Raw genomic sequence first — 144,179 nt, 5'->3', positions numbered from 1 at the left:
TTGTCACCATGGATACTGTTCCATCCCAAGAGCGCTGAGTGGCCCTTTCTGAGTTCTAAAAGGAGCAATTATCTGATGACATCAAAGACAGGTGACAACATAAAAAAAGCAAAGCGAGGGGATTGGGTCCAAGCCATTTATCAGCCAGGTGGAGAGAAGGTGTAGTCCACCTTACACAGCTGGGCTTGCTGGCTTTAGGCAACAAGCTTTCCTTCCATCGGCCTGAGGCAGTTATATAAATGCTGGCTTTCTGCATGAAATGACCTGGATTTGATGAAATACAATAAGTGAAACCCTCAACCTCAATATATTCCTCAAAGCTATTGGAGAGGAGGTGTAGGTGCAACTGGAACCACAGTAAGGAATTCATTCAATGTGTAATTCTAAAATGCACTTAACCCTCATGAACCACTCAAAAGAGAAAGAGACAAAGAGAGGTAGAGAAGCCATTGAAACTTTGGAACAATTTGATCCAAAGGCCATGGGAGGGTTACAAAATGCAAGCCATCACCTATGCATTCCACATCTTTGAAATTTAGTTTTTTTATGTAACTACTGCTGTAATTATGTAAACTCTGCCCCTGATAGGTTCATAAAAACAAGGTTTATTAGTTCATTACTTCCTCTTATTTAAAATATGTTTTGTGATAGACTTAACCTAGCAAAAAACAGACTTAACTGTGGTGAAGGCTGCAAAGTCTGACAGTATTTTATTCTTGTGCCTTCCTTGCACCTGAAAGTGGAGCCCAATACCGCTGCCGTACAAAAGTAAAGTCTGGACCTGCTGTGATTTAGCTACCATGACTAAAAAACATCACCAGAAGCCACTAAGAAGGTCAAGCAACAAGTAAAGGTTTTTCATACAGAATCTCACAAGAATAAGAATGCAATTTTTTACAGTATGATTTTAGACATGAAACAATGATGAATAAAATGAAAACAAAAAGTAAAGATGTTGTCTATAATGATTTGCTATTTTTAAATTTTCAGAAGATTTTTGAAGAATCTGATTGTGATTCATCTGTAAATGCAATACATCTACATTTGCCATGTATATATTGAAGTAGACTGCAAGCTAAATGAGATATTTTTGAGTGGTTGCTAATTTTAAAATCTTTGGCTGGGCATTTGCAAAAACTGACCAAGCATTTTAATGAGTGATGAACTTATTTACATGCTCATCTAATAAGGGTCATATCAGTAAACAAGCCTTCCTGTGTCAGGCAGGTTGATAAAAGTAACTTGAATTTTAACTAGCATAATTTTACTTCAATTGTAATGTTGTGCATTTCGTGTTTCTGTATTTTGTGGCCTTATTGTAGGAATCAACCACTTTTTCAAGCTCTTCTGAAAACAAACACTTTCTTGATTGTAAACCCAGGTCTAGAACAATACCTACAGAGTCAAACAAAGCAGAAGTGACACAACAGACAATAAATGAGCTGGTATCACTCACCCCTTCAGTCGCAACGAGCCTAAATCAGCCTCCATCTTTTTTTCTTTCTCTGAGATCTCTCCAACAATCAAACGCCAGCCTGATATTTTCTCTTGTTCAGTCCCTCATTTGTCCAATCTTTGTTTCCTCTCTGCACTTCCTCTGATGCTGTTGTCGTGGGTTTTCTCTCTACATCTACTGTGGTTTGTATCCATTATGGAAAAAGTACCTTTTCATTACTACTACAAACCTAAGTTAGACTTTTTCCCTCTGACTTTTTTCAGACTATCAAAGTAAGCAGCAGACAGTACAAGTGTCTTGTTGTCAAGATGTTGGTGTGGCACAAGATTCTGAAGAGGTGGAAAGCAAATGCTGCAAAACACCAAATCTGAGAACCTGTAAACGGGCACAGAAAATGTTAGTGTATCATCAAAACAGATCAGACATATAATTTTAGCAATTACAATTTTTTTGGTCCTGCTTTATTTGTGAGATTGCTCAGCAAAGCCTGATGCTGATTAGTGCTTTCATGAAGAATGAAACTGTTTCTACAGTAAACTACAGGTAAACTATCATTTACAAATCCTATTTATATTCGTATTTCCTAAATATTAGTTTTCTATGTCAGCTTGCATTCCAGCTAGAAAGAAAAATGGAAACAAAAAGATGCACTTCAAAAGTGGGATGTGAACTATTGACTTTGTGCTCAACAGCACAATCAACATATTGCCTGTGCCACAGTGACTAATACATACTGAGAGTCATTGTTTACTGTCACGCCTGGAGCATCATCAGTTGTCTGTTTGTAAGACAAAACCCCATTACATGGTGAACTCTCAGAGGCCAACATCATAAACAACCAGGTTGACATAAAAAAAGACAGAATTTATTTGGGCACAAAATGTGTCATTAGTTCAGAAAGGCAACCGGAGCCAAGAAAATAAAAGGAATAAGAAAAAGAATTCAAAACAATCCAATTGAGCAGAAACACTGGAAATGTAGGCTAAATCTAAAAACAAACTAGCCTATTTTCTACTTGAAGAACAAGGAAAGCTTCTAAATGTAAGTAGAAAAACCATTGCTGTGTAGGTTCATATTTTATGACAGCAAATTCAAAATAAAGTTCTTGCAGATTTAAAAGAAAAAATGATGTTCACAGCCTAAAAATCAGCTAATCCTAGTAAATAATTTAGCAAAAGTCTGCAAAAATAGATATTTGGTGCCACTAGCTGATGTCATTCCCTAAATAACATGACAGCACTTTACATCTGTTTATCTACATCCTTCTTGCTCATGAACCATATTTTAATCCAGCTGAATTGCCAACAAAATTAGTCACACTCAGACTCAAGCCTAATGTTCTGATTAAAAGCTGATTAGTAAGAATACATGTTTTACTACAGCTACATAAACTCAAGGCTCTGGGAAAGACTCTGTTTTAATAAATCTGACAAAACTCATTCGCAAAAGTTATAAACAAGGTCTGTGCAGTGATGAGACATAAATATAGACAAGACAAGCAAAACCTGTTTTTTTTGACCAAATGAGTGCTCAGTGCCTCACCTATTTTATTAGTAGTTTTCACTGCTACAGCTGGACTACAATCAAACAGATGGCCCCAAGATTTCTGGCCCAGCCGTTATCTTTGATTACACACCACTTATCTTTGCACTCCCCTGACACAAACATGCTTAAAATGACCTAATTCTAGAAAAGAAAGTTAAAGATTACAATTTAAAAAGGAGATAAACACCTTCCAAATATCACTTTGCTAAATTTTATGATCCAATTAAACCCCGAGACAAGTGGTGACATCTTGCTCTTTGATGTGGTGAGAGAGGGAAACCTGAATACTTCTGATTGATGCAGCTGAAATGTATCTAATGAGCTACTGTGCAGAGAGAAAGCTGTAAATCAACAAGAAAGGGGGGGAAGAAAGACACACTGACAACACATCACCTTCCTGCAGAACTGTGCTGAGTCAGTGGCGCCGTCAGTTGTGTTTTACGACCTCACGCCAAAACAATCCCAGCATTCTTCTCAGATTTACTGCTTTGTTCACAGCATCACGGCTTTTGTTGTCATTCACTCTACAGGTTGCCCTTTTTATACCAGCCCTGGTTGAATCATTCATAACCATCATTGATGCACTCAATCTTTGCTCTCCTGTAGATAATGCTCATGCAAATGTGTTTGCAAATGCATAAAAACTTTCCTACGCTCACATTTATAATGTTTTTTATGCATTGTTCTGCGTTTTTGACAGTTCAATGTCTCTGCAAAACCTTTTAAGCAAAGATTTGTGGAGGTATTTGTTCTCTCTCACCACATTACGTTGCATTTGATTCAATCATTTCAAATAAGACTACTTTTCATACACACAAGTAGAGAAAAACTGTTTCTATAAAACTTTTAGTTGCACATAAAAAGCACATTTTAATTGGCAATTAAAAATATGCATTCTTTAAAGGGGTACAAAATAATTCACGTGCACTTAATAAGACAGTAAAAGAGCAACACTGCCAGCCATTTTCAATGTTGTTACTCCTTTATCTTTACATCTATAGTCTTTCCAGACTCCAGTTTTAATGATTATCTTGAACAGATTTGTTAAAAGAAATACATCTAGATCAGCAAATGTAGTTAAAGCAGTTAAGTTAAAATGTCAACATGTAATAATATGGTTTACAAGGAGCTTGGAAAATTTCCATAATGTATTGTTATTAAAAAGAGGATGACTGGTTATTAGACAGGACTTCTTATCAGTAAGGAACAAAAGCTAAGCCGGATCGTTAACAGGAACTGTATAATAATGGAGTGTTTGTGCCCCCTTGGATCATTTGTGTTAAACAAATTCTAGATGAATATGGATTTTCTTATATCTGTCTGGAACAGAAATGCAATGATTTTAATTGGCTTTTGAAGGACTCTTGAACAGAGAGTTAAGGATCAACTTATACAGAAGTGGAGGTTAATTACATGAGATGTCTGCTTGTGATCTTTATGTTGACTTTAAAAAAGAATTAAAGTTTAAAAAGCATTTGTGATGAACAAGTCAGGGACAGAGACTCGCTCTTTAGTAATTGCTAATTGTGAAATATCAAAGATTATTAGCAAATACAGGGGGTTGGAGGGGCAAAGCAATTTGTGTGATGATAATTGTGCTGGGGATTACTTTTATGGATTGTTAGATTGTAGGAACACAGAAATAATGCTGAATAGGAACAACACTTTCTAAATTTAGTCCTCCCACCCCATGCACAAACTGATACTTAGGAGATTTGTGGACGGTTTTATTTACTTTTTTTTTTTATTATTGTGTCACACTATCTGCTTTACCTGAATGTTTTAAGTTTGCCAACCATTAACTAGTCATGAATGTAAGAAAATAAAATGAAATGAAAATGAAAGAAAACCTTTTGGGTCATCGCCTCTTTGTTACATTTTTGTCCAAAACCAGAACTTATAAAAGAGCAAATGGTTTTATTTTTGGATAAAAGGGAAGAAAATCCTTGCAATATGTTTAGTCACCAGGGTTACATAAAGATTTTTTTTTTTTTTTTGCTGTATATACACATAATGAGATTCAAATGAACACCAAGGGCCTCGGGGCAAATCAACACTGAATGTTCTTGACATTTTCACTTGAGCATTAGGAAATTGATTGCAGTGTTGCTCCCTTAAGAGCCAGACTGGCCTTTTTAAATTATTGGGGAGCTAAAAATCCTCAGAATATAGTTCAGTGAGATGCAATCTCATAACAACCAAGAGATGTTGATCTTGTGTAAAGTTTCAATGAGGTGAGTGGCTTGCAGGTCACTTTCTTGAGGAGTTTTCAGAAATCAGAATATATTCACATTTTTAGAACAGAAGAGAGCGTTAAGAAGGAGGATTTTATTTTCTCGGTTTTAAAAAGTACGGTAAAAGAAAAAGTTCAGGCGCAATCACATAAAAAGCCAAGAGTGAAAGCAGGTGAAGTTCAGTGTTCTGTTTCTTCGGCTTCTTTTTTATTTGTTACATAATTTGTGTCACTTTTCGTGTCCTCAACTCAGTCCAAAAGCATTCTTACTATAAGGAAACCCATTCATGTGGACTAATTTCTTTAACAGTATGCTGTTCAACCCACCACATATTAGCATTTGAAACACAACACTTATCAAAGTTTCTGACACTTTCTACAAACAAAATTGTTTAAAGCAAACTAAGCAACTTTTTCTTGTTATTTCTCTTGCCAGGTAGTTGTTGTGACCTGAAGTTGATGAAATCTGAATCACTGAAAGTCAAAACCTTATAAATATCTCAAAATCATATTTCTTTGGCCTGGTGACTCTGTGGGCCTTCAGAGTGCTGTAAAATAAAAGCCAACTGTAGTCTGAGAGTGTCATGTGAAAATTTAAAGCCTGATCAATATTTTGTGCCCTGTATCATTTTAGCCCAACAATTTTTGTGTGCGTATGGTCAAGTGCCAGTATAGCAGAGCTGCTCCATCTAAGACAACAATAAGCTGACTACAGCTGATCAACCTGCAACTCACAAATAGAAAATTAAAATATAAACTAAAAAAAATGCACTTTCTGGAAAAATTCATTGTGAATCCTGAGTGTTGAATGACTGCTGAAATTTACTAAGGAGTTGTTAAAAGAAAAAACAAAACAACAAAAAAAAAAAGCAGTACACTAACTAATAGCTAAAAGATGCAGAACGCTGTAAAACTGTCAAAAATGTGTATGTTCTGTTCTGGTGGAAGGGTCCTTCTTCTGTCAAGTTACAAAGTGTGATATATTGAGTACTGGTCCAGTGACCTGTGAAGATGCTTCACTAAGCAGGATGAGACTGGTGGAGTAAATTAGGAGGGTTGAGTATCTCGTATTTCTGTGCTTGAAATGTGTTATATAGAGCAAGGTCAGGAGTTCACAGGGTTGTGCGCATTCTGCAATTTTCATCTATGGGCCATAACTGCTGAGGGTATGACATACGGCATGGTCATAAATGGTGAGGGCAATAAAGTTTATCGCAGGATAACAAGGACTGGCTCTAATGTTCACAGGATGGGAATCAGAGAAGGACCAGATGGAGATCCGGTTTATAGGAATCATAGCTCAGATCTGTGTAAAGTAGGCAAACTGTGTTTAGAGTTGATCAAAAGTTTCTTGTGATGCATATTTTTATATGTGTTTGTGTCAGCTGCAAAGACACCACACCAAAAAATATCATCCATATGATTCAACTCCACAAGAAAAAAAAAAAAAAGAAAAAAAAAAAGGGAACAAAGCTCTAGTGAGTCAAATGTAAATTAGGCGCCTGGAGAAAAAGTTAATAGTCACAGTGTGTGCATATGAAGGGGGACCATAGTACATCTGAAGAGGTGCTTTCAGTTCGGTTCAGGCCTCAAGTACGAGGCTGACAGGCTCCAATTCTCCGGGGTCTGGCATCTCTTTTAGCATGGGTTCTAAAGGCGCACGCATAAGTTGCCCGGGGTGATAAACAGACCAACAAAGCTCCTGCTGAGGACTGACTGAGAGAAGATGGTAGATGCACATGAAGAGAGTGAGCATCACAGCTTCTAGATGATGGTACAGATCTGAATCAGGGAGTTTTTGAGGAGGTCTCTCAATGTTTTAGGGCCTGTTCAGAACTGACAGAGTAAAAGGAGTTTCAGATGGATAAAGTTTTAAGCTGTCAGATGATTTGCTTCACTGCATCTCATTTTAGCTCCTCTTGCAGGCTCACATCTGAAATATCATCATCACTCGTTGGCTAAACATTCTCCCTCCACTTTTAGATGAGATTTAAATATGTTCAGTAACTTTCTTAAGCCCTTAATGTTTCAGGAAAACTTTAGTTTGCTTGGTTCACTTCTGATACACTTGTTTTTCTCCTCTATGCTCCTTTTTAAACTTTTTTTTTGCTTCAATTTTCCCTCAGAACTGTAATTATTTAAACAAGTATATCAGCACAAAAAAGCACACTGATTTTATTTTCATGGTCAATATCCTTAATTCTTCTTTTAGCTACAAACATTTAATTCATCTTTATTTTCTTTTTGTTAGAGACGATGCCCTCTAAATTATTAACACATATGCAGCAAAATACATGGAATAAAAGTAAAAATGACTGCATCTTCTGCCCATACAATCTGGTATAATTGCTTTGACTGTATTGTGACAGATCTGTTCATGTGCTGTAACCCTTTAGCCCTCTGATGTAAACCCATAACCAGTTTATAAGTTGGTAATGCACTGCTTTGTGTGTGTTCTGACATAATCACATTCAACACACCATCTTCGGCAACTTCATGCGGTGTCCTGCTGAGCGTTAACTTTCATGTTCCTACAGCTTCCTGTAAATTGAAAGCATGAAAAATGTTAGACTCAAGCAGGATCCCATTAAGGGATTATGATTACTCTGATCTTAAAGGCAACAAGTAAACCTGCTTTCCTTTTCGTTTGGTTGGTCTGAACCCCTTCAGCAACAGAAAAAAATAAAACTCAAAAAAAACAATCCTGGATGAATGAAGTAACAAGTGAAGAACTGTGTCAAACAATCTTCTGTAAATAAAACAAAATGAGAACTCCAGTCATTGTTTTTACTGGTCAAGGCAATTATAATGTGATAAATAGGATTATATCAGAAGTATAAATTCTCTGCATTGTTGTCTTTCTAGATTTTGAGGTATTCTCTGTTAATACTAAAAGTATTTTATCAAACAAAACTGTGTGTATTTCTGCACTGATACGTTTTTCTAAAGTCTCTTATTCCTTATCATAAGAGTGAGGTAATGCATGTGTATTTTTTTTTATCTGTGTTAAAATGACCATTCATGAAGGTCAAGTACTCAGTTTTACTAGTCTGACATGAATTTATTAAAAATGAGTGTTTTAAAAAATTCTACACTAAATAAAATTTTAAAAAAACTTTTTTATTTCAACCTTTTCCTGAATCTTATAAGCAGTTAGTGAGTTTTTAGCATTTTCAAATTATAGTATGAGCTTGAAGTCATTCAGTGGTAAAAATTAACAGTTGGGGTGAGGTGGGGGGGTGGGGTGGGGGGTTGCAACAAATTATTTTTATTTTCTCTCATTTTAATACAGAAAAACACATTCAACATGTAAATTTTCAAAAACAAATGACCTGTTTGATCTAATTAATTTTGTTTTCAGAGGGTTGAATGCATCCTCAAAAAATAATAAGGTTAATAATAAGGACTTTGTGAAAACCCTGCCAAAATCACCCATGTTCTGCCTTATGTTCTTTTTTATTTTTTTGTTTTGTAGCAAAGTTTTTATCTGGTGTAAAAAGGCCTTAAACAAAAAACAAAATCAAAGTGCTGCCATTTAAATTGTTATCTTCATCACTGTTAATGTCACATGGAAGGGGGTAGAAATGTCTCCCTTTGGCATTTCTATGGAGTTCAACTTTTTTTCTCTATTTTGCTCCCGCCCAACTGCCTCAACGTCAGATTTTGACTCTATTTCTGGGTATTAGTGGGGCTTCAGTCAGCTGCTTCTACATGTATACAACTCTCCTGTTGTGGTTGCTCATCACAACAAAGTGCCCGATGTGATTTAATTGGCACAGCATGAAAACCAGGATGGAAAACTAGAAAATAAAACTACTTTGAAAGACCCTATTTTCAAATCTAGAGAGCTTTTCTCTAGATCAAGTTACAAAATTACAAAAAAGAAAAAAAAACCTCGGTCAGCTGAAGCAAAATATAAAGGAGTGAAGTAGTTTAGGTCTATTGCGTAGACTATATATGTGTGTGTGTGTGTGTGTGTGTGTGTGTGTGTGTGTGTGTGTGTGTGTGTGTGTGTGTGTGTGTGTGCGCGTGTGTGTGTAGGTGTGTATGTGTGGGTGTGTGTGTGTGTGTGTGTGCGCGTGTGTGTGTAGGTGTGTATGTGTGGGTGTGTGTGTGTGTGTGTGTGCGCGTGTGTGTGTGAAAGTGAGGGCTGGTCTGCATCTTTAAATGCTGTTTGCAGCAACAAAGAAGATCAGAAATCTAGATGTAGCTTACACAAAGGTTAACTTTGTACTATCGTGTGTTTAAAACCATGTTTCTAAGTAATGGTGAGAGAAAATAATTAATGTTTTAGACTTACATAAACTTCAAACATTGTATGATGAGTAGCCGTAGTGCATCAACTACAAAGCTCAGACTTCCAGGGAGCCCGTAGGGATTTTACATGAAGTGTGTTTTACATTTAAAGTACCTACATTTGTTCACCACACAGCATCTCTCTGCTTCTATGCCTGTCAGTGTTTTCATAATCCATACTCTGGATTTGGGTTTAAATAATAAAAGAAATATTGGTAATTAAAAACTAGAAATTATACTTTATTTATTTATTTTTCATTTTATAGCTCAGTTTCTCAAATGCATTATTCTGAAAACCTTATTAATTTAGTTTATAAATCAATTTTCTTTTTTTCCTCTTTCAATATACTATATATGTTTGGGTTTTTCATAAAGATGCTGACATAAAAACACGGGCAAATGTTGTTTTGCATCAAACAGATGTAGCGTAGAGGCATTAAAAATAAACCAGTGAATGATAATGATCTTGCTGGGATCTTTAATACCAAAACTAATGATTAACCATACTTATAAATGATTTTAGACACCCATACTGATATATTTAGGTCACATGTACTGCACATGCTCACTGCACAGTGCATACACCTATAGTCCATATACAGTAGAAAGTCTCACACCATCAGTTCTTCAATTCTCTTTTCCTGGAGGGCTCATTCATTATTCTATTGCCGTGTTTCACCTAAATCCCATCCATGATCTCCCTTCCTATTCTTTTCCGAGCCTTTCCCTTATAAAAGTGCCCCTTTAATGATTCTGTCATCTTATCCATTTCAGACATCTTTTTCCTTTATCTCTCGTTTTGTAATATTAAATTACTTCTGTGCGCATGGCTCTAGTTCCATTTCAAAATGCATCTACTCTCCATTTTCTTATCAGGGAGGCAAAAGATCAGATCAGAAACTATATATTCACATTGTGCTTTTCTCACAAAAAGCCAAAGAAAGTGAAAGCAACTACTGTACAAAACATACAGCAGGGAAGAACAGAGGCAGTCGTTGTGCTCCTAATTTACTGTCATGAGGTCGGTTTGATCTATAAACGTTAGACCACAAATTGCAAACTAAAAACATCACTTCTGTAAAAGCAACATTTTGACCTCATATTTAATTTAAATTTATATGTGCTTGTTTTGAATCAAATGTCAGCTACATGCTGAATGGTTGGTAAAGAAACGTGTTCATGAGCCTCACAGAACTTCCTCTGTTATCTAAACTCTGTAAGTGCTGGAAATCCTGTTGGATTTCAGCTGCTCAGCAGTTAGAGCCGTCTTTTTTCTTCAAATCCCGTTGAGCCTGTTGTTTTTTATTTTGGTTATTTTTTTATTTTTTTGCATGGTAGAGTTTTACCCTATACTCAGTGGCATAAACAAGTCAATTGTCTCTGTCTTTAATACAACACTGCCTGAAGGCTCTAAAGACTAAACACATCCCTATCTTCATTTCTTCTGACAGGCTCTGCCACTCTGAGATGCTTCTTTATGCTGAATCCTTTTACTGGCACGATACCGGCTGACATAATTATTTGTGATTTGCTCCATATTTGCTTTAGATTAGTTTTTTATTACTTCGCTCAACTTTTCCGAGGTTTCAACTTATTTAAAAAAAGAAAAAAAAAAGAGAGAGGGAGAGTTTTGTTGCAGTTCATCTCTCATGGCTGCCAACACTTAGAATTCAGAATATATGCAATTTTCCCAGAATTTTGAGTAAGAAACTAGTTTCCAACATTCATTACCCCTTTAACTCCCAATTTCCGAATAAAGCTTTTGTTCCTGTGTATGTAGAAATTTATATAATTTATGTACTCTGGAGAGTATTTGTGTGATGTAAATGACTATAAATGGTACAAGAATTTACCACAAATAGGGAAAAACAATATTGAACTTTATAAAAAAAGAAGAAAACAATTCAGTGTTCACTGAAGAGTGAAGACTTGTGACATTCATGTGTTTGCAGCCGTTTATATACGTACCAAAATAAACTTGTGAACAGGTTCGTGCTTACATGACCCGTCTTTCAGGAATGAAAATCAAGCTCTGTGTGTCGACGGTAAATTACAGGCTCCTGATTATCACCACATCGGCTTGTTTGTGACTCTGTGCTAATTTGAGCTGCTCCTGGTGGACTGCATTGGTCATTATTGAAATAAGATGCGTCTGTGTTTGGAGATCCGTGCAGTCTTGGAATTTCGCCCACATAAATGGACACTCCCAAAGGTGCTACTTTAATTACGGGGCAGACGGTAATCTGCTCTGTTTGGTAATGCTGCCTAATAATGTTTCTGAGGTCAGGAGATTGTCAAGTTTACACATGCTGCAGAAAGTTTAAGAATGCACCACGCGTTTGTCATGTTGATGAATGCATCCGTCCTTTGCAGTCTGTCACTTCTATGTGTGTGTGAGTGCGTGAGCGTGCGGCAGATCAGATCGCCATGACTTAGCATCATCCAGGCTTTCAAATATCTTCGAGGTGGTTTGACAGGCATCACTTTGTTACGGGTTAAAGCCATCAAGTTGAAATAAAATTTTTACTTTTTGACTGAATTGTATTACTTGGACTTCATAACAGCACTCAGTCCAAGTTTGAATGCCTGTTACTGGATGTGTGTCACATCACACAGAGCCCTGGTCCGCAACACAAGCCGACTTTACTGCTGAGTCCCCCTTCTTCACAGCCCTGTTAAAATGATTTGCTGCCTGAATTGGTATAGCCCAATTTCAAGGCTGCCTCACAGGCCCAGCTCTTCTGATTATTGAGATTATCAAAGTCCTGCCAAAATCTGAGGGGACCGGGTGTGGGGAAGGAAGTGCAGAAGGCTTTGAAAGAGGCAAAAAAGTATTTTTAAACTGGAGACACACTGAAGAGGCTGACACATTTGAGGAATAAATGAAGTTTGTTCACAAATAGACTCTTTGATCTAAAAATGTGGGTTTTATTTTAAAACTGAAAGCTCATGGAACTAAAGGCCTAGCATTCCTTGAAGGAATGCACATCACCTGCCGTCTTTCCTGCCAGAGTTTTAGATTCAGATCATTTTATGTTGAGAAATGACAAAGTTGTAGCCACTTTGGTCTAAACCTGAACGTAACATTACGTGCAATCTCATGTAATGTGTCACACTCAGAAGAAGTGCTGTAAATCACTCTCAGCAAGTACCACATCAAATTTTAGCTCAGTATCTGTACAATTGTCTGCGTTTTAGCCATTTTTGTGACTAAGGTTGATTAACTGTGGTTGTCATCTTGAATTGGGTTGGCTCCAAATGTTATTGAACTATAGATGTCTATCTTGTGATTATTTCCTTAAACTTTTAATAAAATTCATCCAGTGGTTAATGAGATATTTTGCTAACAGACAGACTGAGTCAACCCGAAATAATTAAAGACAAAATTTTAAACAAATATTTTGTGTATTCTATCAGTGCTCAAAGTATGTGTGGTGTTAAGTCTCAGCTACTACCTCATCAAATCCTATGTCAGTATGTGCAAAACTGACCAAGTTAGAGCCATTTTTGTGTTTTTTAAAATCAGTTAACTGTGGCTACCATCTTTAAGTGGTTTGACTCGAAAACCTAATCAGTTATGTATATGTACATCCAGTGATTGCTTTCTGCAAGCTTCACTAAAATTAATCCAGTGGATTTATGAGATGTTTTGCTAACAGACAGACACACACAAACAGACATGAGATAAAACATACTCACCTGACTTCACCTTTCAGCAATGACCAATAATAATATTCATAATAACTGTTGTCTTTTAGAGGCGTTGCAAGAAAAAAATAATAAATTTTGCATTTAAAGAAAACATCATACATGGAAAACAGAGCCCAAAAAACCTAGTGGGAAAACTGGGTAATGTGCAACTGGTTTGGTGGGGGTTGAGGGGTGACAAGAGGTACTGAGAGTTCACAGAATCTTATTTGAACAGTAAGAACAGTGGTGAGTGAGGTGGTTTCACTGATGGAGTTTTAAAGACCTGGTTTACACAGCTGTAAAGGTCTGTGCTATAAAATATCATCCAAACAATTAACCTGTCACCCCCCCACCAAAGGTCACCAGGTTGTCTGTCAAAAGGAGAAGAGGATGAGTGACATTTGTCACACTGATTGGTTTGGAGTGGAACATTTTCATGGCCCCAGTTTTGCATCCCCGATTGGAGGTCACAGTCAATCAGATGTATTTTTAAACACATTTTGCACTAAAACAAGTGAGGCTGCTGCACCTGTCAGAACTGTGATGGCTTAGTAATGATTGTTATCACCACTGAAATGAAGAAGAGTGTTGATGAAATGTTTCTTTGTGACCATTTTAGTTGCACGGATGAAATAGAAACAGACTGGATTATGTAAATTGGATCTGTCCATCAGGAGCCTGTTTAGCATTCCTGGGCAGTCGTGTGCCGAATAAGCTGTAAAGCACCAGTGTTTTAGTTGAGTCAACCGTCCTCATTTGGAATTCTGATCCACTGAAAGTTTTCAGGGTCATGACGGATTCGTTTAATCTTTAAAATATACCTCCAGTCTGATTAAAATATTGTACAGATGTACACAGAAAGGACAGACAATCTGCAATTATGCCGACTTTTATTAAGGTCTTCTGCAGTCACAAAGTTAATATAATTTCTAGTTTAAATCACGTGCTATCTAATCTAAAGTATGTAATATTTAGACCAAAGTCTGAGTTTGATTCCTGCGAGGTAAACATAAAAACGAGTGAAAAGGTCAAAAACTTCCTGCAGTGTTTTATCGCCTGCTCTTCTATCTGCTCAGATTTTTTTTTTCTCTCTTCTGTCTTCCCATCTTCCTTTTCTCTAAATGTCAGTTAGCCTTTTGACATGGGCGCCACGCATCTGACAGAGCAGAGGAATGCAACTGTCTCCTGTGATCTGTCACTTCTGTGTCTGTGTGCCTAAATCAGAAACAGATAGCCATGTGTTAGCGCCAGCCATGCATGGAAAGTGCCAGATATCACAAAACCGCTCGTGTTCGTCTGATTTATTCGGTTTGAGACCTCATGCAGGTGTATTCATTAGTTTCAGAGATACAACAGGTGGTGAGCTCAAAGCTGGAGTCCATCTTGTTTGCGTTTGCTTTTTTTTTCCTCGTATTTTGCTGCCATCCTTCATCATTCAACTTATTACTCTTGCTATTAAGTCAGCACTTTTTATCAATATTCACTGCTGCTTTAGATTCAGACGTTGTACTGCAATCACAGCCACAGAGGGGAGAGTTTTTGCTTAAAATCCAATTACTTTTTTCTTAGTTATCATTTTATGTGAGAATATTAGAGTTTCTCGTCATGAGAGTAAGCCAATTTGAAAATGGAGAAAGCTCTTGATGAAACTGTTGGTGTGTGTGCATGGATAATTTATAGCCGCATGTATATGTGTGAGAGCGGGGCCTTATGCAATGCTCTCTGCAGTCTTTATCACGAATTCTCAGTCAGACAGGCGACCCACGGTGTTGGCAGCCTCTTCAGCGTCTTTGATGTTTGGCCCGATTGTTACCAGAAGAAGCCAAATCCCAAGGAGTTGCGTCACCATAAACTTTCCAGTGACCGACTGGTTAACTTTTGTGTGTGTGTGTGTAGGAGGTTGCAGCGTTTAAAGGTGGACAGCCGGTAAAGATCATTCTCCTGTGACAAACCACACCCGCTCATCCTCTTCACCCACAAAATCAACTCATTGCACTCTCATTTCACACTTGAAGGCAAATGGAAAAGGGTGGGAGGGAGGAAGACGAGGAATTGGGTGGAATGAGGAGGACAGGTGGGAAAAGACAGTTCTGGACAGAAAAGAGGAAGTGTGGGACAAAACAGAGACCAAAGGTCAAGATGGGTCGGTGGAGGAGAAATGAGAAAAGCTGTTGCTGAGCCTGGGAAATGAGGCAAAAATAACGAAATGAGGAAGAAATGCTCCACAACAATGCAGCAGGGGCAGAGCAATAAAAGTGCTTTGATGTTATCACTCTGCCCACAGTGAGATCTGAAGTCATCCCAGTAATTATCATATCATTGGATCTAAACCATGAATGAACATTAAGACGGTTTTTCATGTAAATCGATTCTTGAGAAGCTGATGAATCCCTTAACAACAATTAGTAGAGGTCAACAGCTGCTTTATTTGAAATGTCTGGTCATTTTACAGACATTTTTTCTGTAAAACTGAGAATATTATTTCTTAGTGTTGTTAAATATTCCAGTACAAAAATACAAAAAGAGACATTCCTTCAAGAAGCCGATCTGTTATCTTGTTATCTCGTTGTCTTTAGTACATCTTCCAGTAAATGGATGCAACTAGTTGGCTAACGAGCTCACAATAAATTTTGACATTAGTTTTTGAAAAAGAAGATGAATAATAATAATATCAAACATATAATATTTCAGAATACAAAACAAAAAATAGACATTATAATAAGTATTGTAAAAATATAATATTTTACCTTCCATTTTGTTCTGCTTTTTGGTCAAACCTCTCGTGGTAAAAACACAAGGTGGACAGGAAACCCCAGCTTGTTGATTTTTAATAATTTATTACATAGGAAACCTCAAGCAGAACATCCCAGGGTTGAGCCAGAGCCAAGCTGTAGAATCTGTCTAACCTCAGGTTGTCAGAGTGTTCATTTGAACAAAGCTTTTCAGTAAGACATAACAACACCATCAGTCTTGTCATAACTGGAAGGCTGCATCACTTAGAGGGCAGCATGACCTAACAGTGAACTGTGAACAGATATACACTATACGGGACATTTTTGTTACATATAATGATGACATCTCAGAGAGACTGAAGTGTCTTATTGGTGAATTTTATTTTTCTACAAAAATAATAACACATTTTAACATTATTTAACGTATTAAGGCGCTGTACCTCCTGATGTTGTTACTTTGAGGACGATTGTGGTTTTAAGGACGTTCTACTAAACCTGGAGTCGTATTTATAAATTAAAGATTTTCTGAACTTCAGGCATTCTCCAGTGACATTTTTTTCTATCCTTTCAGCTTGAGTCTGTTTGGGCAAATAATTTTGTTTTGCTGAATAGTTTCAGAAGGTGACGAACTGAGGGAGAATTTATTTTCCAATCTGGGGTCTTTAATAAACATGTAGCCAAGAACATGGTCCAAAACATCAAAACTTTAGCTCATCAGATATTCTGATCAGATTGTATTAAAAAGAAGGCTGTGTGTTTAACAAAGAGCTGGAAGACTTTGTTATCACATCACACATTTATCTTATTAAATAAAACAACATAAAATAATTATTTGAGCATACCATGTAATTTACATGGTTTTAATCATGTTTTATTTTCTGTAACTTATATTGGTATGATATATATTAGCACCAGTTGCTTCCAGCAAGAGCCATTTAATGCTTTCTTCACAAATGTTCCCGATTGCATAAAACAACATCTGTGTTATAATCCACAATCAAATTCTGCATTTCTAAAATAGCTTCACATGATCGTTAATTTCGAGCTCCAAACTATGCCAGCTGTCATGTTTGGAGAAAGACTTCCTATCCATATTTCCTGCTTGCATGACAAGGCGGAGGAAAATTTGCCCAACATCAGCATGTGATGAAACACATCGTCACAAAACACTGGCTGCCCGCGTATTTGATACTGAACAGAAAATTGAAAACCTATGCTTGAATCTATTATTTACAGTAAAATTAATTTTTAACAAGCTTACTACCAGCCGACTTGGGTTCTTTATAAATGTGTTTGGGATAAATAATTGAAATTTTAAGGTAATACTTGTGTTTGTGATATATTTAAGATTATGAATATTTAACATGACAATTGGTCATTTATTCATTCACCTTTCTGAGCATGTATTTTTAAATATGCTTCATAGATAAACTTTTAAATTCAAGTCTTGAAAAGCGAGGACCTCAGAAATAAATTGCTTCTTTGATCTCCCCGAAAAAAACTCTAATTATAGAGTATTTAGCAGAGACTTTCTGAATTTCTTTTTTGTGAAGTATCTCAAATAGGATGGCATCCTAATTAGCAGCACATTTGAGCTAATTTGTCTCTTAAGAAAGATGGGGTTTTATTATATATATATATATATATATATATATATATATATATATATATAGTCTGTGTCTTATTTTATGTTATTTTGCTTCAGCAGGAAACTGATTCAGAGTTGAGGTTGTTCAAACTGAAGCTACTATGTTTAGCACTGGTGTTTGATTTAATGCTGTGTATTTATGGTGGCAGTCATATGTTTCATTTTACCTACAATTTTTTTTCTTTCTATATATCTTGATTTAAAAGTGTAAGGCATCTCAAAGCTGCTTTTGTGTTTGAACATGGATAAAGGATAGGTTATTGTGCTTTTATTTTGTCCAAAACCAGCATTTAACAAACCAATTTAGATTTAGGACTGAGAGAAAAGGGTATTGAAGGGTATTGAAGCAAAAGAAGAGGGTATGTTTCTGTTTTCCAGAAAAAAAGATGAATTTTGTAAGTAGAAGTGTGCCAAGCTTTAAATGATTGTTCTTTGTTCTGCGCTGTAGTGTTTGCATATGAGGCTTTTTATAAAAAGTCCTTCTGTGACTCAAGAGCCCCTATTCTGCTCTGCAGCTCCATCCGCTTCAATTTATTTCGTGATAGACTGACGGGTGCTCAACCTGATCGAGGGATTCAAGCCGAAACAGAACAAATCAAAGAAAATTAAAAGTTCTATTTTTGAACAGTATTAACTTCAAGCTACGTCATCCTTCTAATGCCATTTAACTTCTCGCTCACCTCCAGGTGGAAGTGTGAGATATGAAAGCTGCTCCTTTGTTGTTGAGAGATACAGACACAGACATTTGGACAGAGATGCAGAGAGGGATGGCGATGTGGATGGGGGCTCTGCTGCTGCTGGTTCCCTCAGCTCAATGCTTTTAGCGAGAGTGTGCTGCAATTTTCGAAACCAGGAACAGTGACTGCATCATGCTTCAAACAGCAGGACCTGCTTTTTGATCTACAGATTTTCATAAAAAACACTTCTGCCTGTGTCTTAAGTTTGCAATCTTTATTTGATTCAATAAATCAGCTAACAAAAAAACAATTTTACATTTAGAATATTAAAACTCACAGTGCAATTAGCAATGCACTCATTTGCATATTTGCCAAAGGCACAATAAATTAGCAATATCTGAATGTGGTGAAGTCAAAGGGTTTAGAGACCTAGATGAGTCATCTGCAGATCAGGGATCCAGGATGCAACTGATGGGGACAGACACAAAGAGACATCTAAGGTTAGAATAAGACTCACTATGTTATAATCTTCCAACAGCTAAAGAGTAACACTTTCTTTATGGTTTTTAAAATTGTCAGTAATTAGCTTTTATAGAAAAGTGCCACTGCATGCTAATCAGGTTCCCTTTGCTTTAATAAATGTGAGATCCGGGGCTCATCTGCATTTTAAACCAAATGTGGGACAGAAAGGTGGTAAGAAATGGTTTAGAACAAGTCCCAGTGAGCAGTAATAAACTACCATTAATTTAAAAAGAATGTTCCACTCAACTTAAAGAGGTCTGGAGAGAGATGCCGCTTTCAGGCAAACAAGAAGATACATGACGTTAGTTCTGTTTTTTATTAATAAACTTTACCCATGGACAAAAGTAACCACCTTAGGCAATAAATCACATCCATAGATGAGTACCTGAAAGATTAATTTGCATTGGCGGATTGTGCTGCTGAATTTAAACCTTGAAGTCGGATTGGTTTTTGAATCATCATCAGGACTCTGGGAATAATAAACATTAATTGTTCTTAATTGTTCCGAATTACACTCAAGAGACAGGTTGCAAATCTGAAAGTAGAACAGAGGGGTAAAAATTACACAGTCCTTTGGTAGCACTAGCTTTGCCAGTTGCTGACGGACTGCAATTTACAGGCATCTAGGCCAAGGAGCACGTTAGTTTAATGGCAATGTGTCAGAACTCAGACATATGTACTTGAAATGCAGCCTCAAATTAAGATGTAATGACTTTCCTGGCAGACATTTCTGAACAAGGAGCAGCAAGATTCATCTGACCTTTGGCGTTTTTATTGTAACAACACTTTTAGGACATGGATATTGACTCCCTTTAAATTGGTAAAATGGTGAGAGTTCTCAATGTTTTTAAAATTCTTGTGAAGGTTAAATTTGATCATGCACAAGCATGGTCTTTCTTTCTTTTGAAACTGCATTTTCTGAATAAGGGCAGCACAGCTGTTCAAAGCTCATCTCGGACCTTTCAATATGAAGTTTGCACGTTATCCTCATGCATGCATGGGTTTTCTCCATATACGATGGTACTAAAACGTGCATGTTAGGTTAAATGTCAACTCTAAATGGTCTCTAGGTGTGAGTGTGTGAATAGTGTACCTCATTTCTCACCCAATGAATCTTGGATCCAGGCACCAGCTCCCTGCTACCATGAATGAGATTGAAAAATGGATAAATGGATTTCCTAAGCAATACATTTGTAACTTTCTTGTCACGACACAAAAACAAAGACTAATGTCAAAACAAAAGGCTCCAAATTGAAGAGACTGCATCATTTCATGCTGACTTTTTTTCCTGTATTGAACAGTATACATGTGGCGTGACATAATTTAGTTTTTTCCAGACTAAATCACTTTGCTAATTAGAAAAACAACTCCATGGGTTGTTATTCATGCAGGTGGTTGTGACAGATTATTTTGGAATATGCTACATCTGATAGCTGTGATAACAGTGTTCTTACACATGCAATAACTTGTGCTGCCAAATACCCCTTTGGGTTGCATTTCAGGGTATGAAAGAAAACATAACACAGGGATAATAAAAAAATCCTTTTTGAAGCAAAACAAAAATAAAAATAAAAAAATTGGGGGCTTAGGTTTCTCATAGATTTTAAAGAAAAACTAATACTGAAGGCTTCACATTGTAGCCATTCTACATTTTCAGAGGTTTTTGCTGTGAAATGTTGTGAACTCACTTAGCTACTTTTATTTTTGGTTTTAGTCCTACTGACAGCCTGCTGACAGCTGATTGTCCGTCAGGATTATTTATGCTGTCAGGCAGAGTACAGGTTCATCACCGTTACTGAATGGCACCACTTCAAGCAAACCACTGCTCAAGCACACACAAACATATACAAGTGTACAATTACACTGGCACACACAGACAAGTTCAGCATGTGAAAGCACAGATAATCGTTCAAAAAGAGAAATGGAGAGTAAGTGGTGGGTTGAGTGACAGATTTGGTTCTCTTACTGACCCACACAGCAAATCATTTCAAGCACAGCTTACACAAAGCTCCAAAGGGCCTCCATCCAAATCCCACCCACCATACCTCAGACTAATAATAACAAGTACGACATCAAATCTGTCAAGAAAACTGGCTCTTCAGCAAGAGGCCTTGGTAAAAATCAATGGGGATCAATTGCACCCAAGTGTGGTCACACCGTGTGCTCGCACAACACCCGTGGCAAAATTTTGGAAGGAAGTGTTCTAGTTCTTGAATACAAATGAAATGTCCAAAACAAGATTTAATAATGTGTGTCCTTTAGCTGTCGGCCTTGCACAGTAGCTTCGGCCATTAGACGATAATAAATTAACTTCAAATCTCTGTGGCTCAAAACCTCAGTGATGCAGGGGGAAAAAAACTACAAAAGAAGTTGTTTTTAGTCTGATTGAATAAAAGAGCAATCATGGAGCAATATTTAATCAGACGTTCCTCAGTAGAAGAGTCATACTTTAATGGCCTCATCATACCTAGTTTCAGGAAAGCCCCATCATACATAAGACACTCTTAAGGCATTGTAGTTAAAAACCAGTTTCATTAGTTTAAGAGGTACATAAACTATATAAATATGCAAGAAGACAAAAATGTACATACACATTATTATCACCTGACTGAGTGAATGCTTATTCACCATTCAGTAGCATTTTGCTACTTTTAGCTTTTATTAAAACTTTGTTTTTTGTTTTTTTTACTTTTAACTTCTTTTGGCACTCAGCATTCACACTACATTTTCACCAGTTTTTCCAATTTATTTTGCGCCTGCACTGGTGCCGTTCTTGCTTTCAAATTCCAATTATTGTGAAGTTGTTTACACTTGTGCATTGTTCATTTTCACTTTCACTTTGTGGAGAAAAAAAATGTTTCATTTGGTATCTCAAATCCATAAAAATGAACAGAACAAACTGCTGAATGAAAATGAGCAGAAGTGATTAGTTCTGGTAGTTCAGAGCAAAGGACTCTGCAGAAAGAGAGAGAAAAAGAAAACGAAAAAAAAAGCAGAAATAGTTGGAGGCATAAATAGGGATAAGCTTAGACAAAGACAGGATCAAGGTTTGCTTTTATGACCAGCCCCAGTTCCTGAAGACTACTGGATATGTAGCATAAATACACTTGAGCAAATTGAAACTGCTTTGACCATACAATGGACTGCAGATCTGTATCTCACCACTTGTAGTCCAGTTCAGTAAAACATTTGGCCCCCCAAAGTTTTTTTTTTTTTTTCTTATTTTCTTACAGATTGTTGTTGCAGTGCAGCCAGCTATAGTGCCTCATCTTTCATGTAGCCTATTTTCTTATCTGGGTTGCTCAAAAACCTTTTAAATGATTTTAAAGATAAAACCTCAGTTCTCCGCTTTTAGTTGACCCCTTATTTAGGTCTAAAGGAGTTTTTGTGTCTTTTCCAGAAGCCCAAGACATATTTACAGAGCAACTTTGTTTTACAGAAAAAGTTGGATGAAACTAATAATTTGTAGTTTGACTGACTTTTAACTAATAGGTTACAACTAGAGCCATCTACAGAAACTAAAGAATATGTTTTTTGTTATTTTCAAATATCAGTAACTCAATTTTTATCATATTTAGAGTCTCTTTAAAACAACATAACAGTAAAGCTTGAAAATAATGATATTTTAAATTGTAATATTGAAATACCTAAAATAAATAAAATAAACTGAGTCAGGAAAGCCTGAAATAAGGTCACTCTTGTCTTAAATGTTACATCCGTCAATGAAATAAGACATGCAGAAATCCTTACTGAACTCACTGCACATGGAAGAGTATCTTGTGTGCTCTCATTTTTCTATGGAAAGCATTTTGTGTGCCTTTAATTAGCTGAAGACCTCATAAGAAGTCATGGTGAGAACAAACAGCAGGGGTGGAGGTTGCGGGGGTGTGGATGGAGGGGATATGGGGGTGAGAGAAACAGGGGTTGGTCACAAGAGACACACAGCAAGAGTCAGGTAATCAACTGAGAAGCACACATCCCACAGATTCAGCGATAATTACTTTGGAACTAAAGTGACAAATCAAAACATAAAGATGTTTGCTTTAATTTTGTAGATGTCCATCTGCACACCTCCTACATCTGAAACTGCAGTCACTAAACAAACAAACAACAAGAACAAAAAAAAAAATCATTCCACAGCAACAGCCAAATTTCTATTCAAAGTCTAATCCTGGTAAACATTTCTTAGACCTGTGCAGCATTTCTCATCTTCGCAGAGGCGGGTTTGATTTTTGGAAAGAAAATACCAATCAGGCACAATCACACAAACCTGACACTGGAAGCATAATGACATTAAAACTGGCTTTAGCGCCTGTGTGGCTCAAAATTAAAGGTCACTGCTGTCACATATTTACATATACACAGAGAAAAAGAAAGATAGCTTCACAAAAACAGTGTTTTGGTTCAAACCTATCAAAGAAAACTGTTAAATATGTGCTAATCTGTGTACTAATACTTATACTAAAGTGCTAATTAGTCTAGAACAAGATGTGTTGCAGAGGGTTTAAGTGATTATTTTATGCACAGATCCTCCAGTATGGAAAAAATGGACACAATCTTCAGACCTGAAGAGTTTCTCCATTTACTGTTAAAGAACCTTAAAATCTGCATTCATACCAGCATCCAGCAGAGGGAGAGTTATTTGGCTGCAAAAAATTTAAAAAAAAATGAAAGGAAGAATTATTACCAAAAACAATGCTTCTAAAAGTACTTTTAGAATAAATTTCAGGCACTAAATGTTGCACATATAAACAAATACAATATATATAATAACATGAAAAAATAAATACAGTATTTAAGGAAATTTTAAAAGGAAACAACATAAAAATAAGATAGGAATAAAAGCAGCATAATAAATTAAGTGCCTCTGTGCATTTGTGTGAAGTTATAAATAGGAGCAATAAAAGTCAGTGTTGTATTGATGGGGAAATAACTGCAGTGATAACAACTAAATGCCTTGTAGGAGGAGAGTGGATGACAGGAGGATTGTGGGGTTTAGTCCCCAACTCTGCTTCCCATCTTTGGGCAAGGCAGTGAAATTTCCATGGACCTCATATGTTTATGGTGTTTTCACTTCCAAGTTGATTTAGATCAAAAAATATTTTTTAAAGACAGTTTTTCAGTGAACGTCCATTCTAGTGTAAAACCCATAAAGAAGGTTGTGTTTTGGTGCAGAGCTGCCTTGTGGTTGAGAGGCTGCAGCTGTGATCAAAATTTTGAGCTGAAAGTTTGAAACTGTTGTTCACAAACAATTGGCTGCTCATCTTGTTCAGTCTACTGTACCACACTCATACGTGAACAAACATGGAGCAGTACACACTTCTGCACCCAAACACTATGAAAAAAACATCTAGAACCTCATTCATCCCAGTAATTAATATTGAGTGTTACATCCACTTGACCGGGCTATTTCTAATCTCTCCTGTGACATACAAAGTTATGGACTCTCTGGGTATAAAACAACTGTTTTTGTGAAGTGAAAACAAGTCAATTGTGGGCTGATATTTCAAGTTATAAACTCAGAGGCTTTATTTACATAATCTTTATATCTTTTAAGCAAATAGTGCATTTTATATTTTTTAGTTAATACTAGTAAGACACGGTAAAGCATACTGTACCTTTCCTCTTTGGTTTTTTTTTTGTTTGTTTTTTTGTTAAAGTACTTCCTCTTGTGCTTTTGGTTAGATCCTGCCTTTTGGCACTCTATTTCTAATCATCTCACCAACAGCTTATTATAATTATCCCCTCAGTGAATTTATACTCCCAGGACTTCCTTTGCTTTTGCTAGGTCTTTTTTGTTCCTTCTTTGTTTTGGTCTGCAGTTATCTTTTTCATACTTCTAGCCATGTTTGTCACTTTTTTTTATTTGGTAGTAGTTTATTAAAGTTATTCGATTTATTTTACCAACCTGCCTGCTGTATTCCTGCGTTTGGGTCCTTCGCCTTCCTGCCAACATGGATCATGATATTAGTGAGCTGCATGGAGGAGGAACCACTGGCAGCTGATCATTACAGACAAAGAAGAGATGGAATAGTTACCAAAAAATCCCCTGGCCTTTGCTTGAATAGGCTATAAAAGTTTATTAAAGTCTGGGACTCTAAAATATGATCTGAAAGCGTGAATGTCATTGAGCGCCTAAATGTCTCCTGAATGTCCTGGCAAGTTGAGCCAAAGGCAACTGTAGTTCTTTTTTGATTTTTAAAGAAGTTTCACCTCCACTCAAAGGAGCACCCCATCCACACGGGCATGCTGTCTTTCCAAAACAATCATTTTCCCTGTAATCACATCGTCGTTTCTAGAAATGTTTTCATCCACACAGAAACAGAAAATGATCCAAATGTCGAAATAACTATGCCAGGCTTATATATGGTGCTGTAAAGCCACATATAGGCACATAATGTGCTACAAATTGTAAACGCAAGAAGAAAAAGATGAGAATGGCAAATGCAAGAGTAACAACCAAATTTCTTTGTATGGACTGACGACAAAGAGGAACTTCTTTTTTCTGTTACATTAAACTAATGTTGACCGGGAGTCATGTCAGTTCAAATATGTGTACATAATGAACAATTTTGAAAAGCTGTGTTTAGGCTGTTTACATAAGAAAGCAACAGAGGCATTTAAAGATTTTTTTACTCTGGAACCCAGTTTCAAAAAAATACTGTTTAGGGGCTCCTAAAATGCCATTTCTGGGTGGACTCTAGGCTAAAATTTTTTTTTTTTTTTTTAAAGTGTGTTCACAAAATAGTGTTCCTGTGTGGACAAGGCCTAAATTTAAAAATTAAATGCTCTGAGAAACAGCATGTCTTCAAGAATAAAAAAAAAATAAAAATAAAATCCAGCCAGAGCCAGAATTACCTCATCCTGGATCTCTGAGAATCTACAGTACATCTGCCAAGTGCTGCATTTATTTAATACCTTCAACAACATGAAGATAAAAGCAGAAATTAAAAATAAGTGCAATGATCTCAATAAACTATTCTTTTACTTAAACCTTCATGAGAGCAGAAGTTTTGCCCAAGGATTCCTAAACTTTTAGATACTGCTGCCTATATGGCGAGAATCCACAGCTTAAGTCACAGAACGTATGTTTCGTGTGCACTCACTCAGAGTAAGAATGAACATTGCATCAGGGTTAATAAACAACTGCAGGTTCAGCAAACCTGAGAGACAAATGAGCACTGTCAGCATGTTTGGCAGGAAAGTTCCTTAAAGTGTCACTAAACAGTAAATTTATGAAAACTGAACAAACTAGGAGAAATGACCCTCATGACCATCCTATTCACAATCAACGTTACAAGCATTATTTGTGTGCCATAACATTTTGAGTAAATTAGCTTTTTTGTTGACAGAAAGGGGTAACTGGATACTTCTTCATTTGTTGAGTAGTGCAGAGTCATTCAAGCACAGCCGTGTGTCTGCAGGTGATGGGAGCCTTTCCTGTGATGTACAGCCCTTTGCCACTATCTGTCATGCGGTGGTAGCAGTGTGGACTGGAACAGCATCCATCCAGACATAGTGTGAACAAACTCGTTCATCACCTCACGAAGGAAAGATGCTTTATGCCTCCAGTGAAGGTCAACTCGAGGTACGTGGCCTCTCTGTTTAAAATACTGCTCTGTGATACTTTGACAACAATACCATATGCTCAGCAATCAGAAGGAGGTTCAGGAGGAGCTTAGTGAAAGAAAAAAAAGGGGGGGCCTCCACCTCAGCAACACTGTGATAATGATAATGACAGAGTCAGCTTTCCAATTACCATCAGTTACGATGACTAGGCGTCTTTGTATGCCGTGGGCAGCCTCCTGAGACTGAATAAAGAGGACAAGAAATAAGAACAGAATAACTGGACTTTTAAGGCTTCTGCTCTCCTTCCTTTCATCTTTTCCCCACCATCCCCCCCAAGTGCTCAGGGCAACGCCAATCCCCATTTCAATAAAGCACCCGCTCGATCCACTCATGAGTGCAGATCAGCCGACAGACAAATGAAGAAAGGCTAAAGTCAATATTGATCTGCGTATTTCAAATGAAATTTGCATTGTTCCTCCTTACAGGGAACAGCGTTCTGCCTGAACAAATTTCATACCAACAGTAGAGGTATCAGATTATGTAATAGGCACAAATTATTGGGATAATATTTTTTTTTTATTTGCTTGTCCAAGATGTAATGAAAAGATTAGCGGGTTATGGTAACATTTGAAGAGACAGACAAAATTATATTTCATTTTTCCAATAACAAACAAAAAAAAAACAACCTGCAGGTATTCTCGCCTGAAGCAGTTAATTTAATGTTCCACCAAATAATCTTAAACATGTTTATGTACACGGTGTCCCTGAGACTCGTAAGAGGAATTGTCAGCTGATGAAATTCAGGTAATAGGGGCGTAAAGCACAGCAGCAGGAGCTAACTAAAAACAATGAAAGTTTTATCATTTGAAGACACATTCATTGCCTGAGGTTGCTGAGCTAAATTTGTAAAACCAACGAGGGGTACAAATCACCTGTGGTCATATTTGCAGTAAGTTTCCAATGGGCCCCAACAGTTGATTTGCTGTGAAAAGACTTGTTGTCTGTAGTTCCTCTGACACTCAGCATTTTAATATCACCTGTTTTTATTTATAAATGATGTTGACAACCACGGTTAACATTCCTGAATGCAGCTGATAAATATAAACAAAGTTTATGAAACTCTTTCTGCCTATTCTGCTAGAAAAGGTTTCTGGTTAACTCTCTAGAAGAAAAACTTGAGTAACCGTGGTAGTACTGTCCTGGTTTGCGGGGGATTGAGTTAGTTTTTGAGGTTAATTGCTTGCAGGTTTCAGTTTTACAAACTGTACACTACAGCTGAATTTAAATAAATAAATGACTGCGGCAGTTATTGTAAAATACGGTGTATTGAGTTATGAGACACTGCGTCTGATTTTTTGGTTTAGTTTGCTAACGGAAACTCATCCAAGGTTGTGTCCACTCAATTTTATGACACTGTTAATGAACAGAAGACTTTTTTTGACTCTATTCTGAACTTGCAAAACTTAAGATTTTAATTTTTTCCTCATCACTGTTTACAGTTTTTAGATCTAAAATGGGTGAAACAGATGTTGTTGCTCTGGAACCAGTTTTCATGGTCAGTAGATGATTTACTGCAGTGTTCTTTTGGGTTTGCTGTTACTGCGTTGCGTGACTTTGGCTTATCAAACTGCTGAGGACGAAAAACAAAAACAGCACATCATCATATCCATATTAGTTTGTTGCCTAAAGCTTCATCGCATACACACCTCATCAATCTTTCCCACTTTTTTTTTCTCTGCTAAACCCATTGGGAACCAATACATTCCTAAAACATGAATCTTGACCAGTCGTATCTTATTTACATACTTCGAAGAAACTTCAAATGACTTTCAAAGCACTTAGAGCTATATCATAAAAAGTTAAAGCCCTTATGAAATAAACATATATTGAGACAACTTTTCTGTCAACCTGCCCATATTTATTACCTGAGAACAACAGCTCTTTATCTCAGCTTTAATAAAGCTGGTGTCTGAGTCGCGTGGAGCTGTCATTCTGGCAATTTTGTTTGAATCCTCAAATAGAACAAAGGATTATTGTCTTAGGTAAGTCCCAAGGGAGAATTGATGCATTTAGAGTACAGCAGAAAAGGCCAGTTTGACTAATATCATTCAGTGAGTCATCTCAGATCCTGGGATGATGTGCATATCATTTCTCTTCCCAAGCATGGGCTCGTCTAAAATGATTATTGTTGGCCTTTGAGCAATACAAGCAATTAGAAATTATATATTGCCTCAACACTGAGAAAAAAAACAACCCATAAAATCCTAAAATAGCCTATGACCAGCAAATAAAAGAATACATGCTTATCTACATTTAAACATACAAATGTTATTGTTCTTTTAAAGTGGGATTTACTTAATTTTAGGACCTGAAAAACAGGGTATTTTTTAGTTTTTTAAAAAGGCATCATAAGAACATATGAAACCTTAATTTGTAGTGGAGTTCAAGTACTAGATCAGACGAGTAAAACAGACATAATTTGAAGAAGAGCTGATTTTATCATTGCATGTAATCTGACATAGCATTGAAAAAAGGGTGTGAAATCTGGTGGAATCATAACATTTTACCCAATTTAGGTGACAGTTCAAGTCATTCCCACTGCCTGGCTTCCATTTGTGTAATTTCTTTGAGGGAGATTTGAAGCAGACTGTATGAGTCACATTTGGTGTGCAGAGTCGTCCACAGCTCCCAGTGTCAAATGGATTATTTCATCCACCTACCAATCACTGCTGCTTCCTGCTGCAGCCCACATGCTGTGCAAATTTGACCATAACAATGTATTAGACGTTCTTGGTTCAGGATTTGAGTGTATTTGTGTCCACTGAGTGGGTGTGTGTGCATCTGAGCCCTGGTTTTGTGTCGGTATATTTAATGGAAAGCATGACAGACAGTTATTTCCACTCCAGCAAAGCATGATGGTGGAAAATTTCACTTCCTGTTGACACCCACTTCCTCAAAAGAGACATAGTTTAATATCAATATCAGTGTTCCAGGTTTTGATGGTCCATACAGAAACACAAAAGTGCAAAAGTCTCAAACCACCGCTTATTATCTCCTGCCATCAAAAGCAAGAGGTGATAATATATTTACTGCTGCATTTGTTCATTTTAGCAAACTATCCCATGAACTAAAGAACAGATTTCAGTGAAACTCTCAGAAACTAATCATTGGCTGTACATCTAAAACTCATTAGCATGTGGAGTTAACCCAATTCAAAATGGCCACCACAGGTAATCAACCTTTACCAACATAAAAATGACTATAACTCAGTCAGTTTTACTGATATTGAGCTTAGATCTGATGTGATACTAGCTGACAGTCAACTTCAGCACATGCTATGAGGACTAACACATAATATCATTTAAAAAAGTTATAACCCAGTTCCTTCTCATTGTATGATCTTAGTTTAAAACTCTGGTATAAAAGGCAGAGGGCAATATGTGTTACTTAAGAAAGGGTAAGTCCTTAATTTCTGTATATTTTTGCTTTGAATAAGCTAGTATTTCTTGTAGATAAGTGGTACAGGAAACTGTTCTCCAGACTTTCTAAGAGTCGAGCAAAGTTTTCCTTCAGACATCTTCTGCATTTTTACTCATTTTAATCCCACTACATGTCAACACGTAACAGCACCAACCCACCTTGAAATGATTTTTAGGTACTTTGTTACTATATGCCAATAAAAACAGTTTATTTTCCAATTATTTATTTGCATCTTCTAAAAAATACAGCTTCTCAGGCAAGAAATAATAAATTTGCACCAAGAATGTGATATATCAAAGAGCTATTAGCAGAAAACAATTCAATGACAGTATGCCAATGGTGATTAATCTTATGTATGTGTCAGATCTTTGCTGTATTTTTCTTGCCTTATCTCTTGATGACAGCACTTTTTTTGACCAATTGTCCCTTCATTTTTCATCCACTTGTCCAGTTTCTTCTTTCTCTTAAAGGATGCACTGGACACCATTCCATCATTGTCAAAAGGACAGATTTGAAAATAGATGAACAAAAAGCCAAAGAGAAACTGGAGGATGTAATGCTGCAGGCTTACAATAATGAGAACAAAAAGGCAAAAAAGCTTCTTTAAAGTAAAATATAAAAGAATGAAAGGTGGTTCAAGATTTTTGCATGGTAAAAACAAACATCTCACAAGGTAAACAAAAAATAAATGAGAAACAGCTCGTTCTTGTTTGTGGACTAAAGTCTTGTTTTCCTCAAATGTTTAGTCTTGTGATTGTTCTTTAAATCCTTTAAAGCTGATTTAACTTCACAGTCTCCAAGAAAGACCAACTGCTGTTAACCTTTTACTGAGCGCGAGTCTTATATTAACATACGTATCAAAGGAGAATGTTAATGTAGGGGATTATGGACGCCTGATAAACAAGGTCTTGGTCCAAAAAAAGGAGAGGAAAGATATTGTGTATGTGTCCCTGAATTATCAAGAGTTATATAATCAGACAGGAACAAACTATTGGGGCAATACTTTCCTGTGCTCTTTGCCATGAAAAAAAAGAGTAAATAAAGGAAATCCAATTTTATTGTAATCAGCAAAACCTTCTTATGTTGCTTAAAATTGCAGCAGAAGGTCAACAGCACTTCAAAAAAGTCAAAACTCACTCAGCAGGAATACAAATTTGTATCACTCAAACAAGACGTGGTGAAAAATAACACCATTAACACCCACCTTTTCTTGTTTATGAATCTGTTAGAACAGAACAAAGAGCTGCAGATGCCAAGCTGTTCATTGTTATGTATTTCATAGCTTGTGACAACTTTCATCAAAGCACTCAAGCTTTTAATGTATTCACTTCTGAGATTGCCTCCCCTCTCATCTCAGCCCTGCTCTTCTTCCTCCGCTCGAATCTTACCCCACAATCACACATGACTGCCAATGATACCCCCCTACTAACAACTTCCCTTGCCTTCTAACCTCACTTTGCAACACACTGTCAAATCCTTTTTGTTTTTTTGTTTTTCACCTGTCTGTAACCGAAAAAGGAGTTGGAGAAGGGAGAGTTCAAAGTGTGATAATGAATTCTTTTAGACATTGTAATCAGAGAAACAACTTATGGCTGCTAATTGCGCAGAATAAAAGCACAAAGATGACTTGGTTTTAGTTTCCAGAGCGCATCTCGGTGAGGAAGATCATCCACACACGTCACGCACAATTTGCTGGCAGGTGGGTGGCCACAGGGTGCGTGGAGAATTAACAGTTCTGCTATCAAAAGGCTTTGGAATAAAAGACAGAAGCACAGAGGGACAGGAAGAAAGACAATCAAAAAGGATGGTGAGAGAGAGAGAGAGAGAGAGAGAGAGAAAGGTATGAAGAAGAGAGGGGAACATTAGTATGCAACCCGTGGAAAAGTACGCATGCACACACATATGCAAAGATGATTACTTAGAAGCCAGCACAAGCAGAATAAGTAGTCTCGAAGGACTGTGCAGGAAGCGTTTTTCTCTAAGATCTCTGAAATTCTAGAAATCAAAATTACCTTTACAGTAGTTTTAGTTGCAGATTTTATCGGCAAGGTCTGCACTGGACACTCTCATTATTAAATAAACGCTTCATTTACTACAGAAACAATTCTACAAGTATGGTAGTTTTTACAAAACAATATAATTCCAATTTATACAAAATAAAGTCACCCTTGAGGAAAATGCTTCAGTTAGATTAAGTTTTTTTGAAAGGATGTTGACAACTGAGATGGGCCGGACAACTCGCTGCTCATTTTGAACAGCATCCTTTTCCTCACCTATATATCTGTACCTATACCTACACCTATCTATCTACATATCATCTATATATAATATATCTGGATGTTACACCCTTCCTAATTTTCCTTTCATTAGGAAACTTCAGCCTCCTATAAAGTGCCAAAAAAAGAGGAAATTCTTATTACTATAAATAAATAAAAAAATTCACAGGATCTGTCAGGACAGTTCACATGTCATGGCTTTACTTATCTAAACTGGATCGTTGTTGGTTTATTTAAGTGTGAGATTTTAAACAATATTCTAAAATTTTAAAGCAGTGCAGCTGGAGTGTCTGGTTACCCATTTAATGTCAACTAAGGCCAAATTAAACTAATTCAACTTACATGTGTTAAAATAATCAGGAACCACAGTTCAGTTTATCAAAGAAAAGAGAGAAAAATGAGAACTATGATGCTGCCCAGTCTGTCACTGCAATCCAAGAGGATATTTTGGGAGGTATTTCAATAGGAAAAACAACTCTTGCAGAAGAGAGCATCATAAAAATAATTGTCTCCGCAAAACAACAGGAAAGAGCTTCAGGAAATATGTGAAACATTGACGTCCTCCATGCCAAGGAGAATTGAGTCTGTCATGAAAACACAGCAAAGTGCTGAACAAATAAACACAAGCTGTGCAGACATTTTGTGCATTTAACTCCTTCTGTGGAGCTAATTTTAAAAGTTGCACGTGAGGAAGTGTTTCAGTGTTTAACGCAGATTTATTGCCCTTATTTGGAAATGACTTATTTTCTGAACCATTTGACATTCAGGCACTGAATAAAGTTGTCCTCACTCCAGTTTTAACAATGACCTTGCAGAGATGATGCACAAACCTAATCCTTGCCTAAAGGTGGCAACGTCACACAAAAAGGAAAGCGTAATCCACTGTTCATATTGGGGCGACAATTTGCCCAAATTTATCACAGAGGAAATACTTTCAAGTGTAATGACATTTCTGCTGCATGAAATCTATCAAAAAGGCATCACAGAGAGTCTCTGAATCAAAGGCATATGCTGCTGCAGATTAAATCTCTGTAAATCTTTTGGAATGAGAAACTGATACAGATCAAGCAATCAGGTAGTCCAAGAAGGCGCTTGGACCTCCAGGGCACCCGTACAAGTCTTGATGAGATTCTTTTTTGTTGGAGAACAAAAAATATAATCTGAGGCAGCGAACAGGGTTTAGAAAGGTTTTTTTTTGTTTGTTTTACTTTAGCAAAGATAAAACTGAAAGGTTACAATGTAGCCTCTGTAACTGAAATAAGATGTGACTGTTGCATGATTGGGAACAATTTTTTCCTGAATCGCAGCACATAATTTCAAATTTCAAATGAAACTGTGGACCTGAAACGAGATGTGCGCCTTTCTGAATATTATTCAGATATGCAGCCTAATAACATGTTCCCCAATGTTCCCGGGGAACGGTCGTCAGCTCTGCTATCCAATAATAATCAGCCACCAGCAGAGAGAGACAGAGAATGATGAAGAATAGAGGGGTCGAAAGGAGAGACTGGAACCAGAAGGGACAAGGTGCATGGATTATTTTACACTCCTCTTTTTATTCTGTCTGATCACACAGTGCAGTCACAGGTACTCTGTCAAACGTCCGTCAAGTGGCTGACAGCGTGATTATCTCCATCTGCATCAGACAAAAACTCCACAGCCACAGTTAAACCCGTAGCCCATTTAATGTGCTGAAATTAGGCATTGACAGTTCAGAGAATATCATTCAGCTCATTACCACAGACATCCACGGATTGTGAAGTGGAGCGAAATTGTAACAACAAACAGCCCTTCTGCCAAAAACCTGGAGCTGTAGCCTTTATAAAAAAAAGCCTCTCTGTAACAGCTGCAGTGCAGCCGACTCCGAAACAGATAATCCTCCAGTCTGACCTGCTTGCTTCGGCACAACCTGCACGAAATTACCAGAACACCTTGGAGGAATAATTCAATAGAGTACAAAAATGCTGCAGACAAAACTAATAATGTTAGATTTTCTTTTGTAACTTTTGTTTGAGGTATTGACTTCCATCTATAACAGTTTGGGGATTGTGAAAATTCAACTTTTATCAGTGCCAGTAAGAATTACAAATGACTCTGTGTCTCAAAGGTTTGAGTATTATTACGTACCAACCCACAAGCTCAAAGATTTTCTTAAAAATGAAACAGGATTCTTGTTCATCACTTTTTTTTTATGTAGAACTTGTAAAATCCAGCTAAATGGTCAAAGCTTAAACAAGAAAGGATGTGAGAGAAAAGCTTTGAGTTGGTGTAGATTTTGTGTTGAAGTTTTGACTTTGCCTTTTGGTTTCTCATCTCTGTTGTGTTTTGTTTACAGTATATCTCCCAGTTTGCTCTGGTTTAGTTAGTGTTCCTGTTCAGTGTTCAGTTTATTTGACTTGTTCCCATGTGCTCTGGTTTGTTTTACTTCTTCCTTTATTCTGCTGGTTTTTTGTTTGCTTGTTTTTTTTACCCCTGCTTGAGGATGACTTGTCTCCTTTTGTCCCATCTTGCTTTTGTTATTTCTTTGCTGTTTTGGGATTTGAATTTTGCATTTGCGTCCAATATCTCAGAAAGGATTAAAATGTCTTACAATAACTCTTTCTTAGAAGTAAAATATAGGCAAGTCGCTTTATATTTTTCCCGTCTTGATGCATCCAATCAGCCACAAGCTCTTCAGAAGCTTCAGAGTGTCCATGACTAAATAAAAGAGGTAAGTGAACTGGAATGGAGTCAAATCTGTGAATACATTACTGGCTTTGAGATGTTTACCTGTCTTCATATTCAAACACATTCTGTATATTTTGCTTTTACACTGTAAAACAGGCTTTTGTCTGTTAGTTGCATCCGCTTGTTATTCTATGTCAGTTCGACAAACTATTTGTGAAGTTCTGACAAAATGAAAGTGTTACTTAAAAATGAAAGCCTTAGTTAAAAATTACTTAATTACAAAAGTAATGTCAACCTGAAATTTCCTGCCAAACTGAATTAGTATTAACTAGTGTCGGTTATTATCATTAATGTCTGTCAGCTTGAGTATACATAGGCATACTTTTACAGAATGAGCTTTGATTTGCTTCCAGTTTCATGTTCTCTAAATTTAACGGGTTTTTTTCTTACTAATAGCCACTTATGCACACAGACACGTTTGCTCAATCTTCTGTCTTTTTATTCTTTATTCACACTGTGCTGAGTGCCATTAAACACTGAATACCTGATAAGAGGATGCCTTTTTTTTTACTTTTATTACACCACTGATAAAAGGCCGATGTCTTTCGAGATACAGGTCTTATCTACTTTCTTTTATGGCTACTTCTTATCAGTAATTATTTTCCAAACACTTCAGGGATTAAGTCAGATTTACTTCGAGTTTTTTTTTTTTCACACCTGGAATTCCATCTATTTACGCCATTATTTCGAGGACAACATAACTCTGACAGCCTGAAACTGTTATTGGAAAAGATACTTGAACAAATTTCGAGCACTCGTTCAATGAATTTCTCATCATGTACGGGCAAAAACAAGTACAGGAGTGAGGATAATGGCCAATTTCTCTGTGTTTGATGGCGCTGTCAGCTGTCTCATCAGTGTGCAAAGTAAGCTTTCACACTGAAGAGCTCTTAACGCTTTTTTTTGTAGTTTATATGAAAAGGGTGTATTTTTAGCTTTTAATGACACCTCACTTTTGTTCTGGATAAATGTAGATGCTTTAAAAAATTGCATCTGTTGACTTATCAAAACCTTTTGCTTGACTTTTTGCAGTCGTCACAAAAAGTGTGTTAAAGGTTTGCCTTTATGTCTGTATGACTCTAACTGTGCATTTTATTGGAACTGACGTATCTCTTCTGGCACTTGCGAACACAAAAATTAGGCACCTCGATCTTAAAAAGGCAGCAACCTTGAAATGCCGAACTGCAGAGGAGACAGATATGATTGGTTTCTACTCAGGAACAGATCCACAGTTTATTGGCATCAGCAGTCAGTTGGAAACAAGCAATCCCATGGGTCACTAAGACCCTCAGCCATATCCAGTGATCAATAAAGTGTACAGTTTCATCCATCACTCATGTCTGGAGCCAAAAAGAAAAAAACCTTTACACTAAGCCCCAAATTTATTTCTACTGAAAAGCTGTCAAATTAACTGTAATTACAAGAGAAAATGCACCTTTAGGTGTCACTTTTGATGCAGTTGAGATGAGTGTAGTCAGACTTTGCTTACAAAGTCTGATTACAGGAAAAGAAAATTAGACCCAAACGCTGACAAAAGCAAATCAAAGTTAGTTGAAGTTCTTGACTTGTTTTTGACACAGACCTATTTTACTTTATCAAAGTTACTCGGGGATGTTCTCCAGCTCAAAGCATCAACTTGAAGTGTTTAATCATGTCCTGAGATAACTCATGCTGCGGTGATAAAAGGGAGAAAGTCTTTGACAGTAATATGATTGCACTGGAACTGTTATTAAGCCTGCGCTACACGAGAACAAGGTGAAAACAGAGCAGTATTATTGCCAGAGGAAGACCTGGGATTAGAATTAGCAGCTCTCGCCACAGCTTGAAGGATCGTATATACTATAACGCTCTGAAACAAAGAGAAAATTGAGGCGATGTTTCAATTTATAACAATTTCTGTCACCGCTTACAGTTGGAAATTGTGACTATTTGTTTTGCGCTCTTGAAAATGCGGTTTTATTTTCCATCTAGCATTCATCAAATTTGCATCTAATTGCGTAGAAACTGCTGATGAGTAGCAAGTCGCAAGCCTCTCTTTTTGCACTAAACTCGAAACAACTGTCTGAATTAAAAAATAATTATAAATCTGTTATGTAAAAGTTTTGAGCAAGATTTTAGTAAGTTACGTGGGTGGAAAAAATATTTCAAAAGGGAAGAAAGTGTTAAAAATGACACATCTTTTAACATCTTAAATATAATTTTATTAAAAATGTGCCTGAAGCAAATATGGGGGCATCCTCCTTGGTCAGTACACCCCCTCTGGCAAGAAATACAGCTTGTAAACACTTCTTAGATCCGCCAGAAATGTTCCAGTTTGTGTCTGCAGGGATTTTCTGCAAGTTTTCTTGCAAAAAGTATCCGGTCTTGTAGGATTTTTTTCAATTGCCCTGCAAACACTGTTCTTTTGAAATCTAAGGTCAGGAGTATTTCCAGAGTTAAAACCCTTTAGCTTTAAACTTTTTATTTTGTTCACTGTAGATTTTAAAGTGGGGTTAGGGTCAACATCCTGCAATGAAAGTCATTTTCTTTTTATTTTCAACTGTTTTGTTGATGGTGGGATGTTTGCTTCTGGGTTTTGCCGATAATTAAACAACTACACTGTTTTCTCTAAAGGGGAATTAAAGTTCCTCATTGAAAACTCTCAAATAAAACATAAAAGGTTGCTCTGAATCATATCAAATTATGAAGTTTGAAAGAGTTTACTCCTGTAGTTTTCCAGATATATTGATATGCAGTTAAGAAATATGGGTACACACTCAGTGTAAACAAAGCACTCGGTTAAATCCACCAAAACCATGTTGAAGCTTGAGTCATGTGATTGACCTGCATTAGGCCTACGTAGTCAGCTAGGTTTTACAATAAACAAACAAACAAACAAACAAAAAAAAACAGGCACAATATTCTCAGTTTGCAAATCTATTTCAATTTAGATTGTTTTAAAAACCTGCCTCAACAAATCTGCGAGAAATCGTGTACCAATACACCATAACTGTCAGACTTTTTGATCCCAAAACACTCTTCCACGGACGTCGCCATTGTTGCCCTTTTTTCAGTCACTTTGGCTGTTTTAGGCAAGAAAACACACAAGGTAGATGGCAGCTGTTCCCAAATTTTGTTTACAAATATTTAATTTAAGGACACATCAATCATCAATATGAGAAAAAAAAATTGTGGATTTTGTTTGAGATTGTTTGATTTTTTTGACTGATCTCTATGACATTGCAAAGAGTACCTTTAATGTTATCAGTCAGAGATTTTTTTTTATGTAGTTTTACTTTCTGAAGCCGAAAAGTTTTAATGCATTCTCTCCAGAGTGGTTGTTTTAAAAACCTACTCACACATTGGATTTTCATTAGCAAATTCCTGATGCAGAATTTTGTTATGAGAACACATTCAAAGTTCCTCAGATGACTCTATTCTGAAAGTCATTTTGCACAAGTGGGATTACACAGGAGTAAAAAAAAAAAAGAACCGCAGCTTCAGCGTCAGCTGAACCATCCTGAAGGTCGTTTACATTAATGTGTGAGGTTTGTCATCCTGTGAATAATAAAAGCATTTCTTTTAGAAAGTTTTTGATTTTTTAAAACTCAACTTTCCTAATTTATTCATTGATGCTCCCGTCATTTCTTGACACAGGAACAAGGAGAACAGTAACCCCTGAGTGATTTATATTTTGCACCCCGCTCTGTGAACAGTTTGAATTTTCAGAGTGAAAAAAAAGTTGCTCAGTTGTGCTCATGGCCGCTGATTGTTAGACGAGGTTTGAGGAGTCAGATATTGATCCAGCATTAAAGAGGACTTGTTTTAATTTTTTAAACTAACTCAGAACAAGTCAGTCACAAAAAAGCTGTCTAACATAATAAATGTCACCAACCTTTTTAAGCACCCGCCACCGAAGGCAAAGGTGAAGCAATAGTTTCTGAATGTGCCTGTCATGGTTTTTTTGTACTGTAACAAATATCTCATGAACAACTGAACAGATTTTAATGAGTCTTTCAGAAAGTATTGGCCACCACAGCAAACCAACCTTAGTCCACATCGAAATGGCTATACCTCAGTGAATTTTACATACTGGGTTAAAATTTGATGTAGTAGCATCTGAGAGTCATTTACAACACATACTCCAAGATCATGTGATTACATGAGATACTGTATTATTACATGAGGTGTTTTTTTCAAGGTTCAAGAGATGAGCATCATGCATTCCAAGGAATACTAGGGCCTTTTTAAAAAATTTTTTTTATAATGTTTTACAAAAATTATTACAGTAATTGTGCCTATAATGTTCAAATTGGGGTTTTTGGTTCTCTTAAAATTAACACATGCATACATGAATGAATAAATGTTATAAATAAACTTTTTGTCATGTAAGTGTAATGTTTAAAAAAACAGAAAAATATGAATATAGTTTGTTTTTTTAAAAACCTATTTTCCTATTCTTCTTGAAATCATTTGCAGTGGACATTTCTGAGATTTTGAATAAAAATGAAACCAGTACATCGGTCTTTTAGTAACGTTTAACTTAGTTAAGTGTATGTTGAATAACTTGTCTCCAATCAGTGTTTATTTCTAATAGAGTGAGTGTGGGTTAAGAAACCTGAACACCATCTTTGGGTGCTTCCATTCAATTGTCACACTTATCATATAAAACCCTTCAATCAGCAGACCACAGTTTGACACTAATCAGAGTCCCCTCTCATTTCTTTTAGGCTCTGGAGTGACGCACACAGCAAATGGAGACATTGACTCATCATTATCAGTGGTACCCATCCAACCACTTGAGAGGCAGGCGGTACGGACACAAAACAATTTCATATGCCTGAACTTCAGGTTTTAATAGCAGGTTTCCAAAAGCAGAGAAGATCTGCCATTTCTAATCAGAATCAATAAACAGAGACAAAAAGAAAGTCTCCCACGCGCTGTCATGGTGCTTTCCTGCTTTCAAGGATGCAGACAATTAAAATGACATAATCAGGTAACAGCTGAAGCAAAGCAAGGGAAGTACATATTCAAATTGTTCTTAAAGCAGGAATTTACATACGGTCATGGTAAGGAAGGAGAATACCATCTCCCATTTCTAAGGACATATTTTTAAAAAAGGGATCTGGTTGTGACCAAGTCTTAGCTTCAGATAAAAACATTACCTCTGCTGAACAATAATGTATTCTATACAGTGACATTTACTACAATAACTAATCCAAATTGATGATGTGGTTTGTGAAAAACTAGATGCTTGCTGCTGAATGCTTCGCGTTGACATGTTATGAACAATTAATATCTTACCTGTTGTAGATATCTCTCAGAACCACCTTAGTTTGGAGAAATAAGACTTTAATGCTGACCCAATTGATAAGCCAGTGGTGGTGTAAGTGGGGCCAAGACCATAAAGAGCTTCCAACAAAAAGTAGGATATTAATTGTTTGCAACCTTTCCACAGAACTCTGCTTCAAAAAAAGTCACCCTCCACACTGATTAAATTTTCTGATAATGTCATACAAAAGAGAAGTGTTTCAAGTTACTGCTGATAATGTGGACCTACAAGCGATTACATCATATACAGTACATATCACTCGACTTGAACAGTCCTGGGAAATGTGTAGATAAATGTATCCTAATGAAGGGCTATAAATGAGAAAATTAACAACTCCTAAAGTTTTAGACAGAGTAACATGCTGCTGCTTAATCATAATCTTGCGAGCAACTAATCCAATAAAGCATGCAAATCATTGATTAGCATTAATCCTCTTGCTCTCTTCTGTCATGTACACCAGGGAACAATTAGCATTAAGCTTTGTAGATAGTGCACCTGTGGAAAGATGAATGAGTTGAGTTCTTTGGATTAATAGCACTGGTGAGGAAGAAAGGCAGGGCGGGAAGTGAAGATGAGCGTGGAATCCCTAATTGTCTCTATAAGCCCCCAAAGTGACCAGATGTCAGACGTACAATCATTCTGAGCCAATTAAGACAAATGGGTTGATGGTAGCCACTGTTACCTTTGTTTACTTGTACCTTGAGAAGAAAAAGCAGTTTGTAGGAAATCAGTTGGGGGGGGAAAAAAACTGCCCCAGGTGTCTTTGCTTTAAAGTTTGAAGTTGCAACACAGAAAAGTGTTATTGGTACAACTGCCACATGTAGTAACCATTTGAAGTAAAAGAAAAAAAACCTACCTATTTGCAGCACTCTGCAAATGTTGCTGAGTGCTGCAGTATTTACAGCCTTTCCTCAGAGAATGTCGTGCATAGAGAAATATGGCTTTTTGATTTGTTATAAGTGTCTTCTAGGTGGATGAGAGGAAGCAGACGGTAACATGAAAACCAAATTGAAATGGTAATAATAAAAAAAACATTTAAAAAAACAGTCTGATGTTTGACTTTTACAATTCCTTTTGAATTTCACAAAATTGTTGCACTACACCAAATGAAGAGAATGGCACTCACACACAAACTCTCCATGCTTGCAAAACTAACTTTTTCTGCAGCTTTGCACCAGTCCTCCACACACACACTGGGTTTTTGGTAAATAAAAAAAAAGTTTTATGTTTTATGGAAACTGTTGCTTTGTGCACAATAAAAACCAACAAATTAATTGCTTTGGTTTTTTCTTTAGTGCATCTGGCTGGCTTTATTCTGCTTCTGTCAAGGGTTGGCTGTGAAGAAATGCTGAAACTATGGCAGCTGAGAACCAACGCAGCTATTATTATTACTTTGATCTGATTATCTTAAAAGCACAAGATGACGATTACATTATCTTAAAATAACCAAGCTACATATAACTGATTTATTTTCTAGAGAAAACTAAATGATTGATGCAAAAATGAGTGGTTTGGGTCTTAAACCCAGTTTAATCATTTAGTGTTGCTGTCGTTACACTTTTAGATAATCTGCAACAGTATCGTGTTGATCACTGATGAATGTTTTTCGATTGGCAATTTAAGAAGTTGTTTGAATCAGCTGCCAACATGAATGTTCTGACTTCTTATGACTGTTTGTTGTGATTTTGAAATGATTTCTACTTATAAGAAAACAAAAACTTCTAGGTAAAAACATTACAGTACTGTTATGGATTATCTAAAAGTCATTATCTGGAGAGAAAAAGCTTTTTTTTCAAGATGGACATATTTTATTATCTCAACATAATGAACTATATAACACAATAAAAATAATGCTCCAATTATGTCCTTTGTTTATTGATGAATAATGCTAAAACAAAATGCTAAAATCATTTTATAACTATTACCAAGCCCAGCATCTTCTTCCTTCACAGTTTGATCTTCTGTTATTATCAACTTTATCGACATCTAAAGTGGATAAATGGTATTACAGTGTTTTTAACTGCAGCCAAAATATTATCAGCTTAAAAATATTCACTATTGAGTAATTGGGGCCTAACTGACAATTTTGTTTGCTCGTTGCGCTCCCTTTAAATTAAACAAGTTGTTTTTTCTTTTGAGTAGGTGGTGGCGAGGGGCAGCATCCCATAATGCTCAAGTTTGTGGCGTGTATGACTGATAGCAGTGCCAGAGGCCGCGCTCTTGATACTCAAGTTTTATTAGAGTCCTTGTTTCCTATTTTGTTCATAGGTTTTAGTGGGTAAACCATTCTCGACAGGGGTGTTGTGATGCCGGAACATTTTAAATCTAAATAATGGATTTAATGATTTGTAGTGGAAGATTCGGGTTTCCATAGTTTTAGCTATTTGTACCAGCTGTATCTGAACCTTGCATCTGATGTATTTGGAGATGTTGTTCATCAAGAAATGCTGCCATGAAGCAGTCAGAGGTCAATTCCCTTCTGCTCAAATCATCAACGGGCTTCAAGTGCAATCTTAAATGAGCAAGAGTGCGGACCCTTGTTTTGTTTCCAGACTGTTCATTTCCCTACTTTGTCTGGGTTCAATCATGCAATTGTTTCTAATTAGTACAATTGCTTCTCTGGGTATTGCCTCGTCGTCTACCTAATAATTTCCTCCGTTTTGCAAGCTCCCTCCTACAAGCCTGTACATCATCATCATGCATGTGCATGAGATCATACCTCTTTCAGTGTTCTGAAGAGCTCTCCATCACTTGTCAACAGCGTTTGGATGCTTGATGATGCAGCATCTAGTTAACCTTAAAAAACACCAACAACAGTTGATAAACTTGATAGTTCAGTCAGGGCCAAGGTGTCTGATTTGCATGAAATGAAAACACTGAACAGAACCAGACAACAGAAAATCTAGTACCTAGAACAATGTCGAGTCATCAGGGCTCAGGTTTTCAACATAAATTTAAAAATCAAAAATAGAAATAGACAGCTATTCTGGCTGATTACAGCATTTTATTGAAGGCTTTGGAAAGAAAGAGAGAGAGAGAGAGAAAAAAATAAAACAAGGGTTATTTTTTCATCAAAGTAAAACTAAATGTACAGAATAAGCCAAAAACATCCCTCTAGTGGTTTGCTGTGTCCAAAAGTCATAATTGCTGCAATTAGAAGAAGACAGAAATAAATCAATTACTGCAAAACTAGTTAGGAAATAAATGTATTAGTAAAAAGATGTTTTAAGGATAAGGAAGGCTAAAAGCATAAAGCTGTAACTCAAGCTGCTACTCAACTCTTATCACAGTGTCAAAAGAGTGAGGATTGTGTCTTTCCCAGGGATGCTGATTAAAATACAGCAACCACAAAAATAGGAATTTTATTTTCCCATAAAACCCAAAAGAATAAAGCATAAAGCCTTAAGGTTCACATTTTTCAGATTTAACTCGTTTTTTGTTTTCATAACTTCTACAACTTAGATAGTTTTAGACCATATTTCAAATATGGACAAAACTGGCTCGGCTCACACGCCACTCGATTAAATGCTCTTACTGAATTATGAAAAAACTTAAATCTGCCAACATGAAGTCTGCTTTAAAATTTCATGAAAGGTTCACCAAGAAACTCATCTGAAAAAAAAAGAGAGAGAAAAGAATTCACAACCAAAACTGGATGTTCCTTTCAAATCTGATCAAAGCTTGATTTTCTTAACAAAAGGGGTTTGGGAAAGGACAAAGAAAAAGGAAAGGCAGTGATGCACAGCAACAAGACCCTCAACTCCGACTGACTGAGTTACGACTGAATAATCACACGGGTCAGAATTCATCAAATCACTTAGCAGCATCTGACAAGAACATGGCCTTCGTAGATTTTGCTAAGATGTGAGAAATGGCAACAAATTAGGAAAAAAAAAGAGGTGTTAATGCAACTTCTGTACTAATGTACTTCTGCTATTATTATCTTGAAACATACTGAGGTGAGAAAATGAAAATGTAAAAGAGTTTTTGGTTATTAAAGTGCTCTGAGACACCATCTATTAGCAGCAGTATGTATATACATATAAATGTGGTTCAGCACTTTTACAAGTCAATCATTTAAAAATCCTGCAATAATTCCCTCCAACTCAATTTAAAAAAAAAGAGAAAAAGAAAAACACTCAGTAGTCACTTTCCTCTGGTTTGGACAAAACTAAAATAAAAAAATAACATGCAGATTATCATCCATACTTTACATACATACAAAATTACATAACTTTTTTTTTCCTTCTTTTAAGAAAAGATTCTGTAAACACTGCTTTAGGTCCTTCAGTTTTGTTTTGATGTTTTTCTTTTTCTTATGTTTCTGCTACAATCTGCATGTTTGGTTCATGTATATAAAAAAAACAAAACAAAACAAAAAAAAACTGAGGTTCCTGGTCTGGCACCTGCAGATGAATTTTGTAACATACTCCCCAAACTTTCCAATATCAGTACCAACCATCCAACTTTCAACCTAAACCTTTGAAATGTTAAGAGACACAAAGAATTAAGTGGAAGCTCTAGTGTTTTTGTGTGAGTCTTGACATGTTTAAGCACCCACAGAAGTCCTACCTTTACAAAAACAAAAAAGTAAAAAATACTAGATAACATTGACGTGGTGAGAGGTGTTAGCTAAGGACAGTTGACAAGGCTAGGTGTGGATATAGATAAGGCATAGCACGGGTAGAGGTTGGAAAAGTTTGATTTGGGAGTCCACGCATCGGGCAGATTGTTAGCGTTTTCAGTTCATTTTCAAAAAAAAAAAATGGCGGAAGAGCGCTGCGTTGGGCAAAGATGCTTGTGTAAAATAATGAAGGATCTCAGAAGCCTTGGAGGAACTCCTGGAGCTGCCTGACAAGCTCTGTGTCCACAGTCTCCATCAGGACCCCGAAGCCCTGGTCCCCCAGCAGCGCCTGCTGCGCCTTCAGCTTTTCATAGACGAACTGCTGGAGAGAAACGCTGTGCACTGGGTCTTCTAGGGCCAGCTGCAGCAGGGCAAAGAAAACGGGAAAGAAACAGCAACATTACAGTCAGGAATATGAAGGTCAAAGCCAATGTTGTCAAATTCGGATAGAGAAAAGCCACAAAGTCACACAGACAGTCTGTTCACAATTACATGTCTTCTAAGACAAATGCTATCTTATTAAATATCCATTTGTGATGAACTGTGGATAAATTCATTTAGATCAAATATTTTTAGTAACAGTTTCTTGAGGAAAAAATGCAGTCCTTTTTTGGTTTAATTCAATTAATTCAATTGCAGATTTATCCAACAAAAATTGTTACTTTCTTAAGATTGCAGTCACCGTTGTTTTAAAAATAGTTCACTTTATGAAACCCAACAATCTGGACACACCACCAGAATTTGGTCAAGTGTACAATGTAACACAAGAGACTGGTAGATGTGCTGCCACATGGGCCCTTATTTGAGTTTGTCATCTACGATAAAAAAAAATCTGCAACCATAATATGCATTTGTTTGTTTTCTAATACTAAGTCTGGAGAAAAGAAACAACCTAACCTATTGTTATGCAGGTTCTTGGTGATAAAAAGTTTAAACAGACAGCAACAAACCCTGACAGGCCATGTAGCAGCAGTAAAAAAAAAAAAAATCTGTTTCCATGAAGAGGTCAGCTCCTTACGTAACAAGACATACAATATTTGCTTTATAACAAAGTCTGTCATTTTTGGGTCATTTCAAGAAGAAACTTTACAAGTTATACAATTACACTGACAAAAAAATGTAAATTTACATATCAACATTTTTACATTCATGGTAACGCTGACAAAATAATATGCTTCAACAAATTTTGAACCTGTTTTGACAATAAGTGAGGTGAAAAGCAACTCAGACAAGTTGCTATTTCCAACTCTGACATGTACATCTAACAAAAAACTTGGAAGAAAATGATTCAGTATATGCCGTCACAGTCATTCATCTTACGCCAAGGAAAGTGGTGGAAAAACAATCCTTGACAATAGAGTAAAAAAGCGAAAAAAGCTGGATGGCTGACGAGAGCCGATACATTTTTGGGGGTACGAACACAGTCATTTATTTTCTGTGAAGTGAAGCAAGGGCAGAAACAAACAGCAGCACAGTAAAGGTTGAGGAACTCCGCTCCGCAAAATAAACTCAAGGAGAATGTAAACAGTGTGAACATCATTCAGTAAAATAAAAACTTTCCAACAATAACTTATGTTTTATTAATAAAATGACTAAAAACTGTACAGAATGATGATCCATTTTGCTAAAACTCTACTTTAATGCATCAAGCAAGATATATTTTCTATTACTGTTTAATATCTGCATGTATAATGAGCTCAACTGAATTTGATTTTACCAAAGATTAATTTGTTATAAATCTCCTTGACCTTCCTCTTAAAAACGTATGTAAGCAGGTCAAAAAGATCAAGTCCACATAAACAAACCTCCTCAGTGAGCTAATGTATTTCATTGTCTCCCACAAATGTGACAATGTGGCACTCGATCAAGCACAAAAGACTTTCATGAGCAGAAAGGAAGTATAAGTAAGTAAGCAAGCAAGTAAGGAGAAGCAGGATGTTGTAATAAAAATGCTTAGTCACTAATGGACCACAGGAAACAACCATTGTCATGCTAATTTCTTCTTCACCATCCCAATGCAATCAAACAAGTGAAGAATGGCTTGATGGAAAAAAATGTCATCTGACTTGCATATTCACCTTCAGCACAATTGGGACAGGTGTGTATCTCCTCTGTTTTTCTCTATTGCTGTATGTGTTTGTGTGGGTGTATTGAGGCCCAACCAAATTATTATGTATGCTGGGGCCACAAATAAAAGCTTTTGCACGCTCTCTTAATCACTATAACATCATTAAAGGAGGATTTTGTTGATTTTGCAAAACAATGGGTTGTTGTTTTTGGTAAGCAGCCCCAAGATACTTAACCCACTTTCATAAAGATGAACTGCAAATTAGTGTTTTAAAACTGACTTAAAGGGTATTTAAATCAGTGCAGAAGACGTTGTCACATGGAACTGCGGTGCAGATATCACCCAGCATCCATCCTGAATAATAATTTGATGGATTAGCTACTTGATCTCAGTTTGCTGCTTCTGGGGACCAACCCTCCAGTCCTCGGCAGCAGCTGAGGCAGATGGCTATGTCATAATGTTGGGCTTGTGGTTCTAACTTGCACCTTTTTTGTTTTGAAAAGAGTCCTCTCTATATATCTTTCTCTCTTATTTTGCCACTGCTGGGTTTAATTTCTGCATGTGGGGATTTTATTGTATCCACCTGTGTACTCGGTCCAAAAGCTATAAGAAAAATCGGTTAATTAATGGACAAATTTAAAGACTTTTACTTAAATTTCCCATCCCCTCCGGGTATTACTACTCTCACCAGTCCTATGTTCCCATGCCTGCATGTCTGCTGTCTTACAGTTCTTCATGTCCTGTTCATTGTCCTACCATGAGGCATTCTGTCCCTAAAGATCCTTTCCAACTGGCTAAAAACACCATTAACGCTGGCTAAAGTCTGGTGTTTGTCTGAGATCATAAGAATTGAAAATAGGATTTAGTGTCATATAACTGCTGTAGACAGATGTTTAGGTTCAACCCTGAAACCTAACAAAAGAAAAGAAAAGGGGGAGAAAGGATTTATTTTAAGATGCCAGAAATCCACTTTGGAGCGGCTGCTTTCTTGGTTAACCATTTGCTCAACTGCCCCATGAAAACATCTGATATTCCTAAATGGTAATGCTCTAATCCCTGTCAACTCCAGGTAAGACATTGATTACTGACAGCCACTCCACATATTGCATTTTCAAAAAGTCTGAGCTATTCTTTTAAGTCTATATTTAATAACGAAATACGGCGATTTTGTCACAAAAAGAGTTGTGAACATGTTCACATCTGGGACGTTTTAATAACTAGTCCTTATAAGTGTTTGGTCAAAAATGACCAGTGTGACAGATCGAGTTTAGTGCTGATTGAATGAGAAAATAAATAAATAAAAAACAGCAAACCTATCTCAATTTTATCCTTCCCTTCTGCAGCTGTTAACCAGAACTTCAGTGATATTTGCTTTTATTTAATTTCTTTATTTATTGTCATTTAACATGATTTTCACTGAATGCTTAGCTTCAAAATGTAAAAAAAAAAAAAATTGCAGTATTTTCCTTGTTTTAAAAAAAGGGGCCAATACTGACTTAAGATGCAAAAGAAAAGCTGTGAATCTGTGCTCATGTTCACTTCTCCCAGTGGAGTAACTATAAATAATATAAAAGAAGTTACTCTCAAGGGTGCTGGCTCCTTTCTGACTTATCTCTGACTAGATAACAGAAAAATACAATCTTTAAAACAGCCTTGCCTCCTCTCTCGCTGAATTGAGAGCAGACTGGACACTGCAACAATTCACTCCATCATCTCGGGGAGCAAAGTTATACTCAATAAAAAATGCATTAAAATAGATATACAGTGCGAATTAGTACATCCATTTATTGAAGTTGCATAAACTGAAAAAAAAAGGAAAAGGAGCAAAAGATGAGGTACCAATTTTACTGAGAAAACCAGAAGAATGTTAGCAGAATGTTATGTGTACACAAAGGCACAATGTTTCTACTTTAACAGTGACAGTGCTGTGATAAAGAATAATTCATTTAGGACAGTGTGACAAGCTTGCGCTCATAACAGCACTGATACAAAATGATGTGTAGTAAAGCGGCTATCACCAGGAACCATAAGTATGATCCACTGTCATCCCAGGGGGAAAATCTGACGCAGAGGTGAGGAGACAAGAGCGTTTCAAAGGAGGTATTAGACAAGGAGAGGTGAGAATGTAATTGCTTGGCAGAGAAGAAACGTGAGAAGGACAGTTTAAAAAAATGCAACGAGGAGAGACACGTAAAAAGAGAAGGGATAGTTGTAATGCACGGCACCAAGACAGGAAGTAGCAGAGCACACCATAAAAAAAAAGCAAGCAGCGACAAGATAATATGAGACACTGAGTGGGCACTTTGAAATTTACCTCTTTTTGGCAAGATGGAGTAGGAGAGAAACAATGATCAATGAACAAGAAAACAGAGAAATGAATGGAAACAAGTAAAAATGACAGCTTCTGTAAAAATGTCATCCATTATGTAATTATCACACCCCTGATAACATTCTCAAAAGCAAACAGAATTAAGAATTTTCTCTCATTAGTGTTAAAAAAAAAATTGTCGTTGTCAGGCTACTCTTAGTCAACAGCCACATTCGTAGTTTAGCTGAAGATCTGAAAAGAAACTAAATTATGAAGCAAATTGCCAAGTGGGGCTACTGATGCAAGAATCTGTACTTTTGCAGCCTTTTCTTGCCCCTCATGGTGCCTCGCATCTAACCACACAACCTCAGTGCATGAGTGAGCATAAACACTTCTGTGTGACGCAATGAGCAGCAGAGTTGTATGATAAATTCAACTGTAAACTATAAATTATATGCGCAACGTGATGCAGACAGAAGAGGGTTTAATAGGCTAATGTTAATTTCATCAGCTAAATTATAATGCATCATTTATAGCTTCTCCAGCCAGCAACTGCAGGATGTCTGGAGAGACCAGCAAGCTGCTCTCAAGTAGTTTAATTTGATTTAAGGCATCACATTTTTTAAAACAACTGTTCTCAATGCATTTTTTTTAAAGTGTCATAATTATACAGGAGACAATAAATTTTTCATTGCTTGGAAATGAGAGGAATTAGTATATTGTGTTTAAACTTTTAGTATGACTATCCAACAGTTTAAAGCGGAGAAAGTATGATTTAAATACCTAATATTAAAGAAGAACTTTGGTACAGACCTCAGAACCATCAAGCAGCAAAGTTTTCTTTGAGTTTGCGCCACAAATACTTGCTCCAAAAATTTGACTTCTACAGTTCTCCATCGTCCCCAGGCTGCTTAAAATGCGGCCAAATAAAATGTGACTTTTGTTAAATCCAAGAACTTATATCATAAGTGCACATTTATTCATTTCAAGGCACTAACGTATTTTATAATAACACTGTTAATTTTCAGTGAACAAAGCTGGTTAACACCTAATTCCACATTATATTATGGCACAAAATATGGCTGGCTAAATTTATATTTAAAATTAGGACACATGCAGAACTAAGACAAATAAATAAAGAATTTAAATGTTTCAATCACATTAAGTACATCTAAAGCCATTATGAATTTCATTAATTCATCATTTCATTTAATTTGCCATTAAGATTAGCACCAGTTATTTGAGTTTTATGCCTTGTTTGGATGTGACCTCATGCCTATATGAACTGTTCTATTTGCACAATAAAAAAGGGGTGAAAAAGGAGTTCAATTTTCTTTTTTTTTGGATGAGAATCTGTCTGAGATGATTTATGGTATATGACATGGTATGAGCTCCATTTTGGTTGGAAGTATTCATTCAAAAATGGTAAAAAAGTGGCCATGAGGGTGTGAACATGGTCACCAACAGCACAGATGCTGCGCCATTCAAATAGTGATTGATTATGAGGGTCCAAAGTGTACCGAAAGACCATTTTCCACACCATTACACCACTATCACCAGCTCGGATTGTTCATACAAGGTAGGCTGGGTCCAGACATCCAAGATGCTAAGGCCAGATCTTCTACTACTATCTGTGTGACTCAGCAGAAATACGGTTTCATTAGACCTTTTTTTTTCTACCTCAGCTGTCTATTTCTGCTCACCAATTTATCTCTCAGTTGTCTGGAGCCACATTAAATTTAAACTAGATGTGAATTTAAATAAGCCAAAAGAGGAAACTTTTTAAATTAATGTATCCAAGTCTGTATAGGCTTGAACAAATTGTTTACTTATTTGCTTATGCTTCATCGCTCTGCCATGTTTCATAAAAATCAGTCTGGTAAATTCAGTAGGTTGACAAACACAGACAAGAGCTAAAAACATACCGGAAAAGATTACAAACGGAGCGGCACTCCTTTTAAATCATTAAATTCATGCAACAAACAGATACTTTATTGTCAAATCCTTTAAAACAGTGGTTTTACTGGTCTACCTGTTCTCTATTCTGCACTGTAGTCAATGAGAATACATGGAAGACGTAACCTGACCTGACCTGCATCAGGTTGCTGACGCGTTTTATTTTTTTATTTCAGATATAAACCTAATACTTATAAACGTTATATGCTTCCTAATTCTTGCAGGCCGTGCACATGAGCATGGCTGTTTTCACCTGAACTTGTGATTTGACTAATATTTATGCTGAAGGTTGGAAAAAGCAATGCAGCTAAGAGAGATCATGAGTCCATCCACTGATGGAATGAGAAAAAAGAAGTTTAATTTGTCCAGTTTTTGCCCACTTCTAAGTATTCCCAAGAAGAGCTCTATTCCTCAGAGTAAGTTAATTCATTTATTTGATTATGTAAAGATTATGTTTACAAGTAATTAAAAAGGGAAACAAGATTTATGATGTAAACTGTGTGTCTGTTAAACATATAGCTTTGTCATGAAAAGTTCCAACATATTAATCATGACAGTAAAACAATTAACTAAAAATCAGAAGCATATATTTAATCATGACTTTAAAATCAATACAACACTTTATCAAAGTGATAAGATGACAGCATATATTGGTCAACCTGAACCGCTGAAATAATTAATAAAGAATCCCAATAGTAAACTTATAATCCCTTGTTTTCTTTGTGAGACAGCCTTCTGTCATGTATTATTAAATATTTTTTTCAGCTTTTCCCTGCAATAAGATCTTAAGGCAGAATATTGTATTCTATCATAAAGAGCAATATGCTAATAAAAAAAAACTAAAAGAGTCTGAAAAACAAACAAAATGGATGCAATCAGAATCCAATTTTACATTTATTTGATTTTAATACTAAAAAGCATAGAGCATTATTAACATTTGCTCAGGTGCTTTTTTGTAGTTCAGGTTATTTTAGCCAAGTTTCCTTTTTTTTTCTTTGTGCACCGTCTATAACATTATGCAGTAGTGTAATTAGAATGAAAGAATATTAAATAAAAGATAAAAGATACCAGCAACATAGTGATAAAGCAAGCCGATAAAAAGGCAATGATAACAAAGAAGAAATACTGCTTTGCCCCTGCGAGAGGTGAGCCTACAATAATATACTAGGAGGTAAAAACTGGAGAGAGGAAAATTGACCTGGGGATCAGCTGAAAGACAGAAAAAAAGAGAAGAAAACAATCTGCAATAATAAAAGCCAACTTAATGGTGCACAAACTAAATATTCCAATCATGGCAAAAAAATAAAACTATTAAATAAAAAAAACAATGCATAGGAGAAAAGATGAAACCTGTGGAATTGTGTGGAAGAAAATAAATTGAGTGATGATGAGAGGAAAGGAGTGATGATGAGAGTAAGGGGTGGAGGGAGAGTGACATGCTCCTGCTGCGACTCACTGATAAAGAGGATATGGTCTTTATGCCTCAGAGAGAGCAGAAGATAAATGAGGCAGGATGAAAAGAGAAGAGACAAATGAGATGTGAAGAAAGTGGAAAGGGGTTTGAAAGTAGCCTAGTGAGCAGATACACGAGCCAAAAAAATAAAAAAAGGAGAAAAAGTAGGCAAGATACAGAGCAAATAATAAGGCTAATTATTGTGATAAATATAATTATACTGCACTCTCACAGCAGCAAAGGAGCAGTTGGTTTTTACACATGTGGAATATACAAAAAAAAAAAGAACACTGTGTTTGTTCCATCTGTTCTTAGATTACTGAAGAGACCATGCCAAACGTTTTGGGACCAATAATGTCTAACAGTTGTTTTGCGGTGGCACAGTTTCATTCCGTCATAGCAATGTGCATTTTACCTTTGATTCAACTATTAGGCTGCAAGCTGAGCTCACCCTTTTGTCTGTTTAAAAACGTATATCAGTGCCAATTGGCTGGAAAAACAGTGACGCCTGAGCCCCCACCAAGAGTTCGTCACAAAAAAATGTGGGTTATTATTCTGATCACAATAGCCCCACTAAAGCAGCAAAAATGAACACAGAAAAGTTAAAGTTGGCTTACAAACCTAACCAAATTACTCAAATTTAAAAACAGTCTAACCAATGCTATTTTCAACACATTTTAACAAATTGGTATTTTGTACATTCAGACGTTGGGTAAAATAACCCAAACAACATTAAATAAGTCGTCTGAAGAGATCATAAAAACTTTGGAATATTCAAAAGTAATTTTATAAGAGCTAAAACCACTATTTTATTACCCTGCTAAAAATAAAAAATGCTAGTTTACCTATGTATTGTTTTTGGTTTGTTATAGTCTTTACAAACTGTTGCAATGCTCATCCAGTACAACTGATTGAATATGTATAAACACCTGCAGTTTTGAGTCAGTCCAGTCACTGTAACACAGTGAGAACACAATGTCTGAACAAAATGAGTAAAAGTTGCTGAAAACTACACAGCAAATATATTTTTTAACATATAGAGTACATGAACCGTTGGTCTTTCCTACTTCTTAAAATAGGAAAAACAGGTAAAATAGGTCTTCCCTCACTAAATATTTTTAAAGCTCAAACAAATTCTTCCCCACAAAGCAAAAAGCAGGTTTTGAACAGCCTAAAATGCCTAACTGTTGTTGATTCTCTTGTGCTTTACGGCTATTCTTCCAGTTCATTTATATCCCTAATATATGCATCGCAGATAGTTTTGAGTGCCCTAAAACAAAAGTGAATGTGTTTTGAACTTTTAGTCCTAAATATTTCTTCACTAGAGAAGCTTCTTTCAATTTTATTAATAACTTGGCTAAAAACAAAGCATTACATACTTTCTGTTTTTAGCTGCAAGAGGAAACATTAAAATTAACTTCTACTAAACATCTATTAGATGGGTCATTTTTTAAAAGCAATATAACCACTTCAATTATGATGTAACCCTAAAAACTACCTCTCATTTAACACAATGCTTGGCAAATGTGGCTAATATTATAACTGATTTTAATCATATACCACAGAAGTCAGACCTGTGTTGAAAATGTGACACCAATTAGATTTTGAGAAAGTTTTGACACTGATATGAAACCAGTTTAGACTGAGAGGGTTGCTGCGGTTTCATGTTGTCTTTTGTTGCTGAAGTGTGAACAAAAAACAGTTATTAACATTTAACATTCACAAGAAAATAAATAGTTACAATAGAGGTAATTTTAGAAAAGAGAACCACATTGCATAAAAAGGTTGTGCATTGTGCAATATAGTATTTTCTGCAGCTTTACATCAAAGCTAGAGTAGAATAGATTAGATTAGAATAGATTTCTATTCTATTAAAACCTGAAAAACCATTGATAGCTTGTATACGATCAGTTTTTAGGGTTCTTTAAATTTCTCTAAGTCATTTTAAACTTTCAGGGCACAGCTGTCATTATAAACATCAAAGAGGAAAGAATTGCTTTTATATGAGTTTGCAAGTATTTATGGGGGCATGTGAGAGCGTGGCTAAAGGATATTATTCAACAGAGTGTCTATTTAAGTGTCTTTATATGTGTATGTGAGTAGTTTTCAGGGCTCTGCCGACTTTATGAGAAATGGGCCTGCTAAATATGAGTCTGACGCTCATTGTTGGTTACCTCAGGTTTCTTGTACTCAACTCATTTTCTATATAATTGGCTATCAGATCAGACAAAGCACAAGTTCAAATAACGGTCGACCCCTAATATCCGTCTGCAAAACAGAGATGATTGCTAATAAGAATAAAAACAAAAGTCGGCTTGAAACAACCACAGGATACATAACAACATAAATTGAGTGAAACAGAGCAATAAGAAAGAAAACACACACATACACACTAGACTTAAAAACAAGTTATTCTATAAATGTTTGACATTGTCTTTGGGTCTAAAAATACTAGGACAGATGCAGTATTTCAATGCATTTGCCAGCTGGTTGAACAAAAAGTGAGTACACACAAAACAAAACAGATCTGAGACAGAACAGTGGACTGAAAAAGATCCCACGTATCAGACAACGTCACAGCATTCAAGTAGAATGGGCAGATTCGGTCAGAGCTACAGTCAATGCAAAACAAGGGCAAATAAGAACAGAAAAACAGACAAACACATCCCTCTCTCCTCTGAGATTTCATTGGGTAATGGTCTCCTGGTTTAGAAGGAGGATTAAGTGCTCAATTGCAGTAATTTTCTCACCAAATGAGGCGGCACAAATTATAATATTCTTATTAGTGTTGCACTTAAAGGCGTAAATACTAGATCCTCATGAAATTTGTCATAAAAAAAGAGTATATTAGAAAACAGATACTTTTACAGGAATGGCATAAAACAGAAAAGCAAACAACTGAAGACCTAAAAGTTTGTCTGGTGCTGTTAATTCTCAAAAGTGGTATTTGTGATAATAAGAACAAAAGTGGAAAAAAATAACTTCAAAATACATACTTGGCTGCCGAGAAACAAAGTTTACTACTAATCTAACAAGAATTAATTGTTTAATGATTAGAACAAAGTTCAAATAATAATAAAAATAACAAATCAGTAAAGCCATTGGGGTGACCACATCCTTTTAATCCCTAATTTGCAGACTGAACTCTGTTTGTACTGTACAACCAATCAAACAAATCCTAACCCCAATCAAGTAGAATTTGAAAGCATGAACCCAAGATTCCAAAGTTTCTGGTTCTTCGCAAAAGTAAGGTTCTCTGACTTCACCCTATCATGAGTCCTTAAAAAGAATATCTAAAGACGTGCTGTTTATCAGTATTTACTCACAGCTGATCAAGGTTAATGCTTTGTTCAATTAATTAATTTACCTTTACTGAGGGAAGACCCACAGGTCTCTCATTTAATCAAGTCTGAATTCTAATTAAGAAGGCTAAAAGCAAGAAAATTGGGTCGCCATATGAATCAGACATGCTGGTCAGGCCTCTCAGCCTAAAACAATCAGAGTTTGATTTCCAGTCTAATGAGCTGTTTTGCAAATGAACAAACTCTTTTTCTGATCATTAAAAGATACAATTATCACTTTATCAAACTGATTATTGCTACTTAAATCACATTAATAAACTCCAAATAAATTAAAAAAGACTGAGCGATGAAAGGGGAACATTTTATCTTCATCATCATCTGGGATTTGTTCCAGAGGCAAGGTTTAGAAGAAATACTTGGTTTGTTAACACAAAGAAGAGGGAAATAGGGTTTTGTTTTCTTAACAAAAAAAAAAAAAAAAAAAAAAAAAAAAAACAAAAAGAACAAACTCTGACTCAGTTACCACAGAATCCCGTTTGACCTGTAACCCCTACCACTTATAAGAAGTTTACGCTTGTCATTCTTGGCCCCACAAATGGTGGTGTCATTTCTCTGTAACTTGTCAAGCGCAATGCAAGTGGTGCTTGCTAAAACAGGAAGAGCAGCAAGAGAGGGTCTGCTAACAGGTCTGTTTGTTCGTACAAACCCCAAGAAGGTACAATCATAGCAATCGTTTTGTAAACTTCAAAGAATGCTTACTGCAGAAGAAAACGGTTTCAAGCACAGGTATAAAAGGCAAACATGCTATGCTGACATCACAACTCGCTCGGTTCGGGATCTATGTTCGAGTATATTCTTGGCTTCAGCCCTCACCCTGTGTGTTGCCTTAGGGTGTCCAAATCCTTTTGAGATGTAAATGAAGGGCAAAGTGGTAAGACTATAGGACTCCATGAACTAAAATTTTTCAAAGCGAGACTTCAAACAAAGATTGATTAGAGTTTTTAAATAGTCAATTTTGATGTCAATCATTAGAAATCCAGACAGTTTATGGCCAATTCATCAAGCCATTTCTGGGGTGTCATAAATATAACTGAAAGATATGAATTAGGTATTAAAAGTTTCTCTTGTAAAAACAATATTGGTCTTTTTAAAGTTAGTGTAACATTCTATTCTTTCCCATTAAATGCATTGCAGTGCACTGACATAAGGACATAATAACAATACAAAGGCAGAGTATTCGTTCAAAGGCATAGTATCAAGTGCCACACAGTGCTGCTAATAGACATACCTGACTTTTAATCGGCTTTGTATTCTCAGGTGTGGATGGTGCCGATTAATGGGGACAAAAGACAAAGGCTGGCCTAATCCTAGGAACAATCAATTGGACTACTTTTATCAAGGACAGCATATTGGAACTTGAGTAAGAAAAAAAAAAAGCTTTGCATTTGTTATTATATATAAAAATAGCAACAACTAGCGTGTCAGAATCTTGCAGTCTTATTTGAGTCTTATTTAGGGGGAGAATGTTTCAACCACTATTCCTTGTGGTTTATAATTAAGGTACAAGAGGTCACTCAAGGATAGAGGTAATGCCAGCCACTGCTGCGAAATGGGATTGGGCCTCATCTCCTGCTCCCTACCTGCTTACTGGTAGCTTTTCTTCATCACACCTTTGAGCTTCTCTCCAACATCTCCCACCTGGAGAGCATCAAGCAGCTGTCTGACACATGCAAACAGTCTATATTAAAGCACATATTGAAACCTACTGATTTCCAGATGTTTACATATTCAGCCCATGTCAGATGTTAGAGAAGTTATGAGACTGTTGTCGTAAAGGGACTCTGCTATTAGCTCTAAAGACTTTAACCTCTGAGGACTTTAACCTGATTGCTTTTATGATCAATTTGTCAGCAATGTAAGGTGGATTTATCCTTGGCGCTGAATACATGCTGAACACTGGCTTTTATATTATTGAGTATTGAGGATCTATGTACATACAAGACACAGATAAATGAAAAAAATCATATATATATATATATATATATATATATATACAATTTATTCAGCCCCTTCAACAAATCTATCAACTCTGGACAGAGTTGACAGCAATGAATGCACCACAGCAGCTCATCCCTCCTGTCTACAGTCAGTGGCAGTGAGCAGCAACTAGCAACACTAATGAATGAACTGATAGCACATGGAAAAAGTTATTCTTGTGTTTACTCAAACAGAGGCCATGCAGTCTATGAAGGTAAAAAAATACAAAGACACTGTTACTTTCTCTGAGTACTTTGCATGTAAATGTAATCAAAACAATGTTACGGTTGAACTCCCACCCCATGGCGAAGCTTTGATTATTCACTCTGAATTACAGTCAGATATCAAGAGACCAAAAAGTTGCATTTGGGAAAGCCACTGCCCCTATTTCACTTCATAAAATTACAAAGCATTTCACGGGAACACATTTGATATATCTACCTTTAATAAAAGATATGTAGATCTGCTTGATAAATCATATTAAAATCGTATTAAAACAAACTATAAAAAAGCGTCACTTGTTAAATATGACATTTATGAAAAAGGATACTGTCAATCTAAATACTAGAAATATAAATGTGGACAGTAAAAGATTTTTGTATTGCTTTAAAAAAAAACTATGTGTAATTGCAAATTAACCTAATCTGTTTGTCTGTTTAAACTGTCACAGCACCCTGTGGCAATACCTCAACAAATTAAAAAACCTATCAAAGTTTGAGTCTTAAGCAGTAGTAGAAGTGGTGATTGCACAACTAAAGCTTATGAATGAATCTAATACTACAATCTCAAAAGACACAAATGATATGAACCCACATCTTTTCAGCTGCTTCTTGTCACATCCTCATGAGTAAACATATTTATGAGTAAACATATCTTTCTTTAGACACATACACATTGTATTTAAACTGTATAAAAAAAACTGTGTTCCTTAATATTTTATTCAAATCTCTCACCAATGAGTGCTGAACTTGGGAGTGATTTGTTTGTGCATGCCTTCTCCTTGGCTCTGAAAACAATTATTTTGGTGACTGCTGCATACGCTACTTCTTATCCTAAAGTGGGGCTTCTGAAAATATAAAAATGCTAAACATGACAGGTGACAGGAACATTAATGTTGATTTATCAAAGGCTTCTTTTTTAATGCTGTTTGCCGACTGAAGTTTGTTTTGTATTAGTAAGCAGCGGTTGGCTAAATTGGAGGCAGCAGCAACTACCAATATTACTTTGACAGCCTTGTTCTAAAACTGTATTAATGTTAGCCCATTTCTACAACACTTTCAAGCTGGGACAGAGATGTATTCACCCACACACACACGTTGGTGTCATGTGAAATGACCAAATTAGGATGAGGCAAAAGAGGTAGTCACAAAGCCAAGTTGGCAAATAGATGTGAGGTGGTGAGTTCATCCATGTAAGAATGAGGCCGACATTCATGCTATGCTGAAATTACACGGCATATTCTCTTTGTGTAATATGCTGTAGCTCTAACAAACCTTACAAGCAAGCTTTCTCCTCAGTACAATATTTTGGGCTGATTTAAAAAGCATGTTTTTGCCACACTCCTGGAGCCTTTTTTTTTTACGACACTTTTGGACAAGTGGCTATAAAGATGAAAAGCAAAAGAGATGAAATCTAATTTTGATAGCTGTGCATAAGGACATACAATGAGAATCTTTTCATCTTGAGCTGCAAAATAGCATTGACAGAAAGGTCTGTTATTCAACAAAACCAAATTATGCTGAGACTGATGGCCTGCTTGAGAATAGAGCAATAATAAAGCAAGAATGGCAAGTCTTCATTACCAATGCTTTGTGTGGCTCCCAGTGAAATGATAACACACTGAAACTCATTTCCTATAAATATACACCTCTGCAGGATCTTTGGAGACTGTATGATTGCTCATTAAAATGAAATAATACAAACTGGTTGAATGAAAGGAACAACTTAATGTTTCATATGAAAAGCAAAGCTTCAAAGAATACTTTTTGAGCAATGAACCAAAATGAAGGCACAACCACTATTATAGGCTATTGATGAACTCTTACATGTATTTTTATAACAGCAGATATTCTGTCTTGTCTACACCCAAATAGAAGCACATTTCTTAACTTTTAAACATGGAAAAAAAATGAAGCTTGACGTAACAATTCTTCTATTTCAAAGAATGCAGTATGAAGAGTACGTAGTATGACAAACTATTTGTCATACTTCATACTAAAAATATTTCAGCAGTTTTAAAATCCAAAATTATTGGATGATTGACCAAGTGGCTGAGGAGAGGGAAGTCTGGGTCTCCCTGCTTAGGCGGCTACACCCGCGACCCGACCCCGGATAAGCGGAAGAGAATGGATGGATAGATGGATGAACAGATTTACAACTGTTTTCTCTTTAGCATACTTCTCACAATTATCAATGCAAAATGTGGAAAGAAAACTGAAAACCAAGTCATTAACGCAACAGTGTGAAACTCGTCAGTTACGCATTCTGGAGACATTTTAATAAACTGAAACTGCTTCAACAAAAAAAGCCACATCAAATCATACAAAACACATATAAGGTAGGAGCTGGTCAGCTTCTAGGGTGCAGCAACACAATTATAGTACAACAGCCAAAAACAGCAACATCTGATTGCAACTGAGTCCAATGTTTTAAAGTGCTGCCCAGCCATATCAAAAATCAAATGTTTTTATAGACCTATGTATTTTGTAACATTTCTTTTCCAGGTGTACTTTAACATCATTGATTTGTACACATGAACAGTGCCACAAATAGAAGAGCCTTGCCCTTAATAATTGTGGCCTGTTGGCCATTATTGGCATAATGGCTAACAGAGCATGAGCAATCAAGCCTTTTAAAAGAGGATAGGAATCAACATTCCCATCCCTCAGTCCGTTTAATCAATCAAGTAAGTTATGATGCATGATAAGAGAAAGCTCTGTAGGGTCTCTGCTTATTGATCCAAGTGATACAATGGTGTGCCACTCCTAAAAACACTTGCTGGTTGTTCAGTAAGACATGGTAAATGAATAACAACAGAGTTTCAGTATGTATTTTTCCAGCAGTTTGATTGCTATTCGGCACTCATTGTGCATGGTAGGAGAAGGATTAGAAAATGGCTGGAGTAGGCTGTAATTTTCCCCCAGAAATTGCCATTTAAAGCAAATACTTGACTTTTTTGCACTTTTATAGTAAATATACCCCAACAAGATTTTTTTCACTAAATGAAACATGGACTATATGCAGAGGTGCGTGCAAAGCTCTGGTACTGGCCACAGTTTAATAAAAACAACATAAATCTGACCTCTGACCACTTTGCAGTAATTAGTTTTAGCTATTAACTTTTTTACTACACATGTAAAGCTTTGCATATTAGCCTTGTGTTATGGGGAACACTTTTATTTTGTTTGATAGTAATCAGTCAGTAGCAATTACTTTAACAAATTCAGGATAATACCCTGTGCACATATACTAGTGTGTCGTAAAAAAAAAAAAATAAATAAATAAAAAAGCTCAAGTGGGTGTGAGCCGCCACAGCACAACAGACAGAGCCCATGTCATTAGTACCCAGAGGACAAAGTCTTTGATGTTGCCTATCCTTCTTCTTGTTTGATGGTACTGGCCTTGTAGATGAAGCACAAGAATCAAATGATGCATTATGTACAGAGGCCCAAACACAGCATCAGTTAGCCGAGTCTAGTTGTCTGAAATACTCAGATCAAAGTGAGGGACCCTTACAAATCCAATACAAGACAGAGTGGAACAGTCAACAGCTTCCATGACACAAAAAACAAACTCTCCTTGATGCACAGGAAAAACATAGCAAGTCCAATTTAGGCACAAATCAGACGACAGCCGCAGTAAGGAGGCAGCCTCTCCACCTACAGAGAGTAAAAATCTGAAGAGGTGCACCCACAATGACTTTAGTCTGTGTTTGGAATCGACACTATCATATCAACATACTTAAATTTAATAGGCTACTGGGATGCAGGAAATCTGAAGTGTACAAATCATACATATTCATAGTACGTGTACATTTTTTTGTTTCCTTTGTGTTTGGATCACTAATGATATGCATTACCTGTATGCTTATTTTTTGGCATTGGAATTGTGATACAATACTGTAAGAAAATAACTACTAAAAAACAGTCTTAACATAAAGTAAATTCTAACAATTAAAACATTTAGATGCTTAGCATTTATTTTCTACATGTTTGGTTTAAATATCAGCCCCAAGTCCAGTTTAATAATGAATAAATAGTTTTTTTAGAAGAACAGTGTTTTGTTAGAGTAGGGTGCTAATAGAGTTTTTTTTCATTCAGTTTAGAAATAACTTATCCTAAAGCTCCTCATTAATAGGAGAAAAAGAGGCAATTATAAAAAGCAGAAACTTGCTGACTGCAGCTTATGTTTGTTTCTCTCCCACATAGCTGCCAGTAGCAAACACTGATGAAGAGACAATATCACGTGTGACTTCGACGCAGTGAGTGAAACAGTAACTGGGTGACAACTGTGTTGCAATCAGAGATTAATTAGATACTGATGAATGTGTAGAAATGTCAACAAAATAAAGATATTAATAACGATTTTTCAAAAAAAGAGACTGAAAGAGAGTGGGCTTGTTTTAATCAAAGTTCATCGAAAGAGAAAGTTTCGTTAAAAGTACTGAGAGATATGAAGGGTTGGATAATTAGCCTACATGAAAGCAAAAAGTTCCAAAATTCTCCACACGGTCAGTCCGGTCTTCCTGTGGTAACTGGCGGGAGGTAAGGAAACGAGAGGAGAGGCCAGGTGAAGACAGCAGGAGGGGAACTGACAGCCTGGCGTTTCTCTTTCCTTCCAAGGGTTTCTCTGGGACACGAGCCAAAAACTCCTGGAAAACTCTGAGGTGAACTTTCTGTGCATGTGCAGTGCTTCTCCCCGCCCATTCTATTTTTGTTTTAGCTCATAATCTTAATTTATAGAAAGTAACATTGAATTTAGTTGAACACAAGTCATAAGTTAAATACTGTATTTTGCAAAACAAGGAACACCATGAAGATGCTGCCATTGTGGCATTCTTTTGAAAGCTCTAAACATTTAAATACTCAGCATGACGCTATACAGGAATAAATGCAGTAATGATAACTGCAGTGCTTTTATTGTGGACGTTTGTCATTTTAAGAGCATTACTGCAAATACCCTAGCAATCAAATTGTAATTTAGCCTAGAGACATCAAAAACTGCTGATTTCTTTCTTGAAGGGATTATTATTATTATGCTTATGAGTTTTTAATTATTTGGCACCAGTATTTTAAACAGTTTAAGTTGTTTTTGTTCTTTGATTTTTGGTCTCCAAACAATACTTCATTTGGTGATTTGTTTAATAATTAAACAGCATTCATTAAGAATAAAAGTTAACGTAAAATAAGATCTTAAATGCATGGCATGACCAATCGTTTTTTTGTTATTTTACACCCCAATTAAAATTTTTCAGTAAAATTGTCTTTAATTTTTGTTTTACTTAGAACCACCACTGACAATAGCAAAAAACAAAAAAATGGAATTAGTACTTTCAAGACGAAACAGTCAGTACTCCTATTCCTTTTTAGGGGTCCCATAAGACAGTATTCAAATTCAATCAGTTACTGAAAATGACATGTGCACTGATTTCAGGAATAACCTAATAAAGCTTTTAGTTCTTAGCTGATTTCAGTGATTAAGGATTGTCCACAGCATGCTTGGATGATTAATCTGCACTGCATACAAATGGGAAAATTTAAATAAAATTCTCAGTCAATACATATGTGAGTATCCACACACCTGTCAACATCAACAGCAGCAGCCAACATTTGTCCAGGTCTTTGTTTCCAGAGCTACTGCAGTCTAAATGTTTTTTTTTTTCCCCCTCACCACTATAACCTCAAGATTTTTAATCTTCAGAGGGGTTACAGTTCATGTCACACATGGCATTTTTCACGGCTTTAGCCTTTACCAGTCAGCTGACTGTGAGGAAACCCCTCCAGTTAACCTTGAAGAGGATCGGCGTACAACCTGTGACTGAATTTCTTGCCGCTGAGTGCAAGTACATCCAAAACATACTGACAACATTAATGTAATATCTCGTATTTTGGTTTGTTCAAACAATCCTGCACTCAGTCACTGTGCTTTCAAAGCAGCATAAATGAAGCCTGCAGATGTTGAAATGTGCATCCTTTTACACAGCTATGCACACACCTGGCAGAGTACGAAGCCCTGAAAGAGCTAAAATGGAGTCAATAAATTTTCTAAAATGTCACAGATCCCCGTTCTCATTTACTTTCTTCTCAAACCGAAAATTGTATCATGTGAGCGCAGCCGTTGCTCTCACACATGCATTCATCCACGTCTCCGAGCACACAGACGTGCACACATTAAGACGCAGAGCGAGAGGTGCGACTTTAAGTCTCCGCTTTTCTGTTCCCCGGAGCAAAAAGTCAGAGTCTGGGCTGAGGTGATAAGTGCACTGGGATAGCACCCAGCAAACACACACTCACACACGCTTGCACAAAGACAAACACGGCACAAAAAAAAGTACAGCTGTATGTCCTCATTCAAACACCAACAAATAAAATCTTTATATACATTCTATGTTGCTGAAGCACTCATTGGGAGAAGACCACTCACACCCACCAACAATATAATTAGACTATTTTTACACTGAATTACAATTTCTGAGCTTCTACAGAGTGAGGGAGCAGCACAGGAATGCATCCTTGAACAGATGAAGCCATGTTAAATGTTGAAATTATGAAAATGCAATCATTTTCTGTATATCTAAATGGTACAAAAAGTGAACATCTTCCTTTTTCTGCATTTTGTGAAAACATTTTTGCTTCTATTCTTGTATAAGTGTCAGAGTAAAACAATGAAATAAAACGGGGAAAGTCATAGATTTTTCTGTGTAAAGAGTAATGCATTTAAAAGAACAGAAAAAAACTAGAATAATCACAAAGCAACACATTCCCAGAGTTTAAAATATAACAAGAATGGAAATAGTTCAATGTTTGCAAAGTCACTTGTGTAACGTGTGTGTGTGTGTGTGTGGTTTGTACGTTTGACTCACAAGTTTCTTCCTCTTATCCTGCTCAGTTGGTGGCTCCTCTTCTTCACTTAGCTTGGGTTCTTCAAAATGGCTCATCAGCATGCAGCTGCAAACACAATAAAATTCAACTCAATATTAATAACCACCCATAGACCTGCACAGTAGGACACAATCTCAAAACAAGCAGCATGTGCAAACACAGGAACACAAAAAAGGCTGAAGCCTCTGGCAATTTTATTAGACAGCTATGGCTGCTATTCATAATGCTTCATCTACATGCGGAGAGAATTGCAAGTAAAAACCTTTGTGCTCTGTATAAAGTCTGTATGGTCTTTTATTTTCTTTGTACTCATTACTAAAATCACTACTGTGAGCACAAACAAGGTGTGGTGGGGGTGGGGAGCTTGAATGTCACATTTTGTGACTTTGAAATGCAGTGATTACGCGTGATCAGAAACTAAATTCCGACTGATGGCATTCAAAAAGGCTAAATAAATCAACTTTAAACTGCAGTTTCACAGGAGATGCCACATATTCACGTCATAAAGCCAAGATGGAATCATTTTATAGGGATGAACACTTCTTTAAAATAGTTCTATCAACATTTAGACACCGATTAATCTTCAAATAATGACAGTGCTGGAGGGTTTATTCGCGACTTCTAAAGAATTTATTAACCAAATCCTTAACTTATGTGCCATTTATGACCCTTGTAAAGCAATTAGGACTTTCTATTAACTATTACCCTTTAACACTTATTGTTCAGGTTCAGTGTCATTGTTCTCTGCACGCTGTCTTTAGTAACAGAAGGAAGTTAATAATTATATGTATATAATTAATTGTTTATGAGACACCCTGGAAAATATTCAAACAACAGACAAACCTGGTTAATCTGAAGGACAGTGAGGTCATCCTGGGACATTTCATGAAGCATAAAAAAGGTTGTTTTTATTTCTACAGAAGTTTTGAAAAAAAAAAAAAGGCTAAAAAAGGAGATTGACTAGGAAGTGTCATGAAATACAAATAAAACTAAAGCTGCTCTACTGCTTTGACTTGCAAATGACAAATCTTTGTCATTTAAAGAAATTGAAAGAAAAATTTCACAATTTTACAAACCTGTTGGAGGTTGAATATATTAAAGTCAACTGCACAAAAACACTAAAAAGAACTTCATTTGCTCTCAAATAAATCTGAAAAATATGATTATTGTAAAGCCACATTTTTTCCCCCTTATAAAATCTCTACAGTTTATTATAGCTAACAGAACAAAAGTTTATCTTTCTTTTTTCTCATCAAATGTAATGTATTCCTCCTATACAGTTCAGTAAAAGTACACAGCTCAATAACTCTTTGCTTTATTGCTGTGAAGTAACAAATGCTTGCCTTTCTGCAGTAACACATAAGTGCAGCACCAAGTTGAAAAGCTTTGACAGGTTGCTTGCTTCCAAAATTAAAGCAAAGAAGAAGAAAAAAAAAGGATACTAAATGCTCGCCGTCTCAGCTGATTGCATTTACTATCGATCAAGAAAACTCAGAGGGTGTATCCACAAATACATGCTTCACAGTTATGAATCTCAGTAGCAACCGACAAAATCCTGCACGTCAGTGGCAAGTAAAAACACACTTCTTTTAAGTTTTCTACTCTACTCGAGGGTTTTATCCAACAGCAGAGAAAATGTTTCTAAAATTGTGTAGAAGAAAATATTTGTTAACCTAAGTATTTTTATTAGGTTACATTAACAATAACTTTATATTCTAGGTTACAAATATAAAACAATACACAATTTTATTACTTAATAACACAAAACATCTTAATCTTTTTATTTTAATTGTATAAACAGGACAGCCAATCACAAAGGTACTTGGAAAATAATTGGTCTCTTGGATCTGGTTACCCAGAGAATATCTGTTATCATCAGCATCCTCCATTTTATTTTTTCTGTTGTTGCTTTTGATGCATGCACCATAATGATAAGAAGTTTGGGGTCATTCCTTCAAACAAAGTAGTTCAAGTTCATCAAACTTTCCATTCTTCGTTAAGGAGCACTCTTTAGATTTGTTAATTAACTTGTATGGTTTGAGTCATTATCTTGGAGCATCATCCGACTATTAATTGGAATGGCAAATGGACAGCATTTGTGTAACACTTTTCTCGTCTTACTGACCACTCAAAGCATTTAAACAGTACAAGTCACTTTTACAACACAGCCTATTCTTAAGCTCAAGGTCATAAACATCAATCCTGACATTCCACTTAAAGTATTTTTCAACATTTGTTTTCTCAGTGATTGCAATAAAGCCAAAAATCAGGATGCCCCCTCCACCATGATTTACGGTAGCGATGGAGTTTTGGGTGTCGTCGTGCAGTATGTTCAAATAAAAAAGGATGACACTGAGGCAAGGAGCCAGAGGAGAGAGAAGTGAGGTAGATGAGGAGCAGAAACAAAGTTAGGGCTGTTGTTAATCTCACATCACAAAATAGGCTGGTGTTTATGCTGCTTAAACAGGCATTACCTTCTGTAGATTGGCAGGCTTAACTGCAAAACAATATTTTATGTAGAACTATTTCCTCTAGTGCCAGTGGAAATTTCTCAACTCTGACATGTATTATGATGTGAATGAAGACCAATCTGTACCAATCAAATAATATCCAGTATTAAAACCAAGTGTTTGCAGCCCACATAAAAGTAAAGATTTTTCAGCCCTAAGGGGCCAATAAAGTTGCACAGCTACAGCAAACGGTTTCAGCTGCCGTAAAGCCAAGTAATGAAATTTACTCGGCATATCTCTCACATTTAACTCTAGGTGTAACATAATGGCCATTTTACTGTGATATGTGACATAGCAGAGAAAGGCTTAGATAAGCAGTGAGTGAAATTATAAACCTATTGGAAAGCTAGAAGATGATAAGATACTATGTGTAAAATCTGCTTCACCAGGAGGTAGGAGGCATGCAGACTTCTGTGGTGACTGTATTACTGATGCAATCCTTTAGTCTGCTGTGTTCAGAGTCAAGTTGTTGATGTAAGCCACAGTCAGGAAAGTCTGCCTTTTTACAGCTTATATATGAAAAAGATCTGTGCTATTATAATACAGTAATAAAAAGAAAAATTTGTTGTTCTTATACTGTGCTGAGGTGCGTCATCTCATGAAAAAGATGCTGTTTTTGACTCCAAAATGTTTTGTGTTTGTATTAATGAAATGTAATATAGCTTAGTTTGTTTTATGGAAATTTGCATTGAAACGTATCACTACATGTAGATGCACCAACATTAAATTAAAAGTCAAACAAAAAAAAACACTTTCCATTTGGGGTTTTTAATAACAGCAAGACTTAAATTCTGACTAACGAATAGGAAAACACATTTCTCATTGTTTTCACGTCACTAATTATTAAAGAGGAAAGAAAACATCAATACTTACTCTTTGAAGGTGCCCATTTCTGAATCTTCTGTCATCACATCATGCAAAGCTTCAACACAAATGTTAATGATGCCACAAAACTTGTCCTGGATCACACTGAAAACACAGATTACACAAGTTTTTTTTTACTTGTGAGATCATTCATTTCAAAACTGTGTGCATCTAAATGACAGATGTGCGTTTGTCTGACAAAGCACATGGTCAATTTAGAGAAAAATTCACAACAGAGAGCACAAATGATAAAAAGTCTGCCAAACAAAAAAAGCATATGGCTGTCAATTATAAATTCCCACTACAGCTGCAGAAATTAACATTTGGTGTTCAGAGACAGAGTAAGGCAGGGGATAATTGAAAGTCCAAATCAAAATGTGAGCAAAAGTAAATTGAAAACATTTTCCTACATTTGTAAATTATCAAAAATATGTGCCCACTGCACTAATGAATCACGATTTTACAGCTGCGAAGGCAGTTTATTGCCTGAGGCACACACACAACACAAGACAATAAATAAAAACTGATGAGACTTATTTTCTTAACAACTTGCATTGTTGTTTACTACAGTGATTCTCCTTGTAAAGAAGAAGCCCACGCTTTAAATTCTGCTGGCTTGCAACACCCACCACCAAAGCTTGAAGACAAGCAACATTCATTGATGAATTATTTGAGTCATTCTTTGAAAGCAGGGGAAAAGAGGTGGGATCCCCACATCTAAAGGAATATAAAACCATGAAGGCACAAGAATACAAAAAGATAATAAGTGTGGGTTTGGGCACTGATGCATCAAAGGCTGTCAGTTTATGCACTTGGCTAGGCAGATCCCAGGCATTGCTGCATAAAGTTCACTGAGCATGAAGTCTGGCGAAACATGGAAACTCAGCATGAAAGCATGAAACCCTGAAAGTAAACATGGACCCACCCCCGATGATTTCTTATGTGTGGGAATCTTTTCCATGCACACTACTCAAGAATAGACTTGAGGCAAAAACGCCTGGGAACATCTCTGCCCTTTTTTTTTCTTCTTTTGAATGCTTGAAAAATAGCACCACCCTAAAACCTCTGAAGATGCAAGCCTTGCTGCAGCATATTTCCAATTGCCTGTTGCTGGCTTAGGCTTATCTGTTAGATATTTAACACTGCTGATGACATGTGCTGCTATAATAAAAGAATGTTTTTTTATTGTGACTGACACTGCCTTGACTGATTTATGCAAGCTGACAGTGTAAATTGTGCCATCAGGACTGATATAAAAGCCAACTGTATTTTTAACTGGCACTTGGAGAAAAAAGAAAGCTTAAATTTGTGCTTAATTACTCTAGTCTAAAATTCTCTTATATTACCAATTATAAACTCACAGTGCATCTTTGACATCACGTTTTGCTAAACCACAAACAAGCCCAGCTGATAGTTGGAGTTTATGCTAAAAGTTTTTTAAAGGAGACATCTTTTTTTTTATCCAATTTACCAAAACAAAAAAAGCCAAGAGGCAAAACCACCACGGAGCTCATGGGATGAATCTTTACACTTTAAATGATTTTAGAGCCCCCCCCCTTTTTTTTTTGCACAGCCTCTCAGGCGAGCTTCACACCAGCTGTGCAGTCTGTGTGTTACGTGCGTGGCTCATAAATTTTTATTTTCCCTCCCATATTTACAGATTACAAGATCTTCTGCGTGATGAAAAACATCTTAGGTGCAACTCCAACTGCGATACAGTTCTGTGCCGTCTAGATTTTTGGTGAACTGCCTACATTTCCTGCTTGAGGTAAACTTTAGGGAGACGGCTGTTTGCAAATGCACATCATGAATCCACGGTTGGTCAACATACGGACCTAATCCTGGCAATGATACATGCCTCAGAGTAGATTCAGTGTGGAGGCACTGGACAGCTCTCATTTAATTAACAAGTCATTTCCACATAACTCTATTTAAGGCAGTTATTAAAATATAAAATGATTATGCACAGAGTAACTGCGCCACCACAGCACATATACAGACGGGGCTGCAGAATGAATAAATAAATGCAGCCATCATGCATCAATTCAGCGCATGCATCTGTGTGAAGCTGCCGCTGGACTGGTGCCTATAATGTTATCACAGAAAACCATGTGTAAAGTCTGCTGATATTGTGACCCAAAGACACAACCAGATTATTTTCAAATAATAATAAGTTTTCTACTCTACTAAAATAACTGCACAGACATTCTTTGTTTAGGATTTGATTTAACACAACAAAAATCTGATTTGACTGCAGTTTTATCGCAGCATATAGGTCGTGCTAGAGAAAGGCAATCATTAGAGTTGTGATTTTTAATTAAAATCAATGTCATTACCAATGTAAATTAAGTTTAAAATTATCTATTGTCCAGAAATAGGTCTTGTCAGCCAAGATAATGATAAATTAACTTTTATTAGCTTAAGATAAAAAAAAGAAATTAAAACAGTCAAAGTATTTACAGTTATGATTTGCCACAAATGCAAATTCAATCATCAATGATTAAACTCAAGTAGGACCAAAAGGAAAGATAAATAAATAAAATGTGATTATAAGGGTAGCTGCAGACAAGATATGGACCTCTTCAATTTTAGTTGTGGCTGTATATGAGATAGTTAATTTGTCACGCAGCATTTAACCAGTCTAAGCTGTCATAATCAATTGTTGTTACAGACCAAGGACGGGGGGCGTAACAAAAGATTTTACGCCTGTCTGTGTCTAAAATTGCCATATCTGGTCTGCAGATTGCTGAGCTTCCCTAAATCTGGATAAAAAAAGAATTAACACACTGTCAGATGGGACATCAAACAAAAAGTTGATCTTTAAACACCACAGAGAGTCCTTTGAAAACTTTTAAGAACTTTTACAGAGAATTTGACATGAGGTAGCTTTTGATGGCATATAAAAACTTACATAACTTCACAAATTTGTGGGTTTTTATGTGTAGCACTGCTACAAACCTGGATATATGCTTGTACTTTACTGATTTTTGAATATTCAAACTTACACATATCATAATTACATTTTATTACTCAGCAATCACCTCTGATATGATGCATCTCAGCTTCAGCAAACACTTTTGAACTTCCACCGCAATCTCTCACGTTGGAGCATACAACTAACAAGTTACATAAAAGCTTTGCAATCCACATAATGCATAAAATACGCAGGTACCCAATGTATACCTAACCTCTGATTTCACTTACAGCTTCGTCGAGTGCCATGTTGTGTATCTTTGTCAGCTGTTTTTGTGGAAATGTTCCAGCACCGTAGTTAACACTCATCACAAGAAGTTTAGATATAAGAGGGCTTGACTTCTGAGTGTTTGTGAGCATTTCTATGTTTGCTCTTTATTGATGAGTGAAAGATGTTGCCCAGATGGTGTTGACTCATACCACAATAATCCCGCACACTTGAGACTCGTGGCCCCCGTTACGTATTAGCATTTTTCATCTCACCTAGTAAAGCCTGGGGTATCAAAATCCAAAGAGAGAGGTACTAAGTTGGACGAAATGTAAACTCACACTGAGGTGAGTGTGTGTGGGGTTGAAATTCCTCTGAAAACAGCTTTTCTCTCCAATAAGCTTCAAATAAAGGATGTTTGGAAACCTACAATCTGTGTAGTCCAGTGAGTAAAGAGTGTGTGCGTGCACTAAAGCTGGTACTGATGCAGGTTAAGCTGGTGATTTTGTGCAGTGCATATTGATTTACTACAAGACAAAACACGCCATCTATTTCGAACTATATCCCAATTGTGGGCAAGGGACTAAAACTATCAGTAAATGAACGATAAATCTTTCTTACCTGTTGTCAGACGGCAGCAGAGAAAGCAGAGCCAGAGACGACAGCTTCCTCCTCTCGGGCTGAGTGATGTTGTCCATTCGGTCGACCCACATCTCTATCACGCTGCCCAACAACTGGTCCATCTGAAGATTAGTGGGAAGGAATTATTTATTCTCTTTATGCAGATTTATTTCATTCTGCTTTCCATTTCATTGTTCCGACTGCTTTCGTACATTTTTGTTTAGTCTTTGAACTGCTTTGTTTGGCTTCGATTCTTTGTAAATTTGTTTATAGATTTTAAGCAGATTTATTTCGTTATTCTTCGTCCTTTCTCATTTTTTCTGTGTATTTTATTTCTCTATGTAAAGCACAACACGGCACAGTTATTTTATGAATAAAAACTGAATAAATATGTAAACAAGAAGAGGAAAAAAAAAGGTTTTTGAAACATAAGAAAACAAGGAATCAGCAATAAAGTACTAAAACAAACAGTAAAAGTGTTTGCTCAATTTACAATATACTCATAGATTTTATTTCATTTTTCAAAATATCCTTCTTTTATGCTTTTTATATCACTTCTGGTTTGTCCTCTATAAAATATAAATTTTCTATGATACACATCTTTACACTAATTGAGACTAATGTTGCAATCTGAGAACTACAGTTTGCAAAACCAGAATCATTTTATCTAAGGATAAACAAAACAAATATAGCATCATCAGAATTTCACAGTGGAGGAGGCAGAGTCAAGATTTCAAGGCCTGAAAATGCCCCCCCTATGTAATTCCCTGGCTCATTACTTTCAGCCTCGATCAGAATGACTCCTTTTTAACAGCCACTTTGTCTCCCGGAGACATTCAGAGAGATTGGTGCTGAGGTGACAGAAATGAAGGGCAGACGTCGAGCCTCACCTCCTGGTTGCATTCAGAAGCCATTTGTGTGAGCAGAGAGGAGAAGAAGCTGGAATTCTGGAGCAGCACACGACCCATGATGCCGAGGTAGGTAGACATCACCACGGGGTATCGCTGTACAGCACCACACATAATCACAATCTGATACATAAACAATTTTGGTTTTGCATGAACCTTCAAAATAAAACAGGCCATTAAGTTTGATAGGGGAATATAAAATAGCACTTTTTGACACAGCAAAAATCCCACAAAGGTCACCTATGCCCTCTAAACTTCACTGAGTGATTCTGGCACTGTATATAACTTATTTCAGAATATTTCAAGGGAAAAACTGATTTTAAAGAAAATATCTTCAGTTTGTTTAAATTAGAATAAAATGTACCACATATAACATAAAACACTGTAACAGATTTGTTTTTCTAAGTGTAAAAACTTTGATCCTTATATGTGAAAGAGGTACAACTCACCTCCCCGTCCACTATACCTCGGAAGACAGCTGGCAGAAGGGGCTGAAACATATGCGCTCCCAGTATGGGGCTAACCTTTAAAGCTATTTCAACCACCTGCAGAGACACAAGGAGAGGGTGGATGGGGGACACTCAGGAAACGCAGCAAAGTGAAAGAGACAAGAGAAACAAGCGCAAAGGTCAATCACGGGATAATGTAAAGAAAGTAAATGAAGCTGAAACATTAGGCATTTATCAAAGGTCTCACCTACAGTAGGTTTAAAACACGACTGGTCATTTTTGATGTGCTATTTTAAACATTAAAAATGAAATAAAGTAAATTTGATCTCAGCCTAAATATGGCAACAGATGAAAATTACTTTATGTGGCTGTTTTAAGGCTAAATGAAAATAAAATAAACACCTAAAGGTAGATACATTCAGCAGAACTCCATCTTTATAGCCTTTTCTCTTATAAAAACAAAAAATCATTATGCAGAAGAAACATGTAACAATAATAATCTATTTTTTTTATACAATATCTATTGTAGTGGTATCACTAGAGATGATTAGAGTGAATCTGCTGACATGTCAGATGACCAGAAACCAAAGATATCTTATCTGATTTATCCATGATTAGACCACACTATTAATCATGACTACATGAACACAAATGCTGTCACAGAGTAGCACTAAAGAAAGGACTTTTCTCTGTTGGTACTAACTCTCAAAGCTCAGTGCTGCAATCCTGGCTCGGAGGCTGGCAACATGATCCAATTTGATGATCCATGATAATCTAAGTTATAAATGTTACGACAATAAAATGTAACAAACAAGCAAACTATGTGCGGTGGTTTCAGTCCTGCAGGTAGAAAGAAAAAGCTTTAAAATGGCACATTTTAAAGTCTGGTCCCATTGGTTGAACCACCAGCCATTTCAGTAAATATCAATTCCTCAAAGAAAGGCATACTAATTACTCTGATCCTTCTGTTGTCAGGGTGACCATGTGCGATGTAGACATTATCATTTACTGGCTCTCCTATCCCCAGACTAAAGAATTAGCTGAAGCCAGATGTGCAGTAATGTCAGCAGGCTTAAAGCTTTGTGGGCTTATGGTTATTCTGCTTACACACAGTTGAGCTGTTCAAACAGCACAAAGGCTACAAACCCAGACAACAAATATAGGATCACCACTCTAAGAGGATGCTCATTCCATTGCTTTATTTTTTACCAAAAAGAAGAAAACGAATAATATCTCTTTTTCATGCCTTTAAAATGGTAAATAAAATTGGTGTAGTTACTGATATTTTTCTTTAAATCAAACAGAGAAACATATGTAAAACTAAATCACAAGACAAAATACTATAAGTAATTTCTAAATAATGATTTTTTTGTATTTTTGTTTGTCATGTTGTGGTCATACTTCGTGCCAAACAACAGCTCTCAGAGGTCAGCAGGAACACGTTTCTACTCCAAAACCTGCGTTCATATTTTGATTTGTGTATGTTTGTTTAAGAAATGCAAATTGTAAGGTGATCCCACCATGAAAGTGTGGTTTAATAATAATTTTATAACTTGTGCACTGAACTGAGAAGACATAAATGATCTCTTTATTTCAACTGTATAACAGATCAAACAGAAACTTAAAAAAAATCAAGTTGTTCTGAAAGTTGACTTCTAAAGTTTAAAATGTTTACTGTAAACAGACTTATTGATGTCTCCTCAGAATTAAAGTTTCTCATACAGAAAAAAAAGAGAGCTCTTTGATGTTTCCTATATCCTATAATACTTCTGAAATATCAAGGCTGCTCTTTTAAGATTAGTTCTGAGGCAGTCCTGGCTGTGTGTTTTGCATATAGTCTCTTTTTTTTATCTGAGCACCTGAGCTTCATCTGGACAAACAGAAAAAAAAAAAAACAAGCAAGTCACAGAAGTGGAACTTGAAGGCAAAAAAAATGAAAATTAGACCCCGAAAATTAAAAGATAAAAACCAACCGTGTGCAGGGTTGTACTTCGCGAAAAAGTTGATTTGACCTGATTGTGGTCTGGAAGTTTAGAGTACCTTAAGCACTTGGACCTGTCCTTCATTTGTGATGTCCTTTAGCAGATCACAAAAGGATCGACACAGTGATTCTCCATAATTCTGTTAAAAAAGAAAGAAAAAAAAAAAGAAATGACCTCATAAGGCACATTTAAATCGGTGTTAGAATAAGTGTGTGTCAGTGTGTTCCTCTCACCTGCAGGAACTCCGTGGCAGACAGGTAAATGTAGGCGTTGACAATCTGAAAACAGGTACGGAGATTCTCGGAGCTCAACTCTGAAACACAGCATTTAAATTAAATCACACTGTGAACTTTGCTTGTTTGGAGAAATGTCTTTAATTGTTGACAGCAGACATTACTGGAGCGGAGTACACAAAAAAAATGCTTTTATAAATAAAACTTTTCAATATATCATTGCTGGTCCCCGAACTTTCATTCTTTCTGTTGTTTTTGTAATTAAAATTAAACAAATATTAAAATGTAATTTTTCCCAATATGAATAAATAATTCAACATTAAGTAATTATGGGCAAGTTCCTAATAAATAAGTGGTGAAAAATTAATAAATAAATACTGCTGCGGGAAGTTCTTTAATCAGTTCAAGATAAACAAGAAGTAATGATGCAACAAATGAACACTGCAGCAAGAGCTTTACAAGCCTAGGAGAAAGTTCAAGTGGCTCCTTAGCTGCCAAAATGAATAGAGAGGTTGTAAGAGCCCTTTAAAACGAAGTGCATCTAAATTATTAAGCATGCTCTAAGATCATTATCCTGGCTTTTTAATTTCTTCTGCTTTGTCTCTGCCTTTTCTTTTGAGCTCCGCTGTCCAAGTTCATGTTAACACACAGTGAGTGAAGGCTCCCAGATTAGTGCTGGATGGGACATGGATTTGCTCTGAGTCAAATATCTGTGAAGTATTTAAACACACCCTGACACTACAGAGACTCACAAAGCGCAGACTCAAAGGTGATTAGTCATGATGCAAAATTCAAACAGGATTAAAAGCAACAGCAAATAGAAAACTCAAGAGGACAGCAGTGTCTCTTGTTAAATCACACCACAAGCAGTCAGAACATTTCATCACTGCAAAAAAAGGACATGCACTCAAACAAGAGTAGTCTAAAAAAAAAAGAAAAAACCACAAATCACTTTAAACATTTGGTTGGAATCTAGTGGCGCATTGAGATGTAAAATGCCCGGAAGGTAACAAGCCACATAACTCCACGCTGGATGATGGAGCACACAAACTTGACTTGTGTGTGTTTATATGCACCAGTGTAAGACCACTGTGGTACTATGGCTCTACAGTAAATGTTGATTCACTCTTGAACCATCAGTTGCGTAACGATCACAAGTGGATGCTCAGAGAGTTGTTACTCAAAAATAATGTGTGATGTTATATAGTGTGGAGAGAGTCCCAGTGAATTTAAATGCTCACATGTAAAAACCGGTGTTAGGGATGGGGAGAAAACTGCTTTAGTCAACTTTTTAGGTCATCACAAAAGTTTGTCATGCTAAAAATACAGTTTTGTTCTGTTTTCTTTGTAAATAAATGAGCAAAGGGTGAGGAAGTTTACAGAAAAACACATTAAATAAAGAGCAAGCTAGGGTCAAGTTTAGAAATACAGAGTATAGAGGGTACAAATTTGGTAGGAAAAAGTGGCCTAAATGAAAAAGGAAACTTAAAAGGATAAACATATTGAACTATGCTAAAACATGCACAATAAAACAAAATCAAACTATATAAAATAGTGATCCAATAGAGCTGAATACCAACAACCTTCAACATCTTTGTAGTCAAAATGCTTGCAAAGAAGAGAGAGAGCTGAGAAAGAAAATGAAGACGTCTGAAAATAACTGATGCTAAGAAAGATGGATGAGGAGGAACTGACACGTCTCCATCCTGACAAAAACAAAACTACGTCTGATACAAAAAATGTCCTCACCGAATCTGCACCTACAACAAGAACATCTTCCTGAATAGCTTTAAGGTAATACAAGCTGACAGGAGATTACTATAAAAAAACATTGCTGCCTTTATAAAAGCTAAAGGTGTAGCCAACACTTCACTCTGATAAAAATAGCTCTGGCATACAGACACAAGTTCAGCACTTACAAAAAGCATCTTCAAGATACAGTTAATTTGACAAGATAATTATGTATGCTTTTTATTTTTTAAAAAAGAAGAACATTGACCTTCTTTTAGATCCTTAAACTTTCCCTGAATGGAAAAACCAGATAGAAGGTCACAAAGCCTTTTATTTAATAAGGACAAGATGCTCTGGGGGGGATGTCTTTATGAGTTTGAACTTAGAGGAACAATTATGCATCACTTTCCAAACTTTAGAACAAGTTCTGACTAAACATCATATTCACTTATAAAGGGAAGATTACCACTCCATGGTGAGCAGAGATTGAGAAGCCCTCTCTGACCATGCTGGTTCCTACAGGTGACATTAATGTTGACGTATACCATATGTTTTCTAAAGCATCTGTCAGCCATAATAAAGTAATGGAGATAATGTATGCAACCATCTGCTATGTGGTCAAGTACACAGTGCATTCCAGGGTCTATTTAGTCAGCACATCAGCTCATATGAATATTCAACACTACGCACGTTGTATGGAGCCAAATTAGGGTAAACACAAGCAGCGTGCCAGCGCACGAAACGAGCACAATGATGGATTTAAAAATCCAATAAGCAAGTGTGCAAACACGCGAGCAAGCAGAAAAGTCAGAGTGACTTCAAATGTGCAATAAAACTATCATTGTAAAGTGTTGCTCTCACAACAGCACTGTACAACGACTTCAGTATACTGTAGAATGGATGAGAGGAGAAAAAAGATGATAGTTTCAAAGTAATAATTTGTTTTCTTTGGTCAGAGCTTTTAATTCAGAAACAAAAAGTAAGCACATTAGAATGCCTAAGAGTGGTCCAACATGGACAAATAGGATTTATTAAGACCTTACAATGTATATCCATTTTGGGTGATAAGATTGCAAGCGGTCAGCTCTGACTCAGAGCATTCACACCTGGTGGTTAATGAGTACCCCAAAACGCTTTTGCAAACGGATGTCAATTACCTGCTCTGTATGCCGATACACACAGAGCCATGTCACACAGTGGGCTATCAGTGAGAAACAGCAGGTCTGCTGATGTTTCTGTAAATATTACTATGCAAGACATCTGAACTGCATTGTTATTTTGATGTTAACGCCGGTCAGAGCCATGAGCAAAAACAAGAGCAATAAAGGCAAAATACAATGAATAGTGACTTCACAGAGCTCTGTGTCAAAACAAAAACTGGAGATTTTAACCTGTAAAAATCCACCACAGTAAAACAGCACACTGACAGCCGTCAGCTGTTTTACACAGCTTCACTGGGAACATAACATCAGTGCTGTGATGAATATAATGTGACATAACGCTGCTCACACTGTTGTCCTGAGATTGACACAGCATATTATAGCTTACAGTGACCACAATGAGCCCAAGCAGTTCTAAAACAATACGAGAAACTCACCACACAATCCACTCTGATTCATAAAATCCCAACAAAATAGACAATTTTATTAAGACAGATTACAATAAAGAGCTCATTAGAACCCTTAGCCAAAAATCAAAACAAAACAAACAACCAAACTAACAGTTTTGTCAGTTCGGTAGGAGATCCTAGAGCTTGGCTCAGAATGATTGCGTTCAGACCACAGCCATATGTTCAGTATAATACTGGACCAAGTGTCTCCGCATTGTATCATTGTTGGGAATTAAAGTCAGAAAGAACAAGTTTACAGAAGCTGCCATGTTGTATTTTTGGGACCAGCGTTTGCACAATATCGATGTAAGGCTTTAAGTTTCACTTAATCTTTCACTCTTCCCATAAACTTACTGGAAAGTGTTGTAGAAACACTTTAATGTTTGAAATCATTGAGCCCAATTAATTAACACGAGCTAACAAGTATAATACAGTTGTATAGCATAAAAAATAAAATAAAAATTCTGCAACGATTACTTTGATTTCTAAGCAGTCCGGCCCTTCATTTTATTAAATAAATAAATTAATTAAGTGCTGAAAATTTAAAGATGCATTTCCTGGTAAAAAGTTGCTCAACCAACACTGATTAAATTAGATCAACTGAAAGTTCACAGCAACAGGGATATTTAAACCTCTGGTGGCTTTCGGTCTGGAGTGAGATAAGTGAACTGCTCTTACAGCAACCCTCCAGCGACAGCCCCATCGACTCCTCTGATATTGCTTTGAGCTGAGATGCCACTAGTAAGTCCCCATAGGCTTAGATTGGCACAACTATGGAAGGGGCATTTCTGAGTGAGCAAAGAATCACTATCTAAGCCACAGTTAAAGGACGACTACTGTTTAAATGGCACAGAAACAAGTGTGGTGAACGAAAAATGTGATAAAAGGGCACATGTAGATCAAACTGTAACCTTGGGATGATTAATTCTGCAAGGCATCCTCGGACTAACTGCTCCTGTTCGATGTAGCATGAAGACATTGCCCTTCATTTACAACACTCTTTATTAATCATACTTAATAAAAAATTAAAAAGTTAATCACCCTGGATTTTTTTACAATAGAGAACATCATACATTAATGCCTCACAAATGTACTGTACGTGTTTTACAGTTACTGGTATATACATTTTTATTTATCATCATCTCAATGCTAGATGTGTTCTGCAGCTTTACTACAAAAAAGGTTCCTATTGAACACAAAGCCTTACCAATGAACTGACATTTAAGTTAATATCAGAATTATTAATATGTGACACACCTATTTAATGACAGATTCTAATTCTGAAAATAGGTCAGAGAATGCTATCTTAATGATTAGTTGTCTCAAGCTCACATTACAAACAAGTAATGTTTGCTGGACATTTGTAAAGAAGTGAAGAAGTGGCAAGAACATCCACATTATCAGCATCAAAATACACAGATTTTTTTTTGTTTGTTTTTTATAGCTTGTTTTTTATGCCATTTACAATTTCTCTGTTATTACCATTTTTGCACACAAGCAAAGTTTGATGGTGACAGGATAAGAGTGAAGAAAGAAAGACAATTGTTGGTTTGTTTTTAAATTAAGAAAAATAAAAAGTAGCATTTGCAAATTGGGTTGATACATCATCACTTTTCAAAAGCTCCATAGCTTGTGTCTACACAAAAAGCCCCCAAACTAAATTTTTAAAAATCTCCACTTTGGAAAGTGTTTTTTTTTAAAATCTCATTTTTCCTCACTAAAAGCACTGTTTGTATGTGAACTGGAAGCATGAACAAAGCAGAAAAAAATAAGTTTTTACAAATATCCAGAGTAGTGTAGATAAGGCCAACAGATCCCAAAATAAAAAAGTATGAGCATCATAAAAACTGTTAAAGTTATTATTACAGAAAGTTGTACATTCTCTAATTACTCTTGTGCCCAAAGCAAAAGTAATTTAAATAAATGCTTTGGACAGCAAACAAATATCCATCTCTCTATAACGGTTCTGACTTCCCTTCCCAATAATATCCTCTGAAGAAGACGTTCTTTACAAACATCACAAGTAGAGGGGAAAAATCTTCAAGTATTCATAATAGGAGAGAAATAATGAATCAAATTCTCATTTCAGGCTTGAGGTAGGTCAGGCAAGTCAAAGCACTGAGGCCTGGACTTGATAAGGCTTTCATCATTCTCGCCACTCACTACTGAAAATGAACTTGAGCCCCCCACAAGTGTCCATGTATGAATACAAACAGCCTGACAAAATAACACATGCAGCTGGTTATTGAGAGTAAATTTATTTCTATTTCAACACAACATCGTCAAGCTCTTCAGGGCTGACAGTAATGACAGGGACCAAAGGAAGTGGCTCAAACACTGCATATCTGTTTTGGTTTGACGCTAACATGGCAGCCTAATAAATGATAGTCTTATCATTACTGCTCAGGAAATAATCTTGTGATTTTTCTACTATATAGATACATTAAAATGTAATTTGATAAATGATAAATTCCCTGCCTTTTTAAACCAATTTCATTTTTCTCTAATCTATTTAAGAAAAAAAGCGGTTGTGTTCTTGCTGAAATTACTGGATGTTAAGAATAATATGGATATAATAAATAGTTTCTCTTTGAGAAAAATACTGCCAATGGGCAAAACACACAAGCCAAAAATAAAAACCAGCCTAAATGAGAATAGGCCGTTTTTCTAAATACTATAGAAGCTATTAAACTGACAGAGCTGGCAGGAAATAAAACAATCACCTCTTCTAAACACAAGCACACAGACACTTCACAACCAACCAGCCAAAACAGCAGCTGTTGAGGCATTGATTTAGTTTTAGTAAGTGCATAATTCATAGCGTTGGGCATATGCTGCTAAATTTGCTTTGGTTTTCAACATTAACGAATCACAAATGAGTCTGATAACGGCCCATGAAGTATGTCCAATGTTAGTTGGGGACACAGCTACAGTTATAAACTTTCAAACTAATGTCTGCTTCAACGGTATGATGTAAACGACAAAAGTGAGGAAAGTAAACAGATTAAAGTGAAGTAGCACCAAAATCTGCAGATTTGCTTTCGAGTGCATGTGTTGGGATTAACCAGCCAATTTATATAAGTCAGAAATCTGTAAATCCCCAAGATGAAGTTAAAATGGCTAAAAATGCATAAAACTAAATTTATGTTTATATTAAAGCAATGACTGACTAACTGAAGTTTTATAACCCATTATGGAGTTTTGATGATGTCCTTAAAGAGGATATGCTGTACATTATTTTTCCCTGCTTCAGTTAGGTTATCTCAAGATGTACTGCAGCAATAAAAAAAAACAATAGAATGATGGGATTTTTTAATCTCCTAGTATGCAAACACCCCCCAAAATAATGATTATTTTTACTTTAACAGAGCTTGTCAAACATATTTCTGGGTCTAAAATAAAAATAAGACCACTGCAACCCTAAAAAGATGACCCTTCTAGACAGATTTCATTGTACACAAAGGAAAACTGTATAAAAAGGTAAACAGAAGCTTGCACTACAGCTGAAAAAAAAGCTGGAAATTTCTTTGGCGTTTGGACTGATTTTACTCCATGTATGAGCACTCTTGCTTCAGAGAAGCAATGAAAAGGCAAGATTCAGTTTTACAAGTGTGCTCCCCACATACCAATGGATAGCAATAACATGAAGGTGAACAATTTTACTAAAACAGCAGTGTGCACAACAGAAAAATAATTTAAAAAAACATCTTGACATCTGCACAAAGAAGACAGCAGCTCAAAGATGAATGAAGCAAAAAAAAGAGAGATTTCAAGCCTATAAAAAAGGTATAATCATTGCAACCTTACATTTAACCTACACTAAATAAACTTCAATAGGTATTTAATAGATGTAACAATTTCTTCACTCTGCGTTAAATTAGATCAAATACATCTAATGCCTATAATAGCTATAATCGAAGTCATTACTTACAGTTGAGAGGCCTGAAACAAAAAGGTAGTCTTCTAATGAGGATGTCTAGATTGATCCATGAAGCACATTAGCCGGGCACTTAGCTGTGAGAGTTTAAGGATGCCTTTAGTAAAAATATTGTGCATGAATGAGCGCTTGTACCTGTTATTGCTGACGGACAGAAGGGTCAGAAAGCAATAACTTGCAGTTTTGTTTTGTAAGTGCTTTCAAATAATGTTCAAATTGATCTCCTAAAAATGTACAGAGAAGCAAAGGTAAACGTCTTAACACTGACTAGATTAAGCATTAAAATAATAAAAATTACGGGTAATTTAGATTACAATACTGTGAGGACAAGCTTGAGGATTTCTGATCATTTTAAGATATCATTACCATTATAAGCAATTTCTTTGACTAAAACAACAGAATCAAGCAAGAGACAAACCTCAAATCTTTTTTAAGAGGCATCAAACCTAAAGTCTACTCAGCGACACAGACTTTTATTGTTTTCACTTTCTTAACAAATAAAAGACCATAAGTTTTGTAATGGTTTCCCAGTATTGCAATAATTTTGTTAATCTTTTTCGAAAAACATTCTGTTCATTTCCTCCATCTTCAGCAGTTCATTAGGTATATTGCTTGCCGTTGCCTAGAAGGCATTTGCAGTGAAACAGAAGTGTTAAAATAACATGGCATGAAAATAAATGAGTGCTCTAACTCTATCATTTGCTCGCACTAATCGGTGTTACTGCTACTTACTTTCCATCAGCACAAATCAGTGTACCACATAAACAACGAAAATGTGTCCTAGTACGGAGTGTAGTGACAGTGATACAGAGCGTACAGAGTTAGTTTAACAATTTCGCTGCAGCCAGGCTTCTGACATACTAATCAGGGAATTTGCTGCAGCAGTTTAGCAGTGATGGAACAGGGCTAGTTATCAGACGAACCAGGCCACATACCTGGCATGCTTCAACATCCTCCTGAGCCAGACTCTCAATGGCCCACATCCCTCCACTCCTCTTTATGAAACGAAAAATTGAACAAACGGATGTTCAAATAAAAAGCAGCCAAAGATGATAAGTGACTGAAGATTGACAAAAAGATTAAAAACAAAGGTTCATTTCTACATTTTTTTCTTTCCCTCTCTCAATATATGCAAATAAATGCAAAACGATTGCCTAACAGACGTCTGTTCTTTTCTTTTTCACATTGCTAAAAAGACTCATCTGAAAACCAGGTGCTAATTTGTTATGACCTCAGACCATACCTTCAAGCTATTATCTTTTATCCCAGCAGCTCTGAATATTCCCTCAAAGAATTGCAGTGACAAGCTAATTGCATTTGAGGCAATTATTGTGTTTTAAATGTGCTAAAGTAACCAGAAGAATATAATGTTTTTCAAAGTAGCACGAGACACATTTGAAAAGGCAGCACAGTGTAAAAAAAAAAAAATTAAGTGCGGACAATAAGGTATAATTTTAAAGGGGGCGTATAATGGAAAGTATAACGTTCTGTGCTCTAAAGCTTACATTTTAGTCTGAAGACACCGGGATAGGAAATGTGTCATTCAATGAGCCTCTCAGCTATGAAGCCTATTTTTACTTTGCATTCATAGCAGAATGATCCGGTCTCCTCATCTTTATCTTCATCCAAGTTCAACTTCAAATGATGCTGCAACCACTGTACCTAGGAATTGGGAATTCAAAACTCATTTGCTCTTGCTTTTTGCCTTGCTATTAACTGTAAAATCTAATCAGAGGTTATACGTGTGTAACGATGAAGCAAGTGCTTACAGAACTGAGACACCCTACATTTAAAGATACTTTCCCACTCTTGATTACTTCCTCTGGGATAAATGTTTCTTGGTTATAAAATGCTAACTGAAGGGGTTCATAAATCTCCACTGTAGCAAAAAATGGGTGTTCAGACTTCAGGATAAAATTAAACTGCAATGAAATAGTCAAATGTGAAAAAGTCTCTATGAACAAGCAACTAGATGTTGCTGTCTTTGCTTGTAGTTGTACATGTTTGTCTGTTATGTTTTTGGCGCCATCTTTTGATTAGGAGTTTTATCGTGAAATGCATATCCAATGCACACAGTCCCTGAGGTCAGAATTCTGGGTTGTATGTGGTCAACCACAAAAGGACCTGGAAAACCCTCATGTGCTCATAGAGATTAAACAAAATTACACATCACACAGGCCTCGCTGTTGAGTAGATACTGACACCACACAGTTCAAGAAAAAGACCTGGGTTCAGCTCAGGCTACAGCAGGACAGCCAAGTTAAATTCAGATATTTACAATGTATACTTTGCTTTATTATAACTGTACAATCATCAAACGTTTCACAATTTAGAAGTGCATTTTAAGGCACAGTATATGATGTGTTTGTGAACACTTCACTGTCACTGTGACAAACAAAAAACACTGCAGAAACCGTACTTGTGCTTAGTGGACAATCCCAAACCACGGGCTCTTTCTTGGTACCATTTGTTGAACATGCAAAATAGGGATGAATCTGACAAAAATGTGTGAAAACCTGCAGTTAAACCTATGACCCAATGTACAGTTTTGTCAAGCTGTCTATTTTCATTTTACAACAGCTCACAATACAACTGAACTCATCTTCCCTTTGCTGAGAGGGAAGGATGCCATAGGTACCATTTGTCTTATCAGCAAGATTATGCAAAAACTAAGAAACAGACTGGCTTGTCATAAACTTCGTGAAGAGACAGAAAATGGGTTACAGGATATGCTGATGCTGGTACATTAGGTAGAGTCTTCTTAAAAAAAAAAAAAAAGTGGAAAAATGCAGACACATTCAAAGCTGAATTAGGTAACTTGATTAAACATATATCATTAAGAGTGTTCACTCAATCCCGTAGAAATGTCTGTTACTGAGGGCCACACTTTAAAACTCTTGTTGGATTGCCTACAGGAATTGAATTTGTGTTTCAGTCACAGACAGAAAGCCTAGCCTCTGCGAAGATGGATTCTCTCATGATTGAAATTTGTCTACATGTGAAGCTAAGGTCATGGTCACAAGAATAACAAGCGTACTGATAAGTTCACTAAAAACAGCAGATCTGAAACAAATTTTGACTGATGAAATGTTCTCAATGTGACTTTGCAGTCTATACATTAATCCAACCCAGGTTTTGTGTTTCTATCCATCTACGGCTATCATTTGTCACTCCTTAAAACCTACAAAAATTTATCACTTCATACATTGCCATCTTTTATTATCCGCCATCTGACCTTCAAATTTCTCTGTTCTTCCTAATACAACAATTTGTCACTCCTTCCTCACTCCATCATCAGAGACATCATTCAGTAATGTGGCGGCTGATTAGTGTCCTCCAAAAAGCCAAAAAAATCTTAATCAATCATGAAGATACATGCAATTACACCTCGAGTTTCTCAATGCTTAGAAATGCATCAATAACATTTGCGTTATTAGTCTGCCTTTATTAAAGTTTTCTGAAAAGCTCTGCAGTCTTCAAAGGTAGAAACAGATTAATCCTCAAACGATTTCAGAGTTTCTGTTTGCAATCATTCTGTTATCCCCTCTTCCCATGTAGCTTTAGCTTTCTCACGGTTTTATTCAAAAAGGCCTCTCAGTTATAATCATTTTTGTCACCTTCCAGCCTCCCATGTGTAATTTTCTGTTATTGTGTCTAAAATTTGGTCTGACCAAAGGTGATGCTTTGCACAAAATAAATAAAGATTAAGCAGTTCAGTTCCTTGGTTTTGTTTGTTTCTGTTCAGCTGAAGATAAGGGCCTCCCTTATCTTTTATCCATTCATGTCTAAGCTCAGTATAACCTCTCCTTTTTCCAACCATCACTTCTTTAATTCATTTTCACCTAGTGCCTCTTTGGTACGTTTCGTCCAACACTCCATCTTCTTGATCCTCTATAATTCCCTCCTCCACCGTCACTCCAATTCGTGACTGTCTTCCTTTGTCCTTTTGGTTTTGTGTTCTATAGATTCCCTATACATACAATAAGTGATCCTATGCTCCAGCAAAGCCAATCAGACCACACAAGTGGCCACATTATTCTGACTCACTCGTTATGTGCGGACACTAAATCAGGACTGCCCCTCATTGCACTGAAGGCCAAACACACACATAAACACACAAACACACACACATATACCAGCATGTGAGGCGTCCCAGTGCTCTAGGCTTGTGATAAATCATCCAGGAAGCTCAATTCAATCTGCAAGCCTTCATAGCTGCCTACAGACCAAGAGCTGAAGCTTGGATGCCTTCAGGCAGAACAAACTGCCACATCAGTGATCTGTACAAGCTACAATACCTCAAGGATTAAAATTAAAAACATTATGTTTGTCACAGCAGATTTAATCAAGTTTTTATTCAACATTTTAAGAGGAAAGTTTCTGAGCATGTATCATTTGGTTTTAGATTGTGCAACTTGAACTTTTTATCCTTTATTTTAACTTTTTTTAAGTTTCAGGCATCTGTGTTTTGAACTATATGCACAAAAATAAATACAGAATGCAAAAAAAAATTACCTTCATCCTATTTAAATTATTCATTTTCTTTTTTTACATTTGCACGATTCCTGACATTGCTGTGATCTCTGCTAATTTCATTTATATGTTAATGCATAAAACGCTGACCAAACAGACAAAAATGAAAAAAAGAAGAAAAAAAAGAAAGACAGAAAGAAAACTAAGAAATCCAATAAGAGCTTACCCAGCAAAGCTGACATGTTCTGGAAAATTCTGAGCAGCTCTGGGGTGATGGCTGGGCTGTTCTCCAAAGTCACCAACCTACACAATGAGAGGGAGGGAACAAGGAGAGCAGGCAGAAGGGGAAAGTAAAAAGGAAAGATGAGAGGAAGAAAACTCAAAAGGAATGATAAAACAGAAAATGCAAGGGGTTGCCAGAAAAGTGTGCAGAAGGGATAGATTAGAGGTGGTAAAAGAGGAAAGGGCGAGAAAAACAGAACAAATTACAGAGGAAGAAAGAAGGAGAACGCAGGAATCACAGAGGTGGAAACACATAATACATGGTGAAGAAGGTGCAAAAAAAAAAAAAAGATAAAAAAGAAGAAAAGAAGTAATGTTAGTTTCTGCTCAGTCTCACAAAACTTCAGAAATCTGAAAAAAAATAAATAAATAAAAAATGTATTTGACAGTTCTGACAATTTCCATATTTTATTTTAAAAACATTGACGAAACAAAATCAATTTGAAAATTGACCCCTGATGGGATTTACTGTACAACCTTTGGTCAAATAGAGCACTGCATTAGTATCTTAAAAATAGCTCATATTCCAAAACTGAGTGCAATGATTTACAATGGAACATATTAAACACATGAAAGGTTAAAACTAAAAAAAAGTTGGGACAGGAGCATGTTTATCACTCTAAAGCGTCTCCTTTTCTTTTAACAACAACCTGTAAACGTCTAGGCAGCGAGGAGACCAGTGGTTGGAATTTTTTCAGCAAAAAGTTTTTGAAGCTGCTTAGAAATGTCTTTTTCCCAAAATAAAAAGATAAAGCCAAAATTGCAAGCTAGATAAATAATCAACCAATTAATTGCCCACGAAGAGCTTCTGGCTGTGAAAAGCCAATTTAGACAAGATGCAACGGTGAGCTCATTAAGCACTGCTTATCTGCAAAATGTTTGCATCTGGTTTCTAAATATGGAGTTGACATCAGTCAGTAAATGAGGCTGATATGACAAAAAGGGCTCTCATAAACAAATGGCACAAAACAGAGGAGAGGAAGAGTAACAGACAGACAGCTATACCCATACTATGCATATGTAGGCGTGTAAGTAAGGGATGGAATGAGATCACTAAGTGCTTCATAAATTTCTGCCTCAGGGAGTTTTTTTCTCTGTAACTCATGAATGTGTACTGCATGCTGATCCATACCAAAGCTCCAGTCCATCCTCTAGTAAATAGACATGTGGTGGTTGAGACACATCAGTGCTCAGCTGAATGACAGGAAGAAGGAAAGGGTAAAGGTTCTTACTCTCTGCCCCAAGGCCCTGAAAGAATAAAAAGATGCAAGAAAGTCAATGCTAATAAATGCCAACATGACAAGGAATGCAGACAGAAGTTCAAAATTGTACATTTTCTTCGTCCTTCAGTGTTGAAGTTCTTTTGAGATTATCTGAGCAAAGCAGCACAAAGGGACGGAATTATTAAAAAAAATAGATTTATACAAGTTCGATGGACAACAACTATGCCGTATTATTTCCCAGCACCTGTCACCATCTTTGACTTTGCAATTCTTTTTTTTTTAAACCAGATAGCAATCACAAAACAGGAAGGACTGCGAAGCATAAGCATCTGTTCCTATTTCTAAAGTGTCAAAAACAGTGACTTTTCTAATCCAAGGTCTTTAATTTTGCTGCAAACTGCTTGCTCTGAGCATCAAGGGTTATTTGGGCATTATTATATGTTAATTTTATGAGCCCTTTAAAACCACTCTTTTAAAGCAGTGTGAGCCCATTAAGTTTGATTACTTGGGGAAAAAGAAAACACTGGGGCACAACCACAGGAACTAAGTCACAGCTCATTTGTGGGTCATTTGGATTTTAATGACATTTAAGATGATATGTGTGTAAGTAGAAAATGGCATAAATCTTACCCTGGGAAAGGTTCCCCTGGCAAGGTCTGACTTTATACACACGTTTTTGTAAAATAAGTGCTTTCAGTTTTAAAGAGAAGCAGATAATTCCACAAATGCAAATAGTGAAACCTAAGTAACTAGCAAAATTATTGTGTAAACAAATGCATCTTTTCGTTGATCACACAATATATGTGCACAGACGATAGCTCAGGCTGCTATAGTTACCACTAAAAGTCACGCATGTTTATGAATAATGCACTCTGAAATGCTCTTTCCATTAAAAATTTTGCTTTCCTTTTTTTTTCCTGGCACATAGCTACAAACTTCTGTTTGTCAATGAAAACTTAACCAACGTGCCCTTTAAGGCACCTAATCCCACCACATTTCATGTCACTTTGTCTATTCACAGAAAACACTCCCAAAAAGTTCTCTCAAGTGATGAAAACAAAACTGTGCATGTGTGTGTGTGTGTGTGTGTGTGTTTGTGGTGTTTAGAGTAGGAAAATTAATCAGTGTGAAGGCAGAGAATCCAGAGTACTGTTTCAAAACTGTCAACACTGTTTCACTGATGGCATGACATTAATTTGCTCCCTCCTGCATCGATGTGGCTGTAGAAGAGAAAGATCCTTGCTCATTCCCCAAGCTGGCACAACCATGTCTTCCTATCACAAACAGCAAATATGTCTTACAGGCAAACTGAATCCAAGTTTGAACACAAATGAGTCAATATGGCATCTTTTATGAGCTTAAGAGTTGACTTAATGCCATCCGATCATTAGAAGACAAGATTAGTTTGCAGTAGTGCCAGATGGACTGAAGTTAAATAGTCAAAATACGCAGATTTGAATCTCCATGCTTTTGCAAAAATATCAGAGTACTGCAGCTGTCTTTTTATACCACACATGCTTAACGTTCGCCATTTCATCAACTATTCTGTGCCGAGTGAAGCTGTACATAAAGATCACGTGCACACTAATGAATGAAAAGTTCATCTTTTGCTTTGTAGTCATTTGCATGAACTTGGGCAGAGCATAAAATTTAAATATACTTTAACAAACTAAAGTTTAAGGCAGTGCGGTTGAATAATCTAAGGCCCATCAACTTTGCACCCCAATGCTTCTCATTTAGTTTGCCAGATGTGCTCTTGCATCTTTCGCTCAATGGGGGCTTGTCATTATCACTGAGCATTTCATCTGTTGTCATGAAGTACTGTAGCCGCAGCCACATGGGGGTCCAAATCAAACTGAAGGTTAAGGCTGGCAGCGTCAATCTTCTGGATAACAAAGCCTTTGTCTGAAGGTAGTTTTTTTTTTTTTTAAACAAAAAAGGTTGTAGAGACTTTGACAGTTATTAAGACGAATGACTAAAACTAAAATGTAAAAAATGTCTCAAAAATACAAGAAGATCCCTGTATCCCAGCATTATATGCTCTAAAATGTGCTCAGATTTGTTTTTTTCTTACTAAGGATACTAAAGTAAAAACAAGAATCCCATGCATGTTATTTAAACAATTCACAAATATTTGAAATATACATAATATATACAAAGGCCAGAGGAGTAAAGTCATGACAGTGATAGATCCACTAAACGGCACCATCTAGAACTATGTTAGTCTTGCGTACAATGGAAGCTAAAGAACTGTACCTGAACCAGGTGGATAAGTGTAGTAAGTATGGCACATCGAAGCATGTTGTGTTCTTCTGATTGTTTCCAGAGCAGAGGAAGGTATTGAACCAGACAGCCTACATATGGCCGGATCTGCAGCAGAAAAACAATAAAAGAGGAAACCAAAGCCACTTATCACTGTGAAATTCAATTCAAGAGCTTTCCAGACAGGCTGGGTTTTTCAGAACAGGGATGGTGAAAGGTTCAGCACTTTCTGAGAGACTGTGTGATTACTGCGAAGACTGAATAATAGATTATTTATGATGCACAGTATCTTAAAAAGATTTAGGAGGTCCAAATAAATCTTTATATGCAATATGCCAGGGAAAGGGCTCAATGTCAACACTGAAAGGCACTCAGACAGCAACTTGATTATCAGGAGAAAATCATTGTCAGTGAGCATTTGTTGTTGCTGGATCAACAAATGCGAATGAGACCATTGCCATGCAAAAAACATACACTGCATCTTTAGTTGGCCTGTTACGATTTGGTTTCAAAGTCACACGCCAAAAGTAACCTGAACATTTGTGTAAGCAAAATTATTGTTAGCCTATGTACGCAAGTTTTGAAGCAACATAATCAGACATTCAGACATCTTTTTAAAGAAAAGACTGGTCTTATTTTAGCAAGGCAATATCAAATCTCATGCAACACGATTCAGAAGTTAAATTGAGTAGATCTATCACCCAGTCCAAATAACTTGTATTATGACGGAAAATTAAAAAATGGAGGCTCTGAATTATTTAACGGTGAACGTCACATATCCAGCAAATTTATGAAACTGATTTTAGAACATCCCGAGTTCTTACACAGTGATATTAAACAAAGACGTGATAAAGAGTCTTAATTTTCTGGCATCAACTTACATTACAAAATTACTCTGCTTCAGCGACAAATATGTTGTCTTTGTATTTGATTCAAATTAGCCTGTTCTCATTAATATTTTAGGCCCGTTCCACACTGAGCCATCAGTCAACACTGACATCAGGCTACACAGTGAAGGTGATTAATCCGTATGTTCACCAAAATAAACAAACTTTCAACATTAATGGGATGTCAACTGGCATATCAGTGCATAAAAAATGCTTATCCATATATGCTTAATCCATATGATGTGCTGGTTGCATGTAAAATGCAGGTTTATGTTCAATTACATTAAAAATGTACTTAATTTGAATTATGTTAAATAGTAAAACAAATATAGCCGAATATAACCAAATATTATCCTAAAAGTATTTTTTGGAAAACAGGTAGGAACTGGTGACATTTTTTTTAGATCTACCTGTAGATGCTAATTTGGCTGATAAGACACCATCCGAGTTTGCTCATTCAAGACAGTTCTGCAACATTTAGAACAAAAGTCATCCCTGGAGTAGTTTCCTCTTCTTTCTGCTGACCGTCACAGATCACCTCAGATGATCATGTTTCTATCTCCTCCTGTCTACCTCTGTCATGCCATGCATGTCCCTTTTTCCCACCACATCCATTAATCTCCTTTTTGCCCTTCTCCTCCTTTTTTACCCGGCGGCTCAATCTTCAGCATTCCTCTCTGATATATAGAAACTCTCTCTCCTTGGCATACATTCAAACCTTCTCAAATTCTACTTTCTTACTCGGGACCAGACCAGACCAGACCACCCCAGCCTGAGCTGTTTTACTCATTGGTACTCCAGTCCATTCTTGGGATTTTGAAAGCAAATCTTGTATCTTCAACTCTGCCTTTTTTGTCACAGCAGCCATTTCCACACTTCATAGCAAAGCTAGTTACTTCAGTTTTATAAGAGGCTAAAATGATGTTCAGGCATTGACTAGCTTTGGTATTTTTTAAACAATTATTATATACCACAAAGACAGTCTCCAGCATTAGTATTTTATGATGTACTCATTTTCATGTTAATTACTATTTAAAATATTAAGGCAAAGGTAGGTGTATCTGCTCTGATTAAATCAAACTTTACAACATTTGATTATAGCACCAAATTAATGATTTCAATACATGTTCTTCCTTTTTTTGCCATGCTTACTTGAGCTAGCCTTTTGTTTTCCTTTAGTGGCTGTGTGGCCATGCTCACAGTGGGATTTTTTTGCTTTCCTTTGCTCAATTACACCTTCAAACGGGGTGGGTTACGAGCTGGGGAACAGTAAAAACAGAAACACGACATGCAGCCCTGAGGAGGGAGATAAAAAGTGAGAAAAACAGACCCACTAACCAGCCTAGGGTGACATTTATGAGATTGACAGCAGAAAAGGAGCTAAATCTCATATCTGTCATCGTGTTCATTTCAACTCGAGCTGCAGTCATGGTTTCATTGGCTATTTTTTTTTCCAACTGCTGCCACTCTTTGTGGGTTTAAAATCCCTTGTGAGAGGAACTAGAATATTAATGGGACCTCTACTGTCTCTAGAAGTTTAGTCAGGGGCGAGTGACTGGTAAAGACTTAACCAAACTGACATTTCACTTGCATGAAAGCAAGTTCTGTAGCAGATCTAAGTTGAGGAATTTCTAAAGCAAAGGTACTTAAAATAGATATGAAATAAAAAGNGGGGGGGGGGCTCGAGAGAAGGTCATTGTTTTTAGATTGACATTTAAATGGATTAAAGTGACTTAATGAATGATCAGAAAAAAACAGAATCTTTATAGTGACAAAAGCACTGCAGAGAGAAAATGGTGCCCTAATGGTAAATGAGGGCAGACAGAACTAGCGCTGCCTGAGGCCTTGAGATTTAGGATGAATTGGACTAAGTTGCATCGTAAATCCCAATGAAAAATTACTTACGTCTCGTTATCAGTGTGGTCATTTTGTTGTTTTATGTTTGTGGTCTGGGACAGCACAAAGTGACAAATGTTTTGTAGCTGTGTAGCTTTTTTTTAATTCTGGCATGCTCTTTTTAAAAGTCAAAACCTCCAAAATCTTCTTTTTTTAATCTATCCAAAAGCAGAATAATTTATCCCCATCTTAAGGGCTCCATTAACCAGGAGTTTCTCTTCCCTCTTTTTTCCATGCTATAACTGAATCTAGGAAAAATGTGCTGCGTGAGCCATGATCTAAACAGCTTAGTTTGATAACTCACCTGGATGTTTACTCTCTCTATGACGCAGGAAATGACATGAAGAACCTGCATTTTGGTGTCACATTCTGTCACCTGCTGCAACAGCTGAAACAGAAGTCCAAAGATGGACTCCAGGTACTAAAACAGAGACGGCAAAAACATTAGATGTGAAATAGAAAATTGGTTATTTTAAATATTTGATTAAAAAAGAAAAAAGAAAGAAAAATATACTCACTGGAAGAAATTGTTCTGTCCGGAACTCAAAGTCATCAACAGGTGATTATGAGTTAAGTTTTAACCAAACTAAAAAAATTAATGAACTGATATAAAAGTTCTGACTGATTTAAAGCAGTTTCAGAATTGGAAGGATATTCAGTTTGAGCGTGGTAGCTGTTTCAATTCGCACCTGTGAAGGAGGAGAGAAAACAAATATTTCTTTATAAAACACAAAATTAAATTCTTTTTTTTTTATCAGAAAGCTGCAGAAAAAAATAACTCAGCAAAGCTTGTATTGTGAGTTTTTGGGGACTGAAAATAAAAAGGCTAAATATTATAATTTCAGGACCAATAAATATGAAACAGAAAACTGCTGGTATGTTCCCAATACAATAACAAGGAGCAAAACTCAAGTTCACCAAACTTGTTAAGACCTAAGGATCCTTTTAAAATAGGTTCTAAAACCTGAGCTGTTTGAAAACAGCCTTCTAAAAACTTGAAAGTTTTCCAAAAAACTCGAAAGAATTGTCAATGTCATTTTTTTTTTTTACTTTGTATCTCAGCCTTTGGGGAATAAATAAATACATTAAAAAAAACATGGGAAAAAACAGACATTAAAACAATTAATTGTAGTGTCTTAAAAAAACGGTCAAGTTTTAAAAGAGAGATACACTAATAGGCTAAATTACAGTCTCACAAAAACCAAAACAACCAGCTATAAGAATTGCTAAAGCCATGCAAAGCTAAACACATTGTTTAAAAGAAAGCTACAGCATGACATTTATACAACAACAGTATAATCTAGCCGTGTCAAAGCAATGAGGGTGGATATTTTCACCAGGGACAGCAATCAGATGGTTGGAAGAAGAGATTAAAGAAGGTAAATGAGTTCAGAAAAAGGTGAGGAGCTGAGAACTCAATTACTGCTGATTCTTTCAAGCACAAAATTCATGAATCTCATCGGTGCACTGGTGAGAATGATTTGTGTGTGTGCAAGCAGTGATGGAAATAAATGTTATCACATACAGTTTATAAAAAATAAAAAAAAACTACGCAAGCTCTGCATTGTCATTTTACTCCTAATGTAATTAATGTGTAACCAGCGAGATAAAGGACAAATGTCATGGATCAAAACTAGAAGCCATCTGTTGTAAATTATTCATACGGTCATTCAGCAACCAGAGCAACATGTCGCCCGTTTTAATCAGCAACAGTCAACACGTTCCAAGATTTTGTTTTGATGCAAGACGAGCCTTCCACCTTTAGGTTTACTCTAAGGGGTTCTTTTGGCCCTGTGTGTCATTTCACATATTAAAGCACAGTGCAAACCGTATCTGAGTCTTTATATTCAAGCTCTGTTGTGACTGAAGTAACACTTATTGTAAAGAACGTTGGGGTTTTTTTCCATTTTCGTCAGCTTTATGCCTCTGGACAAATCATTGGTGATTTCTCCAGGGATCATCATTTGTTTCTATTCTTTCATCAGCCACATATCCTCGCTCTTTGTGTTATTGGCAGCAGGCCAGAGCAGTTGGTCTTGTCTCTTCCTCAGTCCCAATGAAAGTGATAGCCTTCTTCTCTGGGCTGAGGCACATGCAATAACTAATCCCTCTGCAGATGGCACCTGCGATGGTCCTCCAAGACATGGACTTTGTCTAATAGTACTACTTTAATATTTTCTGATAAAATACAGAATAGTCCAAGGCTCCACTCCGGGTGGGAAAAAAACAAAAACGGTCTCATTAATGTGAGCACCCATGATGTGTTTAAATCCATTTATTTCCTCCATTTTCTTCACCTCTATATGTGTACTAATATTTTAGAGTAAATAAAGATGACCCAATGGTTTCCACTTTAGTGTGGTTCTTAGCTTGTTTTAAAACCCTGAACTATTGAACCCCTGACTTTGTTTTAACACAGTATGCCTTGGTCTTGACCAATTTAGGTAGTCTTGACTACAGCATTAATTTAAAATAGAAATTTAGTTATTTAAAAAGGTTGTTATAAATCTTTTTTTAAGATAACAGTTTGGGAGTCTCATTTAAGGTATTCTATTGCCGTTGGAATATTAACCTCGGACAAACAGTGCTTACACAGCCCTAATTACAGTATTAAAAAGCAAATTAAAACACATGTTAGGGGAAAATAAAATATATGCCATTAAAGTTTCTTAAAACATAACAATGAGTATTATAAAAAACTGGAAAAAGTAGGACAAAAGAAACTTTGAATATGAACAGTAAGAACTCCACCTGTGGCGTCTTAATTCAATCTTAAATTGGAACATAAATTACAGCAATTATTCCATTCAAATTACAAGTAAATAATTAAAAACTTGACACGGTTACAACAAAAGCAACTTCAATAAAAATTGATGCAAATATCTGACTAAAATAATTAATCATAAAAGAAAAAACTGTCATATATTATTAATCTCAGTGTGTCTTTGACCACTCTGACTAAAGATGGCTTATTAAAAAAATACTAAAAGTAGTATTTGAATAATGAGGTACTGTGAAGAAGCAGCCATCATATGTAGGATAAATAGAAACAAAAGTGCATTACATTTTACTTTTTCATATTTGTTAAGTTCTGTCCTTTCTGTGTAGTTTTCATTTTATTCAGTCTCAGTTGTGTTCAGCAGTTTCATACAAGTGTCTATCAGAATGGTACATCTACCAAAAAAAAAAAAAAACAACAACAAAAAATAACCAAAAACCACTGAAATAAAGATTATTCACATCTGAAATCCCTCGGTCTTTCTGAAGTCAAGTAGAATAAATTCAGCAAAAATGGGATAAACTATTAAAACACAACCTGATGTCATCAAAGCTGGCTTAATAATTTTAGAAATTCAAGTGGCCTGAAAATAGATGGAGTTTTAGCCTTTACTCAGACTTTATCAGTAAACATGAAATACGTTTGCAGCTGTAAGAGGATAATTCACTGAGAGAAACGAGGAGCAGAAAACGGGCACAATGAAAGCAACAAGCATCTGTGACTAATGATTCGGCTCATCAATGTAACTGATTAATGGAAATAAACAGTGCTCACACAGTCTCTGTCTTCTGGGGTGTGTTAAATTATCAAAGAATTTTGTATTTCGTACTTCTTGTAGCTATACACATCTCTCAAAGGCACAACTACTGCACATACGTTACCATTTTGGACAACAAACCAGTTATAGACAGAAATCAAGCAATTGAATAAATGAATAAATGGGTCTTTAGCAGGTAACGCTAATTAACAAACATGTAAATTAATGAGGAAAATACTGAGTTGAAGCCAATTTTGTGGATGACTACTGGCAAACACTTGTGACAAGAAGTATTTCCCAGGTACATTTTTATAATGCGGTAAGAAAACATTAAATTAAAAAAGAAATACATCCACATACAGATAGCATGAAGCCAACAGCCACAATGGCTGAAATTGGTATAAATACAATTTAATCCCATTTTAATGCAGCTAAAGCCAGAACACATTTATATCTACAAACAATCCATTTTCTAAATTCTTCAAGTTTCTTTCAAAATTGTAACATGGAAAAGTAAAACAAGGACAAAGGTAAAATCTTATAGGGTTAAACCTGGATGACTTTACTAACTTTCAACAATTTAGTATCGCACATAAAACTTCTGAGATTTACTTTCCTTTCCTTTCAAGCAACATTGACCACTGTAAACATACATATATCTTGATAATTAACTAGACTGAATGATGAAGTGTAGTTTTCCACCTTAGCATCATTAAAAGTTCATGATCAATAATTCATTATGTCAAAGAGTATCAAACTGGACCAAGTAGGATCGATCAAGGAACACAACATGATTGGTGAGCTGGTCTGTGATGTAAAAGTACGCTTGTGTAAAGATAGACCACTGAAACTCTAAAAGCCATAATTCCCCTCGTGAATCTAGGAGTAATTTCCAATTTATAGCATGAGGAATCTCCATAACTATTTAGTTTTACTGGAGGATTAAAATGGTGGTAAATGGACCAACTAGTGATTGAATATGACTGGTCAAATTTCAATATGCCCAATCGTTAATGGGAAAATAAAAATAAACTGAGAGAGCTATAAATTCAGTGGTCATTTTTAGATGCCTGGCATTAAATTTTATATAACTGGTTACTGTAACACGAAATGACATCAAGTCCAATGCAAAAAACTATTGACTGTGAACATAAAACTTGGGTGTTTTATGAATTCTTCCCCTTTTGATCAATCAAGTCAAACAGAGGCAGCTAAATGACACATTGGTGTGTTTAAGCCCAGCAAGCTGGTGTTGTAAAATCATTTGAGTGACAAAGTGTCACTAACAAGAGGGGTGTGCAGCTTTTGCCATCTTCCACTTCAGGTATCCATTTCCGTTTGCCTCTATGCCTTTCTCCACTGCTGTCTGAGAGGCATATTAGCAGGAGAGTTTCCCATTCCACCTCTGTGCTTTAATGTGTGACCCCACTGCACAACAAGAGGGCATCAAAGTGCTCTGTCAAAAGACTACAGACTCATATTAAACCATACAAAACAGGCTGTATCTCATTTGTGTAACTACTAAAGTCATGAAATTAGTGTCAGAGCTGCAAAAATACTTTATAATACGTTGTTCTTTTACACTTATATAATCAGAGTTTAGTGTTAGCATGGGCAAAGCTTTGTGAGTGTTACTATCCTAATTATGTTATAATCTGAGCTGCAGGGCAATCTGAATGGTTCTCAGAGAGACGATCCTCCAATCCCCCTGTTTCACAGTTCCTAAAGAGATTCATACACACACTAACATTTGTTGGATTTGTCTCTTGCCTACCTATTCGCCAGCATTCATGAAATTTTGACAGGTAATTTTGCTGTCATCTCGCCGACATACAAACATGTTGTTGTCAACATGTACTGTACTTTGACCTCAAATACACATAAAAATTTAATGAATGATCATGTTCCACCTCTTCACAGTTTCGTGAAATTCTGCCTGGCAGTTTGTGCGTCATCTTAGTTTCATGCACACAAACCACTGTCAACGTGCACCCCTCACCACAATTCCTGCCTTGGCAGAGAATTTACAATATAATCACATTATAATGTATGTACTTGGCACATGAAATGCAAATAAACACACATCTGAAAACACTTTAAGACAAATTATGAAAGAAGACATAATGAGGAAAACAGTTTGAACAGAAGAGTTCAAAGAGGTTGATATTTTAAGATTTATTTGAATTGAACTATCAAATTAAATTTTCCACTTTCTTTCATATAAACTCATTTTAAAACCAAAACCCATCAATCAAGAGCTCTGCTCATGAAATTTAATAATGGCAAAATGTAATTTCAGTTGAGATTGGGTTTGAAATCACAGCCACTTTGCCTAAAAAAATAAATCAGATAAGGCACAGCTGATAGGTAAACAGAAGGTTTTGCTTTATATTGAAAATATTTTCTTTCGTAACAATTAGAAAACTTTTAAATAGTTTCAAATGGTAAGTTGAGAAACAAGATGACAATTCTGTCACAGTTCTAATTTAGCTTTGTTTCTAAAAAGTTGGCAACATGAGCGGAGAACAATGTTGACCCTCCTCTTTGCCTAAGGGTGCAACAATAATTGGAGGAAGAGAACAGACTTTTTAAAATTAGGACAGTTTTAGGCATTGTTGTCTGACCCAGTCAAAATACTGTGAAGCCCACAACAATTTGTATCTGCTAACAAGGGCTGAAAAAAGTTCAGGCTTTGGTAAAAAGCTCTAAACTTGAATAATCCATTAAAACAACAGCTATATGTTTGTGTATTTTGTTGTTGATAAACAGACCAACACCCTTATTCTGAAAAGTTGGAGAGAAATGCATTTGCTGTTTGTCCACGTGCTTTTCCAGTTTCTCATCACTGAGCCAGCAGCACTAAAAGTAGTTTGTTTTTTCCATAGGTAATATGAGGTCATGTCTCAAACTTCCTGTCACTGATAACTGATGAATGCTGTACAACAGAGCCATCAAATTGCTGCAGTGTAGCAGCTAAATATTTCCAAATATCATTAATCTGTCTTCACAGTGACATACGCTTAGGAACAATGTTCACAATAAACCAAAAGTCAACAAACAATTCAGGAAGATGGAAAGAGGCAGGGCAGCACAGAGAAACATTTGTGTGGCTAACTAACACTTTCTTGGTATCTTAGATGTTACAAATACAATATTTTCAGCACAGCAAGCCTGACTGTGTGTGGCTGACTTACCACCAGGTCGGGATCCTGCATGAGGCTCAGGATCACCTCATACAGTAAAGGTCGAAGGTCAGATTTAAACTTGACAGAGATCCATTGCCCTATTAACCAGATGACTCGTCTTCGTATCAACTTGTACCTGAAGAAAAAAAAATGATTTGATTAACAAAAATCTATATCCTCACTTCAGTTAAAAATAGCTTTTTCTCACTTTTTTTTTTGTCAGTTTGGTGGAAACAATATACTCTAAATGCACTCTCAAAGAAAGGGCAAATTTTCTTTGCTAAACATATTAGACTCACTTGATAGAGCTAATGCAGAGCCTTCTCTGAATATAAACACCGCTGTGTTAATAAGTGCATCACTACCACAAAAAAAACAGTAAAGATGACACTATTATAAAGAAAATTGAAGGCCATGGTAGAGTGTGTTTTACAGGTAATGCCGTCTTAAAAAACATCTGAGAGGATGCATTCAGTTAAAAGACAGCAGGATGAAGGCAGCCTTTGAAAACTTGTTTTTTATGTATTTAAATTAATGCATGAGAGCAAAACACAACAAGCCTGAGGGACAGTGAAGGCACCAAGCAAAAACTAAGCAAAAGAAATAGTCTTCGAAAACCAAAGGTTTAGAGGCCCACCTGGGCCTAGTAGTGTGTGTTATGAATTAAATTTCCTTGGACTGTGTGTCGGATAGTGATGGTTTTTTGCAACAGTTGTTTTGAGCAAGTGTCCCTGAGCATCTGGCCTTTTAGAATCCAAAGAAGAAATTGTGTCAAGAGACCACCTTGACAGAAATGATGGGATGGAGGGATGAATGAACTGAGAAATGAGATTATAAAGGAAAGGAGATAACACTCTTGTTGGCCTCTTGTCAAATATCCACAGGGAGTCAACATCCCAAACTCTACGCAACAAGCCAGAAGATGCTAAACAACAGCATGACTGAGCTCCTGAAGATGGGAGATTATGGTGTATTTATGACTGAGTGTATGTCGGAGAAGACGGCACGGATTAAAGAAGATTTATTGATATCAAATCTCCAACCATATGGAGATGTGATAACATGAAATAAGTTTTCAGACAAAGATGGACATCTCAATCCATTTTTTAAGGTGGCACCCTAACCTTTAAGGCAGACAAATAGAGTAGTTCAAACTAGAGTGTAGGTTCAGGTTGCGATACCACATTATTAGATTACATACAGCCTAAAATTAAAAGGAGTTGATGGATAATATATTAAATTTACTTAAAACAAAGTGCTGTCACATTTCCACGTTCAATATAGAAATCCCTCAGTTTTTTGTTTGTTTTTGTTTCAAGCCTCGGGTATTTAGTCTGTTTTTGCAATTATTTGCTTTTACTACAAATATTTTAATAATGAGGAATATGTAAACTAACATCGCTAGCCAAATAGAAAAACTACAACCTGAAAAACTAAGAAATTATTTGTGTTGGCAAACACTTCAAACCACCTGTTGAAATTTTTTTTATGCCATCAAAATCAGTCCAACCTAAAATTATTATGTAAGATCTGAAGGTAAAACAAGTTCGCCATAGCAACACCTTTCAGGGGTCAATTGGCTTTTTGGTACAAATTAGGAGTATTTTATCTTTTTTTAATAAAAAAAAAGAACAGGTATTAGATAAAATACCCCCACCCCCACCCAATAAATAAGGATTTCACTTAATTTTCTTTGTAAATTTGCAGGTAAATTACATCACCTGCCCTGCTTCTTGGCAGCTTTCTCACCAGTTTTGACTGGCTGTGACAGAGAAGGTTTAGCAAATTAAGGCTGTCATAACTTTTGAACGTGTGGTCTAAAGCCTAACAGTGATAAATCTAGAAAACATTAGGATAAAATGTGGCAGAAGCATTTACATTACAGGGTATTGTAGTTCAATTTTTTTCTGGTTTTAGTGGCTGCCATAGATTTCATTGGGGAGAAAAAAAAGACAAAATGCTTACAAAATGATGCTAACACTAGTAGTACCTTCACAGCCTTGCAGCTTTGCCACAAATTCTTATTCAGCCAGTGTACTTTCTCATCTCAAATGGCTAAAAGATTACTGTAGCAAGCTCTACAAAAATGAGTATAGTGCATGTGTGCATGACTTGTCAAATATGAAATATCTGCTTCAGGTGAAGAGACTGCAGCTGGTACTGTTTATTTTAGTGCACTCTGGCAAAATGGAAGCAAAGCAGTGAAAGGCAAAATGGAGGTGAGGGCTGACAGGAGTTTGTGTCCGTCAGTCATAGGTCAGACGTGACTCATCCACACGAAACCTGTCCTCCTATATAACTTCACAAAGATGTCAGAATCCCTGCTCATCATTCTGGAAAACACATGAGCAATCCATGGACAAAATATGAGCTACAGAAAGCAGACTCACAATTTTACAGAAGCCATGAACAAAATGATCTTTACTTCGACTTTGTGGATTTTCCACACAATTTTAGAAAATCTATTGTGAAGTACGGAGCATTTATGTAATCTTTTTTTTTTGTCCAGCTCATGAACATAGAGAACGATTATTATTGGACTAAACATATATAAGAGTAATGTATTTGGTGAAAAAGTCTGATTCAAAAAGTCTGACTTTGTCAAGAAGCCAGATTGATTTATTCAATAACTCTCACAAACTATAAGCTGGGTAGTTAAATGAATTTTCAAAGGTCAATGTGACGGTTAATTTTCTATTCACTTTTAACATTTTCCCAATGTAAACACATCAGACTTGATTATTTAACTGTATGTTTGTGATTTAAAGCAAAGAAATACAAATACAATAAGAACAAAATTAAATCATTATGTTAAATTGTAGCATCAATGGAATAACGAGGAGAACAAAGAGCCAGACTAATTTTACAGCATGTAATGGTCACCCAGAAAAACATGTATAGAATAATGTAGAGCGACTGATTTCTCAAACACGAAAAGGTCAAGGCACAAAAAACAATGTCAAAATGCCAAAGTGTTTTTTCTGTCCTCTGTGCTGACAGTAAAATGATAAAACACTATATATCTGTGTCTCACCGTCTGTGAAGGTGACACAAAACTTTTTCCTTGCTATTCTAAGACAGTAAATGTAAGTGATACTAAGGGCATGTACAGGTATGTCTTTGTACAAGCATTAGTCATGTTACCTTTGAATGAAAATGTGCATTCAGGTTTGTGCACTTTAAGATGACTTGCTGTGTTTCTTGTATTCTCAGTCATGATTTATTGCATGTACACCAACGTGTAGCTTCTGCAGAGAAGAAACAACTAAAAGCAAAAACTTAACCCAAATGTACACTCATCGGCCACTTTTTCAGGTACACTTATTCAATTGCTTGTTAACACGAATAGCTAATCAGCCAATGGAACATGGAAGCATCTCAGTGTGTTTAGTCATGTAGATGTGATGAAGGCGACTTGCTGAAGTTCAAACTAGGCATCAGACTAGGGTAGAAAAGGGGATTTAATTGACTTTGGATGTGGCATGGTTGTTGGTACCAGACAACAAAAAAGTCTTGGTAATGACAGAGGTCAGAGGAGAATAGGCAGATATGTTTGAGATGACAGAAAAGCAAAAACAGCTCAAATAACCATTTGTTACAAACAAAGGTTTGCAGAATACCATCTCTGAACACACTACATGTCCAACCTTGTAGCAGATGGGCTACAGCAACAGAAGACCCATACCAGGTGCCACTCCTGTCAGCTAGAAACGGGAAACTGAAGCTACAGTTCACACAGACTAACCAAAATTGGAAAAATGTTGCCTGCTCTGATGGGTCTCAATTCACTGAACTCCAGTGGCTTCCATGGTCACCAGATCTCAGTCCAATCGATCACCTTTGGGATGTGGTGGAACGAGAGACTCGCATCATGGACATGCAGCTGACAAATCAGCAGCAACAGCATGATGCCATCATGTCAATATGGGCCAAAATCTCTGAGGAGTGTTTCAAACAACTTGTTAAATCTTTTACATGAATAATGAATGCAGTTCTGACCTTAATTCTTATCTCTCAGATCATTATACACTGAACTTATTAGATAGGAATTAATTTGAGTGAAAATATGGGAAACATTACACTTAAAACTGCATTCATAGCAAACCTACATACATATGTAGACATGTTTGGATCTGATTTAGGGCTGAACAACAGGATGTTTTTCCCTTTTACAAAATAATGTAGACTGCAGTGTGGATGAATATTATATGACATTTTTATTAAGATGAACAAAAACAAATCAATTTATGAATGACCAGTTCTAAATTTCTAAAGACTGGCATCAGTAATTGGAAACCCCTAATTGATTGACCTCTAGTTTTTTCTCCCTTTTTTATTTATGTGATCTTTTGTAACATAAAAAATACTGATAACTTTGTAGCTCTGGTACCTTACTTTAAGAACCTTTCACAAAGATTGAACACATCGGCAAGGTGTCCAAGACCCACATTATTGCACTAGCAGAGGATTAGCCGGAGCAGACTTTATTAACAAAGCTCTAAGCCACCAAATGAGAAAACAGAGAATTGACCCTTGTTGTATATTCATTGATTGTTGATGAAGATAAGTGAAGACTAGCAAGATCAATGCATCTTACAAAACGTCCCATGGATTGATTCAAAACCAGGCGTGATGAGGGGGATAAAAATCAATAAGGCGTCAGGAATATCCTTCGTCAAGGAGACAGCCAAGCATCTGGCATAGTCATACTGTGATCCCAGAACAAGTAAACAAGAAAACTTTGCAGGTGTCAGAAAACAAAAGTTCAAACTGCTTTAATAACATTGTTAAATCAATGCAAAAAGTGTTTACTGTCCTGTTCATTTTTTAAATATTACCTCCAATTTCAGAATCCAACTCTTAGTGTTTGATATTTTATTGCTGTGTGTTGGGAATATGTGAAAAAAAAAATGAGAAGATCAAAATAAACATGCTGTAATAAACACTCCAACAGCCAATACCCAAAGGACTAAAGGCTGCAGACAGAGGAGCAGCTGGGAATGTTCTGCTAACAGTGACAAATGTGCAACAGACAAGTGAGTCGGCCAGAAAATCTGTTTTGAGTGTGGCTTCTGGCAGAGACCAAATAGCAATTGTTATTCTGCTTCTCTTGAGAATTTGCCAAGTTGGGGAAATATTTTCAGCCATGAAGCTGCTTTGCTTCATCTGCCATTACTATTATCACAGTGGAAAAACAAAGTCAATATAGATTTATTACTTGCATTAAATATTGAGGTTTATGTGTGCATTGAAAAACAGGATATATTAACCTGTCGGTAGGAGAGACTAATGCTGCATAAAGGCTCCAACAATATTTCCCATGACAATACAAACATTGTGTACGAAGTAAATACTCTGTGGACAAACGACCCGAAGAATAAATTCAGTTCTGCTCTCCAAACCTAAATTCTAATCTCTGCAACAGTCCAGCTACAATAGTGTGGGAAACCATAAAAAAATTAAAAATAAAACAACTTACTTTGTAATTCTTTGTATTTTAATCCTTTATTTGAGGGAAGACTATGAAATCGTAGCTGATTGTTTCTGGAAACTCAGTGACAAAAAACTGAACTTTGCTTGTGAAAAATTAATAAACTAAAAAAAAAAAAAAGTATTGTTACTGTGTGTCAGAAAGTATCATTTAAAGTTGTGGATTTTTGCTGAATGCAGCTAAAAATGTAGCAACCTAAAATCAAGAATTAAGTAGAGAAAATCAGCTGGCGCAGTAAGTAACTAATTCTGTAATACAAAATCACAGAACAAAAAGTCCTTTGTATATCTAATAATAACTTAACCATGATTAAAGTTATTATTTTATTCAATGAAAACTGCATTGATAAAAAGGTGCATTCACCTATACAGTAAACATAAGCAAGTTCTGATAAAAAGGCTAAATATGCCCCGTTATTTGGAATGACCACTGTTGTGTAAGAAAGTTAAAGTTACTGTTTATTTCTAAATGAACTGTGTTTGGAGAAAATACTGTGGTGAAGTTTTCCAAGCGAGCTGTAAATGATGCATCTTTACAAATATTCGCTTTTAGACAAAAACATAAAAACAAAATAGAAATAGAAGTGACAGTGCATCGTATATATAAGCTCTTAAAAGTAAGAACTGTAAATAAGAAGCCTTTACTACCTATAGAAACTACCCTGGTCAATAAAGATGAGCTGCTATTCATGAACTTTAATGGCAGCTTATTTCTCTCCACATGCAGGTATAAATATACTTTTTCATACTCCACTGAGATTTGAAAATGCAATACTGAATAGTGATAGAATGTCAAACAAGATGATGTACTGACAGAGTGAAAACACGCACACTCAGAGAACAGTGAATGCAGACAAAGATGGAACAAAAGAAAAGCAAAGCTTTTGATTGCTTCAATCAGAAGCAAAACTCCACTTGAGAAGGAGATCATCAAACATGTTCGCTTCTTTTAACAAGCAGACGGAATCTACATTTCCCCCTTTAGAGACCTCTTCAAAAGACAGTAAGAAGACCTTAAATGTGACAGAAACATAACCTTTATGTAGCAGCCTTGAACAAAATCAGGGTGATTTGGTCAATTTTACAATAACCATGTATAAACACAACCAAATAATTGGTTAACGTCTAAGGGCATCTTTTTTTTTTTTTTTTATAAAATCTATCATTAGACAGTTAAGAATAGGAGCAGGGTTGTCTTTACATAATCAACAATTTCATTAAGGAGATTAATGCCAACAACAAAATTATAATGCAAACAGTTATAATCAGGCTGCCACACTCTTTTCAGCAATCAACAAAGGAAATGCATTTTATTTTAAAAACAGCTCTGCATCTTTGTAGTTTAATCACCAATTAGTGTAAATCTGCTTTTAGCAGATATGCCACTCTGCTGCCTGCTTTTCTGGTTAATAAGCTTAGAAGGTTTTAAAACTAAAAATAAATATGACAGTTTTTGAGGTTTTTGAGCACATTCTCGTTGGTTTTCTACTATTTTTTATCTTTTCTTTTTGTTCCCATCCCAGTGTTTAGCCCCCTTCATTTTTTTCAGCAGTTACAATAAGATCAGAGCTTTTGTACACGTGTTTTCATCACTATTTAAATGAACAAGAGACTGAGATATCAAAAGAGTAACAAATTTTAGAATAGAGACAATTTCTCTTTGACAAAAACGATTTTAAAAAAATGCTTAATCGGATTCTTTAATGCTGTCAAGGGTAAATATTTGAAAAGAACTTGACCATACTGGAGATAGTGTGGAAAACTAGAAGCCAACCATCCTCATAAATTTTGAAAATATCACGAAATATTCATGATTAGGAAGATGGTATACAACATTGTAACCAGTGTAATCAGATTTGAACAGATGGAGCTACAAAGACAAGAGATGGTTATGTTTTAAAAAAAAAAAGTTTGTAAAAAAGCTAAGAAAACAGGGTAGAGTGGAACCTCAGTACAGGAGGAATGAAAAGGATAATAGTGGAGATTAACCTAATCTTTGTAGTAACAGATCACAAGATTTACTGGTGAGTTCTATTTTTCAAACAGAAAGAAAATGGTGGATGGGAGTCTCTCAAAAAGTACAAAGGAATAAAGATTCAGATAAAAGTGCAGGGTTCGCTCACACCTGCAGTGTGGATTCAGGGTCGCATCAACATCAACACGCTTGCACTCTGACGTCAGCGCCAACCTGAGCGGACGACCTTCTGAGTGATGTAGGCTTTTTTTGTTATGTTCACCTTGGGGTCTGAGTGTGAAGGGCACTTCTTTGTTCTTCATTTCAAACACGCCACCTCACCTCGGGCCACTCTCCCCCTTTTACAACTTTTTCCACATTCATTCATAAAGCAGCCCACTGTTGGTTTTTTGTTCTGACTGTACCCGTCACCTAGTTCCTTCCTAGATCGTACACTTGTGTTTTGAAGCCTGTTTGACTACCTAGGTGCTTACACAATGACCTTGGTTTCTACTTGTCAGCAGAAGTTAATATAGCCTAAACAGAAAGTGACTCTGAACTTGTTACTTGTTTTTTTTTTTAGCATGCATTCACCGAGCCACTGGCTATAATAAATATAGGGGAAAAGGTTAAAGGGCTTGACATACTTCTCCATGTCAATGTGTACAAACCAATGGGGGATCTTGCCAATGCAAAGAGCTACTCATATTCAGATTGTTGGATCAGCTGCAGCACAGCATGTCTCAGTGGTCTGCAGGTTTCACTACAACTCAATAGATGGCATTAACACACTGGTTTGTTAATTGTCTATGAAAAAGACAAAAAGAAAATAAGTCAGGGTGATTTTGAACCAAATGACGGATCTTATCAAACATTAATTTCCTCAAAACAAGTGTTCTTGTTGTTTTGTCTCCATTCAGTCCTTGTCTGACCCATGATCTTCTCCGTCTGTTGTGTGTTGGGCACCACCTTTTGAATGAGAGTTTTAGCCTACATTTATTGCACACAGTCACAAAATCTATTCTGCCTACGGTCATCTGCTTAGAGACCCTCAGATGGGTAAAGGTAAAGAAATTTGTATCACAAGTTTTGTGGTTGAGCGTACAGTAGAGCCAAGATGGAATGCTAACTCTACAACATATCTGATGCTACAAATGTCTGAAAGTGCAAAACATCCGACACAATACCTGTGATGGGTAACTTGCAGTTCTCCAAGAAGTTGATTCTTGAACCACTGGTCGAAGTCCACATTGTCAAACAGCTCGTATGCTGCCAGCCCCACTGCATTGTATACTGCAAAAAAAACATGTAGCTCAAGTTAAAAGTGAATTTTAACACATACTATCAGCTTTATATATATATATATAAAAAAAAGGGTAATAAAAGAGTCAACGTCTTATGAGGCATTTGGGGTTGTAAATAGGTACATGAATTGCTCTTACCTAGCACAGAGGGAAGAATTATGGGTATAAAAACAACATAAAACAGGCTTGGATGCCATAGTTATACGTGAACAAAATTAAGTGGAAAATATTTTTCATTTTTACTTTAAAAAGTTACAACTTCTAACACGGTGTGAAGAGGGGGAAAAGGTTTAAGACGGGAGACTATTTAATACAAGACATTTTTCTATTGCTTCAATTTTATTTACTAACAATTTTCAAGCTTGACAGTGGCAGGTATTAGTCTTATTACACAAACTTTAAGAAGCTACTTTTTGTAAATGGAAAAAAACTGACAAGAAATTCTAAAACAACTAAATGTGGATGCATTCTTTCTTTAGAAGTTTGTGATGGACTGATCCTCCCCTACTTCAGTTCGTTTTCTGCTATCAAATTACAGTACAATGTTTTGACACAGTTTTACCTGCCCTGGGGATCCATTTTAATTAATTCCTGCTCTATTTCATTGCTGCATCATTGCGACTCTTGAATAAGATGTTCAATTTTTTTTCATTTACAGATGTTCAAAAATAGCATCTCAGGCAGCTAATGGTCTGCTCAAATATACTTGCTCACTTTTAATGCACAATAGTTCAGGAAGTGGAAGGTAGTGCTATCCCTGAAGCCTTTAATAACATAAATTAGGGACAGATAAAAGAACTGCTAAAAAAAAAAAACATATCCACTTCGTGGATATCCACAATATAAAAAATTAAAACACCACTTTAAAGAAAATTATGTCATGAATTTCTATCACCTGCAGTGCCAAGGACTTCTCAGGCCACACATATCCCAGAAACTATTACATATTTATAAATCAAATCAAGACGTCTCACGCTGGGAGCTGCAAATACATCACAAATAAATAGGAATGTGGGACAAGGGCAAAAGGGGGACAAGGATGTTTCTCTCCTTTACATCACACACCATTTACAAACTCAACCTTCACTATGATGCCCACGACACACATTTATGAAGTTCTGTGACCATCTTACTTAGTTGCAGCATCCATCATGCTGACAAAAATCTGGCCTCAGAGAAACATATCAACACCAGGCAATGCACTCACAACAACCTTTGTTATTCCAGTAACAGCAGGTGTCAGGGTAGTTAAAAACACATCTAACCAGAGTGACACACAATAACAGCGTCACAATGATGCCTCAAAGGGATTTCATATGGTGAAATGCTAGTCGAAATATTTAAAGCAGACTGCTGCAGCTTCGTAGGCAATATTGTTGTGTATGAGATAACACTAATGTCTTAAAAAGACAAACTGCGGGATAAATAATTACTCCTGCACCATTTGTTAGCTTATTCATGAAATCAAATTAAGTCTGATAATAAGTGTGGTTTCACCCATGAAGGGTGTTAGTAGGTGGTGATAGCATCCACATTAACAGGTGTGAAGAAAAAGGAAGACGATTTTGACCATAAAGAACAATTCTCCCAACACAATCGTAGTTCATTTTCTATTTGATGATGTTTTTTTTTTAATTTCCTTCCAATATTTAACCAGTCCAGCACATAAAGTGGAATCGTTATTTTCACTCTGAGGTACAACACATTGAGAGGCGCACATGCAAAAGGAAGTTTGTTTAGCAAAATGTCTGTTTTTCTTGGATAGGGCCTCAGTCTCATCTGTCACATTTTGGCAATTCGTCAAGCGGAGAAAAAAATAACTTTTATTACAATGGTTGTGATCCAAAAGCTCACCAGTGACACGGCTGGCGTAATCCTGATACAAAACTGTCTGTGTTTCTTTTTTTTAAATATTAATTTTGTTGAAAAATAATAATTAAACCTGATTTTATTAAGTGCATGTTGGGTTCCTGAACCATCTTTATCACTGTACTGTTTCATCATACCAATGGTGTTCACTTTTATTAACACGGTCAGTACACTGCTGAGATTCCTCCAAGTATCCAGGTCTCAGTGACCCTCTTAGCACACAATGATTTATGCGTGTATGCCATAAATCCTAATAAGTGGCAGTCTGGGCCTGCCAAAGGAGTTATAAATAGCAAAAGAAGGTAGAGAGGGGAAAAGAAGAGTAAAGAAAAAAAATGCCATGAACATAAGAGACTCGAGACTTGAGTGGTAGAGCAGCATTGTTAGACTAGAGCTCATTATACAAATGCAAAAATAGGGGCAATCTAAAGATTACACTGGAATTTTCATGCAGTAATCCTGAAAGAGACTCGTGTTCATGTGGTAGCTCATTCATTTACAATTAAGATTCAAGAAGCAAGCAAGATTTAAGAATTTCAAAAACATTGGAAATTATTAGTTATTTTGAAAAAAAAAAACATGTTTTACGTCCTAAATATTATTTTCAGCCTTTTTAATAACAACTCTTACCTGCGTCTTTCATTAGCAGCTGAACGCGGTCCTCCACATTGGTTGGGCCTGTAAAACGTACAAACATACATTTGATGCAGTTTAAATGACAAGACAACCTGGATTTTAAGGTTAGGAGTCTAAGCAATATATTTTTGCAGTAATAAAAGCACTGTTTAATGACAACAGATGGTGTGTGGAATGTAATGGATCCAGTTCCCATATCATACGACAGTTCAAACTTAAAGAGGCCTTGACCCCACAGTATCAATCACGCCCAAGTCATTTAACCACCATGCTCTCTGTCTCCATTAGTCCCTGCTCTGTACAGTACTTTGACTTCAAAAATCAATGGATGCTTTCTTTCAATCATAGAATTACTCAATCTGGCTTTTTTTCCCTCCCTTTTATTCCAGCAGAACCAATTTCCACCCTGTCACTAGAAAAAGGGAAGTAGATTGAGAGAAATGGGCAGAAGCAAACCCATGTGAGCAATGGCACCACTAATTTAGCAACAGGACAGAAGCTATACACCACTTCCCTCAGGAGACCAGGATCTGTGCGCCAAACGTGTGTGTATCTGACTTGGTGACTGGAGAGTTAAGAAGTGGATGTGCAGGTAATCACTGAGAACTTCACAGTACTGTCAAGACTATAGATCCTGTGTTACTGATAACAGTGACTTACTTAGAACAACATGAAAAAGGCAACATGTTCCGTGATCTTCTGATGCATAAAGTATGTCTTATTTACTACGAGTTAAACTCATAATAAGTTATGGAAAAATTTCAGGTCAGAAATTAATATTAAAGTAACCTGTAACCAACCAGCTGACACTGAGGTATATTAAACAAGGCATAAACAAGATAAGACAATTATCTGTTAAGCATATTTCAAAACCAAGTCATTTATTTAGCAGCAAAAATATATGAATTTTCAAAGTAAAACTTATATGTTAAATTTTGGATAAAGCATATTTAGAATATTATGCAAAAGTCTTAAATCATTTCTCATTTCATTATAGTTTGTTTCCAAAAGGCCGGGTTCTCTTATAATCTTTTGAAGTGGTCCAAATGAAGTTTTTCAGGCTTAAGTTTATTTTTTTTTTGACTCCGGCTGCTTTTCATTTATTTTTCCATCCAGTACTTGACCATTTTTAGAGGAATTACATTTTCTTTTTTTTTTCTAAGTCCCTAAACTCTGATCTATGAATCATTCAGGACTAAAAAGAGTCATAACTGAAGGAATGAACCATTGTTGTCTCCACACATAACAGACAACTTAACAAGAAAGCCATTTAAATGGGACCTTCAGGCACTCTGTTACCGGCAGACTGTTACAAAGACACAATCTGGTCCCATTTCTGTAGCTGAATCTATAAAAAATAATAAAGATACGGTTTGACAGACAAAATAGCTTTTTAGCACTAACAAGGTGATTCCCAAAGAGCTTTCAGCTGAAAACTTGGCGTTCCGTTTATTAAATGAAGAACGATGCATCGCTCAGATTTTTTTTGTCAGGTCTGTGCAGGATTTGCTTTTATGTTTCTTAAGCACATGACTTTCAGATACTGGTTATGTTTTTATTTTTTTAGGAGTGACCTTTCCCTCTTTTGGTGTTCTGGTCAGGAACAAGGTCTGAATGGAGAATGAGTGAAAAAGCAGCCAAAGTCCACAGAAAATCTTTAAAAGAACTTCCAAAGGCCTGAAGAACAGCTGATCGAGGTCACTTTACATGACTGCATGCAAGTCTAGCTACTTAGAAGTAATGTAAAACAAATAAGAGTGGTTTAAAACTTTTGCACATCACTGTAGATACATATTTGTGTTTTAAAATCCTCTCTTGTTAAAGCACTACAAATAGCATACAAAGTAAAAATATTTTCTTTATTTAAGAGACTCATCTAGTATTTCGAACTGGAGTACAAAATTATTTAGGAACTGAATACATTTTTATAGCATATGAAAAATATTGACATTCACTTTAAAAAAAAATAAATCTGTTGAGCAGACAACAGGTGGCTGGATACTTCACTGACCCTGCAGATTCTGAACCATATCCAGTAGAACTGGTGTCAGGGTCTGGCTGTAGTTGTGGAAGATATCCAGGAACAATACCTCCGTACAAGGCTGTGGAAAGAAACAAAATGACAGACAGTTAATTACCACAACTCACCATAAGCCTTGCAGCTACCTGTGGCTTTGTTATCCACTGAGTGTTGGTAGGTGGTCACATGAATAGGTGACGTCAGCACAACGCAGCAGGCAAAACAAATGCATAAGAAAAACTATGCGCTCTATGTTCAAAAAATAAACAGTTCCTTAATAATACAAAGGCAATATTAATCTGTCAGGGAATCTTTGTTGTTGGTGCTGTTATTTAATAGAGACGAGGCCCAGTCACATTCATTGGTTTACTGGCTTTAAATGTCACACAAAAATATTAGAATAAACAGATCCAAGATATTTGACATGGGCTGGGTCACTTTAGGAAAATGTAACACATGCACCACAGTATCAGGTCATTGTTGCCAGCTGAAAAGCTTATCAAGCTTATAAGAGGAAGACAAAGATAAAGCCTCTAATCTACATAGACTGATGATAATATTAATAGTGAAAGGTCATCTATAATCAACTGCTGGAAATAGTGACCATGTAGCAAATTCAGGAGAACTGACACTTGATCTATGAACCCTTCTTAGCATGATAAAATGCTAATACAAAGGTCATAAGAGAAGGTGCACTACTGATAGAAGGTCCAACCTCCTGAATAAACCATGATGTAAAAAAAAGAAAATTATACACTGTAACTGGCAAAATCCAACCTGAAACTATCGGAGATGATTAGCAAGTTGAAACTAAGTTGCAAAAAGCTCTTAAAAGAACTTTTTTATTTCTGCAGGAATTTCTAAATTATAGATCACTTCACAATTTAATAGGTCATACTTAATTATGATCCAACTTTCTGTCTCCAGCATCTTTTTATAAGAAAATATCAAGTTTTAAATGAAAGGATTCTTGGCCGCAAGGCAGACATTTGTCATCTGAAAAGATTTAGGCAAGATGAGTGGGACACAACACAGAAGAGAGAGAAAAAAAAGAGAAATTACAAGGAGGCTAAAAAAATAAATATAACCAAGGATGAGGGATTATATCATTAGTAATAACTAATTATCGGCCCCTGCCAACTAACAACACTCAGTCACATAGGTGAGCTATAAAGCTCCAGGCACCATAAGCTGCTCCATCAGGATTTAATATGAACAATGTTCTAAATGCTACATTATAAGATACTGCTCTATTTATTTTTTTAAAATAGAACATATTAAGAAATTCTTTTATTAACTACAAGAAAATGTTAGCATTTTTAAGGCTATAAATTGCACACTGAAGATACAAAGACTACAACATGTACAGGGCTGCAGATTCTGCTATTTTTAATGTATAGCTCTATAGAAAACAGATGGAATTACAAAAACTTGATAAATAAAATGGAATACTGTAATACATGGTTTTTTAACATGTAAATGCAATCTAACAACTCAGCCTTAACAATTTCAGTGTTTACAACGATGTTTTCAATAACCAAGAGACTCCATGATGGCCTCTGTAGCCCTCTATCTGTAGAATGTACGGTATGGTTCAGGTCTCCCACACACTTTACTGACCACCAAAGCACAGACGTCTGCCCCAGGTTTCCAAAAATTATAACATTCAATGCCAAGTCCAATTTTTAAAGCAGAGCATCCAAACAATTTCTGTGAATCAGAACAATCAGTTTTCTGTACGTTTTGTTGGACCATGACTGACTTGGACTGCAAGGATAAACGTAATGACCCAAACAATCAAACCATAATGACCCTCAGCAGGGATGAGAGGGACAGCGATTTGCATATAAGCTCAACAAATCACAAAATAAATTTTATATTTAAATTTTATAAGCTTGGAACTCTGTATTTCCTGTTTTGATCCAAGACAAAATGATCTCAAGAACTACAAAGAAGTCCAGTTAGCTTCATTTCAACTTGCTACTACTCTCTGTGTATGCTTCTAAAGATAAATGTTTTTTCTTTTGTGTACATGTGCCATTTTGTTTTAACTTACCCGGAGACTGTACTTCCAAGAGTCACCACCAGTTTCTTCAACAGCTAAAGAAAAGAGAAAATGTTGAAGCTGAAGGTTCACAACAGAAACACTACATGCTGACTGATCCATAACTGTACAAAAGAATTTCTAACCTTTCATGGTTCTGTCTGACTAAAATACTATAACTAACCAACTATAACCAAATTTATGTTCTTTAGCATGTTACTTTTTTACACCGTTTTTCTAAGGCAACCAAAATCAGCACTGTAAAATACAGACTAATGCTACTTTGTATAAAAGAAGGGCCTTTAACCACAGGTTCAAATGATGTATATACATTGACATACATAATATAATGTTCAACTGCTCTAGATCTGTGTAGATTTCCAGTCATTGAAGCCATGGTAATAAGCCGGGAGTTCTTTGCACCAGTGTCAGACCTTAAGAAGCTCCTTCGGTGCCTTCTCATTAAATATTTAGCAGCCCCAATGCTTTGAACACCAGCACATTAACACATTTAATATATTCTACACATTATCAAATATTATTCTCAGTTCAAAAAACTTGTATCCACTTCTCAAAGTCAGTCTGCACTGGAAGCTTTGCTGCGGACTTCCTTACCTGCTAAACTCGCTAATCCCTTACAGTTCTGGACATGGATGTAAACTCTCAGTTCAAGACTATTATTACAGACATTTGAACTCAGCTTGTGTTTTAGGGGCTATACAATTACCAAAACTCTCAGGGTCCTCCTCCCACATGGCCAGCTCTTCCTCTGTGAGAAGGAAGTAGTGTGAGACAAGCCGGCGCCCAATCTCTGTCAGCGTGGGGTGAGTGAAGAAGGCGGTCTTGATCTTGTGAGCTTCTAGATTCTCCGGTTTACTGTCTAAAGTACGAAGAGAAAAGTGTCAGTGAAACAAAAAAATAAAATCTTATTATTATTATTAAAAATCAGAATATACACACTGGACTGAGATTTACTAGTCATATTGCCTTTTTTTCTACTTTCCAGCATCTTACAATTAATGCTGGAATTGACAGCAATTAACAACATATATAATTACCAGGTATAATCTTAAATTTATGCTAAAATTACTTAATTTCACTCCATTTTAGGCAAGAATTAGGAAAATAGTCTTGAAATCTTGTCATTTTACTGTTTAATCATCGTATGTCAGGATAAAGTATGTGTACTCTGCCTAAATTTAAGTTAATATGAATATAACAAAGGCCATATGAACTGAAACAACAAATAGCTAATGCCATGCCTCACTGACAAGAAAATTACCGAAGGACTCTTCGACAGCTTGAAATAAACAAAAGCTGCAGTGAAGAACAGGAACACTGGTGGTATTTCAAACAATGTCAGTGATCAGATTTGAGGCGTTTGTAGCATCTTCTCTTGTTTTTCCAAATCAGAGAAAAACTCAATCAGAATGTTAAATCTAACCTTCTGAATATGAGCTCTTTTCTCTGTCAAAGCTCTTATATCTTACCATCAATGTTCTTAGCCGGCTTGTATGCATCGTTCTTCACAATCATCTTGATGAGACTCATGCACTGGACAATGAAGCGCTCAAAGGTCACTCCCTCTCCGGCAGGTGTGAAAATGTAGCTAACAGCAAACTCCAAGGAGCGCTGGATCAGGGGGATAAATGCATATGGATGGTACTCCAGGAAATCCAGCAACTTCAAGGAGATGAAAGAAAAGTACAAAAGCAATCAAACATGGAAAAAGATTGAAAGACAACACTAGAGTTAGGCACTACCTTCTATTAGTCAAAAATGTCCTTGTGAAAAATGTAGCTGGCTTTATTGTTTATTAATATTAGTAAACTCACAACTTTAGTGTACAGTATGATTGTCTTCTCCAGTTTTTCTCTGCATGTGCTCTCTGGACCAACCTGGCGACCTGAAATAAGAAAATCATCAACTGGCCTTATTACAGAAGTGGCACACTTGGTACAAAAACAGCATTATAATGGTAAATGGACTGCATTTATATATATATAACCTTTCTAGTCCTGAGCTCTCAAAGAGCTTTTATAATACAAGTCCCATTCACCCATTCACACACACACAGATGTATAGATTGTGTGCATCTTGAGGTTTACCGTCCTGCCTTGCCCAAAGACATGACAGTGGAGAAAGCTAGGATCTAACTACCAACCTTCTGATTGGACAACAACTGCTCTTTCATCCTGAAACACAACCACCCAGTGCTGTGAAGATTTATGTCAGTAGTCCCAACATTAAATGACATTTTTCAAGTATTTTGGAACCTTGATGGAACTCACTGGGAAAAGCCATCTGGGCTCTTAAGAAGACACATTTGAAGCAGAAACAATATCTTCAACCTACTTATTGTAAAGTTGTGATAACCTATCTCAAAAATCCTGGACTGATGTAAAAAATGTGCAGTAAAGTGTTGCCTGCTTTTAAATCAGCAGTTAACAGTATCCTCCAGACAGCAGCTCAGAAGAGAGAGAAGGTGCCTTTTAAGAATAAAGATATGAAGTTTCTTCATTTACTAAAACATATTCTGTTTAAAATACCCACTTCACCTTGATGTGTTGGTATAGTCCTATTGGTTTATTGGTGTTTATATTTATCAAAGTGAAATGTTAGAAATTAAAAGAACTGATGACAATAAAACTTTGACTTCATAAAAACTACTCAAGATGCTGTAGCAAATAAAGACGTTTTATGCTTTATAGTTTACGTTCTATGAAATTGTCCTGATAAAATCAGCAGCCACAATAATAGCCCCCTGGGACTCCTCAAATCATCATAAACAGGCAAGTTTATTGGTACCTTTAGCTTTATATGCACTTAAATTTCCATCAGATGCTAACATAAAATGAAATTAGGGTTATCTAGCCTAAAGAGTCATATGTTTTCTTTCAAGTTTTTGTATAAATCTGTCATTATGTAAATTAATATTTCATAAACATTACTGGCATTTTTGACATCATGTCCATGCAGCTGTTCCTTTGTTTTCTGGCGTGAGACAGCCAGTAATGATAGGAGATGTTATTCAAAGTCATCAGTCACTGCAGTCATACATCTAAAAAGTCTCAAATCTTCAAATCAAAACAGAAAAACATAATAAAAGAACTGAAGGGTATTCTTTTTGACAGATGCACACTTTCATAAAATACTTTATAACAGTATAGTGGAAGATGGAAGTTGATGGATGAGCTAAGTTGGAGGACAAACGTCGAACAAAAAAAAAAGCCAGACACCTGAATGGATCCCAAAGACGGTCTAAAATCACCCGTTCATTTGGCTGACCTTATCAGACTGAGCAGAGCTGATATTTCTTGCCAGGCCAGCAATGAGCTTCCTTGCCTTTTCCTCTATCTGCCAGGCCCAAATACCAACAGGGCCCTGAACCTGTCTCCACTGCCATCAGCAAAGTGAATATTGGAAGGGAGAGTTGTGGCTCATATCTTAAAATCTTTTTTTTCCTTTTTTTAAGCTGGAGGTGTTGTCGTACTCATAAGGTGTTGCTGTGACAAACTTGTCTCGTAAAACACAGGATTTACTGATGCTTTTTAAATATTCACTTCGTGAAATAATTAAAAAGAGACAGAAAGCCCGTCAATAAATAGAGTCCTTCCTCAGGTTTCAATTGAAGAGCCTATTAACTAAAATAAATTGCAGTCATTTTCCTCCAGTTGCAAAAATAATGCCTGCTCTACTGGTGGTAATTTCCAATTATCCAGCAATTTAAGGGTTCAGTTTGCAAAACTGAACATTGTTAATCGTACAATCACCAACAGTGAAGTTGTTTCCATTGCACATCATTCATACAACAATAAAAACGCTGCTCAGCTCTATTAGGATGCAGCTATTGTTCAAAAGTGAATTAGATACTGTGTCTATTTGTCTGTCTATTTGTTGAACAACTTTGAAATGTTCAAGATACCCATACGTGTGAATATGATAACAATACCAAGTTCTAAGTGCTGGTATTGATACAAATCTGAATGATGCTCATTTACCTAATGAAACAAGCACTTTAACCTCTGGGCTATTTTATCTATTGCTATTTAGGGCTAAAAAAAATAAAATCTGGAACTGCAAGTGAAATGAATTAATGAATTTATGCACAATGCAAAAGGTACAATCTGCATATTTTGCTATGTGGCTTGGCGGCTATGTGGCTTTTAGGCTGTTTCTGACTACTTGTTTTAGTTAACAAAATTAGTTTATTTGTGAAATGTATAACTTCAGGCTTGAGATGAGTGATCCACAACAACACAGACTGTGTCTGGTGAACACTGGGTTAGAAAATCTGACTTGGGATCTTTAGTTTACCACATTTGTGTGGCCACCTTACTCAAGCGTAACTATTAAGCTTCAGCCCCTTTACAGTGTGTTTACATCTGGCTTTTGTGAGCAATTAAAATATGCTCACAAACACTAATGTCTCACCTGAATGCTCAGAAAGTGAAAAAAAATACCTCAAGAGAAGAAGAGATAAGATTTATTACTTTTTCCACTTCGTGAAAACTGGCAGCTAAACCTGAGTCTGTGTTTCAACCTGAAATAATACTGTAATGTAGCCTAATTATCTCAAAGTGGTGCTTATCTGTGGTTTTACACAGGCTGTATGGACAGTGTTATGCCAACCCTCCGTGTTGTTGTAGCTGACGGTTTAGCCCTCTGGGAGACAGTTATAGTTTCGCCATCATAACTCCAGTTCCAAGTATGTTGGAGCCTGAAGCTAAGCACACTCCTACAGGCAATTGGAAAAGAGTCATCATCTCGTTTTAATGGGTATAACCTCAATTAAAAACATGTTAAAATGTGCAAGTTTTGATGTAAAAACAATGCTCGGTGTAGCCAAGTAAGGACAGAATTTTAGATAAGCTAAAATTGCTTTCTGGCAAAGGCCTTTGCTCTCACAAGATCAAGCAATTTTCAAAAACTTTCATTCTCTGAGTATGTTTCATACCTTTTAAATGACAGTGGGTAATTTAAGGTAAATTTAAATGACTTCTGTTACCTTCAAGAAGAAAAAAAAAAAAAATCAGACCCAAAAGGATAACTCCAGTTCAACTTTTAATTTGACACCTTCATTATGCAGAGCTATTATAGCGCCCAGACTGAATGTCAAAGTATCTCAGACGTGCCTTCTGCATCCACTAGATGAAACACTGATAAGTGTGTTTGTTTACAGGAGGGAGAGTCAAGGATCAAAGATTCAAGACCGGGAACGAAACAAGTACTCACAGCATTCCAAGAACTGCTTTAGCCTTTCAAACACAGCATTCAGGAAACCCTGAAAGGGAAGAAATGAAGAGAGGGTGAGATAAGTTTAATCTTTTTAACATTTCAGCAGCTGAATCACTCATGATTGCTTCACGAGAATGGCGGAGAAGATATACTAGCTGACGAATTGTATGTATGTGTGTGGGCACACTTGCCTTTGTACTTATGAGTATAAATAAAAGTGCCTAGCTGCACAGTATGAAAGAGAATCAATTTTCTGTAGCTCGCTGTAGTAGCGGCTTAGCATGAGAAATTAGATGATAGATGGAGGTGCTATCTGTTTAATTCGGCATTAATGTTCTGCCATGAGGTCAATAGCAGCGTCATTAATCACGCGTCCCGAAAACACATTTCAGCCGGCAACTAAAGTTCTTAACAGTGTTACTGCAGAAGGGGAAGGGTCGCGAGTAAAGCACAAATGAGTGGGTGGTAGATGATGGAGAACACAGTTCACGACAGACATTTGTTAAGATACAAGTGGGGTTCTGATAAGAGGATGATAGAAAGTGGATGACAACAAATAAAAGAACGCCACTGAATAAGTTATGACAAAGTTTGGACAATTAAAAGTTAGAGAGATGAGGCCCATGGCATTGCCAAAGGGGAATTAAGAAAAAGGATAGTGATTTAAAAAAAAAAAATCTCTGCAAAGTTAGGAATAAAAAGCAGAATGTAAGCGCTTCGTGCAACAAATTTAGATATGAAACTTCTATTGGTCAAATTAGAAACAAAGATCCAGAAGTTAAAACAGGGCAGACACACTTAGGATAATAAAGTTGATAAAAAATAAATATAAAACACATTAAGGGAGACAAGGTGCTGGGAAAGGCCAATGGCCAATAATAGTAGTTCTGTAAACATTAGACTGTATATGAATAAATTGGCTTTCTGACGCTGAAACAAGGGGGCTTGTTATCCACAAATTGAATCGTAAGTGATTTCCACAAGGATTTTTATTCCTAATGAACAAAATCTATGTCTATTCTAGCCACATTCCTGTAGCGCTTATTAGATAAAATATAATACAGCGAAGAAAAAAATCATTACGCAGGATAAGTTGTGAATTTTTCATGTTGTGGCAGCTTGTGTAAAAACTGGCAAACTTTCTTGTGCCTAGGGTCAGTATTTTCTGTTCTGCTGCAGATCTCCAGCAATGCTACTACTGTGATGATTGGAAAATAGACCTCGATTGTCTAAAATGATCATGTCATGTGTGAAAAGACGTCTTGTAAAACAATTCTAGCCAGCCAGGAATGTCATAAACTATCGCCATAGGGCCGTGACACAACAAGCAGAGTTCAAAAAGCAATGCCAAACAAAGACAGATGGCTGCACCACTTGTCGTTTCAAAGACTTGAGTTTGAACACACTGCACACTAAAATCAATAATGTCCATGAGAAGCTGTGCCTGTGTGAGAGGAAATAACTACGGAGTGCTTTGTGTTTCGAAGAATATCAGAGACAAAACAACAGTTTTCTTTCTACTGTGAAAACAATCATTTGTTTTAATATATGACTTTTTGTGTACCAAAGTGAAAGAAATAATCATGGACCTTGTCTAAGTTTTATTTCTAAATTCCTTGGGGAAAGCTAGAACTGTAATTTTAATATGATTGTTAATTTAGTCATTAGTGAAAAATAAAATGATTTTATTATTTCTGTTTTAGATTACCAATTTGATACCATTTCATCAGAACAATTTACAGAAGAAGGGGTTTGAGGTTGTCTTTGCATTTTATAATATGGTTGGGCAATAGGCAAAAAAATAAATAAATAAAGCTGAGTAGGCTGAACAATCCCCATTTTCTGTACAGATGTGGTAGTAGTCTATTTGGCCAACAAGAATACAAAGTCACTAGTTTGGAATTACTTTTAAACCGAGTTACTTAGAACTTTTGGCGAGACATATACTTGATTTGTTCAACCAGGTCTGGGATGATATGAAAAGCTCTAGGCAGCTTTGACATGTGGTCATCTTTTAAAACGATGCCATTACTGTCACAGCACACAATTTTACTGAAAGTCAGAATCTGCAGGAAAATGTTTCAGAGCAATTAATTTTCCTCATGATCTGTAGTGCTACAAGAGTACACAAAGGAAAGGATTAAATTAAATTGTAGTTCAGGTAATATTAATTGGTCATTGCTTCACTGTTTGGGACAAAACCTTAATGTGGCAGTAAATAATGCCATTATAAACAGAAAAAACAAAACACTGATGGAACGTTTGATGTACGAATGCCTCTACATCTGCAGGGCTTCTGTGCACAGCTTAGGCGCAAAGCACAAGAGAAATTTTCTGATAACAATAATGCAAATAAAACGAGCATATTATTTGTTTGGGTAGTCTGAGTTTAATGGCTTGCAGCAGTCTGGGCAATGTGTCGATTCTAAAACAGCAGCTATAGTCCACATCGCCATGTTGATTTAATCTAAGCTAATCAATGAGGAAAAACTCTCTGCAGCACAGAGCAGTTTCATTTTGTGTGCTTAAAATCTGGAGCCAATTTCATTGTTTTATTGTCTTGTAAATTAAACCATGAAAAAGCGCATATTCTCCACAGGGGGGAAGCCATGTCATTTTGTCCTTTTTTTTTGCACTTAAATTTTATATTTTAAGAAGATACCAGAATCCATAATTTCATTTTAGAGGACAGCTGTGTCCCACAGTCACTCAGCATGCTGTCAGCTGTTCAAATATAAGCTGGTCCAACACTTGACAGAAAGTTTGAAGCATTGCTGGAAATGGATGATGGGGTGGATAGCTCCTGAGATGATCAGAGTGTATGATAGCTTTTTCAAGTTTGGATTCAAATTGTTTATTGATTTTAAAGCCAGAATCCTTTACAGGGAAAAGTAAACTAGCTAAGACAAAGTGGAAAAAATTGTACTTTAAAAAAAAAAAAGCATCCGTCAATGACCTCCAACTTCCATTGGTCAAATGTATTCATCCAATTGCCCAACCTATACTGTAGTATTATTACCAGTTTTGCTTTTTAATGTATTTTGGTATACTGTGTATTATGTCAAACATAAATGTGAAGAGTCTGACTCGATCGATTTATTAAACCAGATGTAAAATAGTGTCTGAAAGCTTAAAAGCAATGCTCCTAAAAGTCCATACTTATGGGAGATTTGTACATTTACAATTTAAAACACTGTCAAAAGGTTCAATAATTTCACTTAAACTAAAAGTAAGAGGTATTTTCTAAATGTCTCACTTTTAACATCACTTGCTTACCAGTGCCAATTTAAATAATTATTCCTGTAAAATGACTATAGCCATTCTTTTTATCAAATAAATATATCCATTAAATAAGAAAGTAGCCAGAATCTGGAGCTGGAGTTGAAAGGGCTGGGACATTTTGTAAAAAATAATTTCATCAACTCTCAGCTCTGAGGAAACCAAAGCCCTTGGTGAAGATTATTTTAAACCCAATTTCAACAAAACTAAAAAAAAAACAGTTTAATAAAGTGGAACTTTCTTCACACTTGGGAGTGGGAGAGGAGCTCAAACAGAACTGTTGACTCTTTGAACCAAGACAAGGCTTAAGGCACTTTCAATCATCATAGCCATCCTTATTTTGCACGGTGTGACTGGAGTTATTTTTAACCCAAAAACACCAACAGAAAATATCGGCTTTAGAAAACTGAGAGAGGTTATAAGGCAGACACAGTGAAATGGTAGATGGACTGTACTTACATAGCCCCTTTCTAGCCAATCAAGCCACTCAAAGTGCTTTACAACACAATCTATGCCCTCATTTACTCACACACACATCCATACAGCACTCTGCTACATCTCTACAAAGCTAACCTGAATAAATAATTCTAATCAGAGCTTTAGATCTCATTCATATACCAATGTGGTACACATCGGAGGCAGTGAGGGGTTAAGGGTCTTGCCCAGGGACACTTTGACATGTGGCATACTGCTGGAACTGAACCTCCAGCTGTTCTAACCACTGATCCACAGCCGTCCCCTATGGAAACTCACCATTACTTCCATATTTTGCTGCGGCTCTTGAAATCCATGGACTGTCAATTTGCGAAGCACTGAGAGACAGGAAAAAAATAAGAATTACTATGCAGGGCCAACACTTATTGTAAATTAAGTCAACTAATGTCACCTCCTACAGTGCTTCAAAAAATACCAGCATACATTAATATTAATTTAAGTTTACAACTTGTCTTGATAATTACTTTTGGTAAACAGCTGAAATAATGTGAATAAAATTACATTATGCAATGTGTAGTCAGTCAAATATGGCTGTAATTTTCTCTTTTTTTCCCGCCTATATTAAAAGATTACTGAAAACTCCTTTGCATGATAATGCAGTTGTGTTGTGTGTAGGTGAGTCTATCTGGGGTTGTGTGTTTGCTTTAGATGCTACCTTTAAGGGATAGCAGAGTCCTTTCCAGTGAGTTGAGTGCTGCAGCCTCATCTCTGGCATAGACTTGCTGGAGGAAGCAGTCAGTGTGATGACTCCACAGAGAGCATGCAAAGCTGTAGATACCTGACGCCAGCTGCCAAAATTCATATTAACAGTAAAGAGTCAGTTAAACACAGATAGCATCACTCGAGATGTGAACAGACAGAACAAGTTCAATTAAACACAAATGTTAAAGAGTGTTATGGATTAACAAGTATGCAAACAGCAGCTGTAACAGATTTAGAATTACAAATATTGATGCTCTTTCATGGAAGGAGCTCTAAAGCACAGGTGTTAATTAACTTCCAGTTGCAGTCAATTACATCTTTCTATATTGGTACTTTTGTCTGGAGACAAATCAAGGCAGCAATGCTGAGAAAGGTACACTGTCAGGATACTGAGTAGGGTACACGCTTGCCTACTAGCTAAATATCCAACACGTTTTCCAAAGCAAACAAAAGTTTTGAGTTATGCTTTGATGATTTTCTAATAAACAAAAGAGGACATTTATAGCGCTTTCATCGCAGTAACATTCAACCATTTCAAATTGCCAGTGCTTTACGAAAACACATCCAAAGTCGTTCAACCACTAAATCTGATTAATAAATAAGTTTTTACGACTAGATAGAAAAAAAACAGCCACATTAGCATTTAAATGATAAAGTACTGTATCTCAAACAAAAAATATCTAACAAATTATACAAGAAACTGTGCTGAGGGAAACGGTGAAAGATCAAGACGTAAGAAGGAAAATCTTAGGAGCGGTGGTTAAGTTGATGAGTGCTGGCTGTAAAAGAAATCCCTGCTTCGACAGCACAGCAAACCAAAAGCTTTGATATAGTCGTCACAAAAATTGCAAGATTAACAATTATTTCCTTTTTCTTTTTTTAAACAGATTTCTGTAGAGTAGAGCTTGCTACTTTTTGTTCCTCAGATCTCAGACTAATCTGATTCATGGCAGCTACATTGATAAACAAGTTTGAAATGCATCGCCCGCCACCAAAGGCCAAAAGGTGATAATGTTTTTGCCTGTGTGTGTGTGTGTGTACAAGTGTGTATTTTCTCTGGAGTGCCATCAAAATCTCTCATGAACCACAAGACAGAATTTAATGAAACTCTCAGTAAGTAATCACCAGATTTACATCTACAACTGGTTAAGTTTTGGAGTCACCCCAATTTCAGATTACTGCCAAAGCTAACTGACTTTAGCCTACACAAGAAAGGCTCCAACTCAGTCACTTTTACAGATAATGAGATACGGTTTGTAAAGATAGTAGCTGAGAGTTATTCCCAACACTTACACTGAGGGCTAACACATCTTACGACATCTTGCAATATTACATGAGATCACACATAATGCAATTTACAGGGTTTGACCAGAACCAGAAAGACAGTCTTAGTTTAAAACTCAGACATTACAGGCAGCGGGGGATGTGCATTTCTCAAAGAAATGCTAAATGTTCCACAATGTAATGTTAGTTTTGTGCCTTAATAGGTGAAGTGATGTGCAAAACCGTGTGAATGTCTCAATTTACTGTCAGAGTCAAGAACGTAAACAAGTCGCTAGCCAAACACATGACTGACTCGATTGCTGTCTACAAATGGTACATGGGATTTAGTAGTGTATTCAAGGCACTTTAAATTATTTATTTTGGTCTATTTATTTAGATTTTTCCATTTTATTCAAAACATTTTTAAAACTTAGTACATTGGGGAAAAAATAGACTAAACCTTTGACCATCACTTGTGTTTATATTTGTTCAAGTTATTTTCTTTGTAGGATTTCTTAGTTTTGTCTACACCATAAGTATAAAATGCCCTTCAGGTTTTGTTTTTCTGTTTTTGTTATTTTATTTTTCGTATGTTGTAGTTGTTGGCAAAAAATAAAAAAAATAAAACTTTTATATTTGTTGTTTGCTATGATAGTAAGACAGATAATCACACATGTTTTCACCTAAATAAAAGGAGACTTGAGTATTGGCTGAGGAGGAGGCTTTTCACAGATTAATGTAATATCCTGAGGTAGACAACAATCCCTATCAAGACCCCAGGTGGCACACTGCACTGATAAATATTATGAACCAACAAAAAGAACTGAAAAGAGAAGCTTTGGCCACAAATAACGATACAAAATACCAATGTTTGTTTTCTCTCAGTGGCTACCAGAAACACGTCACAGCTGTAACTGACAGCTTTAATTCATCCTGTGTATAATCTAACACTGAAACAGAAAGGAAGTTAGTTATTTAAATAGCTGGAAAACACTGATTAAGGCACAGTTTGTATTCCAAATATTGAGTTTGGTGAATTGTTGCAGAATCATTAAAGAGTGAATTACAGTGCATCCAAGAATCCAATAGTTATTTCAACCTCTGGGTAAATGTGTGCATTTGAAAACCCTCTTTTCACAACTACAGACAAAAACAACAAAGAGGCAAATATCAATAAAAGACAAACAATTTCTTGTCTTTTTCGAGCTCATTTCCTATTCACCACACACAAAAACCACCAGAGGAAGCTGCAGTTCCTTTTGTTCATCAGTCTTTTAAAGAATACTCATCGTGTGAAATACCAGCCTGCCATGCTATTTGAAAGCAAAGTTTGGTTTTTAAAAAGCAAAAAAAAAAAAAAAAAAAACATCCACTGAAGATCAGTTCTCCAGGCAGATATGTCTGGTTGATGAGAAACAACACATGTTTTTTTTCACCAGACTTGTTCAAGTACTTATTTGAAAAGAAATGTTTGGTTAGAATTAGTTTTTGTTTTCTCCAATTTGACTGTGAAAGAACCAAAGCCAGCACCAAAACAACACTGCTACAGTAGCACCAGCTAACTCAAGGGGTGGAGGCAGGGTTCTGGAGACCGATGACATAAAATTTTGTGCAGTACGTTCGAGCTGGTGTAGCATTTAGCCTGTATAATTCAAGACAAATCAATACAAACTTAGGTTCAACATTAATAATAAGACGAAACAGCAAGTTCTTTGTCTCTCATCATCCTGATGTCCGTTTTAAAACCACTCTGTTTCCAAATCCAGATCAGAGGTCAGAAACACAAGTACTAATAAAAAAAGCTACATTCTAGCTTTGAAAATTGCTTTAGTGGGGAAAAAAATGAGTGGTAGAGATACAGTATGACTCAGTGGTCAGAAGATGTTGATTTTTGGCAGCTAAGATAACCACTCAGCAGGAAGGCTTCTCACACCGCCCAACACACCACACCAATGTAAGACAAATTTAATGAAAAGTCATTCTTTGTATTTTGGAGGCAATTAGCTATAAAAGTCCTGTTGTGAAAGTCACATGTGAATCTTGACGTGAGATGTCCAGAGTTTTCTTCCACGTTTGGAAATTTGCTGGGTTTTTTGTTCCATGTGGCCCAGGTGTTGCCAAGTTTACATGGAAAGTGGCTAAAGCTTGCTGGAAAGATGCTGCGGGGTAATTAGCATATTCATTTTGCCATTGCATCCCATTTGCTTTTTTTCCTAGTGACAGTTGTCAGCCTTTCACGTCTGGTTGCTTCTGTCCCGTCCCTGCTCCCATTCTGCATTTTAAAACTGCTGAATTCCCAATAAAGTGCTTCTCGTTTACATATTTTTTTTCCACTGTTATCAGACATTGTAATGAGCCTCCAATAGTGAGAGAAACACTCCATTTACCACAAGTTAACCAAAAGTTACATCCAAGCAACTTTCAAGCTTCTAGTCTGTGCTGCTGATTTTCCAAATGTGACATCAGCTGGCCAAATTGGCAAACAAATGTGAGACGACGGCTGTGGTGTGATGGCTGTAGGATTTACAAATACGATCGCTCACAAAGTTTGCATGCGCAGCTCAATAATGTCTTTCTCAGATGCCATGCAGCCAACGGAATGTGCTGCAAATCGGCGAACAGACTATAAACAGCGAAAGTGAAACCCTCTTGAGAAAATTTAACCCAAAAGGACTTAATGGATTTTACTGGTGACTTTTCAACAGAAAGCAGCAAAACCGACAACTTTATGCCACCAGGCACCTTTCATTTAGCAGGACTAATGTACCATTTATGGTCTACCCTCTTGCTCGATTATAATCTGTCATTTGTATTCATGTTCACAAAGAAAAGATTTAGATGTAGATTTTCCAAAAAAATGACTGCCGCCTATACATGGATGACATTTAACTCTATCCTCAAATCGAACATGGCATCTACTCCCATCCCTGACAAAGATATCACAACAGAAAGCTGGACGGAAAAAGTGGTCACATATTAGCAAAGGGGGAGAAGGTGGTCATGACTACAAACTGTGGTGGTACCACATTACAAGGCATAGGACACATGATCTGTTACTAACTTAATGCTTGAAATAATATTCACTCCAACACCATCAACAGCCCTTTAGTCTCTGTGGGAGAGACATGTCCTTTATTTCAAATGTGAAACTTCTCTCAAGTTAAAAAAAAAAACAACATATGCCAGAACATCAGAAGGATGACTTCCTGGATTGATCAGCTAAGAGAGTGAGGCCACAACATAAAAGTAAATGGAAATTTTGTTGAAAAACTAAGACCCAACCAGGAATGTATTGTCAGTGGAAAACAAAACTGACTGATATAAAAAAAATGTAACAAAGAGATAGAAAAGCCTGTCCTAAAGGAAAGCAAATATCCTCTTTTTCAGCATAAGTAATCACAGTCAAAAAGTGGCCTAATTTCTTCCTCCATTCTTTATATTATGCATTCCTCCATAACTTCTGATGTCTTTTTCCTTCTCCCGTCAATGGTATACATCAGTCACATATCTTAAACACCCACGCCCTGCCTCAACATCCTCCTCTCTTTCCCCATTCCTCCCACCATCTCATTAGTTCTGCATCTGGTGAAGAAGTGCAGATAGCAGCTTAAGCATCAGCAAGTAGGTCATCATCTCATGCACCTTCCAGCCATTTTGTCTTGGGATAAAGGACAAAAGAGAAGAGCGCACGTTCACCGACTGTAAGAGGATATATTTATTAACACCTACAGATTTGAATGATTTCATTTTGAGACCGGCGTGCTGGCAGGATTAGCCTTTACGTCGGGGACAACATTGTGCTGGTTTAATTAAATGTGTGAACTCAGCGTATGCTGAGAGTTCACTGACCTTACAGAATGAAAAGAATCGGCAACTTTTGGTTTAAAAGAGTCAATCAGAACGTCGTTATGAAAGACTCACACTGAAACATAAATAGTGACTGGTGATAACTCCAATAGTTAGAATGATAACTATTGATTTATTTACTTATCTTAGCAAGTTGAATTTATCCTGAGTGTTATGCTGGTGAAGATTCTTAGTCATCCGGGACATAATAAATCCAAAGTCTTAGCAAACTCAGAGAAAAATAAAATTACCTTGTGCTATTTTAAAACTTAAATACACCTGGTATTTAAACCTGATTAGGTTGCATTTATCTTAAACCTTTTTTTTTTTATTCACTATAACTGGGTTTAATGGCTCAAAAACCTTTTCTTTTTGACAGAATGCATCATTTGAAGGCCTTAGCTGTTCCCAAAAGGACATTTCTGGATATTTTTGAACATCAACTAAAAAAAAAAAAGTGTTTTTTCTGTTTGTTTTCTCTGCAGTACTGAAAATGTTTTTTGTTGTTTGTTTTTTTTAGGTAGCAAAATTCTAATAAGATTTACTTTGAACTGATAAACAAAGACAGTATTGGCAAGCACAGCTGAATAATCAAATAAGCAATTAAAATATAAATGGATAGAATAACATTACGCTGTATAGTGGTTTGATTTAACAACTGAAGATGTCATGTATTAAAAATTATCATTAAAATTCCACAAACTCAAGCTGACAGCATGTTGGAAATGAAATTTAAAGTGTGGCACACTGAGCCTGCTCTGACTGCATAGGTTATTCAATGTCAAAGTAATCAGTACGTCGCAGGAAAAGTGCACAGCCTAATGGTACTTGGACCCACTTTGTTTCAAGTCGTCCCCGAAGGCACACATTTTGGGATGGATTTTGGCAGAACGTCTCTGCCTGACATCCAAGGTTTTTTGTTGTCTCAGTCACAGCTTCTCCTGTCCAATGGTCTGTCTCCTATTTCCATATGTTGGTGGCATCTTCTTAACATCAGTTTGCTTCATTTGTTGATTTCTACTAAAACTCTTCTCTTCACGGCTATACTTTTTATCTCAGTCTTGTTTGTTTTTCATCGTGAGTAGTAAACAATATGAAATATTACTCCGCTAGAGGAAAAATATTGCTGCTTGACAAGAAATGTATGCTTCAAACATATATGCAAACAAACAAGAATATCAAAAAAATATGCCGCTGCTTCAAATTTTCTGCAATTTTACACATAGCATCTTCTTCAGACAAAACGTGAACCTGAAAAATAGATCATGTTGCTGCTCGTCTTTTTGCATTTATCTTATTATTTTATTGAATAAAAAGGTAGATGACAAAGTTGAAGAGTAAAAAAAGCAACAATGAACACAAAATGTGTTCAAGAAAATAACATCTAATTCATCTGTACTTAATTATCAAGTGCTTAAGACCTAAATTAAGCCAGCAGCAATAATAAATCACCAAAAGAAAAAAATGAGAATGCAAAATGAGATTTTAAAACACATTAGGAGTGACTACTGTTGTGGACTTACATCTTGGAAAAGACGTCGATCCTGCGCCAGACGCTTGGACGCGAGAGTTTTGGTGACATGATAGAAGGTGAGCAGTGCTCTGTGCTGCTGCAGCCCATCCTGACCCTTCACAGACTCGATCAGAATTGGAATGAGCTCCGGCCACTGCCTCGGGCAGTCCAGACGGGCCACCTTGGCTATCAGTACTGCGATCTGGGTCGCTATCTGTTGGGAGAAAAAAATAATAATAATAACAACATGGAGGAAAAAACCTAACCCGAGGCTAACTATTAACAAAAAAGAAGACGGTTGTGCCAAAGGGAGAACTTAACTTGGAGGGAATTGATCTTTATCTAAAATCTAATCTGTTTTAATTCTATTTTGGATGTCCTTTGAGCAATTTGGACAGCTGCACCAGAAAGCTAAAGTGACAGATTTTAATGGGTTGCTCTAAGTGTTTATTTATGGCATTCCAATTTTGGAATTTTTTATTGTCTATTGTTGCACTTTAATTCGCAAAAATATATAATCTAATTGATTTGACTTCATTATGATTTTACTTCTTGTGAAAATCCAAATTCTTGCGTTGTTTACAAAATGCACCCTTATTTACACCAACATGGCAGCTAAACACCTCTAAGAGTCTATTTAACTGACTGCATTACGTTAGTGTTCAACCATTGAGAAGTCTTTATGCTTTCCAAGAAAGTCGTGTCTGGTTCTAAAATTTAATTACAAAACTTCTGAATGTAACTTTGCTGACAATAAGCTGGAACAATCGCACAGTCAACCAAACACACAATGCCTTCTTGGGAGTTTCAATTTTAAGAGGAAAGAATGTGACTGGTCAGACATATGGCGTTTAAATCGTATTCATTGCTTGCCATACAGGCCCCATCAGTCCCGACATTACAGAGCTGTCCCCAAAGGGAAATACAACCTGTGGAAGGCAGGATGAATGGCCACCAGTTAGGGCCACCTTCCATGCGCCCTCAGACAGATGTATTACACACCATGCCCTATGCCCTATTCCAGAATTGCTTGTTTGTTGCAGTATTTCAGAGAGAGTAAAAACAATCTGTGACTTATCACAGAAATGTCTAACAAAGTCTAAACACGAACTATTAAGAGTCTTAAATCATTCTTTTGAACCTTATTCAGAAAAACAATATTCCGTCATTACAGACCAACTAGTCACAGAGGCTTGAGAAGCTTTCAGTCAGTTTCTGTCTACATTACGCAACTTCAGAAAAGGTTGTCTTCATTAAAAAATAATGAAATAAATCTCTTTAAATTTCTGTCATCCCAGTGTGTCCCATTTTCCCCCACTGACCTGATTGACAGGCTCATTGAAGTTTGTGATAAGACCAGCACGCAGTGACGTCTTCTCCTCTTCTGATAATGCACTGTGAACAAAGCAATCAAAAGGATATTCAGAGGAGGTAAGGAGACCAGGAGAGGTTTTTAAAATATTGTGTGAGACATTTTCCAAATGCCTTTTTGCAGAGTTTCGTGTATTCAGCTGCACCTAATTTGTTAAAAATTGTAACCCATACCCCATAAACACAAAATATAATGCACATAGGAACAGGCAATTAAAGAAGGCTGAAATTTTAACCCAGGTTAATCTGGCTGAAGGTCAATTTGGTCCTGGCCAGCATTCTGCATTGTGACAACAGGCTGCCAGATACACTGGCACTGCTGAATGCAGCATATATCCTAAGAGACCCCTTGTGATCTCATTTCCTTTTCTATACATGCAAACCACTTTATCTCACTGACAACATGGTGAAGACCTCAATTTGCCAACTTATAATGGGACTGATTTAATCACGTAAATGTGTTGCATTTAAAGGAATTATGCAAATGTGTCTCATTTGCACTTGGCTATTATAGGTAAGTATAGCTTCATACATGGCATGAAAAAAGACAAATAGTGTTTTAATTTGGAAAATAAATAATATTGATATCAAGATTGGTAAACATTTAACTTTATATATCCTTAAATAGATTCATTATATTCTCATTTTGAAATACAGATGACTGAGAAACTAAGTAAATAAAAATAGCTCGGGAAAAGTGTCTATATTAGTTGTTGAACATCAACTGCTGCCAGCAAAGATTCGACGTGACTTGGTGTTGATTCTGCTAGTCAGTGGGTCTCTACAGGAAGGATGGAGCAGCATCCACCTAAAAAGATTAAAAAAAATGCTGTTTTCCATGGGTCAGAGCTGTTCCTGAAGGTCATCAAACTGAACGCAAATATTTCCCTTTCTCAAACGGTGCAGAAAGGCCTGGTGTGAAAACCTTCCCATAAAAATATAAAAGCTTCATCTTAAGATAACCATTATGAATCAAAGCTACTGTTTGATCTGCAATGACTTTTCCATCTGAGGTAAAGGTTGGGCACAAACACTGAATTGCCCAAATAATTTATCACGCTTCATATTGAGTAAATAAAACAACCGGGAAGATAAATCTTCAAGTAAAATAAAAAAAAAAAGACCATTAAATGTTGCTCTGGTCTTATCGTTCATAAATTTTTATCCTGGTGTCATAACAAGTGCCTGCTTACATTAGCTGTTTATTTAATTGCCTGCGTACAATAAACAGCTCATTACCTGACTGCGACATTAAGAAACTAGTCAAAAGTTGACTGTACTTCTCTAAATCTCTTAAATTGCTTGAAAGAAAACTTCCTCTTTTTGTTGCTTGCAGTTTTTATGTGCTGAGCTCTGGGAAAAGTCGGCCTGAAGATGCCAGAGAAGTTAAAAGCATTATGATTCTTATAAATATTTTAAAGCTTTATGTATTTTAGCCCTTTTAGGGTTGTGTTTTATTTCTCTTGTGAATTTGTCTTACTGTTTACATTTGCACCACCTTATTAGGTTTATCTGTCATGAAACAATTTAAATGCATTTGTAAAATGAAACTAAGCAAAACAAGATGAAACTGAGTTAAATTAATACTGTTGCTCTTATATAAAGTATATCTAAAATGTGTGTATTTTGAAATACATATAATGTGGAAAATAAAACCCTTTGTCACTCTTTTTTTCCCCCTACAAACACCAAATAAATGAACCCCCCACCAATATCACTCCCTTGCATTAAAAGAAACAACTTTATTTTGGTAGTTTTTAAAAACTAAATTGTCTGTTCATTAACAAAACATTCATTGGTAATAAAGTTAGGATTGAATGAATAATAATGTGATTTCTGAAGTTAAATGGAAGATGTCCATCTGGCATCTGCTGAGCTAAAAACACCTTTTTCTGTGAGTTTGATGCAGCTTTTCTTTTTCCTTTTCTTTTTTTATTAAACGATCCATAAATAAAGTGAATGATGAAATAATACAGGCGGGATGTGTACCTGCTTTTCTGCAGTGATGCTGTATCAATGTGTGTGTGTGTGTGTGTGTGTGTGTGGAGTAGAGAAGGAAAAAGAAGCACTGAAATACTTTGAAACTGTATTTGATTTAAAATGATAGAAAAGTAGCAAATCTCCCGCTCACCACAGAGTTGCAAGAATAACAAAAATGATTTTGGACAACATTGCATGACTACACGATCACAAAAAAAAAACTTCTAAAGATTCATGTTGAAACTATCATACGCTTAAAAACTTTAAAACCCCACCAGCCTCTCTAAATTCATGTTCATTTAACAGACCGAGGGAAAAACCTAAAATCGTCCAGTGGTCTAGTGAACGGAAATTTGAAACTTTCTTAGGAAATCATCGACATCTCTGTGTTGGAGAAGCAAGAGCCTATCTGTACTTTTATCAGCGCACACTTCAAAGCCCGAGTCAGTGATGGCATGTGGGTGCATTAGAGCACAAGGAAAAGGTAACGTGCACATCTGAGAAGCCACCGTTAATGCTGCAGGGTGTACACAGGCTCTGGAAAGATATATGCTGCTATTCAGACCTTTTTTATCAGAGAATACTTCAGGTGGAAAATACCAAACCCCATTATACATTTATTACAAAAACATGGCATTGTATTAAAAAAAAAAAAAAAAACAGGTCTGTATGACTTTTTAAACAGGGATGTTTGCAGTCCAGGCCTGTCTTATGGCTCATTATGAAACAGAAATTTTCACACACACAAAAGGGGGAAAGGTTTTTCCTTTCAAAACGACCTGTTTTTTTAATTCCCAAACACTTACACAACAATAGAGCTGTTGGGAGGTAACAGATTATGGTGAAAAATGACCCTGTCGACAGTTTTCAGAAAGTGTTGCTCACATCAAAATTAAAAAATGCAACAACTTCCCGCCCAAAAAAATATTCTGCTATTAGTTTAGTTGCAATATTGTTCTGCATTATCTTAGCTACTACTGCAAAGGTTATAGTGTTTATACATCATCCCACAACTTGGGAATTGAGATCATATTGTGAGAAAGAATCAAACTAGCAACAAGAATTGTGCTGTGTCATCATATAGGATCTAAATTCTGAATAAGCAGCTACGGCACAACTGAATCACATCAAAAATATTGGTTCAGTTTCTGAACTCCTGAGAAAAGTCAGTAAACTTTGGTAAATGGAGAAAACTTTCAAAAGAGAAGAGGACAGCAATAACTTGGAGTGGTCAGGGAGTGCTCAGGAAAAACTGATCACCCGTGGCCATCTACCACCATCCAATTTAGGAGCAAATCTTCAATTTCAATCCGACGAAGAAAGCTAATCACATACTTAAAGACAGACTGTTGGCCTCACATAGCCAAAATAAGCACAAAAGCACAATTTAAGTATAAAATCAAAGTGTTATGACATAAACAATCAAACTGAATTGGAAAAAAAAGAGATGACAGCTGTGAAAAGTTGAGTAGACAGAAGTTATAACCAGTGAGAACAAAGATAAAAGGAAAATGAAGGGAATAAGAACGAACTAAGAACACTTGAGCCTCAAAAAAAAACAGACGAAGAGATTTGGAGAGATGAACAAAGAAGAGTACATCAGTGGATAAGACGGCGTAAAGACGAGACACACTACAGAGACAAAAAGGCTTTAGATGTGGGAGTGAGAGTGTGAAGCTGAAGGGGGAACAGACAGATATGCAGGTACTTACTGAGGGGCCACTCTCCTCCAGTATCTGTCAATGCCGTTTTTAAAGTACAGCACAGCCAGCCACCTGACGTTCACATCCAGCATGTGGTTATTGAAGATATTCTGAAGGGAAGAAAAAAAAAAAGGAAAGTACATATTCTTTACAAATTCAAACAAGCAATAAAAAGACAATTTAAGGATTGACCCAATTTAATGATGTGTAACAGCTAAGGCTACACCAAAGAAAAAGAGTAATGACTCTAAACCCAACTAAAGTTGTGAGGTGATACAATCAGGCAAGGCTCATCAAAAACCAGAGCATTGTGACTTTGTAACCAAGGCTGTCTGGGCTGCGTACACTCGAGTAGTTTTACTTCCTGTATCTACTTACATGTCTGAGCTGTAAAACGTACCCATGAACCCAGAAAATAAAGCTGAGTACGCTGTGTATCCAGAGCTATTTGCCTTCGCACAGCAAAGGCTGGAGCACAATACAGAGCAGCGCAAGTAATATCGGAGATTGGAATCTCGAGTCTCGGACTTTCAGGATAGGAGAGGAGCCATTTCGTTGGAATTTTTTGCTTTGTAAGAATATAAAACATCCATTTGTTGCATCATGGGAACAGCGCGGGCCATTAGCGAAGCAGCACGGCATAACTATTAGAAAAAAATCAGCTGTCTGCCACTTGGCTTTTATTGGATCCGTCCCTGAGGGAAGAATTTCACTTTAGCTTTAGAGCTGCCTGTCTTCTGATCAGCTGATGCAGACATGGCTCTTTACGATAAATAAGACCCACTGTGAGCAAAAATGTGCATAAACCAAATTTTATTATAAATAAAAGCTTTTGTGACTCCAAATACAACTGCACATCCGAAGCTGAAGATATTCAGAAGTCATTATCGAAAAACATTTCAGGTTATTAGGATCAGACTTAGCTGCCTGTACATGTGTACGGGACAGACAGAGATCATTCATATGAGGTGTTCTTCAACTAGAAATACCCCAGTGTGTCAACTTGGTTGAGCACACAGGAGGCAGAAAATTATACAAAACCTACGCTGCATAAACTGTGCTGTTTGTTTACAGCGCATCAAAACTCTCCGCTTGAAAACGCGTCATTTTCTATAAACTTTGACTTAAATGAAACGGTGCGCATCACCGGTGCTTTCATTCTACACAACATACCACTACTGACAAAATAAAGAAAACATTTTTAGTGTTTTTTACCTATGAACAGTTCTTTGTGCTTAGATAGACAGAGCACACACTGGGCCAATTTCTTCACAAACTGCACGGAGATGAAAGTGAAATTCATCATATTATCAGAGCCTGACGAGAAGAGTAAACCAATATATTCTTTATTTCCTAAAATATCGGAGGAATCTCTGGTGGATTGCACTGAGAGATGACTTTTCAACAACCCTTGCATATTGACAAAAGCCATCTGTGTATAAACTTTCTGCAAATAAATCTTAATGAAACCATTCAATAGAGGTTTGAAGAATTCTTTAAACACAAATCAATCTCCAGCTGCCAGCAAACCACCGCACTCCGTCTTTAATAATATTATAGTTTCTTGCTGTCATCACAAGTTATTGTGTTGTCACTCGAAAGCAGAACATATTAGCTCTAAATTTGTTCTTGTAAACTGATTACAAAATATTCCCCTTCAAATAAAAGCTCCTCTTTGGAGAGAAACTGTGCCCTGCTTTCTGCTTCATGCTCCATATTTAGACGAATGTCTATAGAGTTAAGATGATTTTTATTTCACTGTGACATCCTGACTCACCAGAAGGACTGAATAGAAGCCTGGCTGGGTCTCCCACTGCCGGAGCTGCTCCTCTGCAGGCTTCAGGACAGCTGTGTCCTGACTAGTAGCCTGGGTTAAGGCCTGCAGCACCACAGAACTGGCACTGTCCATATCCATAGCTGGATATATCTACAGAGAAATCCAAGAAGCGTAAGAGAGAACAAGAGTTAGGCAAATGCAGAACTTTCTTTTTTTATTATTTGTGTAGAAAAAATATAATTATCAAATATCAAGAGCAAGCCGAGGGAGTTGATATACATCTACGAAAAATGTCAAAACAAAAACCATTCGCTTTTACTTTATCTGACTGTATTATTTCTACCCCATTTTATCAAAGATCAAGCAGTGCTGAAAACCACTGCTGGAGACGGTGAGAAAGAAACGGATCTTCTAAATAAAGAAAGGCATACTTAATAGAAAACAGTTGGCGTCGTCTCTGCCATGTATGTCCCAGATATTATTTGAGCACCCCAGTTTCGCACATCCAAAGGTGTTTTTCAGTCTCAAAAAATATGCTTGACTAATTCGCCTCTGTGCCTCGGGTGAAAGGAGCTGTTTGACAGATGGAAAGATAAACTGATGTCTAACTAAGCCTACAATGAGATTAAGAGACCTTGTTTGAAAGATAACACTGACTGATTTTAATAATAAATGTTCCTTCCCCTCCAAAACACAGAGCCAAATACAAAGTTTCTTGCAAGACTATATGTTAATATCCGCATCTTATAGTCATACATTCTCTGGGGAGGGAAATGGCTTTTTTCACAAACCTGCAAGATCACTGTAGTAAATTTTCCCAGAAAAGTGACTGACTGGGTAGAATGGAGACAGTGGTCTTTGGTTTCAGTAGAGGTGGGTAAATATATGAAACAAGGCTGCCATCTACAGCTCAGACACAAACGCTCAAACACCACAGGAAATAGAGCCCCTCGGGAATTATATATGCATTAGTGCCATCTCATTCTCAACACAAGAATACCATGACAATAATGTGGCTACAGCTGCTGGCTGTTGAGAAATTACTGAAGAGCATGAATAATTTATTCTGATAACTCCTTAAGAGGCTGATCTATTCTAAATGCATGATCACAGTAAGACCAGAAGTACTTGACTCCTGATCATTACAGCATTAACAACAGGTATTTATGCCTTCACACACAGATCATTTTCCATGTGCAGCAACATCAGATTCAAGCTGTAATACAACAGAAACTATATTAATCCACATACACTTCAATATTTTTGATAGGATTAGCTACCCTGGTTATGTTGTTCATTGCAGATTTGTAACACCTCATCAAACCCATACTTGTTAGCACTCTGCCATGAGCACAAATCCAACAGATACTTCATTTACACACTGATCAGTCAAAAATATTAAAACACATACACAGTCCAGTCAAGCATAAAACCAGTGACAAATGAATGGAATGAATGCACCAGCTCTCTGCGACCCAGAAAGGAGAAGCGGGTAAAAGAAAATGGATGGATGGGTATCAGCCTTGTAAACACTGATGCAGACCTGATTGACAATTGACCTCAACAATAGCAGCAGCCTCCAGGGGGAGCACAATCAGCATCACCAAAACTGCTTCAGAATGGCTCCAGGAACAAATCCAGTGCACGCTTGGTTGTTAGAGTCAATCATTTTTTGTTGAATGCCGTAAGACTAATAACTGCAAGTAAAACTGTTGCTTTTTTCCTGTTTATTTTATGTCACTTTCATTTTGTAATGCAGTTAAATAACCCACCTGAGCCTCAGTTTTAACATTTCATTCAAGGATAATAAAAAGCTAAAGACTTTAAATAAAAAAAAAAAAAAAAAAGACCTTCAACCCAAATGTTTAGAGAAATAACTGAATTGGTTCCAACATAAATATAAAATACTTTCTAAATGACAGATGTTAAATTGTAGTATAATATTCTTTGATATTACAGTGAAACAAAAAGCAGACTGTAAATGATGTTAAAATGGAAACCATACACTTAGCTGATTCAGACCAGGATATGTAAGTATTTTATTTCTCTTTATGAGGCCACTTTATAAAAGTGATATTACAACAAACTAAAATTAGAAAAATGGGCCTAATTTGTCTACATGTTGACAATATTTATTCAATAAAATTTAATGAACTGTTTATTTTAGTGTTTTCCTTTACAGAAAAGTGTCAGAGGAAAATTTACTTAAAGAGTTCAGGTTATGCAGCTTTTTGACAAACACAGCAGGCAAATACAAACTGAACACTTTGCAAAAAATAAAAAAATGTTGCCAGGATTTGAGGCACACTGTCATTTTTGGCTGTAATAGTTAACATTTTCTTTGTACCTTTTTTCTTTAACGAATTCTTTCCCTGTTCCTTTATAATGAAGAATGAATGTCCAATGTCAGTAGTTTGTGCAGAAAAGGATTAAATAATTAAAAAATTCTTATGCAAAACAATAACAAAGAGCACAATGGCAATAAATAAACTACAATAATTATGGGAAATATGTTGTTTAAACAGGTTAGGATGATGTAACTAATCTCAGTTAGTTATTACTCAGAGGAATAAACCTCAAAAGACATATGAGATATGTGAACTAGCTGCCTCTTTAGTCATTTTCTACTATCTACTGCATCTATTGTGCAAGATGGTGTTGTCAATTTCAGGCTGCAGCAAAACATCCTTACAGTGTGTGCCACTGGATAGAGACATAAAAAGAAAATGAAAATCACAAAACACCTGCCACTGGGGCTTTGTGTGTTCCTAAATCTCCTAAAAATCTAACATTTGTGCAGTGGAGTACAAAGGTCCCGAATCCAAGCTGTATCAATTCAAGCTGTTGGCTAAAAGCCCAGTGATGCACAAAGCCAGAAATCTCAGAGCCAAGGGAATGCAAGAACAAGAGAGGAGAGGGCAGCCTGACACAGCAATGCAACATTATTTAGAAAAAAAAGATAACATCCGGTGGTAGTGGTGGCATATGTCCAGATCGTTGCACTAAAACTGAATTAGGTGGACGTCGTAAAAAGGATGTTTAATGAAAAGTGAATAATAAATGTCAATCAGTGAAAATGGGCAGGGTTTCAGAGAGTTTAATAGGATAACTTAAAAACTAGAGCTAGTACAGTTGGCACCATATTATGCATGTTTATTTAAAGATTCATGGCTACAAACATAAACAATGTTTATTTCTTTCACATGGAGACCAATCATCTTTAATACAAATCGTAGAAATTGCCTTTTGGTATATCAGCTTTGATACAAGTAAAAACATTTAACTGTTTAAGAAAAACCCAGATTTTTTTTTTCCTCAAATGCTGCTATCTTAATCTGTAATTAAAATGTATTTTTTTCCCTTTTTTGCTCCAAACGTAATTACTACGCCTATGAACGATGTAATTCCAATTCTAGGAATCCAAAAGTATGATGTTTTGCGCAAGACGCCATGATCCCATTGTTATTATTATTAGTCTTCTGCTGCTCGACTCTGTCACATCTTGCAGCCATGTTTGTCCACGGTTTTTTCCTAGGCGATAGTGGTGTTTACATGAATAATATTTTATATGTACTACGTACACATATCAATAAAACACGGGGAGCCAAAACAAACTCAATACTGAGGCATTATTAATCAACTATTATACTGACTTGGATTGCTTGTAATGTTTAGTAGATGTCCAACTTGCTTCTCACGTCAACAACTTAAACTCAGCCTGATAAAACAGAAGGGTCGAGTTTAATATTTATCATCAAGCATCACACCTAACCTGAATTAGCTACCCGAGCTAAACTTCTTTAACCTGAAACCACAAAAAGGCCGACAACGTCGATGTCCCGGAATCGTAACAGTTTAGAAAATTATACAAGTGCCACTAAAACGACAACCGAAAATGGACTCACCCTAAAGAGCACCGATAGAAACTGAATCTGTGTTTGTAACAGTGGCTGCTGTGGAAGCCCTGCCAATGGTAAAATGTAATGAGAGTTGGAAACACACGCTGGTTGGAATGGCGCGGGTGGTATAGCCGGCGCACACTGATGACGTAGGAGGTTTCGTGTGCATGCGTCAGAAACGAACCAAATAATTTCGGGATCCAAGTGATTTGGCTCACTTCACCGTCAAGAACCGGTTCTTTCGGCTCTCAAACGCAATTACTTATATTCTAGTTTATATATGTCATTGCTCAAACGGCTATAAACAATCTATGTTGTACAACTAAGCCAAGTTTTAATATTATTTAGTATTTGTGCATACACTTTTATGTAAAACACAGAATTGTTCAAAACTATCACACTAAACTTCAGTTATATTTTTAGTGCAATGACTTTACTTTGAGTTTTAAATGAACTAAATACATGTAAAAGCATAAATTACATGTAAATCGTTGCACATTTCTTCTGTCTCTGTTCTCTACCACTGTCTCCAAGTCTGTCACTTTGCACTCCTTTCTGATTTTTAATGTGCTGATTATGTCCTGGTTCCTATACTGTAGTGCAGCACCCTCTACTGTTTAACTTCATGTTATAATCCTGGCTCGTCACTGCACCTGGTGCATAAGGTCAGTGCAGTCAATGTGAGCATTCAGTCATTTGCCCCATGGGCACTGCTGAGGAGCTGAGTAGATTATATTTTATAGTGTGAAAAAAAATTAATACGATATTAAAAACTAAAACCTCCCTGATGGTAGCCAGCTCCCATTGTTCACATTAAAGAGTCGGCACATTGAGCAGGCTCGGTCACAAGTGACAATTTGGCTGCATCTACATGAAGAGGTAAAAACTTAGTAAATAGTTGGAGCAGCTGTGTGGTAAACTGACAGTGATTTAGACACCCTCAATGATGGGTATGTTGTTTACTCAAAATCAGTCTAACTTACACGATGACAGGTTTGCCATTTTTGATTTTGTGCA

The 144,179-nt window shown here is 36.4% G+C and overlaps 1 protein-coding gene across 2 annotated transcripts; it reads right to left on the bottom strand.

Moving 5' to 3' along the window:
* Nucleotides 1-43,146: 43,146 nt before the first annotated feature.
* ipo11 (importin 11) lies at nt 43,147-143,317 on the bottom strand. 2 transcript variants are annotated; one of them, XM_017431267.3, is made up of 30 exons: nt 143,169-143,317; nt 139,264-139,413; nt 137,496-137,596; nt 133,755-133,827; nt 132,443-132,646; nt 125,764-125,896; nt 125,367-125,425; nt 121,332-121,380; nt 117,932-118,002; nt 117,587-117,779; nt 116,824-116,976; nt 116,109-116,152; nt 114,044-114,134; nt 112,027-112,074; nt 109,411-109,516; nt 100,789-100,915; nt 94,714-94,747; nt 94,577-94,617; nt 94,363-94,479; nt 91,270-91,383; nt 88,923-89,038; nt 87,735-87,811; nt 75,759-75,838; nt 75,584-75,664; nt 73,544-73,639; nt 73,077-73,190; nt 72,187-72,308; nt 68,394-68,489; nt 64,992-65,076; nt 44,983-45,147 (listed from the first exon to the last, which is right to left on the bottom strand). In XM_017431267.3, exons 2-30 carry the CDS (start codon nt 139,399-139,401, stop codon nt 44,983-44,985), a joined length of 2,928 nt encoding a protein of 975 aa, XP_017286756.1. In that variant the 5' UTR covers nt 139,402-139,413; nt 143,169-143,317. The 2 variants fall into 2 exon arrangements, with proteins under 2 accessions (XP_024865143.1, XP_017286756.1); XM_025009375.2 differs by lacking the exon at nt 143,169-143,317 and having other exon boundaries at nt 43,147-45,147; nt 139,264-139,401.
* Nucleotides 143,318-144,179: the final 862 nt, after the last annotated feature.

Source organism: Kryptolebias marmoratus, linkage group LG1 (genome assembly GCF_001649575.2).
Source record: "Kryptolebias marmoratus isolate JLee-2015 linkage group LG1, ASM164957v2, whole genome shotgun sequence".
Lineage (NCBI taxonomy): Eukaryota > Metazoa > Chordata > Actinopteri > Cyprinodontiformes > Rivulidae > Kryptolebias > Kryptolebias marmoratus.
The sequence above is the reverse complement of the archived record's forward strand: the minus strand, read 5'-3'. Positions and strand labels throughout refer to the sequence as shown.

Coding starts and splice junctions, on each gene's coding strand:
- ipo11 (XM_017431267.3), bottom strand. CDS start 139,401: ATGGATATGGACAGTGCCAGTTCTGTGGTGCTGCAGGCCTTAACCCAG. Junction 75,839..87,734: donor GAACATGTCAGCTTTGCTGG/GTAAGCTCTTAT, acceptor GCTGTGTTTCAG/AGTTGAGCTCCGAGAATCTC. Junction 68,490..72,186: donor CTGCTGCCGTCTGACAACAG/GTAAGAAAGATT, acceptor CTGTGTTTTCAG/TGTGATCCAGGACAAGTTTT.